Source organism: Euprymna scolopes, chromosome 46, assembly GCF_053919585.1.
Source record: "Euprymna scolopes isolate OS-2025 chromosome 46, ASM5391958v1, whole genome shotgun sequence".
Lineage (NCBI taxonomy): Eukaryota > Metazoa > Mollusca > Cephalopoda > Sepiida > Sepiolidae > Euprymna > Euprymna scolopes.
Window position 1 is genome coordinate 66,678,953 of NC_136527.1, and position 144,179 is coordinate 66,823,131.

The 144,179-nt window shown below is 31.6% G+C and overlaps 3 protein-coding genes and 1 long non-coding RNA gene across 4 annotated transcripts; 1 reads left to right on the forward strand and 3 right to left on the reverse strand.

Moving 5' to 3' along the window:
• Window positions 1–11,839: 11,839 nt before the first annotated feature.
• On the reverse strand, window positions 11,840–45,460 carry LOC145270724 (uncharacterized). The gene is made up of 2 exons (XM_080126333.1): window positions 45,362–45,460; window positions 11,840–14,599 (listed from the first exon to the last, which is right to left on the reverse strand). Exon 2 carries the CDS (start codon window positions 13,969–13,971, stop codon window positions 12,514–12,516), a length of 1,458 nt encoding a protein of 485 aa, XP_079982459.1. The 5' UTR covers window positions 13,972–14,599; window positions 45,362–45,460; the 3' UTR covers window positions 11,840–12,513.
• A 7,322-nt stretch (window positions 45,461–52,782) lies between these two features.
• LOC145270148 (uncharacterized) lies at window positions 52,783–54,177 on the reverse strand. The gene has a single exon (XM_080125758.1). It carries the CDS (start codon window positions 54,175–54,177, stop codon window positions 52,783–52,785), a length of 1,395 nt encoding a protein of 464 aa, XP_079981884.1.
• Window positions 54,178–63,596: 9,419 nt separating this feature from the next.
• Window positions 63,597–72,525, reverse strand: LOC145270727 (uncharacterized). The gene is made up of 2 exons (XR_013865538.1): window positions 72,396–72,525; window positions 63,597–65,573 (listed from the first exon to the last, which is right to left on the reverse strand). It is a non-coding gene; the product is annotated as an uncharacterized LOC145270727 (long non-coding RNA).
• A 32,217-nt stretch (window positions 72,526–104,742) lies between these two features.
• Window positions 104,743–119,581, forward strand: LOC145270899 (uncharacterized). Its single transcript, XM_080126450.1, has 2 exons — window positions 104,743–105,191; window positions 117,018–119,581. Exon 2 carries the CDS (start codon window positions 117,449–117,451, stop codon window positions 118,649–118,651), a length of 1,203 nt encoding a protein of 400 aa, XP_079982576.1. The 5' UTR covers window positions 104,743–105,191; window positions 117,018–117,448; the 3' UTR covers window positions 118,652–119,581.
• Window positions 119,582–144,179: the final 24,598 nt, after the last annotated feature.

Sequence of the window (144,179 nt, forward strand, 5' to 3'; positions counted from 1 at the left end):
AAGCTTGTGACTCTTAGAAAGTTGTGCATAAAGCAAAAAAATTCCCTGTAAAATCAGTTCCTCATCAATTAATCATAAGTACATTAGTTGTAGATATGGAAAGATATATTAAAATATTCATGTAAAGCTTGTGGATCTTCTTAGAAAGTTGTTGCTTTTCCTTAGAAAGTTGTGCATATACCAAATAAATCCCTGCAAGTAATTTTCGTATGAATTAATCATAAGTACACGTTAGTTGTAGATAGGGAAAAACCAGTGAAGAAAAGCGATTTACTTGTACAGTGTGTGACTCGATTTTTAATTATTCATCAAATTTAGTTTCACATATGCGGAACGAGATACAAATAGCGGCCATAAAGGGGACATCATCTATTCTTAAAAGAGGCCTCGGATATAAATTTAAATCATAACAGAATCAAATGTTAGCTCCAGGAGGAAGCCCCTTGATCTCTTACTGAAGTTAAATTTAAAAAAGAGAGAGCACTTGAATGCCTACTAGACAGGTGAGAACTTGAATGCCTACTAGAGTGTCTAAGTTTTCTCTGTCCAGGGGTTTGTCAGAACAACCTGGCATGAGGATACTTTTTCCATAGAAGTAAACCCTGACCAAATATTCAAAATCACATAGTATTCACCGCCTAAATAAGATATCCTCACTATGGCTAACCCACATTAGCTTTTCCGAGAATGGCGCACTTTCTCCAAGTGATGTTACCTCAAGTAATATCATGAAGCTGGATACTCCACCAGACTAGATAAATTCTTGTCCTGGAATCCAGTAAGACCAAGAGACCAAAACGAAAAATATACTACAACGTATAAAAATGGTTAATTGGGGAGAGGAAAACTATGTTCTCAATTCCTTTATTAACTCAGTGTTTGAGAGATAAAGAACTTTAATAGAACATTCGAATATCTATGTATCTCACATATAGTTCTAGTGTTAGCTCCAGGTCATGGGCCTCTTGACTTGTGAGAACTTCGACTGAAATAAAATAAAACAAAGGGAAGTTAACAGAGCTGAGAGGGAAAATATAACAAAGTATCAAAGACTTATGTATGATATGAAACGAAATTGGAAATAAAAAGACGTTTCAATTATACCAATCATCATAGGAGAAACTGGGCTTATGAAAAAGAACTTTAAAAAGTACATAGCAAGCATACCCGGTGAACCAAGTGTAAGTGAAATACAAACGATTGCACTGAAAGGGACGGCTAGAATCCTGAAAAATCTCTTGGCTGGACTCATCGAAGTGGGGATAAATGTTAGACATCTGGTTGGATGTCCCCCCCCCCTCTAGAAGAAAAAGATGAAGAAAAATGAAAAAAAGGGGAAACCTGGAGGGAAATTTTCTTCTATTTCTGTCCATAGAAGAAGAATACCCAACCTAATAATTTAACCTCTCAAAAATATAATATTTTAAAAGAACGAGTGTTCAATGAGGAAGAACTTAAACGCATGAGAGAGGAAGTAACAGCTCTACTAAACACATAGGCTAATCCAATAGAGAAACCTATTTTGTATCCCACCGAATTTGATGAGACTGCAAATGTGAGCCCGCAACATCACCACCTTAGACAAGTGCAACATTTGTCGATAACTACTCAACAGATAACCCTTACAATGCAAAATCCAACAGAAGTGTATAACTCCCGATCAGGAACCCAAATACCTACAGGATCCTCTCATCAAACTTCCCTCTCACTATAAAGCAGATGACACATCTTCATCTCCATCAACGTGTGAAATAGCTCCCTTACCGAGAAAAAAACTCCATCTTGTGTTTTGCTTCCAGAACCAGATGATGAGCAGCTGGAAATAGAAGAAGAACTCTGTAACACAATAGACAAAGTCAACAATATCAGCATGGAAGAAAGGCCTAGGTTACCTAAAATACAAGCCTAAAGATTCTTTAAGTCATTAATCATAAAAGTAAATGTTGCACTTATAAGGCTTGTTCCCGAAGAAATATACCTTAGGCAGCTAAATAACGTCACATATGCAGCTGGACTGTACATTAGCAACAAAATACTTCCTCTGAATAAACACCAAACAAACAAAAAACCTAATGTAACCAAAGCAACAACAAAATGGAAAGTCAAGCTGCTAAAACAAATAAACACCTGTAGAAAGGAGCTTAGCCAATTAAAGCAGTTCATGAAGAATCCCACAGTGGAAGGTAGACTCAAAAACATTGTCAAAAGAATCTGTGTCAAATTTAAAACAAATTGTAAAAATATCGGAAGCATAGCGAAGGAACTGGAAGGCAAAATACCAGCCATTGCCCAAAGAATTAAACATCGCATGGCAAAGATTCATGCAAAGACACAGAATAAGCTTTTTGCAAACAATCACAGAACGTTCTACAGAAATCTAATAAGGGAAGAAATTAAAATCAAACAGGAATTAGACGATTACTTCACCAGAATGTTGAAAGCTAATGAAGCGACACCATCACGGCTATTAAAAGGCGATACAAGCTTAATAGTTAAAAGCAGGGAAACCAAAAACCCTAGCAAATATCGGCCAATAATATGCTGCCTGACCACGACTTACAAGCTGTTCACTGGATTAATAGCTGACAACATTTATCACCATCTTTCATCCGGAGATTATCTTGAGGAAGAACAAACAGGATACAGGAAAAACTGCCTGGACACCAAAGATCAATTGCTCATTAATAAGACCATTTTGGAAGATTGCAGGAAAAGAAAAAGAAATCTAAATATGGCATAGGTAGATTATCAGAAAGCATTTGATAGTGTACCCCATTCGTGGATACTAAAATGCCTTGAATTATACAAAATCCACCCGACCATACGAGAAATTTTAGCTGCCATAATAAAGGAGTGGCAACATCCATTCTCTTAAACCATAACGGGGGAAGGATATCCATTTCAAATATAAAAATAAGAAAAGGAATCTTTCAAGGAGACAGTTTATCTCCTCTACTATTTTGCTTAGCAATTGACCCTCTCAGTAAGCTCCGAAAGAAATGTCAAGATGCTTACAATCTAAGCTACAGCCGCCAAAGAGAATCTTCCAAGGTAATAAACCATTTATTTTTCATGGATGGTCTTAAGCTGTACGCTAGCTCGGATAAGGACCTAGATCATCTACTAAAAATTGTTCACACTTTTTCCAATGACATCAAAATGGAGCTCGGGCTGAATAAGTGTGCTAAGTGTTCTCTGAAAGCTGGCAAGAAGATATCTACTGAAAGCATACAGCACGATTAAAGTAATGAAATCAGGGATGAAGTAAAGAATAGATACCCCGTAGCAGACGACGCCGCCTGGCGGTGCCAGGCACACAATTCAACTAACACCAGTGATTCGACCTTGACATTGGCACAAGCACATGGCGTCGGTTGTTTTTAAACACGTCAAATAGCAAACATGCTCAAATATTAACCAGCATTTTTTTTTAAATATATTTACAAAACCTTTGAAGATTTAAAAGAAAAAGTATATATTTACAAAACATTTTAAGACAATTCAATATTTAATCTTTAAAACATTAACTTCAGCGACAATTAATATATTTTCAACAAAAGATTTTTTTTTGTTAAATAAAAGATATTTCAATAAATGGGTGTCTTTCTGAGTGCGTGTTTAATATATTTAAAGAACTTTTTAATAACTGTTTTATTCTTTTTATCAAACAAAAATAGAACTTTTATAATGACATATATATTATGGACTGTTTCGAAATTTTTAAATTGAAGTTAGTTTTATTGAAAAAAAAAAGAAAAAGACGAGGTGTTTTTTTTTTCAATTAAATTATAAACTTTATTTGAACTTTCAACAAACTTTTACAGGCATAAAAATAGACTTTAAAGATATTTTATAATACTTTTAAAAAAATATATTTAACGAAAAGTTGTTTTTTTTATCATTTCATTGTTGAATAAAATTTCAAAGTAATAAATGGTGAAAAAAAAAATATCTCGAAAAGAAAAAACACCTCGTCCTTTTTTTGTTTTAAATAAAACTTTAATTTTAAAATTTCGATGTTTGAAAAACAGTCCATAATATATATTTCATTATAAAAGTTCTATTTTTGTTTGATAAAAAGAATAAAACAGTTAATAAATAATAATAAAAAAAAAACAACAACAGTCCATTAAGTTCAAATAAAGACTGTTTGAATAAAACTTATAAAAAAAGGTTCATTCTATACGGTTTTGGCCATTTCTTTTTTGTGCGTTTTTAATACAATTCAATATTTATTTACAGTGCGATGTATGTCGGTGGTCAGTGAAGGAGAAATCCTTTTAGGCCGAGGCAATTTTTTATGTATAATAAAATCACAAGTATAAACAATCGAGATAAAAAATATATTATTTTATTCACATATCTTTTTATAACTTTTATTTTTATAAAGATGAAATGTAGTATCACAAGATAGAAATCTTTTTATAATTTTTTAAACACGCACTCAGAAAGACACCCATTTATTGAAATATCTTTTATTTAAAAAAAAAATCTTGCTCGCGAATATTCGTAAAAATGTAATATTTAAAAATATTATTTTGAAAATATATTAATTGTCGCTGAAGTTAATGTTTTAAAGAATAAATATTGAATTGTCTTAAAATATTTTGTAAATATATACTTTTTCTTTTAAATCTTCAAAGGTTTTGTAAATATATTTATTTAAAAATGCTGGTTAATATTCGAGCATGTTTGCTATTTGACGTGTTTAAAAACAACCGACGCCATGTGCTTGTGCCAATGTCAAGGTCGAATCACCGGTGTTAGTTGAAATGTGCGCCTGGCACCGCCAGGCGGCGTCGTCTGCTACGGGGTATCTATTCTTTACTTCATCCGAAATCAGAGAACTGGATGAACAGGAAACATACAAATACCTCGGCATTGATGAAAATGAGTTCATCCAGCATTCCAAGATGAGAGAGAAACTAAGCCAATTATATTTACGCCGGGTAAGAAAAATCTGCAAAACTGAAATCACAAACAAGAACAAAATTACGGCAATTAACCAACTTGCCATGCCAGTACTAACATATAGCTTTGGCATTATTGACTGGCCTCAGAAAGACATAAATTGGCTTGACACAAAGACAACGAAAATGTTAACCTTGTACCGAGTTATTTATTGAAATCAGTGCATGCCTCGTTTGCACCTACCCAGGTGAGAAGGAGGTATGGGACTCTTGGAAGACAATCATCAACACAGAGCCACAATCGTCAGCATAGGTCAGTACATAATAAGTTCCTGTAACCCCAAGCTGATGAAAATTAAAGACCATCATAAAACCGAGCAAGTAGTACAACATCTATAATACAACGTGCCACTCATTTTGAAAAGGACTGCCTTACAAATGGTGCTGAGAACCCAATAATTGGCCAACCATAAACGGGCAAAATACCTACCGATTGAACTATCGCAGTAATACATCGATAGGGATGGTTCCCTGGATTGGCTCAATTACGACCAAGAGAGGTTGATATTGGCTGCACAAGACCAGGGCCTCATGACAAACGCCTTCAAAAGTATGAGTGGTCTAAGCAATAATAATAAATGCAGGTTCTGCAACACTGAAGTTGAGAGTGTGGGCCACCTGATTTCTAGCTGCAAAGTCCTACTTGGAGATGGTTATTATACAGATCGCCATAATGGAGTTTGCAAATACCTTCATTGGAAGATATGTAAGAAACTACACGTTCAGTGTAGTAAAAAAAAATCCTAGTAACATATACCCGAGCGAACAGTTGGGAATGCCAACTACACCGTTCACTATTACTACATAATTCGTACTGGTACATATCTAGAAAACGCAGCTGTTAACAGAGCAAATAAAAAAACGACCATAATAGAAGTCAGTGTACCCAATGATACAGAGCTTAACAGAACTGAGAGGGAAAAGATAACAAAGTATCGAGGACTTATGTATGATATGAAACGAAATTGGAAATTAAAAGGCGTTTCAATTATGAAAATAAAACTTTAAAAGGTACATAGCAAGTATACCCGGTGACCAAGTGCAAGTGAAATACAAATAATTGCGCTGAAAGGGACGGCTAGAATCCTGAAATGATCTCTTGGTTAGACTCACTAAAATTGAAGTAAATGTTAGACATCTGGTTGGATGTCCCACCCCTAGAAGAAAAAGATGAAGAAAAATGAAAAAAAGAGGCCATTTTCTTGTGAAGTCTGTGCTGCTTCGTTTTGTGAGAAGTTAAGCATGTGCGAAAACACACTGGAGCCACCTAATGTCTGGATGCAAGATCCTTCTAGCCAATGGTCATTACACTGCTCGCCACAACAAAATATGTAGATACTTACATTGGAAGATCTGTGGAGGGATGCAACTCGATAGGTCGTCGAACATCTGGGAACATGAACCACCACCGATAACATCAAATGGAAATGTGACAGTGTTCTACGACAAAGACAGACAGGCAGGCAGATACATAAAAGACAAGGCCATCAAGCCAGATATTGTAATATGGAACAAGCCCGAAAGGACTGCACTCATTTTCGACGTCACAGTTCCAAACGACTTTGGCCTTAATAGAGCAGAACGGGAAAAGATAACAAAATATCAGGACCTAAAAAATGATCTAAAAACAACATGGTCTCTGAAAGAAATAAACATTATACCAGTTGTGACAAGAGCAACTGGCCTAATAAAAAAGAACCACAAAAAATACTTAGAAGCAATCCCTGGAAAACCAATCTGTAAGGAAATACAGATAGCAACCATAAAAGGAACAGTGTCTTTTCGTAAAAGAGGCCTCGGATATAAATTTAAACTATAATAGAATCAAGTTTCAGCCCCAGGAAGGAGCCCCTTGATCTCTTCAAACTAACAAAAGTAAAATAAAAAAGGGGAAGCCATAATGTTGTAATGTTTGAGGCTCTTCTTTAGCGTGAAATTAACATTAGTTAAACATAGGCGAAGGCACACTTATAAAGTTTTCAATTAATTATAAAGACACAAACACTAAAGTAAAGTAACATTCTTGTAGAGTATGATCTGACTTTTAGCCGTCATTACAATTTACTCTACATATGCGAACATACCCTTGTGAAAAACCATATTCTTAATAGTGTGTCGTTTGTCTTCACAAACTGATTTAATTGAAACATACATGAACAATTACTTTAATTGATTTCTGAGAACTTCAAATGAATTAAAATAAAACTATGTCTGGTTGCAAAATCCTATTTACCGATGGCTTTTATATTGTTGTCTGCCACAACAAAGTATGTAAGTATCTCCATTGAAAGATCTGTGCAAAATGCTACTTGACAAACCATCGAGCATCTGGGAAGATGGAACCTCAACGATAACATCAACCGGAAAAGGTGACGATGTTCGATGACAAACGCATACAGGTGGGCAGATACATAAAATACAAGGCCATAAAGTCAAACGTAGCATCGAACAAAATCGAAACGTCTGTGTTTATTGATGTCACTATTCAAAATGACTGGTCGTAATAGAGCTGAACAAGATAAAATATCAAAACTTCAATAATACAATAGTTGTTGGTATGTCATTAATAGTTAACGGTATGCGGTATAGTACATTGTGTCGATGTAACCATGCTTTGTTTTTTTTTAATTCAAGCGCTCAATTTTATTGCTGCTTTTGCTACAAATGCTCAACGTTTCTACGTTTCCTCACATTTTCAATATCTTTATCCATATCTGGCTTGTATGTATAAATCTGCATAAGTGCATTCCTTGTAAAAATTCACGAATGTCGGATGTGAAAATCATTTAAAATAATTGTTTGCACTGTTTCGCTGTACATCAATATGACATTACACAATAGAAAAGGTATTCTTTCTTTTCTCTTTCCATAACTGGTTTTTGTTCCATGTAATGCTGTCGCTTGAACAACATGCCCATCGTGTTTTCATTGTTTTCTCTAGAAATGTTTTTGTATGAAAAGTTCATACTCAGTTTAAAACAAAATTGTTTTATTTTTAACATTTCCACAGGTTGTATCTCAGGATGGAGTTTGGCTAAGAAATATATTTATATTATAAATTTCAAACAAGTAAATATTTGTTTATTTTCCTAATATTACGTTGTGATTTGGCTTTCAAGCGCACTTGATGTGTATTTAAATTTATTCAAATTAAATAAGCGTTTCTATAATGGAAGTCCGGTTAAAGTTACACGTGATAAATTAATCAACGTTTCCATAATGGAAGTCACACCCTTGATATTAATCTCGCATTGCCAACGCACAGTTCCAACATTTCAAAATACAACCGCTGAGATACAATGCGCTGATCTCTACACACAAGCGTTTCTTTCTCCAACTTTACAGCATGGCAAGAAAGAATAGAAAAAAAGAAAGAAAACAACATATGGAGGAGTTTTTTTTATTTCTGTTCTTGCTTTTGGCGTACAAAATGGATTTTTGTTGGAACAAAAAAATAGGAAACAAACCATTTGCTTTTATTCCTTTTCTGTTTTTGTGTGCTGACATTCCTGTTTTGCTCCGATGAGAAACCAAATATTTTGGTTGACAAATAAAAAGTATATTTAACGGAAAATTTAGACCAATTTTTGTATTTTTGATTAATTTTCCTTTATAAAATCTAAACATCTATTTCGTCTTAGGTGTCGATTTTTAATAGAAAAACGTTGATTGTTTTTCTAATTTCGTTTCTCATTCTATCATTAATTATATTAATAGTATTTCCAAGTTCAAAATAATTATACTTGTTATACTATAAAGTGGCCGTGGGGTGGATTTGAGCCACTAAGTGCTAAGAGGGGGGTATAGAAAAAGGAAGAGGAAATAGCTTAGAATAAACAAAGAAATCGGAAATATCCTACAATTAGCAGTGGAGAGGAAATAGCTTAGAATAAACAAAGAAATCGGAAATATCCTACAATCAACCATAACAATAGAAACCTACTGATAAAACAGGTAAGGGATGCTTCCGGTATCCAGGGTGGGGTGGGCGACCTGTGATACCAACGTAGAGGGAACAGTCATTTGAGATCTAGATGCGCTAGATGTCGGGTTGAAGTTGATAACGACTAGTGTGACATTTAAAGTTGATTGTGAAACAGAGATAGACAAATGTAACATCGATAGAACAGGAGAAGACACACACACTCACAAGTTCAACAGTCAATTTATATGTGAACATTGGCGTTGTGTTTTCCTTTCTTCGTTCATATTTTTATTTTGTGAACCGCGTGTTCTCATCAACAGTCGCCAACGGGAAAAGAACGATCCGGCCATAAGAACAGTCGAACAAAAAATCCACGGTACATGACGTTGGGAGTCGGCGTTCCTGAGGGAGACACATGTGGGGTTACATACTAACTTTAATTGAAAATATTTTAATTTAAATTTTATTCTGTTTGTATGATAAGATGTGTATGTTAAAAACATCCCAACTATTTTGTCGCTCAATCATCAACGAATGAATGATATTTTGATAAAGAAGAAAGAAAACGTATACTCGATCGGCAGTTTTGTGAAAGCAGTAGTTAGATATGAGTAAATTCTCTGGCCATTCTATTATTATTGTCATGACAATAATAATGATGCGGGAAATAAACATTTTCCTGGGCTGATGTTATCTTCCTGATGATCAGTGACTCGAATCCTGGAATAGCTCCCAAAGAGAATGTCCTATCAGCAGGTGCAAAATACTGGAGCTTCTGAATTGACATTTGGTTGAATCGAGTTTGGACAATGCAGTAGCTTCTGGTAGGATCTCTCGACGTTATATTAATAGGAACTGCTACGACTACATTATTCTCTTTCAAAAAATGTTTTCCCCTCATATTTTGTTCTTACTCTCATGAATTATATTAAGAGTATTTCTAAGTTTAAAATAAATATACTAACTTCAAGTGAAAATATTTTTATTTAAATTTTATTCTATTTGTATGATAACATGTGTATGTTAAAAACATCCCAACTGTTTTGTCGCTCAATCATCTTCAACGAATGAACGATATTTTTATAAAGAAGAAAGAAAACGTTGTATAGTCAAGCGACAGTTTTGTGAAAGCAGTAGCTAGAGATGAGTAAATTCTCTGCCAATTCTATCATTATTGTCATGACAATAATAAGATTTCCAGCATCATTATTATTGTCATGACAATAATAAGATTGCCAGCATCATTATTATTGTAATGACAATAATAAGATTTCCAGCATCATCATTATTGTCATGACAATAATAAGATTTCCAGCATCATTATTATTGTCATGACAATAATAATGATGCTGGAAATAAACGTTTTCCTGGGCTGATGTGATCTTCCTGATTGTCAGTGACCCGAATCTTGAAGTAGTTCCCAAAGAGAATGTCCTATCAGCAGGTACAAAATACTGAGGCTGCTGAAGTGACATTTGGCGAATCGAGTTTGGACAATGCAGTAGCTTAATCCTAACCTCTCGATGTCATATTAATGGGGATTACTACGACTACGTTATTCTCTTTTAAAAATGTTTTTGTTCTTTCTCTCCCTGCTTTCCATCAGTCCTCCTGCTCTAAATGACTCCACTAATCTCTTCTACAAAGTCCCTAGCCTGTGAAAACGCCCAAATAACAAAAAGAAACCCCAGAACCAGCTCATCCAAAGTAGATCCCCACTAATGTTGTTTTCTCTAACATAAGAGGTCTACGTTGCAACCTTCCAGAGGTTGAAATGCAATTACAGAGGCCAAACCTGACCTGTTGGTCTTTTATTGACTGCTATTTATTCAACTGCTTCCTTGTATATACAGTGGATAGAAAAATATTTGGTACATTGTTTTTTTCATATTTCTCCCTTTACACTCCAACTTTGAACATATATTAACTATTTAAAAATGAAACGTAAATGAAAACATACATAGTTGACTAAGATTTATTAACAAAAAATCAAATTACCAAAATTATGCAAAAGTATGTCAAAGTTCATTCGTAAGCAGTCATTTCATCTTGCTAGAAAATTTCAACCAATCAGAAATTTTATTCTTAAGCAATCCTACTACAATATTTCATGCAATCAGAAAGTATCACAGGATTCTGGCCCCTTACAGATCCGTTGATGAGATGATAAAACTCATAACTAAATTAATGATAAATTATCTTATTAGGTCGACTTAATACTTACTTGATGATTTTTAAAGGCATATTGTCTATTTTCTTCACCTCTATGATATGAGCTCTTAAAGGATATTCCTTATTTTTCCATTTTCTTGTTTCATTCAAGCTGCAGATGAGGCATCCGGCCAAACGTCAGACATTCATCTGATACTTCATATTTCAACCAAGAAATCATTTTGTTTCTAACTGTCCCATTAATTAATATAGTTTTCCGTGATATAAGCTCTTAAAAGATTGTTATTATTTTTCCATTTACAATTACGAAAAAAACAATAAAATAGAGAATTAAAAATGGAAAAAGACATTTGTAAAATATAGGGATTCGGTTTCAAAATCTACAGATTTGAATTGGAGAGTTAACAGGGGAGGTAATTAAGTTTTCAACTTTTCGGAAATCTTATGCCAATATAGGTAAAGTAATTTCGAACAGTTATAAAAGCAGTTCTAAAGTTATTTTTAAAAACATCACAAATTATATGTTATGTTTATCTCTGTGGTTTCTTAATAAATTCTGCTACAAATTGTTTCAACTGAGTTACTTACCCTTTTGCTTAACCACGCGACCCAATATCAGCATGTAATTTTATCAAACTACGTTTTTTTACATTAACGATTTTCGTAATTTTTGGACATGTTACTATTTAAAATGTAGCAATTACGTAGGTAATCTTGTACTTGAAATTGAATACATTTTCGTTATGATATAGAAACACCAAAAAGCAAATAGTTTTGTTTAAAAGCCCATTTTCTTACATGCTCATTTTTTTTTATTGAAAAACTTTGTTTGTAAATAAAACAGTTAATCTTAGGGGTGTTTTGTCAACTAATAATAAACATAACAAACGTATAATCAAAAAGCCTGTTGATGTGAGAAGCAACATTTCTCCATCAGCTTCTTTGTGCCGTTGCTTATTTTGTTCATGTGTACAAGAGCAAACACTAAGAAGATGTAACCCTTGATCTCATAGCTTTCAGCTCTATAGAAAAGCGGTGGATGTTTTTTTTTTAATAAAGTTTTGTTGAGATTATTTGTGAGCTCCCGTCCCTTGGGCCAGTGGGTAGAACTGATTGCTATCAGTGTAATGATTGTAGGTTAAATCCTCGGTTAGAAAAAGGTGCTAGTCTAAGTGCACTGATGAGCTGTGATACAACGAAACAGTACTGTATGTCTACACATAAAAAGAGAATAAGATAATAAAGAGACACATGTATGGGTAGTTGGTGTCAAGTTTCCAAATGTCTCCAGCTAAATTATTTACATGATCTCATCTTATTTTGATGTGCGTGTCTTTCTATGCATCCATCAATAATCGAGGTACTTGTGCGTTGGCACATCTTGTTGCAGAAACAGGGAGTTACTTGCATCAAGTTGACAAAAGTGTAAAAGAAATCCTTAAAATTTCAGTTCTCTTCAGTATGAGTTTCGACATGTTTATTTAATTTGTTTTTTTCCCAAAATGATTTACCACAAACTTTACATGAATATGGTTTCTCCCCAGTGTGCATTTTCATGTGTCTATTCAACGATGATTTCTGTGTAAAAGAAGTCGCGCACACCTCACATTCGTATGGTTTATCTCCAGTATGACTTTGCATGTGTTTAGTTAATTTCCCACTTTCGATAAATGAGTTGCTGCATATTTCACAAGAATATGGTTTCTCCCCAGTGTGCATTTTCATGTGTCTAGTCAACGATGATTTTTCTGCAAAGGAAGTCGCACATACCTCACAAGAATATGGTTTCTCTCCAGTATGACTTTTCATATGTTTAGTCAATTTCCCACTTTCTATAAATGATTTGCTGCATATTTCACAAGAATATGGTTTCTCTCCAGTATGAATTCGAATATGTATAGTTAGATACTCTTTAGTATTATAGACTTTACCACACACCTCACAATTATATGGTTTATCTACAGTATGACTTTGCATATGTTTAGTTAATTTCCCACGTTCAGAAAATGATTTGCTGCATATTTCACAAGAATATGGTTTCTCTCCAGTATGACTTCGAATATGTATAGTTAGATATTCTTTAGTATTATAGACTTTACCACACACCTCACAATTATATGGTTTATCTACAGTATGACTTTGCATATGTTTAGTAAAGTTCCCATGTTCGGAAAATGATTTGCTGCATATTTCAGAAGAATATGGCTTTTCTCCAGAATGACTTTGAATATGTATGGTTAGATTCTGTTTAGTTGTATACGATTTACCACATACATCACAAGCATATGGCTTTTCTCCAGTATGACTTCTAGTATGCGTAGTTAGATTATCTTTAGTTGTATACGATTTACCACATATAACACAGGGGTATGGCTTTTCTCCAGTGTGTGTTCTTATATGTTTTTTCATGGTTTTTCCCTGTGTAAATGATGTCCCACAGATGTCACAAGTATATGGCTTTTCCCCAGTGTGTGTTCTTACATGGTTTTTCATGGTTGACAATAGTGCAAATGACATTCCACATACAGCACATGAATATGGCTTTTCTCCAGTATGTGTTCTAATATGTTTTTTCATGATTGACATCTCTGCAAAAGACATCCTGCACACATCACAAGAATATGGCTTTTCTCCAGAATGACTTCGAGTATGTATAGTTAGATTCTGTTTACTTGTATATGATTTACCACATACATCACAAGAATATGGCTTTTCCCCAGTATGACTCCGGATATGTATTTTTAAGTTTCCTTTCTCCAAAAATGATTTGCTGCATATTTCACAAGTATATTGCTTCTCTTCAGTGTGTATTCGCATATGTTGTTTTAATTTTGCTTCATGTGAAAATCCTCTTCCACATACATCGCAACACATTTCTTTCTTTTCCAAATTAAAATTCGGCATTTTAGCAGAATCTATGTTTTTTCTGGAAATAAAAAATAAGACTATTATCAGAGTAAGAGATTACATATATGCAAATACAATTCTCTTTAGTGTATAATTATATATTTACAGCAGTAAGCGTTGCATCATGTTCAAAAGAATTCCTTGCTCAACATGTAAGGATATAATGTTGAAACGGTACACCATAATTTAAGAAGATTAACAGATGAGTAAATGAAGATTACATTTTTATGTCTAATTATTTTTAAAAGTTAATTATTAACCTTTCATATAACATCATTTCAAACATTTCAGTTTTGTATGGTTTTCATTGTAATGTTTGTGAAATCGTAATCAATTTAAATCTTCAAGAATGCATTTTCTAATTGAAGTATCTGTAAAATGAACAGAAAATAAAAATAGATTATGATATTGTGAAATGTTTTTGACTCCTGATGGATGGTATGAGACCAATGATTTTGACAATCGTTTTTATAATCACAAGTCATGGTGAGCAACCAATGAAAAGCTTCTAAATTTACAATAAAAATTGCCCCATATTATGTTTTGTATGGTTTTCATTTCTCTTTTTCATTTAGAAATCGTAATCCATTTAAATCTTTAAGAATGCATTTTCCAATTGAAGTATCTGTAAAATGAACAAAAAATAAAAATAGATTATGATATACAATTTTCCAATCTCAACAAGATATTGAAATTGACACGTGAAGATATTATAGCTTTAGAAAATAGATTTGATTAACAAGTCATATTATTAAATTACATTATCAAGAATATTAGGATAATTTATTTTATTTCGATCAAAGATTGTATAATGTTCTTTCAAGACTTCATTATAATCCAAAGAAAATTTGAAAACAGCTGTACAGCATCCGTTTTAATAAGAAATTATAAGCAAAATAAAATTTGGAAACAGCTTTACAACATCCGGTAAGGATAGTTGTATGAGAGTTATTCAAGAGTGTTATAATAATAAGAATGCATGTGTAAATTGATTGTCCAATATTTTACAAAAAGCCATTTTTCTGACCTCATTTCTTTACTTATTCATAACAACATGGCTCGCATTTTTTGTAGAAAATGCTAATATCTCATCTCAAATACACTCATCATCTCATTAAAAATAAAGATCCAGATAATATTTGAAACATACAGATTTTTAAATCAAAATAAAGATCCAGATACTATTCGAAATATACAGATTTTTAAATCAAAATAAACACCAAGATACTATTTGATACATTCAGATTTTTAAATAAAAATAAACATCCAGATATTATTTGATACATTCAGATTTTTAAATCAAAATAAAGATCAAGATACTATTTGATACATTCAGGTTTTTTAAATCAAAATAAAGATCCAGATACTATTTGATACATTCAATTTTTTAAATCGAAATAAACATCCAGATATTATTTGATACATTCAGATTTTTAAATCAAAATAAAGATCCAGATACTATTTGATACATTCAGATTTTTAAATCAAAATAAACATCCAGATACTATTTGATACATTCAGAATTTTAAATCAAAATAAAGATCCAGATACTATTTGATACATTCAGAATTTTAAATCAAAATAAACATCCATATACTATTTGATACATTCAGATTTTTAAATCAAAATAAACATCCAGATATTATTTGATACATTCAAATTTTTAAATCAAAATAAACATCCAGATATTTGATACATTCTGATTTTTAAATCAAAATAAAGATCCAGATACTATTTGATACATTCAGATTTTTAAATCAAAATAAACATCCAGATACTATTTGATACATTCAGATTTTTAAATCAAAATAAAGATCCAGATACTATTTGATACATTCAGATTTTTAAATCAAAATAAAGATCCAGATACTATTTGATACATTCAGATTTTTAAATCAAAATAAAGATCCAGATACTATTTGATACATTCAGATTTTTAAATCAAAATAAAGATCCAGATATTATTTGATACATTCAGTTTTTTAAATCAAAATATAGATCCAAATACTATTTGATACATTCAGATTTTTAAATCAAAATAAAGATCCAGATACTATTTGATACATTAAGATTTTTAAATCAAAATAAAGATCCAGATACTATTTGATACATTCAGATTTTTAAATCAAAATAAAGATCCAGATACTATTTGATACATTCAGATTTTTAAATCAAAATAAAGATCCAGATACTATTTGATACATTCAGATTTTTAAATCAAAATAAAGATCCAGATACTATTTGATACATTCAGATTTTTAAATCAAAATAAAGATCCAGATACTATTTGATACATTCAGATTTTTAAATCAAAATAAAGATCCAGATATTATTTGATACATTCAGAATTTTAAATCAAAATAAAGATCCAGATACTATTTGATACATTCAGAATTTTAAATCAAAATAAACATCCAGATACTATTTGATACATTCAGATTTTTAAATCAAAATAAAGATCCAGATATTATTTGATACATTCAGATTTTTAAATCAAAATAAAGATCCAGATATTATTTGATACATTCAGATTTTTAAATCAAAATAAAGATCCAGATATTATTTGATACATTCAGATTTTTAAATCAAAATAAAGATCCAGATACTATTTGATACATTCAGAATTTTAAATCAAAATAAAGATCCAGATATTATTTGATACATTCAGAATTTTAAATCAAAATAAAGATCCAGATATTATTTGATTTTTGAAATAAAATAAAATAAAAATGCAATTTTTAACATCAATTTTTAAGTCTTTAACAGCATATTTTCCAAATCTTTTATGTAATTTCAAGGACGTCTATCACACGTCGGTCATAATCCTTGGATGATTGATTTTATTATGAAAACCCATTGCTAGTCTCAACTTTGTTTCTCTTTATTATTATTTTCTAGCTCTCTCACTCAATTGCAAAGGCCATTTTAATGTAATTCCTCTTAACATTTGTGTCTCATGATTTGTCCCAAATTGTCACCTTCCCTAGTTACTTACCTGATAATAACCTTCCTCAGTAGTTTATTTTCGTTTGTTCAAAAGTAATGTTGTCATGATAAAATCAACAGTTTGTAGTTAGCAACATTACGATTATAGGAGTAGACATTTTGTTGACCAGCTTTCTATATGACGTTCCACTGGGTCTTATTTCTGGTATGTTTTTGAATGCTGCTAAGAGATTACAGACTGAGTTTTGTTGGAATTAATACCTTCATTTTTCATAATCAGTTTCAAAGCAAACCTTATTCACCTCCGTGGTCTTCATCTGTTTGTACTTCTACCATAGCCTATCATACTCATTATTTCAATCAGTATCGTCATGACTGTTCTAAGCCCATCCTACAGAAGAGCTAGCAATGTATGCACATTTGAAGTTGTCTAATTATTCTCAAAGTATTCATCTTATCACAAAATGGTGTCCTGTTGATTTTTGGAGGATCTATAATAAGTGTTATCAATAATGGCAAGTATGTTATTTTTTTAATGGTTTTCAAGTCATGTAAACTTCTAAGGATGAAGCTGATCTCTTTGCCCGTCTTTTTTTCTGGCAATTCTATCGTGAATCTAACGCTGTTATTCTAAATTTTCTTTATAAAAGTGTTTAATCTCCAGATTTTGTAACTATTAATCAAAATATGGTTGCTAGAATTCTTGTTGGTCTTGATCAGTTTAAAGCTTCCTGTCGTTCATAAACAATGTGATCTTAAACTTCCTTCCATTTTTTCAAAATGGTTCAACCTGTTTGTCTCAGTACTGTTTCCATTCTTGTTGGAAAGATTCCTCTGTTGTCCCTATCTTGAAAAAATACTGGTGATTGGTCTAACCAAATCAAATATCGTCCTATCAGTCTTCTTAAGCAAAGTGTTTCAAAGGTTGTTCAATTGAAAGCTTGTTTATATTCTGGAAGGTCTGGACCTGTTTAATAGCTTTTGTAGTTTTCGTTTAACAGCTGATCTATTTTCTGTTGTAATAAAATGGTTCTGTAAATTTTCTGAATAATTAGGAAGAGGCTATGGACATTGGGCTTGACATTTCAAAGTCGTTTGACAAAGTATGACACCATGATATTCTACATAAACTTTTTTGTCTTATTATTTCTGTATTATTTGAAGATTCTTGATAACTTGCACAAACGTATGATTGGCTTCACCCTTTCTCTATTTGTCCATCCCTACTTCTTATTTGTCCATTCCTACTTCTTATTTGTTCATTCCTACTTCTTATTTGTCCATTCCTACTTCTTATTTGTCCATTCCTACTTCTGATTTGCCCATTCCTACTTCTTATTTGTCCATTCCTACTTCCTATTTGTCCATTCCTACTTCTTATTTGTCCATTCCTACTTCTTATTTGTCCATTCCTACTTCCTATTTGTCCATTCCTACTTCCTATTTGTCCATTCCTACTTCTTATTTGTCCATTCCTACTTCTTATTTGTCCAGCTCGTTTGAATCATTGATCTAGTGGTCGCCATCAGTTCATTGTTTTAATATCCAATTATAACACAGTTTTCTATTCCAGTAGCTGTTTTCGAATGACTTCAAGGTTGTGGAACTCCTTTTCTGCTTACTGTTTTTCTTCTACCTACAGCCTTGGTCATTTCAAGACTAAGATCAATAGTCATATCCTGTCTTTGCAATCATCATCTTTATGTTAGCTCAATAACATATCAACAAAATTTTATATTTAGTAATCATTATTTTACATGATTTCTTTGCATCGGCGACAACGTGATCTAATTTATTTCTGACAAAAAAAGAAAAACTCTGCAGTAATTCTCTCTGTGTCTGGGCTTTATGCCTGAAATATCATTAGGGTTATTTCTTCTTTAAATAGTCACACCTGATATTTATGAAAAAGTTAGTGACATAATATTTTTTCTTTTTGATCTATGCTAATTAGTAACTCTTTCATTTTCATTTCCATCAATGCCAGTGTGATGCTGGGGTTTATTCTAGTCTGAATATTGTTTTACTTTATATGACTTCGTCTTCTCGTATTCTATTTTGCTTTAAACATTTTCTAACACCGAAATCTCTTCTCTATCTCTACCAATCTACCATCAGACAATCTATGTAGTACTGTTGTCATATTTTCGTCTTATTATTTCTGAAGGTTCTTGATAATTTGCAGAAACGTATCTGTAATTTGATTGGTTCAATCTTCTTCTCTATAATAACCGCAACCACCCTCTCACAGACATGATGTTATTAGTCTCAGTCTTTTCTATAAATACTATTATGACAATTTTTGAGAATTGTCTGATCTATTCCTACTTCCTTTTCATCCAGCTCATTTGACTCGGTGATCTACTGGTTTCCATCAGTTCATTGTTTTGATATCAAATTATATTATAGCTTTCTTTCCATTATATAATAGCTTTCTATTCCATTATATTATAGCTTTCTATTCCATTATATTATAGCTTTCTATTCCATTATATAATAGCTTTCTATTCCATTATATTATAACTTTCTATTCCATTATATTATAGCTTTCTATTCCATTATATTATAGCTTTCTATTACATTATATTATAACTTTCTATTCCATTATATTATAGCTTTCTATTCCATTATATTATAGCTTTCTATTCCATTATATTATAACTTTCTATTCCATTATATTATAGTTTTTTATTCCATTATATTATAACTTTCTATTCCATTACATTATAGCTTTCTATTCCATTATATTATAGCTTTATATTCCATTATATTATAGCTTTCTATTCCATTATATTATAGCTTTCTATTCAATTACATTATAGCTTTCTATTCCATTATATTATAGCTTTATATTCCATTATATTATAGCTTTCTATTCCATTATATTATAGCTTTATATTCCATTATATTATAGCTTTCTATTCCATTACATTATAGCTTTCTATTCCATTACATTATAGCTTTCTATTCCATTATATTATAGCTTTATATTCCATTATATTATAGCTTTATATTCCATTATATTATAGCTTTCTATTCAATTATATTATAGTTTTTTATTCCATTATATTATAGCTTTCTATTCCATTACATTATAGCTTTCTATTCCATTATATTATAGCTTTCTATTCCATTATATTATAGCTTTCTATTCCATTATATTATAACTTTCTATTCCATTGCATTATAGCTTTCTATTCCATTATATTATAGCTTTCTATTCCATTATATTATAGCTTTCTATTCCATTATATTATAACTTTCTATTCCATTACATTATAGCTTTCTATTCCATTATATTATAGCTTTCTATTCCATTATATTATAGCGTTCTATTCCATTATATTATAACTTTCTATTCCATTACATTATAGCTTTCTATTCCATTACATTATAGCTTTCTATTCCATTATATTATAGCTTTCTATTCCATTATATTATAGCTTTCTATTCCATTATATTATAACTTTCTATTCCATTACATTATAGCTTTCTATTCCATTATATTATAGCTTTATATTCTATTATATTATAGCTTTCTATTCAATTATAATATAGCTTTCTATTCCATTATATTATAACTTTCTATTCCATTACATTATAGCTTTCTATTCCATTACATTATAGCTTTCTATTCCATTATATTATAGCTTTCTATTCAATTATAATATATCTTTCTATTCCATTATATTATAACTTTCTATTCCATTACATTATAGCTTTCTATTCCATTACATTATAGCTTTCTATTCCATTATATTATAGCTTTCTATTCCATTATATTATAGCTTTCTATTCCATTATATTATAACTTTCTATTCCATTACATTATAGCTTTCTATTCCATTATGTTATAGCTTTATATTCCATTATATTATAGCTTTCTATTCCATTATATTATAACTTTCTATTCCATTACATTATAGCTTTCTATTCCATTACATTATAGCTTTCTATTCCATTATATTATAGCTTTCTATTCCATTATATTATAGCTTTCTATTCCATTATATTATAACTTTCTATTCTATTATATTATAGCTTCTATTCCATTATATTATAGCTTTCTATCCAATTATAACTTTCTATTCCATTATATTATAGCTTCCTATTCAATTATATTATAGTTTTCTATCCTATTATATTATAACTTTCTATTCCATTATATAATAGCTTTCTATTCCATTATATTATAACATTCTATTCCATTATATTATAACTTTCTATTCCATTATATTATAGCTTTCTATTCCATTATATTATAGCTTTCTATTCCATTATATTATAGCTTTCTATTCCATTATATTATAGCTTTCTATTCCATTATATTATAGCTTTCTATTCCATTATATTATAGTTTTCTATCCAATTATATTATAACTTTCTATTCCATTATATAATAGCTTTCTATTCCATTATATTATTACTTTCTATTCCATTATATTATAGCTTTCTATTCAATTATAGCTTTCTATTCCATTATATTATAGCTTTCTATTCCATTATATTATAACTTTCTATTCCATTATATTATAACTTTCTATTCCATTATATTATAACTTTCTATTCCATTATATTATAGCTTTCTATTCAATTATATTATAGCTTTCTATCCAATTATATTATAACTTTCTATCCAATTATATTATAACTTTTTATTCCATTATATTACAACTTTCTATCCCATTATATTATAACCTTCTATTCCATTATATTATGACATTCTATTCCATTATATTATAACTTTCTATTCCATTATATTATGACTTTCTATTCCATTATATTATAGCTTTCTATTCCATTATATTAAAAATTTCTATTCCATTATATTATAACTTTCTATTCCATTATATTATAACATTCTATTCCATTATATTAAAACTTTCTATTCCATTATATTATAGCTTTTTATTCCATTATATTATAGCTTTCTATTCAATTATAATATAGCTTTCTATTCCATTATATGATAGCTTTCTTTTCCATTATATTATCACTTTCTATTCAATTATAATATAGCTTTCTATTCCATTATATGATAGCCTTCTATTCAATTATATTATAGCTTTCTATTCCATTATATTATAACTTTCTATTCCATTATATTATAGCTTTCTATTCCATTATATTATAGCTTTCTATTCAATTAAATTATAGCTTTATATTCAATTAAATTATAGCTTTCTATTCCATTATAGCTTTCTATTCCATTATATTATAACTTTCTATTCCATTATATTATAGTTTTTTATTCCATTATATTATAACTTTCTATTCCATTATATTATAGCTGTCTATTCCATTATATTATAACTTTCTATTCCATTATATTATAACATTCTATTCCATTATATTATAACTTTCCATTCCATTATATTATAGCTTTCTATTCAATTATAATAAAGCTTTCTATTCCATTATATTATAGCTTTCTATTCCATTATATTATAACTTTCTATTCCATTATATTATAACTTTCTATTCCATTATATTATAGCTTTCTATTCCATTACAACTTTCTATTCCATTATATTATAACTTTCTATTTAATTATATTATAACTTTCTATTCCATTATATTATAGCTTTCTATTCTATTATATTATAGCTTTCGTTTTCATCATATAATAGCTTTCTATTCCATTATATTATAGCTTTCTATTCCATATTATAGCTTTCTATTCCATTATATTATAACTTCCTATTTCATTATATTATAACTTTCTATTCCATTATATTATAACTTTCTATTTCATTATATTATAACTTTCTATTCTATTATATTATTGCTTTCTATTCCATTATATTATAGCTTTCTATTCCATTATATTATAGCTTTCTATTCCATTATATTATAACTTTCTATTCAATTATATTATAACTTTCTATTTCCTTATATTATAGCTTTCTATTCCATTATATTATAGCTTTCTATTCCATTATATTATAACTTTCTATTTCATAATATTATAACTTTCTATTTCATTATATTATAACTTTCTATTCTATTATATTATTGCTTTCTTTTCAATTATATTATAACTTTCTATTCCATTATATTATAGCTTTCTATTAAATTATATTATAGCTTTCTATTCCATTATATTATAACTTTCTATTCAATTATATTATAGCTTTCTATTCCATATTATAGCTTTCTTTCCAATTATATTATAGCTTTCTATTCCGTTATATTATAACTTTCTATTCCATTATATTATAACTTTCTATTCCATATTATAGCTTTTTATTCCATTATATTATAACTTTCTATTCCATTATATTATAGCTTTCTATTCAATTATCATATAGCTTTCTATTCAATTAAATTATAGCTTTATATTCAATTAAATTATAGCTTTCTATTCCATTATATTATAACTTTCAATTCCATTATATTATAGTTTTTTATTCCATTATATTATAACTTTCTATTCCATTATATTATAGCTTTCTATTCAATTATATTATAGCTTTCTATTCCGTTATATTATAACTTTCTATTCCATTATATTATAACTTTCCATTCCATTATATTATAATTTTCTATTCAATTATAATAAAGCTTTCTATTCCATTATATTATAGCTTTCTATTCCATTATATTATAACTTTCTATTCCATTATATTATAACTTTCTATTCCATTATATTATAGCTTTCTATTCCATTACAACTTTCTATTCCATTATATTATAGCTTTCTATTCCATTATATTATAACTTTCTATTCCATTATATTATAGCTTTCTATTCCATTATATAATAGCTTTCTATTCCATTATATTATAGCTTTCTATTCCATTATATTATAGCTTTCTATTCCATTATATTATAGCTTTCTATTCCATTATATTATAGCTTTCTATTCCATTATATTATAGCTTTCTATTACATTATATTAGAGCTTTCTATTCCATATTATAGCTTTCTATTCCATTATATTATAACTTTCTATTTCATTATATTAATACTTTCTATTCCATTATATTATAACTTTCTATTTCATTATATTATAACTTTCTATTCCATTATATTATAGCTTTCTATTCCATTATATTATAGCTTTCGTTTTCATTATATAATAGCTTTCTATTACATTATATTATAGCTTTCTATTCCATATAATAGCTTTCTATTCCATTATATTATAACTTTCTATTTCATTATATTATAGCTTTCTATTCCATTATATTATAGCTTTCTATTTCATTATATTATAACTTTCTATTCCATTATATTATAGCTTTCTATTCTATTATATTATAGTTTTCTATTCCATTATATTATAGCTTTCTATTCCATTATATTATAGCTTTCTATTCCATTATATTATAACTTTCTATTTCATTATATTATAGCTTTCTATTTCATTATATTATAACTTTCTATTCAATTATATTATAACTTTCTATTTCATTATATTATAGCTTTCTATTCCATTATATTATAGCTTTCTATTCCATTATATTATAGCTTTCTATTCCATTATATTATAGCTTTCTATTCCATTATATTATAACTTTCTATTTCATTATATTATAACTTTCTATTCAATTATATTATAACTTTCTATTTCATTATATTATAGCTTTCTATTCCATTATATTATAGCTTTCTATTCCATTATATTATAACTTTCTATTTCATCATATTATAACTTTCTATTTCATTATATTATAACTTTCTATTCTATTATATTATTGCTTTCTTTTCAATTATAACTTTCTATTCCATTATATCATAGCTTTCTATTAAATTATATTATAGCTTTCTATTCCATTATATTATAGCTTTCTATTCAATTATATTATAGCTTTCTATTCCATATTATAGCTTTCTTTCCAATTATATTATAGCTTTCTATTCCGTTATATTATAACTTTCTATTCCATTATATTATAACTTTCTATTCCATATTATAGCTTTTTATTCCATTATATTATAACTTTCTATTCCATTATATTATAGCTTTCTATTCAATTATAATATAGCTTTCTATTCCATTATATTATAGCTTTCTATTCCATTATATTATAACTTTCTATTCCATTATATTATAGCTTTCTATTCCATTATATTATGACTTTCTATTCCATTATATTATAGCTTTCTATTCCATTATATTAAAACTTTCTATTCAATTATATTATAGCTTTCTTTTCCATTATATTATAACATTCTATTCCATTATATTATAACCTTCTATTCCATTATATTATAGCTTTCTATTCCATTATATTATAGCTTTCTATTCCATTTTATTATAGCTTTCTATTCAATTAAATTATAGCTTTATATTCAATAAAATTATAGCTTTCTATTCCATTATATTATAACTTTCTATTCCATTATATTATAACTTTCTATTCCATTATATTATAACTTTCTATTCCATTATATTATAGCTTTCTATTCCATTATAACTTTCTATTCCATTATATTATAACTTTCTATTCCATTATATTATAACTTTCTATTCCATTATATTATAGCTTTCTATTCCATTATAGCTTTCTATTCCATTATATTATAACTTTCTATTCCATTATATTATAGTTTTTTATTCCATTAAATTATAACTTTCTATTCCATTATATTATAGCTGTCTATTCCATTATATTATAACTTTCTATTCCATCATATTATAACTTTCTATTCCATTATATTATAACTTTCTATTCCATTATATTATAGCTTTCTATTCCATTATATTATAGCTTTCTATTCCATTATATTATAACTTTCTATTCCATTATATTATAGCTTTCTATTCCATTATATTATAGCTGTCTATTCCATTATATTATAACTTTCTATTCCATTATATTATAACTTTCTATTCCATTATATTATAGCTTTCTATTCCATTATATTATAACTTTCTATTTCATTATATTATAACTTTCTATTCCATTATATTATAACTTTCTATTCAATTATATTATACCTTTCTATTTCATTATATTATAACTCTCTATTTCATTATATTATAACTTTCTATTTCATTATATTATAACTTTCTATTTCATTATATTATAACTTTCTATTTCATTATATTATAACTTTCTATTCCATTATATTATACCTTTCTATTTCATTATATTATAACTTTCTATTCTATTATATTATAGCTTTCTATTCCATTATATTATAGCTTTCTATTCCATTATATTATAGCTTTCTATTCCATTATATTATAACTTTCTATGCCATTATATTATAACTTTCTATTCCATTATATTAAAACTTTCTATTCAATTATATTATACCTTTCTATTTCATTATATTATAACTTTCTATTTCATTATATTATAACTTTCTATTCCATTATATTATACCTTTCTATTTCATTATATTATAACTTTCTATTCCATTATATTATAACTTTCTATTTCATTATATTATAACTTTCTATTCCATTATATTATACCTTTCTATTTCATTATATTATAACTTTCTATTTCATTATATTATAACTTTCTATTTCATTATATTATAACTTTCTATTTCATTATATTATACCTTTCTATTTCATTATATTATAACTTTCTATTTCATTATATTATAACTCTCTATTTCATTATATTATAACTTTCTATTTCATTATATTATAACTTTCTATTTCATTATATTATACCTTTCTATTTCATTATATTATAACTTTCTATTCAATTATATTATATCTTTCTATTTCATTATATTATAACTTTCTATTCCATTATATTATAACTTTCTATTGCATAATATTATAACTTTCTATTTCATTATATTATAACTTTCTATTCAATTATATTATATCTTTCTATTTCATTATATTATAGCTTTCTATTCCATTATATTATAGCTTTCTATTCCATTATATTATAGCTTTCTATTCCATTATATTATAACTTTCTATTCCATTATATTATAACTTTCTATTCCATTATATTATAACTTTCTATTCCATTATATTATAGCTTTCTATTTCATTATATTATAACTTTCTATTCAATTATATTATAACTTTCTATTCCATTATATTATAACTTTCTATTCCATTATATTATAGCTTTCTATTTCATTATATTATAACTTTCTATTCAATTATATTATATCTTTCTATTTCATTATATTATAGCTTTCTATTCCATTATATTATAGCTTTCTATTCCATTATATTATAGCTTTCTATTCCATTATATTATAACTTTCTATTCCATTATATTATAACTTTCTATTCCATTATATTATACCTTTCTATTTCATTATATTATAACTTTCTATTTCATTATATTATAACTTTCTATTCCATTATATTATACCTTTCTATTTCATTATATTATAACTTTCTATTCTATTATATTATAGCTTTCTATTCCATTATATTATAGCTTTCTATTCCATTATATTATAGCTTTCTATTCCATTATATTATAACTTTCTATGCCATTATATTATAACTTTCTATTTCATTATATAATAACTTTCTATTTCATTATATTATACCTTTCTATTTCATTATATTATAACTTTCTATTTCATTATATTATAACTTTCTATTCAATTATATTATATCTTTCTATTTCATTATATTATAACTTTCTATTCCATTATATTATAACTTTCTATTTCATAATATTATAACTTTCTATTTCATTATATTATAACTTTCTATTCAATTATATTATATCTTTCTATTTCATTATATTATAGCTTTCTATTCCATTATATTATAGCTTTCTATTCCATTATATTATAGCTTTCTATTCCATTATATTATAACTTTCGATTCCATTATATTATAACTTTCTATTCCATTATATTATAACTTTCTATTCCATTATATTATAGCTTTCTATTTCATTATATTATAACTTTCTATTCAATTATATTATAACTTTCTATTCCATTATATTATAACTTTCTATTCCATTATATTATAGCTTTCTATTTCATTATATTATAACTTTCTATTCAATTATATTATATCTTTCTATTTTATTATATTATAGCTTTCTATTCCATTATATTATAGCTTTCTATTCCATTATATTATAGCTTTCTATTCCATTATATTATAACTTTCTATTCCATTATATTATAACTTTCTATTCCATTATATTATACCTTTCTATTTCATTATATTATAACTTTCTATTTCATTATATTATAACTTTCTATTCAATTATATTATAACTTTCTATTTCATTATATAATAACTTTCTATTCAATTATATTATATCTTTCTATTTCATTATATTATAACTTTCTATTCCATTATATTATAACTTTCTATTTCATTATATTATAACTTTCTATTCCATTATATTATACCTTTCTATTTCATTATATTATAACTTTCTATTTCATTATATTATAACTTTCTATTTCATTATATTATAACTTTCTATTTCATTATATTATAACTTTCTATTCAATTATATCATATCTTTCTATTTCATTATATTATAACTTTCTATTGCATTATATTATAACTTTCTATTCCATTATATTATAGCTTTCTATTTCATTATATTATAGCTTTCTATTCCATTATATTATAACTTTCTATTTCATTATATTATAACTTTCTATTCTATTATATTATTGATTTCTTTTCAATTATATTATAACTTTCTGTTCCATTATATTATAACTTTCTATTCAATTATATTATAGCTTTCTATTCCATATTATAGCTTTCTATCTAATTATATTAAAGCTTTCTATTCAGTTATATTATAACTTTCTATTCCATTATATTATAACTTTCTATTCCATTATATTATAGCTTTCTATGCAATTATCATATAGCTTTCTATTCCATTATATTATAGCTTTCTATTCCATTATATTATAACTGTTTATTCCATTATATTAAAACTTTCTATTTCATTATATTATAGCTTTCTATTCCATTATATAATAACTGTTTATTCCATTATATTATAGCTTTCTATTCCATTATATTATAGCTTTCTATCCAATCATATTACAACTTTCTATTCCATTATAGTATAGCTTTCTATTCCATTATATTATAACTTTCTATTCCATTATATTAACTTTTTATCCAATTATATTATAGCTTTCTATTCCATTATATTAACTTTCTATCCAATTATATTATAGCTTTCTATTCCATTATATAATAGCTTTCTATTCCATTATATTATATCTTTCTATCCAATTATATTATAACTTTCTATTCCATTATATTATAACTTTCTATGCCATTATATTATAGCTTTCTATTCCATTATATTATAGCTTTCTATTCAATTATATAATAACTTTCTATTCCATTATATTATAGCTTTCTATTCCATTATATTATAGCTTTCTATTCCATTATATTATAGCTTTCTATTCCATTATATTATAGCTTTCTATTCCATTATATTATAGATTTCTATTCCATTATATTATAGCTTTCTATTCAATTATATTATAGCTTTCTATTCCATTATATTATAACTTTCTATTCCATTATATTATAACTTTCTATTCCATTATATTATAACTTTCTATTCCATTATATTATATCTTTCCATCCAATTATATTATAGCTTTCTATTCCATTATATAATAGCTTTCTATTCCATTATGTTATATCTTTCTATCCAATTATATTATAACTTTCTATTCCATTATATTATAACTTTCTATTCCATTATATTATAGTTTTCTATTCCATTATATTATAACTTTCTATTCCATTATATTATAGCTTTCTATTCAATTATATTATAACTTTCTATTCCATTATATTATAGCTTTCTATTCAATTATATTATAGCTTTCTATTCCATTATATTATAGCTTTCTATTCCATTATATTATAGATTTCTATTCCATTATATTATAGCTTTCTATTCAATTATATTATAGCTTTCTATTCCATTATATTATAACTTTCTATTCCATTATATTATAACTTTCTATTCCATTATATTATAACTTTCTATTCCATTATATTATATCTTTCCATCCAATTATATTATAGCTTTCTATTCCATTATATAATAGCTTTCTATTCCATTATGTTATATCTTTCTATCCAATTATATTATAACTTTCTATTCCATTATATTATAACTTTCTATTCCATTATATTATAGTTTTCTATTCCATTATATTATAACTTTCTATTCCATTATATTATAGCTTTCTATTCAATTATATTATAACTTTCTATTCCATTATATTATAGCTTTCTATTCAATTATATTATAGCTTTCTATTCCATTATATTATAACTTTCTATTCCATTATATTATAACTTTCTATTCCATTATATTATAGCTTTCTATTCCATTATATTATAAATTTCTATTCCATTATATTATAGCTTTCTATTCAATTATATTATAGCTTTCTATTCCATTATATTATAACTTTCTATTCAATTATATTATAGCTTTCTGTTCCATTATATCATAGCTTTCGCTTCCATTATTTTATAGCTTTTGTTTCCATTATATTTTAGCTTTCTATTACATTATATTAAAGCTTTCTATTACATTATATTATAACTTTCTATTCCATTATATTATAACTTTCTATTCCATTATATTATAGCTTTCTATTCCATTATATTATAGCTTTCGCTTCCATTATATTATAGCTTTCTATTCCATTATATTATAACTTTCTATTCCATTATATGATAGCTTTCTATTCCATTATATTATAGCTTTCTATGAAATTATATTATAACTTTCTTTTCAATTATATTATAACTTAAATCAGAAGCTCACAGTATTAATGCCGGTGTCCCTCAGGGATCCATCCTGGGCCCAACTCTTTTCCTGATCTACATTAATGATCTTCCAAATCATATCCTTACATCATTTGTAGACATTTATGCTGACGACACTACCATTTATGGTACCACATCTAAGACAGTAAACGACCAAGTTCTCTCCAATTCTCTCTCCTCTGATCTTGAGCACGTAGTACAATGGGGAAAGGAGTGGCTGGTTACTTTTAATGCAACTAAAACCAAGCTTCTCTCTTTACATCATCAACATTCTAATCCACATTTGTCATCAATTGAAATGAATGGCTCTCGTCTTCAGGAGGCCTCAAGTTTTGACAAGCTTCTGGGCTTGACCATTACTCCTGATCTTAAATGGAACACGTATATCAAATCTGTTGCCAAGGCCGCTGGAAAAATGGTGGGATCTTTCTATCGATCCAGTAGATATCTCACTGCTGATGCTATTCTCTACCTATATAAGAGCCAGGTACGTCCAAGGATGGAATACTGTTGCCACATCTGGGCAGGAGCTGCTAGAAAGGACTTGTCCTGCCTTGATAGAGTTCAAAATAGACTTCGTAGCCTCATAGGAGATGTCCTTTTCTCCTCCTTGCAACCTCTATCTCACAGAAGAGATGTTGCGAGTTTGTCTCTTATGTATCGTTATTTTCATGGAAAGTGTTCAACTGAGCTTCAATCTTTGGTCCCCCCTCGCCAAACTTTCACAAGAAACACTCGTCTAGCTGTAAACACTATCAATAATTTCCCCCACTCTTTATCTGTGGCTAAACCTAAACGTAGATTCCATGAACAAAGCTTCTTTCTTAGAACTGCACGCCTGTGGAATTGTCTTCCGTTTTCCTGCTTTCCGGCTGACTACAATATGGTTGTGTTCAAGTCTAAAGTAAATAAGTTCTTGATGAGCCGTTCCAAATAAGTTATTAAATTTACCAAATTTTCATTACTAATGATTGCTATATTGACCAATTTCTACTGTGCACTCTTTAACCCTTATCCTTGAGTGGCCTCTGGGCCTTGATAATGTGGTGATGCCTCTGTAAAAAAAAAAAAAAAAAAAAAAAAAAAAAAAAAAAAACTTTCTATTCCATTATATTATACCTTTCTATTAAATTATATTATAGCTTTTTATTCCATTATATTATAGCTTTCTATTCCATTATATTATAGCTTTCTATCCAATTATATTATAGCTTTCTATCCAATTATATTATAGCTTTCTATTCTATTATAATTTAGCTTTCTATTCCATTATATTATAATTTTCTATTCCATTATATTATAACTTTCTGGTCGATTATGTTATAACTTTCTATTCCATTATATTGTAGTTTTCTATTCCATTATATTATAGCTTGCTATTCCATTATATTATAACTTTCTATTCCATTATATTATAGTCTTCTATTCCATTCTATTATAACTTTCTATCCAATTATATTATAACTTTCTATTCCATTATATTAAAGCTTTCTATTCCATTATATTATAGCTTTCTATTCCATTATATTATAACTTTCTATTCCATTACATAATAGCTTTCTATTCCATTATATTATAACTTTCTATTCAATTATAACTTTCTATTCCATTATATTATAACTTTCTATTCCATTATATTATAACTTTCTATTCCATTATATTATAACTTTCTATTCCATTATATTATAACTTTCTATTCCATTATATAATAGCTTTCTATTCCATTATATAATAACTTTCTATTCCATTATATTATAGCTTTCTATTCCATTATATTATAACTTTCTATTCCATTATATTATAACTTTCTATTCCATTATATTATAGCTTTCTATTCCATTATAACTTTCTATTCCATTATATCATAGCTTTCTATTCCATTATATTATAACTTTCTATTCCATTATATTATAGTCTTCTATTCCATTCTATTATAACTTTCTATCCAATTATATTATAACTTTCTATTCCATTATGTTATAACTTTCTATTCCATAATATTATAGCTTTCTGTTCCATGATATTATAACTTTCTATTCAATTATAACTTTCTATTCCATTATATTATAACTTTCTATTCCATTATATTATAACTTTCTATTCCATTATATTATAACTTTCTATTCCATTATATTATAACTTTCTATTCCATTATATTATAACTTTCTATTCTATTATATTATAACTTTCTATTCCATTATATAATAGCTTTCTATTCCATTATATAATAACTTTCTATTCCATTATATTATAACTTTCTATTCCATTATATTATAACTTTCTATTCCATTATATTATAACTTTCTATTTCATTATATTATAACGTTCTATTTCATTATATTATTGCTTTCTATTCCATTATATTATAACTTTCTATTCCATTATATAATAGCTTTCTATTCCATTATATTATAACTTTCTATTCCATTATATTATAACTTTCTATTCCATTATATTATAACTTTCTATTCCATTATATTATAACTTTCTATTCTATTATATTATAACTTTCTATTCCATTATATAATAACTTTCAATTCCATTATATAATAACTTTCTATTCCATTATATTATAACTTTCTATTCCATTATATTATAGCTTTCTATTCCATTATATTATAGCTTTCTATTCCATTATATCATAGCTTTCTATTCCATTATATTATAGCTTTCTATGCCATTATATTTTGGCTTTCTATTCCATTATATTATAGTTTTCTATTCCATTATATTATAGCTTTCTATTCCATTATATTATAACTTTCTATTCCATTATATTATAACTTTCTATTCCATTATATTACAACTTTCTTTTCCATTATATCAAAACATTCTATTCCATTATATTATTACTTTCTATTCCATTATATTATAGCTTTCTATTCCATTTTATTATAGCTTTCTATTACATTATATTATAGCTTTCAATTCCATTATATTATAACTTTCTATTCCATTATATTATAACTGTCTATTTCATTATATTATAAGTTCCAATTCTATTATATTATAGCTTTCTATTCCATTATATTATAACTTTCTATTCCATTATATTATAACTTTCTATTCCATTATATTATAACTTTCTATTCCATTATATTATAACTTTCTATTCCATTATATTATAGTTTTCTATTTCATTATATTATAACTTTCTATTCCATTATATTATAGCTTTCTATTTCATTATATTAAAACATTCTATTCCATTATATTATAACTTTCTATTCCATTACATTATAGTTTTCGATTCAATTATATTATAGCTTTCTATTCCATTATATTATAACTTTCTATTTCATTATATTATAACGTTCTATTCCATTATATTATAACTTTCTATTCAATTATAACTTTCTATTCCATTATATTATAACTTTCTATTTCATTATATTATAACTTTCTATTCCATTGTATTATAGCTTTCTATTCCATTTTATTATAACTTTCTATTTCATTATATTATAACTTTCTATTTGATTATATTATAACTTTCTATTTCATTATATTATAACTTTCTATTCTATTATATTATTGCTTTCTATTCCATTATATTATAGCTTTCTATTCCATTATATTATAGCTTTCTATTCAATTATATTATAACTTTTTATTCCATTATATTATAACTTTCTATTCCATTATATTATAGCTTTCTATTCCATTATATTATAACTTTCTATTTCTTTATATTATAACTTTCTATTTCATTATATTAAAACTTTCTATTCCATTATATTATAACTTTCTATTTCATTACATTACAACTTTCTATGCTTTTATATTATTGCTTTCTATTCCATTATATTATAGCTTTCTATTCCATTATATTATAGCTTTCTATTCCATTATATTATAGCTTTCTATTCCATTATATTATAACTTTCTAATCCGTTATATTATAGCTTTCTATTACATTATATTATAACTTTCTTTCCAATTGTATTATAGCTTTCTATTCCATTATATTATAACTTTCTCATCCGTTATATTATAGCTTTCTATTACATTATATTATAACTTTCTTTCCAATTGTATTATAGCTTTCTATTCCATTATATTATAACTTTCTAATCCGTTATATTATAGCTTTCTATTCCATTATATTATAGCTTTCTATTCCATTATATTATAACTTTCTTTCCAATTGTATTATAGTTTTCTATTCCATTATATTATAACTTTCTAATCCGTTATATAATAGCTTTCTATTCCATTATATTATAGCTTTCTATTCCATTATATTAAAACTTTCTAATCCGTTATATAATAGCTTTCTATTCCATTATATTATAGCTTTCTATTCTATTATATTATAGCTTTCTATTCCATTATATTATAACTTTCTATTCCAATATATTATAACTTTCTATTCCATTATATTATAGCTTTCTATTCCATTTTATTATAGCTTTCTATTCCATTATATTATTGCTTTCTATCCAATTATATTATAACTTTCTATTCCATTTCATTATAGTTTTCTATTCCATTATATTATAGCTTTCTATTCCATTATATTATAGCTTTCTATTCAATTATATTATAACTTTCTATTCCATTATATTATAGCTTTCTATTCCATTATATTAAAAATTTCTGTTTCATTAAATTATAGTTTTCTATTCCATTATATTATAGCTTTCTATTCCATTATATTATAACTTTCTATTCCATTATATTATAGTTTTCTATTCCATTATATTATAACTTTCTGTTCCATTATATTATAACTTTCTATTCCATTATATTATAGCTTTCTATTTCATTAAATTATAGCTTTTTATTCCATTATATTATCACTTTCTCTTCCATTATATAATACCTTTCTATTCCATTATATTATAGCTTTCTATTCCATTATATTATAGCTTTCTATTCCATCATATTATTGTTTTCTATTCCATTATATTATAACTTTCTATTCCATTATAACGTTCTATTCCATTATATTATAGCTTTCTATTCCATTATAACTTTCGGAACCATTATATTATAACTTTCTATTCGATTATATTATAGCTTCCTATTCTATTATAACTTTCTATTCCATTATATTATAGCTTTCTGTTCCATTATTTTATAACTTTCTATTCCATTATATTATAGCTTTCTGTTCCATTATATTATAGCTTTCTATTCCATTATATTATAACTTTCTATTCCATTATATTACAACTTTCTATTCCATTATATTATAACTTTCTATTCCATTATATTATAGCTTTCTATGCATTTATTTTATAACCTTCTATTCCATTATATAAAGATTTCTATCGAATTATATTATAACTTTCTATTAAAGCTTTCTATTCCATTATATTATAGCTTTCTATTCCATTATATTATAACTTTCTATTCCATTATATTATATCAGACAATCTATGTAGTACTGTTGTCATATTTTCGTCTTATTATTTCTGAAGGTTCTTGATAATTTGCAGAAACATATCTGTAATTTGATTGGTTCAATCTTCTTCTCTATAATAACCGCAACCACCCTCTCACAGACATGATGTTATTAGTCTCAGTCTTTTCTATAAATACTATTATGACAATTTTTGAGAATTGTCTGATCTATTCCTACTTCCTTTTCATCCAGCTCATTTGACTCGGTGATCTACTGGTTTCCATCAGTTCATTGTTTTGATATCAAATTATATTATAGCTTTCTATTCCATTATATTATAACTTTCTATTCCATTATATTATAGTTTTCTATTCCATTATATTAAAGCTTTCTATTCCATTATATTATTGCTTTCTATTCAATTATATTATAACTTTCTATTCCATTATATTATAGTTTTCTATTCCATTATATTATAGCTTTCTATTCCATTATATTATAACTTTCTATACCATTATATTATAACTTTCTATTCCATTATATTATAACTTTCTATTCCATTATATTATAGTTTTCTATTCCATTATATTATAGTTTTCTATTCAATTATATTATAACTTTCTATTCCATTATATAATAGCTTTCTATTCCATTATATTATAACTTTCTATACCATTATATTATAACTTTCTATTCCATTATATTATAACTTTCTATTCCATTATATTATAGCTTTCTATTCCATTATATTATAACTTTCTATTCCATTATATTATAACTTTCTATTCCATTATATTATAACTTTCTATTCCATTATATTATAGCTTTCTCTCCAATTATATTAAAACTTTCTATTCCATTATATTATAACTTTCTATTCCATTATATTATAGCTTTCTATTCCATTATATTATAGCTTTCTATTCAATTATATTATAACTTTCTATTCCATTATATTATTACTTTCTATTCCATTATATTATAGCTTTCTATTCAATTATATTATAACTTTCTATTCCATTATATTATAACTTTCTATTCCATTATAACTTTCTATTCCATTATATTATAACTTTCTATTCCATTATATTATAGTTTTCTATTCCATTATATTATAGTTTTCTATTCCATTATATTATAACTTTCTATTCCATTATATTATAGCTTTCTATTCCATTATAGTTTTCTATTCCATTATATTATAACTTTCTATTCCATTATATTATAACTTTCTATTCCATTATATTATAACTTTCTATTCCATTATATTATAACTTTCTATTCCATCATATTATAGTTTTCTATTCCATTATATTATAACTTTCTATTCCATTATATTATAGCTTTCAATTCCATTATATTATAACTTTCTATTCCATTATATTATAGCTTTCTATTCAATTATATTATAACTTTCTATTCCATTATATTATAACTTTCTATTCCATTATATTATAACTTTCTATTCTATTATATTATAGCTTTCTATTCGATTATATTATAGCTTCCTATTCTATTATAACTTTCTATTCAATTATATTATAGCTTTCTATTCCATTATATTATAACTTTCCATTCCATTATATTATAGCTTTCGATTCCATTATATTATAACTTTCTATTCTATTATATTATAGCTTTCGATTCCATTATATTATAACTTTCTATTCCATTATATTATAGCTTTCTATCCAATTATATTATAACTTTCTATTCCATTATATTATAACTTTTTATTCCATTATATTATAACTTTCTATTCCATTATATTATAGCTTTCTATTCAATTATATTATAACTTTCTATTCCATTATATTATAACTTTCTATTCCATTATATTATAGTTTTCTATTCCATTATATTATAACTTTCTATTCCATTATATTATAGCTTTCTATTCCATTGTATTATAAGTTTCTATTCCATTATATTATAGCTTTCTATCCAATTATATTATAACTTTCTATTCCATTATATTATAACTTTCTATTCCATTATATTATAACTTTCTATTCCATTATATTATAGCTTTCTATTTCTTATATTATAGTTTTCTATTCCATTATATTATAGCTTTCTATGCCATTATATTATAACTTTCTATTCCATTATATTATAGCTTTCTATCCAATTATATTATAACTTTCTATTCCATTATATTATAACTTTTTATTCCATTATATTATAGTTTTCTATTCCATTATATTATAGCTTTCTATTCAATTATATTATAACTTTCTATTCAATTATATTATAACTTTCTATTCCATTATATTATAGTTTTCTATTCCATTATATTATAACTTTCTATTCCATTATATTATAGCTTTCTATTCCATTATATTATAAGTTTCTATTCCATTATATTATAGCTTTCTATCCAATTATATTATAGCTTTCTATTCCATTATATTATAACTTTCTATTCCATTATATTATAACTTTCTATTCCATTATATTATAGCTTTCTATTTCTTATATTATAGTTTTCTATTCCATTATATTATAGCTTTCTATTCCATTATATTATAACTTTCTATTCCATTATATTATAACTTTTTATTCCATTATATTATAACTTTCTATTCCATTATATTATAGCTTTCTATTCAATTATATTATAACTTTTTATTCCATTATATTATAACTTTCTATTCCATTATATTATAGCTTTCTATTCCATTATATTATAACTTTCTATTCCATTATATTATAGCTTTCTATTCCATTATATTATGACTTTCTATTCCATTATATTATTGCTTTCTATTCCATTATATTATAGCTTTCTATTTATTATATTATAGTTTTCTATTCCATTATATTATAGCTTTCTATTCCATTATATTATAACTTTCTATTCCATTATATTATAGCTTTCTATTTCTTATATTATAGTTTTCTATTCCATTATATTATAGCTTTCTATTCCATTATATTATAACTTTCTATTCCATTATATTATAACTTTTTATTCCATTATATTATAACTTTCTATTCCATTATATTATAACTTTTTATTCCATTATATTATAACTTTCTATTCCATTATATTATAGCTTTCTATTCCATTATATTATAACTTTCTATTCCATTATATTATAACTTTCTATTCCATTATATTATAGCTTTCTATTCCATTATATTATAGTTTTCTATTCCATTATATTATAACTTTCTATTCCATTATATTATAACTTTCTATTCCATTATATTATAGCTTTCTATTTCTTATATTATAGTTTTCTATTCCATTATATTATAACTTTCTATTCCATTATATTATAACTTTCTATTCCATTATATTATAGTTTTCTATTCCATTATATTATAGCTTTCTATTCCATTATATTATAACTTTCTATTCCATTATATTATAGTTTTCTATTCCATTATATTATAACTTTCTATTCCATTATATTATAGCTTTCTATTCCATTATATTATAAGTTTCTATTCCATTATATTATAGCTTTCTATCCAATTATATTATAACTTTCTATTCCATTATATTATAACTTTCTATTCCATTATATTATAACTTTCTATTCCATTATATTATAGTTTTCTATTCCATTATATTATAACTTTCTATTCCATTATATTATAGCTTTCTATTCCATTATATTATAGCTTTCTATTCCATTATATTATAGCTTTCTATTCCATTATTATCTTGATTGTGGGGGGGGGCTCTTTTCTGAAGCCTTCAGCCAATTATCTTCCAAACATTTACTATTGGACTTTTGTCGGGGCTTTATGCTTTAAATCTCATTAGCGTTATTTCTTCTGAACATCTGGTCATTTTGCATTGTACCACATAAAAAGAGATAAAAATAATGATGTAATCTTGCTACCATATGCTATTGAGGAAGTTTTTTTTTACCTCATTTATATTGCCAAGTATGCACATGAAAGGACCAACTCGTGCAGATGAAATCATTCTCCAGCCTATCCCACTGCCACCAGCAAACTTAATTTTATTGACACATTGAGAAGACAGTTTTTCACTCATTCCATTACATACATAAGTGTTGTCTTCATAACCAAATAAATCACTGAAATGAACTGTACCTGTCATGTGTTAAGTGTGCCTTTTGGTTTCGATTTGAAATGAAAATTTTCGAAGCTGCATCGAATTCTTCATTTTCAATCTGTGAGCAATCTTTTTTATTTAGGTCTTATTATCTGATAATTCATTAAATTTACGGAATTAAAAAAATGTAATCCATAGCATGTACTTTTTATATTTATTAATGCATAGAATGTATTTTTTTGTTTATTAATGTATAGTATGTACTTTTTTATTTATTAATGTATAGAATGTATTTTTTTGTTTATTAATGTAAAGTATGTACTTTTTTATTTATTCATGTATAGTATGTACTTTTTTTATTTATTAATTTATAGTATGTACTTTTTTATTTATTAATGTATAGCATGTACTTTTTTTATTTATTAATATATAGTATGTACTTTTTTATTTATTAATGTATAGTGTGTACTTTATTTATTAATGTATAGCATTTACTTTTTATATTTATTAATGCATAGAATGTATTTTTTCATTCATTAATGTATAGTATGTACTTTTTTCATTCATTAATGTATAGTATGTACTTTTTTCTATTTATTAATGTACAGTATGCACTTTTTATATTTAATGTATAATATGTACTTTTTTATTTATTAATGTATAGTATGTACTTCTTTATTTATTAATGTATCGAATGCACTTTTTCATTTATTAATGTATAGTATGTACTTTTTTATTTATTAATGTATAGAATGTACTTTTTATTTATTAATGTATAGTATGTACTTTTTTATTTATTAATGTATAGAATGTACTTTTTTATTTATTAATGTATAGCATGTACTTTTTTATTTATTAATGTATAGAATGTATTTTTTATTTATTAATGTATAGTATGTACTTTTTGTATTTATTAATGTATAGCATGTACTTTTTATATTTATTAATGTATAGCATGTACTTTTTTATTTATTAATGTATAGAATGTATATTTTTTATTTATTAATGTATAGTATGTACTTTTTTATTAATGTATAGAATGTATTTTTTATTTATTAATGCATAGTATTACTTTTTTATTTATTAATGTATAGTATGTACTTTTTTATTTATTAATTTCAAGTATGTACTTTTTTATTTATTAATGTATAGAATGTATTTTTAATTTATTAATGTATAGTATGTACTTTATTAATGTAGAGTATGTACTTTTTTATTTATTAATGCCTACTATGTACTTATTTTATATATTAATGTATAGTATGCACGTTTTCTATTTATTAATGTACAATATGTACTTTTTATATTTATTAATGTATATGTACTTTTTTTATTTATTAATGTATAGTATGTCCTTTTTAATTTATTAATGTATAGTATGCACTTTTTATTTATTAATGTATAGAATGTATTTTTTTATTTATTAATGTATACTGTGTACTTTTTATTTATTAATGTATAGTATGTACTTTTTATATTTATTAATGTATAGCATGTATTTTTTTATTTATTAATGTATAGTATGTATTTTTTTTATTTAATAATGTATAGTATGTATTTTTTATATTTTTTCATGTATAGTGTGTACTTTTTTATTTATTAATGTATAGAATGTATTTTTTTTATTTTTTAATGTATAGTATGTATTTTTTTAGTATATAATGTATAGTATGTACTTTTTATATTTTTTAATGTATAGTATGTACTTTTTTATTTATTAATGTATAGTATGTATTTTTTGTTTATTAATGTATAGTATGTATTTTTTTAATTATTAATGTATAATATGTATTTTTTATTTATTAATGTATAATATGTATTTTTTTTATTTAATAATGTACAGTATGTACTTTTTATATTTAATAATGTCTACTATGTACTGTTTTTATTTATTAATGTATTGTATGTACTTTTTTATTTATTAATTTATAGTGTGTACTTTTTATTTATTAATTTATAGTATGTACATTTTTTCATTAATGTAAAGTATGTACTTTTTATTTATTAACGTATAGCATGTACGTTTTATAATTATTAACGTATAGTATGTACTTTTTATCATTATTAATGTATAGTATTTACTTTTTTATTTATAATTGTACTGTATGAACTTTTTTATATATTAATGTATAGTATGTACTTTCATTTATTTATTAATGTATAGAATGTATTTTTTATTTATTAATGTATAGTATGTACTTTTTTATTTATTAATTTATAGTGTGTACTTTTTATTTAATTTATAGTCTGTACCTTTTTTCATTAATGAAAAGTATGTACTTTTTATTTATTAACGTATAGTATGTAATTTTTATAATTATTAACGTATAGTATGTACTTTTTATAAGTATTAATTTATAGCATGTACTTTTTTATTTATAATTGTACTGTATGAACTTTTTTATTTATTAATGTATAGTATGTCCTTTTTTGATTTATTTATGTATAGTATGACTTTTTAATTTATTAATGTATTGTATGTACTTTTTTATTCATTAAAGTATAGGATGTAATTTTTTTTTATTTGGTTATATATAGTATATACTTTTTTAATTAATGTATAGTATGTAATTATTTATATTTATTAATGTATAGTATGTAATTATTTATATTTATTAATGTATAGTATGTAATTATTTATATTTATTAATGTATAGTATGTAATTATTTATATTTATTAATGTATAGTATGTAATTATTTATATTTATTAATGTATAGTATGTAATTATTAGTTATATTTTGATGAATTTTTGTACAATTTCCAAAATATATTTTAATATATAAAAATACAAGTAAGCTTTTCTTTAAGAATTATTAGACTTATTAAACGAACGAAAGTTTTATAATTCATTTAAGAATGTAATAAAAAATCGAAAATAATTAAATACAATATATTTATAAAAATTGCGGTAAAAAAATGATTTGAAGCCAATATATTTTTAAGAAATTGAAACAAAAAAAATATTTAAAAACATAACTTTTGAAGATCCAAGCAAAAAAAATTATTAAAAAATAATATACTTTTCTAAAAATTTAAGTAAAAAATACTTAAAAACAATATAATTTTAAAAAAAATTGAAGACAAACAGCATTTAAAGACAATACATTTTTTTTAAATTGAAGCGGAAAAATAATTTAAAGGCAATGTATTTTTATGAAATTCAAGCAAATAAATATTGACAATATATTTCTTACAAAAATGAAGCTAAAGAAATATTTAAATTATTTAAAGGCAGTATTTTTTCAAAATTGAAACATTATTTAAAGATAATATTTTTAAAAAATTGAAAGAGAAAATTATGTGAAGATAATATATTTTTAAAAACATTGAAGCAAAAAAATATTTAAAGAGAACATATTTTCGAAATGGGCGAAAAAACAACAACATAATTAAAACAATAAAACTATCTATTTAGGTCAATGTCAAGTTTCTTTCCAACTCCTCAAAAACTTTAAAATGACGACTTTTAAAGGTTTTCAGTGGTGCTGAAAACGAATATCACATTTACATTTGGGTCAGACAAGTAGTTTTCAAGATATGAAGAAATTACATTTCCCAAAAAGTGGGGGATCACTTTCCTATATAATTTTAACGTAAAATGATCCCCCACTTTCTAACCACCTACTAATTTCTTCATATAAGACAAATTTAACTGATATTCATTTTCAGCACACCCGACAACCGGCACTGTTTTTTTTGTTTTTTTTTTACTGAAGAGATTCGTTCATTTTTCATATGTCCTTTTCTCTTCCCTGCAACCTCTATCTCACAGAAGAGATGTTGCGAGTTTGTCTCTGATGTATCGTTATTTTCATGGAAAGTGTTCTTCAATCTATGGTCCCCCCTCGCAAAACTTTCACAAGAAACACTCGTCTAGCTGTAAACACTATCAATAATTCCCCCCACTCTTTATCTGTGCCTAAACCTAAACGTAGATTCCATGAACAAAGCTTCTTTCTTAGAACTGCACGCCTGTGGAATTGTCTTCCGTTTTCCTGCTTTCCGGCTGACTACAATATGGTTGTCTTCAAGTCTAACGTAAATAAGTTCTTGATGAGCCATTCCATAGAAGTTATCAAATTTACCAAATTTTAATTACTAATGATTACTATATTGTCCAATTTCTACTGTACACTCTTTAACCCTTATCCTCGAGTGGCCTCTTGGCCTTGATAATGTGGTGATGCCTATGTAAAAAAAAAAGTTAGGATGCTAATAATGCTGTCAGTAAGCTTCCATGAGCGCTTTATAAAAATACACTTTTATTTTTCGTTTGTTTTTATTATTATTATTATTATTATTATCATCATTATTATTATTATTATGAGGTGGGTGTTCAATGGTAGAACTTGTATAGTTTTTAACATGTGCTTCTGTAGTTTAATAACCGTTTTTCCGTAAGTAATGTGCCCTTAACCATTAAAGCAGAAGAATCGTTTTATATTTCACAAAAATTCTGTTTACATAAGGGGGCGGTGGAGGAGCAGCTGATGTTGTGGTTTTTTGAAATGTTAAACTGCAGAAGCACCTTTTAACAACTATACAAGTTCTATAATAAAAAAAAGAACGAAAAACAAAAGTATGTTTTTGTAAACTTACTGACAGCATAATTGACGTCCAAAATTATGAGATGAAAAAAAATGAACGAATCCCTTAGTAAAAAAAAAAAAAAACCTCGCCAGTTTTCAAGGGTGCTTGCTGTGCTGAACACGGACATCACGGTTAAATTTGTCTTATGATATGAAGAAATTACTAGGTCCCAGAAAGTGATTGCTCATTTTACGTTATATTTATATAAGAAAGTGATCCCCCACTTTTCCAAAAAGTAATTTCTTCATATGATGAAAACTACTTATCTGACTCAAATTTAAATGAGATATTCGTTTTCAGCACCACCGAAAACCTTTGAAAGTCGTAATTTTAAAGTTTTGGGGGGAGTTGGAAAGAAACTTGACATTGACCTATATTTCTAAGTAAATAAACGTGAATATATTTAAAGTCAATACTGAAAGGAAATAAGTCGGGATTGTTACGAACGGGTACGAGAATCATTCTATCACAGTGTAGATCGACTTCCGGTTTATGTTATTGCAGATAAGAATGAGTTAAACTACATGATTGCAAAAAGGGGGGGAAACCTTTTTAAAATATCGGATTGCAGCAAAGAATTCTATATTACCACTTTTCGTTTATACGCAAACACGGAATGTTGACTCATTTCTAAATCATATCACAGCAAAAAGGAAACGTAATGGTTTGGACGCGCCTCAAAGAACATTTAAAAGTATTTAAATTCAAATGATACTTACTTTTTGTTTGGCAATCTGCTTTTAACAAAGAAACAATAATAAAATATGTTAATTAAAACGAGGCTAGTTTGAAGTATGGAACTTGACATTGAAAATGGCGACCGGAAAAGCAATTTCGCAGAAAATTAAAATAATTATTTTCATTTATTACGATTTCTGTTTTTTTCTTTTTTTAATTATTTTTGTCGTAACGTATTATTTAATTACATATTACAAATTTATTGTTTAAATGTATTAATATGTTTTTAACAGTAATAATTAAAAAAATATTTTTATGAAAAAATGAAAATACTTTTAATATGAGTTGGGATAAAAACATAGATTTACTGTGCGTTTGGACACGGCTACCGTGAGAGTAGGCCAGTGACGTCATTACCAGATCAACATGTAGGTAAAGAAAGTTTTCGGTATTTAACAACGTGACCATCAAAAATATTTTCGTTGCCTTAGATTGCGCATGTTTTTTATTTTCCTAAAGAGAAAACACAATTCTCCAGTTGAATAATTATATAACTGCAATTATTATAATCATTGCACATTGGGATAATTTTAATCTAACAAAATATAACAGCAAGTGGATTGTTTTTTAATTTTTAAGAATGTTGAATATTTCATTTTATCTATTTTTTAAACTGCAAAACAAACAATTTTTATATGAGAATATTTTTCATTCCGTTCTTTTAATAATAAATAAAGCTGTTCATTGAGTATTTCCAAATATTTTCAAGTTAGAAGCATTTTTCATGGAAGTGTTTTTTATTTTTATTTATTTTTATTTTTTTATAAACTAAAGCGATCGATAAATTCAATATTTTAGCACGGGCGTAATTTATTTCTCTTAAATATATGTGAAACTTAAAAGTTTTTGTTCGTTTGTTTGTTTTATAACATTTTTTTCTGTAAATAATTTACGTGACTGAAATGGGAAATGAAATAGAAAATTCTTTATTCTCTCCCGAAACATATGAACACAAATTCATATTTAAAAAAATCATTATCTAATCAGTTTTAATTAAAGTTTTGATATGAACTAAAAATAAAGAGTACATTGAATTTTAGTTAACATATTTTCTTGTGTTTATCTTATAAATAAATATTGTTTGACATTTGTACCGTGTATTTACTGTGTTAAAATAATAACGTTATTTAGAAACCCATTTTTAATAGGGAGTGGCTTTCTAACTATTATGCACTTTCACCAAACAATTTAATGGAAAAAAAAAAACATAAAATTTAACTTGAAAATCCTCTCTACAATATAGCACGGTGCGTACACTACACAATCACCATTATTATTATTATTATTATTATTATTATTAGTAGTAGTAGTATTATTATTATTATTATTATTATTATTGTTGTTATTATTATCATTATTATTACCATTACTATTATTATTACTATTATTTCTTCTTATTATTATTATTATTATTACTATTATTATTATCATTATCATTATTATTATTATTATTATTATTATTATTATTACTATTATTATTATCATTATCATTATTGTTATTATTATTATTATTATTATTATTATTTCTTCTTCTTATTATTATTATTATTACTATTATTATTATTATCATTATTACTATTATTATTATTGTTATTATTTCCTCTTCTTCTTATTATTATTATTATCATTATTATTATCATTACGATTATTATTATTATTACGATTATTATTATTATTATTATTATTATTATTATTATTATTACAACAACAACAATAAAAAAAATGGTACATCACGGGGGAACGTGGACCTGCGTAAACGAGTTTTAATTTAATGCATAGGCAAAAGGTTTTCATTGGGTTATTTAATCATGAAAACATTTTTGAAAGCACTATTTGAAGCCCCCCCCCCCCAAAAAAAGGCCAAAAGCATTATTTGAATATGCATGAAAAATAAATGTAACAAAAAATAAAAATATTTCGTGTGGAAAATATAATATAATAAATTACAATGAAATGAAAATAAAATAAAAAGAAGCACGAAATAAAAGTATGAATCAAATTGAATTAAAGAAATAAAAAAAAATGAAAAATAAAATAAATACAAGCTCGATTAAAAAAATAAGTATGAGATATATAGGAAGAAAGTGAAAGAAAACGTCAGGAAGCAGCCATTGAATTACAACTCGTTTACGCAGGGTTCATGTTCCCTGTGAAGTGCCAAAAAACACTGTAGTCGACATTGACTAGCGCCACACCAACTAGTTGTGAAGGGTCAGGGAAGATGGAAAGTCCGAGGTGGGAGAGTACAAACCAGATCTCAACTGGAAGTGTGCAGTTCAAATCTGGTACTTTGGGGAGGCATTTCGTCACCCAACTCCAGGAAACACCAATGGCCGATACCTACGAGAAATCAATGACAAACGGCTGTTGCGATAAAGTGCAATCATCTGCACGAGTGGTCAAGAGGAAATCTGGGGAGACTTGTTGTCACGCAGTCTCCAGGGAATATTAAAGGTTCCTGCCAGTGAGCGATCACTGATGATGGCCTATGAGACAACTCCTAGTGAGTGAAATAATAATAATAATAATAATAATAATAATAATAATAATAATAATAATAATAATTCTGATTTCGTTTATCAACGTCTCTCTGGAAAGGGATGGGATTCATTTTCAGAGGATTTCCCTTAATCCCGGCTTCAAACCAGGAGCTTCAAAGATCAAGGGTTTTCCTAAGGATGTTGGTGGTACCAATAATTGCAGAGGTTTGAAGGCCACCTAAAACATCGGGGATTTGTAATTTTATTTCAATTGTCCTTCCAAACGACTTGATACTACTCCTAGTGTACCAACTACGACCGGGGTAATTTGTGTTTTAACCCCGTGTATACGCCTTATCTCCAAGGCCAATGGAGCATAATTGCTCCACTTCTCATTCTCCTTCTCTCTCACATTCCTGTCCCAGGGTACTGAAAAGTCTACAATCTGCCAGTTTTTTGAGACCTTGTCAATGACGACCAAATCCGGACGATTATGTTCCAATTGCTTGGTCGTTATGACACTTTTGGCCCACTATACCTCTACCTTGCCATCCTCACTTGTTCTCACTTCATCAGCCACCTCCTCAATCCATTTTCCAGCACACTTCCCCCAACACTCTTACACACCTCCCAATATATCCGGAGTCCCATGCGATCGTGTCTTTTGCGGTACTCTATCTGGGCCAGTCTACTACACCCTGCTGCAAGGTGCGCAATTGACTCTGAGGTCTTACCACAAATCCGGCATTCTGCAGCAATTTCCTCTCCTAGAACCACTTTTTTTAACAATCGTGTTCCTAATGCCTGCTCTTGTGCTGCACAAACAAAAGCTTCAGTACTATTAGGCAGATACCCAGCTCTAAGCCATTGCCATGATCTTTCATCAGCCACTTCTGTTATATCCTGGAAGAACCTTCCATGCATTTTCTTCCTAGCCAGTTCCTCTGCCCTTTCTCTATCCATACGTTTCACATAATCAGCCTTGGTCTCAAATACCTCCACTTCATTAGCCACAACCTTAAGCATCCACTCCCCACTTCTAACCACATGCTCCTTCAACGACATCTCCTCGGTTCTAACACAATCTTTTACACTTTTCAATCCTTTTCCACCATCTTTCCTCTTTTGATACAGCCTTGCTACGCTACTTCGAACGTGAAATATACCAAACATTGATAAAACTTTTTTGTTTTGATATCCATGACATGCAAATCCTTATCAGACCATTCTAAAATTCCCGCACTGTATCTCAAAACACTGATTGCCCATGCATTTACTGCTTTCATTAGGTTTCCTCCATACAGTTTCGACTTTGCAATTAGTTTCACTCTTCTAAGATACTCCTTCCTGACTTTTTATTTCATTTCTCTGTTCATGATGCCTACACCCTCCAGTACTCCTAAATACTTATATCCTGTATCTTCTATTTCTTTCATGATTTCTCCATTTGGCAGCACTATTTCATTCGAATAACATTTACTCCTTTTTTCATCACCAGCACCGCACATTTACTAATCACAAACTCCATCCCAATGTCTTCTGAATATGTCCCCACAAGTTCTACCAGTCTCTCCATTTCTTTTTCATTTCTACCGAATATTTTCAAATCATCCATAAACAGTAGATGGTTGAGGCGTCTGTCACCAGAACCAAAGTTATACCCCAGTTTTTCTCTCTTCAAGAGGATGCTCAGTGGCATCATTATCATTACAAAAAGAAGTGGCGATAATGAATCTCCTTGAAATATCTCACGTTTAATGCCAACCTGCCCCATATCCTCTCTGTTTGCTGTCAGCACCGTTTTCCATTGAGCCATACTTGTCTCCCAAATCCCTACCACATTCTCAGCAACCTTCATCATCAGTAGTGTTCCATGTATCCATGGATGAGGAAACATGTCATACGCCTTTCTGTAATCGATCCATGCTACGTTCAGATTTCTCTTCTTCTTCGCATCCTGCATTATTGCTTTATCAATTAGTAGTTGCTCTTTAGTACCTCTCGAGCATTTCCGGCACCCATTTTGTTCGTCAGGAAAAACACCATTACTCTCTAGATGTTCATAAATTTTCTCCGCAAATATTCCAGTCAACAGTTTCCACATCAATGGCAGACATGTAATTGGTCTATCATTATTGGCATCTGTTCCTTTTGCAGGATCTTTCCTAATCAGTATTGTTCTTCCCTTCACAAGCCAATCCGGGACATCTCCCGACTCTACAACCCTTTGTAGAGCAGCAGCTATAGGTGGATAAAGGCATGGGAACTGTTTAAACCAGAAGCCCATCACTCCATCTGGACCAGGTGCCTTCCAGTTTGTCATCCTTCGTATGCCAGCTTTAACGTCATCGATGGTTATCTCAACGTTCTTCATCTGCTGTATTTCTGATAGCCTTTCTCTGACTTCTCCCAACCAGTTAGCCTTCTTATTATATAGCCCTTCGACGGACCAAATCCCACTCCAGAACTTCCTTGCATCTTTTGCACTTGGAGTGTTGTTATTTCCCGCCTGTTTACTACAATTTAATTGTTTATACAGCTGAGACTGATTGTTCCAGAAAAGGTTGTTCTGCCGAAATGCAACACTTTTTTCAACAAAGTTCCGAATTTTTATACGAAAAGTGTGGACCTTTTCTTTCAACATTGTTAGAACGTTCATCGTTCCCTTTTCCAGCAATCTATACCTCCTTTACAAGCTCGTCCTTAGCTTTCTGTCCTAGTTTGAATCCTCTTCTTATTTCTTAATACTTACCAACAAAACAAACGCCCACGTGTCTGTGCCTTGTGTAGGCATGCGCAACAACAAAACTTGGGTTTTTATAAGCGGAAGTCTCGAGGTTGTCAGGAATCTCCGGGCGCATGCGCAAGAGAAGGGATTGTCCTTCAGTTGGTGTCGGTGTAGGTGTGATTTCCTCATTTCTAGTGGTGGTTGTGTCTTTTCTTAAGGATAAGTCACCAACTGGAGCCAAGTCACTCATGGAAACTGTCGATTCCTTTCCGTCAGGAAAAACGCACATGTGCATATTGTGGGTTCGCTTCTACTAAATGCACCTCTTCTACAATCGGTTCATACTTACTGGTACGAACATGACGACGTAAAAGTACCGGGTCCGGTGCAGCGAGCCAGGAAGGTAGGGAGTGTCCACTTGGTGAGCCTTGTTGATAAGAAAATAGTCTCTCATGAGACTATTTTAGTCGTTGATAAGAAAATAGTCTCTCATGAGACTAGTTAGTTGCAGTGCAGAGCAAAGATCTGATTGCGTGTAGTACTTCTGGGAGTACGGTTTCCCATTGCACTTCGGGGAGGTTTCTAGAGGCTAGCGCCAGTTGTACGTGTTTCCAGACAATGCCGTTATAGCGTTCACATTGTCCATTCCCTTGAAGGTTATATGGAGTCGTTCGACTGGTTGCTATGCCTAAACCGGTAAGGTATTCCTGGAGTTCCTTTGACGCAAATGAAGACCCGTGATCGGTGTGGATATATGAGGGCATTCCAAAAATGGCGAATAACTGGTTTATACACTTAATCACCACATCTGTTGTCTTATTTGGACAAGCGAAGGCGAATGGGAAGCGCGAATATTCGTCGATCACTACCAACATATATCGATTTTTGGAGTTGGAAGATAAGGGTCCTTTGAAGTCCATGCTGAGTCGTTCCATTGGTTGTGTAGCCTTAATTAGTTTCGCTGCGTCTGGTGTGTGGAAACGAGGTTCCCAACGGGCACACACAGGACACTCAGCACATACCTTTTTAACGTCTTCTATCGAGTATGGCAGGTTTCTAATTTTTATGAAGTGAGTTAGTCTGGTGATGCCTGGATGACAGAGTCGAGTATAGAGGTCGAATAGTTTTTCTCTGCTAACGACAGCTCCACAATGTGCTCTTGATAGTGTGTCAGCAGGGATGTTATTCTTACCTGGGCGGTACATTATGTCGTAGTCATAACATCCCAGCTCCATCCTCCATCTTTGGATCTTATTGTTTTTAATTTTACCTAGTCTCTCTGAGTGGAACATGTAATGCACTGCTTGTTGGTCGGTGACAATTGTAAAATGTCGAGTAGATAAATAGTGGAACCATTTTTTGACAGCTTCGACTATATCGCAAGCCTCTTTCTCGACTGAGGCGTGTTTACGCTCAGTGGGTGTTAGTGTAGGTGAGAAGAAAGCCACAGGACGACCGGCTTGGTTCAATGTAGCCGCAACAGCTGTATCAGATGCGTCTGTTTCCACTACCAGTGGGATATTCTCATCGATGGAGTGTAGTAAGGCACCCTTGATCTCTTCTTTGAGGTCCTTGAATGCCTTCACGGCATTTTGCTTCAGGGGGAAGGAGTCGGCTATAATCAAGGGTCTGATCTTGTCTGAAATTTTGGGAATCCACTGAGAGTAGTATGAAAACAACCCGACAACTCACCGTAGTATCGCTTTATCTCTTGGGGTTGGCAGTTCCTTCAGTGGCCGTAGTCTTTCTACATCAGGTTTTATTTTACCCTGAGATATAGTGTAGCCCAAAAAATCAATAGATTCTGTTGATATAACAGATTTATTTTCATTGAAGGTCAGGTTGTGTAGCCGAGCTTCCTCCCTGAATTTCGTGAGGTTCTTATCATGTTCCTGCTGGGTCATTCCTACCACTACTATGTTGTCTACGTACACATAGGTATCAAGGAGGCCGTTTTGTTTTACTAGATTATCTATGGTTCTTTGGAAGCAGGCCACTCCATTCGTGACTCCAAATGGTACTCTACAAAATTGGTATAATTTCCCGTTAGCTTCAAAAGCCGTATACGGTTTTTCTTCCTCCCGAATAGGTATCTGGTGATGGGCGCTTTTCAAGTCTAGTGATGTGTATAGTTTATATCAGGAGATTTCCCACGCCAAGTCATCCATTCTAGGTAAAGGGTAGGCATCTAGTTTTATAAATCTATTGTTTGGCTGTAATCAACGACCAGTCTTTTTCTTTGTCGTTCATTCGAGACAATACGAACTTGAGCTCTGCATGGAGATGTACTCTCTTCAATTACTCCCCCCTGAAGCATCGTATTTATTTCGGATTCGATAAAGTTTCTTTCATTGCCTCCGAATCTCCTAGATCTAGTAGCAATAGGTTTGCAGTTGGGTGCAAGGTTTGAAAAAAGTGGGGGACTTTCTACTGAAGCTGATGGTACGCTGCATGCAGTAGGGTTAGACACAACAAGATCTTTCCTAGGACCACCGAAAGCAAACAAGACTCCAGAATGTTGTCTCATGAAATCCTGACCAAGAATGACATCACTGCAAAGATTTGGTAGTACAGAGAGAGGAGTATTTGGGTAAGACTCACCTAACAAGTTGAGGTTGACTGAGCAAAGTCCTTTTACTGGAGCGTTCAGTGGCGAAGAGGCCATGGAGACGGATCCTGAAGCGGGTTTTATTTTTAATTTATTTCTTTTCGCGTAGTCAAGCGAAATGAAAGATCCAGAGCTCCCAGTGTCCATTAATGCCGCAGCTTCATTTTTTTCAATCATTATGTATACAGTGGCTTGCCTTAGTATCGAGGAAGAGGAACAAAGAGAAAAAGCTGCCGTTGAATCTGAAGCTACTGTTACGGGTGCGGACTTATTGTTGTTTGTAATAGTAGCAAGTCTGTGTGTTTCAGTTGACGAATGTATTGAAGCTGAAGTAGTTGTATTTGGCCTGGACCGACAGACTTTCGTGTAATGGCCGATTTTGTTACATCGGCGACACATGCTTTCCTTAGCTGGGCAAAATTGGCGATCATGACGTGGTCCATTGCAAAAATAACACAGTGATTTTGTGTTGGGGAGCACGGCACAATTTTCCATCGTTGTAACGTTCCCATTCTCGGTTGTAGAAGCACTGGCTGGTGGAAAATAGCGCAAATAAGATTCACAGTTTTTCTGAGCTGTGTCGAGAGCCCTAGCTTGGTCAATGGCGGTATCTAGGTCGAGAGTCCTGTTTTTCAATAACCGTTCCCTGATGGTGTTCGATCGTAGACTGGTAATAAAAGCGTCTCTTACACTATCATCCCGGTTTTGTGCCACTTCAACTGCTTTAAAATTACATTCTTTTGATAGAAGTCGTAATTCTTGTACGTACTCGTCAATGGTTTCTCCCTCTTTTTGTGCGCGAGTTGACAGCACGTGTCTGGCGAAAATTTCGTTGATGGGTTTAACGTATAATTCCCTGAGTCGATTGATTGCGGCCTCATAGGTTTGTTGCTCCGCTACGTATTCATAGACATCCGAGGAAATGTACGTAATCAGCAGGTCTAGTTTATCGATATCATCCCGTATTTCAGTTCTTCTCATCAAAGCCGAAAAAGGCTGTTACAAGTGGTTGAATATTTTTGTAGAGGAAGTGCTGTTAGGAAGTGTATCCAGTTTGTCAGGTTTTAAGAATTTGTCCATCTTCGTGCTTTCGTAGTTATATATATTTAATATTTTATTGTGTATTAAATTGAAGTGAGTAGAGAAAAAGACAGAAATAACCTTAAAAACGGAAGGCTTTAATACACGATAAAATATATACAGGACTGTTTTCTTAAGAATATAGTTCACTACTGAACAGCGTATAGACAAGGGGGAGATAATACAAGCTAAGTCAACACGGTTAAAGTTATTGGTGAAGGGGAATAATTCCGTATCGCCATATATTACAATCTCTAGGAAGGTTCCCCACCAAGGTCAAAGATCCTCTCCCAACCCTTTTCCTCCATCACCACCACTATTCCCATTACCACCACCAAAACAAAAAAAAACATAGGAATAAAATCTACAATGATAATAGTAACACTAATATCGGCAGCAATAATATTAACAGCAAAAACAACAATAGCAATGACATCAAAAAACAACACCTACCATTACAGCTACAGTAATAATAAAAAATAATAAAAACATACCACCATTACAACCACCACCACCACTTCTAGTAATAATATTAGTGATAATAGTAATAACCAATAAAGTAAATTTCTTTTTTTTAAATCATAATAACAACAATAATAATGATAATGATAATAATAATGATAATAACAAAAATACAACAACAACAACAATAACAATAACAATAATAATAATAATGTCCCCTCCCAAATTGATCAGCACTCTGATTTAATATCGTAAATGTTTACCATAGTTTTTAACCAATGTTCACATTATAATATGATTGTCTTTTAGTAGTTATGTAAACTTCATTTCCGTATTCTTGTATTCTGCACCGATATGAAAATGAAAACTATAGCGGAGTATAGGATTCCTAACCATGTAACTGATGAAAATATGCTACACATTTTGATGAAAAACATGGGAAAAAATTAACATAGCAGAACAGAAAAACAAAACTTTAAATGTAATTTCTGTACTAAAAGTAATAGTTGTTTAAATATTTCAACATATAATCTTGTGGGAAAAATCCAGCTCTCCAATAAGAGGAACTCTGGATAGAAACAAAATTGTCTCAGTCACGAAAGATTTCTCCTCCACCGTTCGAGGACAGAAAAGGTGAATTGTTGCATCAGAACAGATACAACTACACTGTGATCTTGTCCCAAAAGCCAAGAATTGTTTGTGTTTTATGTTTCTTTAATTGTTTGTTTCAGTTGATATTGCTTTTAAATCATGTAATTTTACACAGATAACATTTATATTTTATAATGAATAAAGTTCAGTTTTATTATTAATCGAATTGGGTTCCTTTCTTTTCTTTTTTAACATGTTTTAATGCTCTTTTTTTTTTTTTAATGCCGTCATATATTATCGACGGTAACAATTCGACAAATCTTACCTACATTGCCTATAGGCATTTTCACTTAACAGGCCTTATATATCTCGGTGGTCGTGGTTTGGATGGAAAAAAACGAATTGTTCATAAATCAAACTGAAGAACAAATGAACGGTCATACAAGAAGGTAAATCTTGCATCAGTTTATTTTAATATTTATCTGATGTCAGAAAAAAAATGAATGACAATTTTATGAAAAAAAAAAAAAACATTGTGTTCGAAAGGTCAATGTTGATAAGAGAATTTGAAAAGAAAAAAAAAATTAAACATTTACTGTGTTAATGTTGCTGAGTTGTGTTGGTGTTAGCATTTAGTTAATGTCAGAAAAAAAAAATCCATGAATGATAATTTTATGAAAAAAAAAAAAAAAAAAAAAACACACACAAGAAAACAGGTACATTTTTACTTCTAACTACAACAGAACACCGACCAATAACATTTTTTTTTTATATGTATATAGGTTTTCGGGATCGCTGATTATCGGATGTACCGATTACCAATTATCGATTAATCTGCCTTTGATAATCAGCTGATTACCGATTAATCGGCTGATTAATATGTTTTCTAATGCTGATTTATCAGCAGATTTTGTTGTCATAAAGGATGCTAATATTAATTATATTGTAAACGAAAACACATTAAGTCTTATTATTTTTTTGCCAATGAAAATTTATCGAAGAGACATGCATCGTCTACTTTATATTATCAAATAACAGACACATAACAGACTTTTACAATTGTACTGAATTTGAAACAAATTGATGTAAACATATAGAAAATTTCCCTTCTTATCGAATTAACATAATTAATTGCTCGCCGATTAATCGGTAACACCCTACTTGGGAAGTATATTTTGGATTACCTTTTTAATTGACTCTAATGTTTGGCCTATAGCGATAGACTTTATTTTATTATAAAAACACTATGTTGGAATTTTTTTGTATCAATAATTGTGCATCCCCAAAAGAACTACTCATTTGATTTTATGGAGACAATATATACACTAGAGGCGAAGCAAAGCATATTTTGGCCCATATTTGAATATATTTATATTTTCGATATTACAATTAAGTGCATAATATTGTTTTTCTTTTAAAAGATTTTTTAAAAAGTCAATCTGTCGACTCTATTCGAACAACCACCGAAATTTGCAAACCAATAAAATGACTTATCAACCTCCAGGAAGTAAAGGTTGGGGTTCAGGACTAGCCCTGGTACTGATATTAAACTCGATCTGTAATATTACTTCCACGGGAGGTTAGGTTCACTTTCCCAAATTTGTCAATTTATTTACCAAATTGTTAGATGTAAGTTTTGAATAGTTGGCAGATATGCAGTATTGCAGTTTAGGCTTGGAAGGATTACACTGTGTTGGAATTTTTTTGTACCCCTGTATACATTTATTATATTTTTATTCTGGTTCTTATATTTGATTTTCTGTATTTCCTGTCTTTTATTGAACTTAGTTTCGTATCTTTTAGATTCGTACGAAACTCCCTTTAATTTGAATGGGAGAGCGGTGCTAGCTCTCTGATGATGACGTCAGTAGTCCTAGCGCAAAAATCGGCCTCTTTTGGATTCCAACGGGGAGGAGATTGGAAATGAATTCATAGCCCAACGCAGATATGGAATTTCCCGACCCTTTCTTTCAAAGAAATATAACCCGGCAAAGAATACCCGGTCTCGATCAGGCAAACTTCTGAAAACTTTATTTACGTGGCTCTGTGTTATGTCCCTTGGATCGGTGGGAGTTGTCCCCCTTTGTTCAATGTTTATGTAAACGTGAATAAACGAGACTTGGTCAGTCGGCCATGTTGGTCTGAACGGTCACACATCCTTGTCCTGTTATTATTAATAGAAACCTGACATAACACTCTGGTTGGTTTGCATGTATTTTGAAGTAGAGTGATTAAAAAAAAACACATGTGCTGTCTGCCATCAATTTGTGAGTACGTTCCTTGAAATTATTGTTTGAATTATTATTAGGAAGTACTCATATTTGAATTTTAATATTGTATTTGTTTGTTACGACATTTTCAATATAAGAACCAGCTTTTTTTTTGTTACTTTGGCGTTTTTTGTTTTTCTATTTAATGCCTGCGAAGTGAAAAAATTGCAACTTTTTGTAAATAAAATCTCTTCGTTTTAAAACAAGACCTTTCTATTTTGTTCTTTGCCCCCCCTCCTCTCGTTATTTCATCCTTTGTTTTTTTTCTCTGTAGGTTTTGCATCGAATTTATCTGAAAGAGGATAAATTTCCGACAACCGTTGTGACATCACTCATAGCTTTTAAAAAGAATGTTTTATTTTTTACATTTTAAAGGAACAATGTTTTATTCCTTAAATAATGTTTTATTTCTTACCTTTTAACAAATTGTTGTGGGACTCCTGGTGTCGATGTTAGTCCCGCAAAAATGGGTAAAATGGAGTTGAACAGTCAAACAAAGATGACTGAGGTGGATCAATAAATTTAATACAAAATTTATTTTCTCAAAATCGATATTAAGTGAAAAGAGAAGATCAGACAGTTTTCTTTGTTAACCGAGTCTCTTCCTGCGACTGAGGTATTAAATGTTTTTCATGTAATGAAGTAGAGAGTTCAGCGATTGAGGTAATTAAATGTTTTTTATGTAATGAAGTAGAGAGTTCAGCGATTGAGGTAATTAAATGTTTTTTATGTAATGAAGTAGAGAGTTCAGCGATTGAGGTAATTAAATGTTTTTTATGTAATGAAGTAGAGAGTTCAGCGACTGAGGTAATTAAATGTTTTTTATGTAATGAAGTAGAGAGTTCAGCGACTGAGGTAATGAAATGTTTCTTTATGTAATGAAGTAGAGAGTTCAGCGACTGAGGTAATGAAATGTTCTTTATGTAATGAAGTAGAGAGTTCAGCGATTGAGGTAATTAAATGTTTTTTATGTAATGAAGTAGAGAGTTCAGCGATTGAGGTAATTAAATGTTCTTTATGTAATGAAGTAGAGAGTTCAGCGATTGAGGTAATTAAATGTTTTTTATGTAATGAAGTAGAGAGTTCAGCGATTGAGGTAATTAAATGTTCTTTATGTAATGAAGTAGAGAGTTCAGCGATTGAGGTAATTAAATGTTTTTTATGTAATGAAGTAGAGAGTTCAGCGATTGAGGTAATTAAATGTTTTTTATGTAATGAAGTAGAGAGTTCAGCGACTGAGGTAATTAAATGTTCTTTATGTAATGAAGTAGAGAGTTCAGCGACTGAGGTAAATAAATGTTCTTTATGTAATGAAGTAGAGAGTTCAGCAAATGAGGTAATTAAATGTTTTTTATGTAATGAAGTAGAGAGTTCAGCGATTGAAGTAATTAAATGTTCTTTATGTAATGAAGTAGAGAGTTCAGCGATTGAGGTAATTAAATGTTCTTTATGTAATGAAGTAGAGAGTTCAGCGATTGAGGTAATTAAATGTTTTTTATGTAATGAAGTAGAGAGTTCAGCGATTGAGGTAATTAAATGTTCTTTATGTAATGAAGTAGAGAGTTCAGCGACTGAGGTAATTAAATGTTCTTTATGTAATGAAGTAGAGAGTTCAGCGACTGAGGTAATTAAATGTTTCTTAAATGTAATGAAATAGCAAAAATATCCTGCAACTGAGGTAATTAAATGAAGTAGAAAGTAAAAGTTCTCGGTTAGAAATAACAATTCCTTTTTAGGAAAAATTAAACAACATGAAAGTCCATCGTTTACTTTAGAGAAGAGATAGAAAAGGGTAAAAATCCATTAAGATAAAAAGTCCATCTCCAGGTCGAGAATCAAATGATGGTGCACACGAGTTTAACGTCTGCAGTGATGGAGTCAAACGGTTTGTTTACAGCGTGATATGCTGGCATCAACTGACTGATTTTAGCGCAGAAAGCCCTTTTTATAGATTTAACCGGCTCCAGGAACACTGTCGAAAAAATATTTTTGAAAATTGTTTTCTTCGTAATCTGATCGGATGAAAAAAAAAAACATCTTTGTGACGTAAGATGCTTTCAAAGACGTCCGCATTAAAAGACAGGGTTTAGTTTATATGCCCACAAAATTTTCGTGGGTGTAGAAAGGCGATGTGCACGCAGCTGTAACAAACTTTAAACAGCCGCGCGTGTGCAACTAGGTTTTACATTTGGGACTGTGCGCCATTATTCTATTTGAACATGGGGCTACAGTGAGGCTACAATAAAATGTTTCATTTTTAAATTTTAATAAAGAATATTTTATTTCTTAAATTTTAATTAATAATGTTTAATTTTTTAAATTTTAACAAATAATGTTTTATTTTTTTTACATAGGCATAACCACTTATCAAGGCCCAGAGACCACTCGAGGATAAGGGTTAAGAGTGTACAGTAGTCAATTAAACAATATAGTAACTGTTAGTAATGGAAATTCAGATAAATTTGTAAACTTAAGTGGACTGGCTCATCAAGAACTTGTTTACGTTGGACTTAAAGACAAATTGTTTTGTTTTGTTTAATAAATTATTTCTATAACTCAATAAAAGACTTTCTTTTCATTACACAAGTTTTTAAATTCTTTTTTATGAATCTGACGATTGCCAATAACAAGTGTGACACTTCTGCATTATAGTAAAACAAATATTTTTATTAAATTATTTCTATAACTCAATAAAAGACTTTCTTTTCATTAAAAAAGTTTTGTTCTTTTATATCAATCAAGACGATTGCCAATAACAAGTGTGACACTTCTGCATGATAGTGAAACAATTATTTTTAATTGTTTCATTTTGTTTAATAAACTTTTTCATTAACTCAATAAAAGACTTTCTTTTTATTACACAACATTTTTATTTTTTAATCAATCATGACGATTGCCAATAACAAGTATGACACTTCTACAATATAGCATCTTGGGACAAAACATTTATTGAAAAATTTATTACAAGGTTAATTTTGTACTCACACATTTTAATTTATTTCAAATTTTTTTCATTAAAAAATTGTTCCTTTGCCAAAATATCAGACATTTTTAAAGTAAATTCTTGTATTAATTTATTTAAAAACGGTTTTATTGAAAGTTAATTGAAATTTTGTAGTCACCGATTTTCATTTATTTCAAATTTGTATTTTATTTTTAAAACTGTTCTTTTCAAAAGTATCCGACATATTCAAAAAAAAGTAACCGTTACTTTATTTCAAAACGGTTTTATTAAAAAATAATGACAAGGTTAATTTTGTAATCACACATTTTTATTTCAAATTTTTTACATTAAAAAATTTTCCTTTCAAAAAATATGCATATTTTTAAAATAATTACTTTGCTAATTTATTTCCAAATGTTTTTAAAAATTTGCGTTTTCATAAAAATATCACTCATTTTTAAAGATTGACTACTTTCATTTATCAAAGAAAGTTAATTATTAAAGTAATTATGCAAAATATCGTTACTTTTTACAAATTAAATATATATATATATATATATATACATATATAAATATATGTATATTCAAGTTTTCTTGTGAAAACAACTTATTGAAATAACATGTTATATCCACGTTTTAACAAAAGCGATACTGTGCAGTGAGCAAGTTTCTATCCATCTTTTATTTCTATCAAGTCTGCATCTCAATAAGAATAAGCTGAAAAGGAAGAGTCCATAGTGTTTCTCTTAAACTTGGCAGCGGCCTGTATACGAAGCTTCTATTGATGCTTTAATTCTCTTCGTTCTAAACCAAACACTTTCACACTTCCAAAGATCCTTATAAATGTACACATTAGTTCAATAATTAAGGTGTCCACTGCATAGACTGTGAATATTTAAAAACATGATAATTTAAAAGTGTCCACTGCATAGTCTGTGTCTCCACTTTCCACATGTCTTCAGCTAAACTATTTACACGATCACCTCTTATTTTGAAGTGTTCTTAATAATTGCATACTTGTTAGCACCTGTTATTGCAGAAATGAGTAGTGACTTGCATCATTGGATGTTATCTGGATATAAAGATGTCAAATCTCTTATTTTGAAGTGCTTGTCTTCCTATGCATCCATTAATAATAACGTACTTGTGCATTAGCATGAAATCTGTTATTACAGAAATCAGTGGACGTTAGTTGGATATCTGGTGAGGATAGACATCATCAAGGTTACATGTGCTTACTCAATCATTCCATTCTCTTGAGGATGATATGAAGTCATGATTAGATAATAATATAATTTTAGATTACTTTGGTTAGAATTGGCTACATCCAGCTGAAATGACAGCGATACTGTGCAGTTATGTCAGTTAATCAGCAAGTTTCTATCATCTTTTATTTCTATCAATGCTGCATTTCAATAAGAATAACCTGAAAAGAAAGAGTCCATAGTGTTTTTATTAGATGTAAAGGACTACCAATATTCACATGTGCAGTTTAAAAATGATTGAATGTCAATTCAAACGGATATATACTTTACTCGTTGTGTTTTGTTATTTTTGCTTGGTTGCATTAGTGAAATTTCTTTCAGCATTTCTCTATTAAATTGGTGATTTTATGCCAATCATAACTCGATTTAATGAATTTTAATGAAGCTATAATAGTGGTTAGTGACAAAATATGTGAACAATCTAAACTAGATTTTCTGATCATCATAAAAAAAGACACGCTGCATAGTTTCATGCTTGTTTATTTGATATGGCTTTTGTTGACCATCAAGTATCTTTGATGCTTTGTCAATTGCTTGGTGTCTTTTTTTTTTTACAATCTCTAGCAAATCGAATATATTAAGATCGCAAATGCTATACTTGACAGTCGGCTACAATGTTCAGAGTGGACTATTTAAGAGCTATGAATTATAAATTGGTTTGGAAATTGTTTACTCAAGTGCAAAAATTAAATTTGATAAAACAATTAATAAATATAATGTCCATTTGATATCTATGGTTTTCAATGTAGAAAAATGTTTAGAAAGAAATGTTAGAAATTATACGTTTTTACATCTGTTTACAATCTGCATAAGTAAACAGACGACAGCAAATCAAGTGAAGCCATTGATTTATGTTTTGTGCATATAACAGTGTGCACACACACATATTTGGCCACTGTCCCCGGCCCCCCATGGCTGAGGGACAAGATCAAAGTGTAGTATCTGTTCTGGATAATATTGCAAGCAAAGACCATATGTGGGGGTAACCCCACATATCAGACCTTGGTCAATATAGGGGCAACCCTTCATACCAATTGTCACTATCCAGCTCCCATTTCCCACCTCTCGGGAGCTGGTCCCCCTTTTCCCTCCCCCCTCCCTCTCTCTCCACATTAAAAAACTGCCTTCTAATTTGCTCAGTGGGGAAGCAAATAAATACACACTGTCCCCAGCCTTCCGTGGCCGGGGGACAAGATCAAAGTGTAGTATCTGTTCTGCATAATATTGCAAGCAAAGACCATATGTGGGGGTAACCCCACATATCAGACCTTGGTCAATGTAGGGGCAACCCTTCATACCAATTGTCACTGTCCAGCTCCCATTTCCCACCCATCGGGAGCTGATCCCCCTTTCCTTCTCCCCTCCACATTAAAAAACTGCCTTGTGCCTAATTTGCTCAGTGGGGAAGGAAATAAATACAACACACATACTTGGCCTTTGGGTCAAGATCAAAGTGTAGTATCTGTTCTTCAGATGCTACACTTCAATTTCTTGTTCTCTGTTAGTGGAGGAGAAATCCTTCACGACTAAAACAATTTTTATCTTTTGTTCCGTTTCTCCACATTAAAAAACGACCCTGGGGCGGCATTGTAAATAGGAACAGTGTGTGCATGAGTTGGCAATTATAGCAAGTAACCGATGAAAGGAAAAGGAAATTTGTTAACATTTTATTTGAGTTTTTTATCTCAACTTGTAAGCAAAAATCTGACAGATCCAAAAGGGGAATTCTGAACTAATAAAAAATCCACAAGAATATGAATTATAGTAAAAGACTTCATAAGAATATTGTTTATCTCCTTTTTTAATTTTAGTTCAGGTACTTCTTTCCTAAACCAACACTAGATTTCTTTATTAATTACATTTTTATTTAATAAATATTCCTGACTTATTAAAATGAACATTTATTTGATTTAATTGAATATCTTGATTAGTGTTTCAATTTGTATTAAAATCAATACAAGATGGAGCAACGTTCCATTCTTTATATGATCATGTAGTCATAAAGATATTCCTGACTTATTAAAAATCAACAAGAAATCCTAGAAATATTTATGTAGTCATGCATAAACGTTAAAAGTAACATTAATTTCTTCATATGAGCAACAGTGCAGGTTTCAAATAGTAAACGTCATTTTATGAATGTTTGGTCAAAGTTTGTTTCTAAGGAAAAATATCCTCATGTCAAGATTTTTAACAAACATTTGTACAGATAGATTGATGGGAAATCGAGGGTAATATCTAGTATTCGATCTCTGTATACTTTTATGTTTATTAAAATTTATTTTCTTTGAAAATTATTCACTGTATATTTTATAATATTGCTTCACTTTTGTATTCGTATTTAAAGTTGACAAAACAGTAAAAGAAATCTTAAGATATCAGTTACCTTTTTTTCTTTTTTTTATCTTCTGCCAACATTCCTCTGCTTTTTATGAAACTAGCCGAGAGCTCTTTTTAGTATCCTCATTGTTCCCTTAAGTGCAATTTTCTGGATCTCTTTTACACTTGGTTCATGAGAAATATTAGTTAGGTAGGACTTCAGGTTCTTCATAAGCCCTGTAAAACCTATAACTGGTATGATGTAAATCTCCCTAAGATTCCAGTTTCTTTTCATATCATATATGAGACCTATATATTTGGTCTGTTTCTCCCTTTCAGCTCTGTTCACACTTCCATCATTACAGACACGCACTTCAAACAAGGTTACCACTCTCTTCGATTCATTCCATATATGTCAGGTTTCACAGCAGCATTTTCAAGGTAGTGGCTGTAGGGATTACATGGTCGTAATAGAAGTCATTTCCAACTGTTCTTTCAGGTTGATGTCCCCAAGACTTGCTGGTACACTGGATGTTTAATTTTTAACAGATGGTCCAGTGGAGGTCCTTACATACTCCATCATGCATTGCTGTATAGTAGCCATCCCCTAAAAATGTTTGGTGACTGATATTGTTCTGCTACCTATCGTCTCTTGATGTTCATATACTATTGAGAGGATGTGGTTTTGGGAGCTTCTCAGATACTGGCCTGTGCTCACTATTGTTGCTCCACGTTGGTGGATGAATGAATTTTGATATGTTTATTTAAATTTCCTTTTTCCCAAAATGATTTGCCACAAACTTTACAAGAATATTGCTTCTCCCCAGTGTGCATTTTCATGTGTCTATTCAACGATGCTTTCTGTGTAAAGGAACTTGCACACACCTCACACTCGTATGGCTTATCTCCCGTATGACTTTGCATATGTTTAGTTAATTTCCCACTTTCAATAAATGATTTGCTGCATATTTCACAAGAATATGGCTTCTCTCCAGTGTGTGTTCTTATATGTATTTTCATGGTTCTCATCTGTATAAAGGACATCCCACACACGTCACAAGAATATGGCTTCTCTCCAGAGTGACTTCGAATATGTATAGTTAGATTTTCTTTAGTTGTAAATGATTTGCTACAGATAAGACAAGAATATGACTTTTCTCCAGTGTGTATTTTTACGTGTGAATTTAAGTTTGATTTCTGTGCAAATGACGTTCCACACAAATCACAAGAATATGGCTTTTCTCCAGTATGACTTCGAATATGGTTAGTTAAATTCCCACTCTTTGAAAAAGACTTAGCACATATTACACAAGCATATTGCTTCTCTTCAGTGTGTAATCGGATATGTTGTTTCAAAGTACATTTCTGCGAAAAACTTTTTCCACAAATGTCGCAAGAATATGATTCCAAATTTAACTTCAGCATTTTAGCAGAATCTTTGTTTCTCTGAAAATAAAAAATAATAAAACTTCTATGAAACTAAGAGATTACATATATAAATGCAAGCAATATTGTTTCTCCTAAGTGCTCAATTATATATTTACATCAGTAAGTGTTGTCGCCTGTTCAAAGGATTAAAAATAGATCATAAAGTGGGAAGATCGACAGATGAATATATTAAGATAACATCTTTATGTATTTTCAAAAATGTAATGATTAACCTTTAACATGTATGGTTTTCATTGTTTGGTTTCATTTAGAAATCATAATCTATTTGAATCTATAAGAATACATTTTCTCATTGGAGTATCTGTAAAATAAACAGAAAATAAAAATAGATTATGATATACAATTTCCCAATGTTAACAGGATTATAGGAATAAACACAAGAAGATATTATAGCTTTCTAAAATTGACTTGAATAACAATTCATATTATTAAATTACATATTACAGGATAATTTATTTTATCTCAATCAGACTGTACACCCTTTTTTGAGCACTACATTATAAACAAAATAATGGAAACACCTTTGCAACATCAGATAATAGTAGTTGTATGAGTGTTATTCAATAGTGTTATAATAATAAGAATGCATGTGCAAATTGATTTTCCAATACTTTACAAAAAGCCACTTTTTTGGCCTCATTTCTTTACTTATTCATAACACGGCTTGTGGGGCAAATGCTAATATCTGATTTGAAAAACACTCATCACCTCATTAGAATGGTTTACATAGCATTAGACCATTGACTCCCAATAAGAAGGGTTATTACTAAAAACATAATGTATTAACAATCCGTTTATTGAGAATTCAGCAACCTTAAACCTAACCCATCCTTCAGCAGAAATTTCCTAACAAGACTCACTTTTCCTAAGATATCAACAAAGCATTCCACTGTTTTATGCACTGTAAGTCAGCTTAAAATAAGCAAAAATATAGAGCATGAAGAAACTATTCTAAGAGCATAATATATGGAGCTAAAGTAAGATGGAAATCACATTATATCAAAGAAGTTAGGAACTCTCAATTTCTGCAAAATCTATTAGTGTGTGCAAAATAATGAGCAATTAACAATCGCCTATCGATCAATCTCAATCAAGCACAATCAATCACAGCAATGCTGAATTGCCTGACCAATTTAAACTCTACTTTGGATTCTGCAAATGACTTTCTCACTTTCTTTCCATAAATACAATAAATTATCTGATCAGCAGTGATACCCGGTTTCAAGATTTTTTTAAAGAACTGAATTATCGATCCTAACATTTAATATTCTTCATTTAAATCTTAGAATTATTATCAATCTAGTCATTTCACAAAGTGTGGCATGAAGTTGTCTGGTATTACTGTAATATTTGATACATTCACATTTTAAAGCTAAAATAAAAGTCCAGAAAGTTGTTGATGACCATTTGAATAGGACAACATAGATTCGTGCGAGCACCAGTTAATTGATACTTGAGTTCTTCAAGTGTTATAATAACAAAAATACATGTGGAGGTCAATTGTCCAATACTTTACAAAAAAGTCACTTTTCTGGCCTCATTTATAACAATACAGCTCGAATCTTGTGTCGCAGATGCCAATATCTCATTTCAAAACACTGATCACCTCATTAGAATGGTCGACATAGCATTAAACCATTTTGCAGGTAAGCACCAGTTATCGATCATTACTTGAACATATATTTATTCTGATCTTAATAATCGACCGTTGATGCAATCTTTAACATTATTTTTCAAATCTTTAAAGGCATATTTTTCAAATCAGAAGACAATGACTGAATCAAAGTTTGATTTGAAGCTGATAACCGAAGTATCACTGTCACTGAAGGATCACTGTCTGTTGTTGACTGGGTCAAAAAGGTTGAGGACACACACAACGTGATTCCCTTGAGATTGGCTGGAGGTGCATATCAACAATTTAATACTACTGAGAAGACTGACTTGACGGCAATTAAAAAGGCACTGTACAAGGTATTTGCCATGGATTTATTTATGAGAAATTTGCTTCAAAAGACTCATGCCAGGAGAAACTGTGGATGTATTTTGCAGAGCTGAAAAAACTTGCAATCCTGTTTGGTGGTGGAGTATCAGAACGGACATATGTGAATGCTTTTGTGGCCAGCCTTTCAACCTGTGTAAAGCAACTGTTAAGGGCCTCCACAAGCATTTCAGCAATGCCTATGGAACACTTGCTGGAATGCGTTCAAGCTATCATCAGAGATGAGGAGGACGTATGGGAACCAGTTGTGATGTAGACAGCTCAGAATAGTACAGGCGAGACTCTTAGTCTGAGCCCCACGACTACGGTGAGATGTTTCTGCTGCGTCGAGGGGGTAATTTTTCGAACAGTAGCACTGGCAAAGGGCGAAGATGCATGTGCTGTTTCCAATTGGACACACTTAGCCTTATGTTGGAAACGTGTCAGAGGACAGAAGATCAGTGCCGTTCTGCTCCCCAGACAAGATGTAAGTGAGGCACAACGAACAATGACTATAAACGTAAACCTTGCTCAGCTCTCCTCAAGTCAGGCTGTTCACATACCATATTGGACGTTAGATTGTGTGGAACCTGGAACAAGAAAAACATCAAAATCACCACAATAGGTGGTGAAACACAAGCATGCTGTGAAGCTGGAACTCTGGTGTGACCGCGGAAATCGATATGTTGCTGACGCAAGGAGATTTGCTGGGGTTTGACATTGCTAGGATATGATGCCATCAAAGTGCTGGGGGAGTTGTCATTGAACGAGACAAGAGCGTGAGCCTTTTGGAAGTCCCAGTGTGTGCTGTGGTCCACATCGATCAGCCTGATTTCAAGGTGGTCTACGATCATCGACAGATGGCCTGGACTACATCATGGAAGTGGACTAAAGGAAGGGTGCTAACCAAACTTAAGAATGGCATTGCAGGTATCTTATAACTTATGAGGCTCTTGATGAATATGAGCAAGAGCATGGGTCCGAGATTGATGGTTGACCTCCTACCCGGACGACAAATTTGGATCTCTCTTAATGGCAGTGATCCAGCATAATAACTTTAAAGTGAGACTGGTGCTGGACTATTGTGACAAGCATATTGAGGCTTACACTGCTGATGCTGATGTGTGTGTAAGCAAACTGAGAGAATGATGTCAGAAAGGCTCCAATGTGTCAATATTAGATTTGTGGAAGGCCTACTTGTAGGTGCGAGTGGATGAGATGTTGTGGCCATTCCAAACAGTGTGGTTCCATGGTCAGAGGTATTGCTTGACACAACTCAGCTTTGGTCTGAATGTGGCACCCCAGATCATGAAGACTATTGTGAATGTGGTGCTGTCTGAGGAAAAGATAATTGAGGACACATCAGCCTACATTGATGATGCATATGTCAGTGAAAATGTACAGTCTGCATCACATTTCAGAGAAAAATTAGCTCAGTTTGGCCTGAAGTGCAAGGATCTTGAACATCTACAAGATGGAGCATGCATATTGGGGTTGAATATTTCTGATGAAGGAGGCACCCTATGATGGAGGCATGGCAGTGAGGTTCCAAGTATCCCTGATGTTATTACATGTCGGACCATTTTTTCTGTATGTGGGAAGCTTGTTGATCACTTACTAGCCCATGGTTGGCTCCGTGCAGCTGTAAGTGATGATGCTCTCCTTAGTCTAATGATAACAGAAACTCTGGAGAAAGTGAAAGGACCCTGCTCCTGGGGAATGGTGTGTCGATGGTGATGATGTAAATGTGTGGGTCGATGCCAGTTCATTGGCATTGGTAGTGTTATCAGAGCAAAGAGGAAATGTGCTTGAGGCCGCATGTTGGCTGTGACCCGTAAGTGATGCTCAGCACATCAACCTGGCTTAAATTGGCCGCTGTTGTAAAAAGCATAAATCTGGCGCTAAAAAATTGCACCTTTACAGAGATACTCTCTGTCTACCACTGGGTGTCTGACACATTTTTGGGACGATCAAGAATCCGTACTAAGGTGGCCAGCAAAATGTTGATCTGGTGAAGACTAGACAAGCTGAAGAGTTTAATCTCAGAGTATGAGCTATCAGTGAGTGTATCGCAGGTAGCATCACACTGTAATCATGCTGACCAATTAACCCATGTGTCTCACAAATGGTATGAAGCCATGAAAATAAGCATGGAGCACACTGTTCCATCCTGCGCAGTTGCTATTGGCATGAGGAGCCCATGTCAGATAAAGGAGAAAAGAGTGGACATCCAGGTATCAAGAGGACACTGTATTTTTTGAGGCGTGTGACACGAGCAGATGTCAGTAGATCGTCAAGCACTGTGAAGCATGTCAGTCTGTTGATCCTGCACCAGAGCAATGGCGGAAAAGGCAATTGAAAGTTAAGGATGCATGGCAATGAATAGCAATGGATATCACCCATTACAATGAGAAGCCATTTTTAACTCTTATTGATTGTGGACCTACACGCTTTGTGGTGTGTCGACAAATGACCCCGCCGGACTCAAATGTTGTTTGCCAGTTATCGTCCATCTTTTCTAAGTGAGGTGCACCGGAAAAGGTCTTGATGGACAGCAATGCTGCTTTTTGCAGCCAACAAGTCCAACAGCTGTTAGATAAATGGGGCACCCGACTACGATTGTGATGTGCTCATGTGCTATCAGTGAATAGCATTGCTGAAAGGATCCATCGCAGCACTAAAAGAATTGCTGCCAGAAAGCAATGTACCATTACAGAGGCCATGTATTGGTATGAGATCACACCATAGGATGGGAAATCACTTGCAACAGCACCTGCCAATGCCATACACACATACCATGTCAGAGTAAAGAGAATTGACACTACACAACAAATCCATGAAGAAAAACACAACAGATATGGGATAGGGGATTCAGTCTGGGTGAGATCCCCAGGAAACCGGTGCACCACCAAGTTCAAATGATCTGGGGGTGATCATTCAGCAGTCAGTCCTAGTTGATGGAACCATACGCGATGTGCGCAACCTTTGCTGCCAAGATGCATCGTACAACTAAAGAGGAAAGCGATGACTCATCTAGGGATGAGCTGCTGACAAACGTGATCAGCAAACCCCCTCCACTAGAGAGTATTGGCTATAGTTCATCTGATGAGGCAGAAGCAGAGATGATGAATACTCTCCTTCACAGAAATGAGCTGAATAAAAGACTAACCCCACAATGCATTCTGTGTGATCATGAGATCAAGGGGGAGTGTGATGATCATTAAATACGCAAGCAGCCATGTGTTTGTGTTTTGTACGGCTGTATGAGCAATAAATAGGTGAACAACACTCTGTTGGTTCTAATGGGATGTGCACAAGAACCACCATTATTTAAATCCGGAATCTGTCCAGTACAAAGAAGAGATTGTGATGCTGCCATGGTTGGGGGTCTGTAAATAAGGACGTTTTTTTTGGGGGGGGGCAGGGCGAGTGTTGAGACCTGCATACTGTGAACAATGCTTTGCATCATATTAAACCTTTTTTCGTTTTTGTTTTGCTACAGGTTGCTAGACTTCTTGTTAGTCTTAAACAGTCTTTCAGTCCTGATTTAATGTGCGTTATTGAACTTTCTTTTATCCTCTCGAAATGGTTCAATCTGTTTATCTCAGTCCTGTTTCCTATTCTTTATTGTCCCTATCTTGAAAAATGCTGGTGATCGATCTACCCAAATGAAATATCGTCCTATTAGTGTTTTTTTCTATTATTAACAAAGTTTTTTAGAGGTTGTTCAACAGAAAGCTTGTTTATATTCTGTAAGGTCTGGAGTTTAGGTTGGGCAGGCAATTCAATTTATCATTCATTAAAGGAACGTATTTAAAATTGAAAAAGAATAAATACAATATTTTTTAAATCGCAGTAAAAATTATTACCAGACAATGTATTTTTAAACAATTGAAGCCAAAAAATTATTTAAAGACAGTATATGTTTTTAAAATTGAAGCAAATAAATATTTAAAAACTATATATTCATAAAATTTAAAGACAATATATTTTTTTTAAAAATTGAAGAAGAAAATTTATTTAAAAACAATATATTTTTTAAAATTGAAACAGAAAAATTCTTTAAAAACAATATATTTTTTTAAAATTGAAGCAGAAAAATTATTTAAAAACAATATATTTTTTAAAAATTGAAGCAAAAAAAATTATTTAAAAACAATATATTTTTTAAAGATTGAAATAAAAAATATTTAAAGAAAATATATTTTGTTTTAAATTGAAGCAGAAAAATATTTAAAAGGCAATGTATTTTTTTGAAATTGAAGCAAAAACATATTTAAGACCACACATTAAAAAAATGAAGCTAAAAAATATTTAAATTATTTAAAGACAATATATTTTTTTTTAATTTAAGCAAAAATTATTTAAATACATTATTAAAAAAATAATTGAAAGACAGAATTATCTAAAGATAATATATTTTTCCAAAAAACTGAGGCAAAACAATCATTTAAACACAGTATATTTTCAAAATGTGCGACCCCCCCCCAAAAAAAAAACAATAATAAAAACACTAAAACTATCTATTCCAGTGAATATAAACGTGAATATATTTAAAGTCAATACTGAAAAGAAACAAGTCATAACTCTTACGAGAATCATTCTATCAAAGTACTTCAGGTTTACGTTATTACAGATAAGAATGATTGCAAAACGAAAAAAATATTTTTTTTAATATTAGACTTCAGAATATTTTGTATTACGATTCTTCGTTTATATGCAAACACGGAATATTTACTCGTGCATACCCTATCAAAGCAAAAAGGAAACGTAATGGTTTGCACGCGCCTCTGTAATAAAAAAAGAACATTTAAAAGTATTTAAATTCAAATGAAACTTACTTTTTGTTTGGCAATCTGCTTTCAACAAAGAAACGATAATAAAACGCGTTAATTAAAACGAGACGAGTTTGACGGATGGAGATCGATATTTCAGATGACGACCGGAAAAGCAATTTCGCAGAAAATTAAAATAATTATTTTTATTTATTGTAATTTCAAGTTCCGTTTTTTTTGTTGTTTTTTTTTAATTATTTTTTGTCGTGACGTGTTGTTTAATTAAATATTACAAATTCATTGTTAAAATGTATTAATATGTTTTTAACAATAAAAAGAAAACGCCTAATATTTCCACGAAAAAAAAAAAAAAAATGAAAACACTTTTAATATGAGTTGGGATAAAAACAAAGATTTACTGAGTTTTTGGATGGGGAAAAAAAAACACATTTATTCATAAATCAAATTGAACAACAAAAAACGGCCATACAAAAACGTAAATATTGCATCAGTTTATGTTAATATTTGTACACATAGATTCGAAAAAGTTGTATAAAACAAATATATAACAAATAAATGTTATCAAAGGCAAGATAAGTTACTTTTCTACCGAACTGGATATATTTTTTGTGTTTTTATTCAATGTAACATGTTTGTTCAGCTCGAAAAACATGCAGTGTTTACCGATGTATTGGAAAATTCAAAATGGCGCCTGACTCTCTCTTCAGCACGGTAAGTCTGGGAAAAGGTGTTATAAATAATAATAAGACAAAATACTATTAACAAAAATACACCGAATATATGTCAAGTTATGTCATGGTTACATATATTGAGCGAATTTCTAACAGTATTTTGTCTAGTTTATTATTTATAATACCTTTTCCCAAACTTACCGTGTTAATGAGAGAGTCGGGCGCCATTTTGAATTTTCCAATACATCGGTAAACACTTTATGCTTTTCGAGCTGAATAAACATGTTACATTGAATAAAAACACGAAAATATATCCAGTTTGGTAGAAAATTAACTTATCTTGCCTTTAATAACATTTATTTGTTATATATTTGTTTTTTGACAGTTTTTTTCGAATGTACAGTAAGACAAACCCTAATATTTATCTGATGTCAGAAAAAAAATCGATGAATGATGATTTAAAAAAAAAAAAATCAGTTATGTTGGAAAGGTCAATGTGGATGAGAGAATTTAGGAAAACTCGTCCCCGGAAAACTCGTCATAAATATCGACTGAAAATACATTTTATGACACTCGGCCTTTTTGCTAAGATCAAACTGTAGTATCGGCAGATACTGCACTTTTAGACCGTTGCCCTTGTGCAATTGGTTGGTGGTTCATGTAGGGGCAACCATACCATTCCCTCTTCCCCTCCCCTTCACTCCACATAAAAGCCAACCTTGTGTCATATTTTGCTTATGTGGAGAAGCAAATAAATACCTACGTTTTATGATCGTTCTTGAAGGAGATATTGTTTTTAAAAGAGACTATACCCATCCCCATAATATTTTTAAAAAAATAGTTTTACTTGTTTACTGTTGTTTTTAAAAAATATATATAATCGATTTTCTAAATGTCCGTTTTCTACCTAACTGGTTTAGTTATTAGTGGTTTCACTTATTTCAAAGCGTGTATTTTGTTCAAAAATGAGACTACGGACTGCATAATATTTTGGTAAATATCCAGATACGCGACTACAGAACACCGACCACTCTAATTTGTTTTCTTTTTATAGGTAATTGAGGTCGCTGACAACGAATCTGGTAGTCAAACTTGGGGAAAATTTACCGTTTGCATGGTATTTACCCCTAAACCCACAAACTACTTTCCACCATTTTGCAGCTTCCGTTTACGCTACGTGCATGCACGCTGTAGCAGCATAAATGACGGCTTCACTAAGCAAACTACGTTGGGGGAGGGGATTTTTTTTCCAGGACATAGAATTTTCAAAAATACATTATAGCACTTTTTGGGTGGAAAATTTAAAATTAGCTGAAAAAGAAATAAAACAAAAGGAAAGCACTCCAATTTATCGGTGTTTTTTTTTTTTTTTTTTTTTTACCTGGAACATAGAATTTTCACATTTTCAAAAAGTAACGCACCGACATTTTCCAATTAGAACACCATTTAACATTTTCCGAAGATTTTACTGTTTACATTGGGGGCGCAAGCGGGTGGGCCACCCGCTCGCGCCCCCAATGTAAACAGTTACTGTTTACATTGGGGGCGCAAGCGGGTGGGCCACCCGCTCGCGCCCCCAATGTAAACAGTAAAATCTTCGGAAAATGTTAAATGGTGTTCTAATTGGAAAATGTTGGTGCGTTGCGTTACTTACGGGAAAACGTTTAACTAAACTGCAAAAGCACCTATTAAGCCACATAAGTTCTATAATTGAATCCCTCTCCCGCAAAAAAAGAATGAAAAACATAAAGATGTTTGGTGTTTATGTTTTTGTAAACCACATTAAAAACTACGTGAGACAAAAAAAAAAAGTCCCCCAATTTGTTGTACTTTTCTATAACTGTAAGTCATTAAAAAAATGTCAGTCCGTAATTTTTTGTGGTACGCCATGTGAGAAGGCAGTTTGCTAGGTGAAGCAAGCCGTCGTTCATGCTGCAGCGCACGCGCGTAGCGTAAACGGAAGCTGCAAAATGGTGGAAAGTTGTTCGTGGGTTAATACCATGCAAACGGTAAATTTGCGCCAAGTTTGACTATCAGATTCGTTGTCAGCGACCTCAATTACCAAAAAAAAAAAAAAAAAAAAAAAAAACAAATTAGAGTGGTCGGTGTTCTGTAGTAGCGTATCTGGATATTTACCAATATTTTTTAAAAAATATTTATGCTTATTTACTGCTTTTTTTTAATGGGACAAACTCGATTTTTCTACCTAGCTGGCTAAATTGTTAGTGTTTTCACTTATTTTGAAGCGTTTATTCAGTAAAAAAAAAAAAATTAAAAAATAGCGTCGAGTGTTACATAAGAACGAGAAATAATGTCCGACATGAGGGGATCACATCTTTTAATCGCTAAAAAATAGAAAATTAACGAAAATACTGAGGAAGTTTTACTTCCACAAACAAAATTGTTTTTAAAAGAGACGATACCTCTCATATTAAAAAAAAAAATTGTTAATTGTTTACTGTTGTTAAAAAAATTAAATTGATTTTTCTAAGTGCTCGTTTTCTACCCTGCTTTTTAAGTTTTTAGTGGTTCAACTTATTTTAAAGAGTTTATTTAGTTAAAAAAAACAACAACAACTAATGTCGTGTGTTACTTTTGAACAAAAAATGCCCGACATGAGAGGATCACGTATTAGGAGTCTCGATAATTGCTTCAAAATAGAAAAATAAAGAAAATACTGAGGTAGATATAGTTTCAAAACGAGACCCCCCAACCCTAAAAAAAAAAAAAAATTGTATATTTTATGTAGTGTCCAAGATTACTGACTGCTCAGAAAAAAAAAATCAAGCTACTGCTTATGTAACAAAACCGAACGGAAGACACGAAAAACGAAACCATATATTTATATATAAAAAAATACTTTTTTTTTTTTTAACATTTCTTGTGTTATTACGAAACAAACAAAAAAGAAAACGCTTCAAAAAAGAAAACAAATATTTTATTTAGAAAAATTAATCTAGATTTAACACTTTTTGTGTTCACGAAACAGCAAAAGGCACTTGTGCAGTATGCAGACAGTGGCCATATTTTCTGAGTGCGTTTCACTAAACTTTCGCCAGGTGGCGCTTCTCAGTCAAAAAACATTTAAATTATTAATTTGTTGTTGACTCTTCAGAGTTGCTTTCATTAAAAAAAAAATAAAAAATCATTTAAATTATTTCTTTGTTCGAGAAAAAAAAAAGAAGCTATTTTACTTTACTTTACAAAAATCGGATGCTGTTTTTATCACAAAATTGTTTTATTAAAATTATATTTTCTTCCGCAGACTTTTCACTAAATGTTTTTACAATTATATATTGATACATTTTATACAATAAATGTTTTTACAATTATATATTGATACATTTTGATACAATAAATATTTTTACAATTATATATTGATACATTTTATACAATAAATGTTTTTACAATTATATATTGATACATTTTATACAATAAAATGTTTTGCTTTTCAGATATTTTTCTGTTCGAAAAAAATCTTGTTTGCTACTTATTTGCCGCGTTATTTGACAAAGAAGAAAGTGGAGTTATCGTCCCCTAACACTAGCCGTTGAATACAGCAGAAGTGCCCTGAAATGATTTTTAAACGATACGTTCCCTTCCCCATCTTAAGAATGGCTTTCGAAATAATAACGTTATCTTCTCTATATAAATAAAATGAACTCATTTTTTCCCGCTGATTTTGACCTTAATAGGATTAAAAATCAAGATATTTCATGCAAATATAATATGCACAAACAGCAGAACAATATCTGAGGTGTGTTATAGGCTTATTACTTCTCAAATTCCTCGATAATCTTAGATTTCTATACTTTTTCTGCTGAGAAGTCACGGCCAAAATCGGTTAAGATCAATGGAAGTGGTAAAATATTTTCTCTCTAATAAATACCTCCCCCCCCCCTGCCACCACTTAACACCGTTTGGGGATCGTTCACAAGGAACAGTTGAGAAGAGAACACCGGTTTGGCTTCGTAGTTCTTTCATGTGAAGTTATTTAAAATCACTAAACTAAGCTGCAGTGCTCTGTGGCGTAGTGGTTAGCGTGCTGGACAATTCACATTATATTTTCACGTTCGCGCCGACCTACCGTAGTCGTTTTTTTTGGGTTTTTTTTTTTTCCTAAACAAACTTTTCTTGGTGGCCGAACTGTTAACGTTGCAGATGTTTTTTTTTTTTGTTTTTTTTTCACACTTTATTTTCCTACTTTTACTCATGACTCCGGGTTTGATCCTTCCTACTTACCTACCATAACATTTTTTAAAACTCCCCCCCCCCCGTCCCGGAAACAAACACTCGGGCAACGCCGGGTACCCCCGCTAGTAGTAAATAAATAACGATACAAAAAATGATTTTAATAGTTAGACAAGCAGGTTCATAAGCAAATAGATAATCGCTAATACCGATTTGCATATGAAGTCAAATTCCTTGAAAAATACGCGCGCTATATATTTTAGTTAATAAACTTATTTGACTTAAAGTAGAAATGAAATACATCCAAAGCAAACATGTTTAGAAATCACCAGCTATTTACTATACTATTTTCACAGTTATTTAAGAAAGAGAAGTTTTATATAAATTAAATAAAATGAAGACGTATGTCGGAGATTGCTTCATGAATACGCTGTAAACTAGCAGGGGTACCCGGCGTTGCTCGGATGTTTCGAGGTGTGTGCGGTTTTGAGTAAATCAAAACAAAAGAATAAAAAAAATCGTTGCCCGGGTGTTTGTTTCCGGGGTGGGGATTGTTTAAAAAAAAAAAAGTGATGTTAGGTAAGTAGGAAGGATCAAACCCGGAGTATTGGGGCGAAGTTGGAAAATTAAGTGTGAAAAAAAAAACATGCGATGTTAACAACTCGGCCACCAAGAAAATCCATTTTAGGTGTTTATGAAAAAAAAAAAAAGACTACGGTAGGTCAGCACGAATGTAAAAATATAATGTGAATTGTCCGGCATGCTAACCACTATACCACGGAGCACTGCAACTGAGTTTAGTGATTTTAAGTAACTTAACATGAAAGAAGTGAACGGTTGTATTAAATTAAATTTTGAATAGAAAAAGGTACACATTCTATAATGAAAAAGATTAGAAACTTCCCATAAGAATTTCCTATCAGAGTTTTAAAACATTGACCTGACAGGAATATGGGTGGAGTGTGGACAATACTTATGAGACTGCCATGCTGATAATTCACAGCAAAAAATAACTATAAATAATAATAGAAGGGAGAATTGGCTTTCCTATTTGTATAAAGCTCTTGGATACACAATGTTTGATGTTCTACCCTCTGGTGCTAATATATATAGATTGTGTGGGGAACCTATCCGTGAACATCCTACATAAAACTGTCCATGACTAAAGCAAGAAGAAGCTAAGTTCAGACCAACCACTGCCAAGGTTTGTCCTTGCGACTTATTTATTGTCATGGCAAAACATAATTTTATTGGGAACTGAAGCCTTTTAAATGGAATTGTTGAATCTGATGGAATAATTGGTATTCTAGGAAGAAATGTCAATTCGCCTGTAGCTACACCAGTCAATATGACTGCTTCTATCACATGAGGTTGCATTCGTGTTACACATAATCTTGTTCCATTGCATAGTCGTGGAGCATCAAGGTTTCTGAGTAACACAATTGGACATCCAGATTTCAGTTTTAATTTGTGTGGTGGCATACCAGGTAATTGCAAGGAATTTAAAAATTCTGTAGGGTACTGTACAGCATGGTCATTATCTACAGTAGAATCTAGAGAAGTGTAAATTTGTTCCTCACCTGGAATTTCATCAAGCAGTTGGTCATTGATGATGTGTACCATATCATTTTTTGGAGCTAAAATTGCTCTTTCTGTTAGCCATTGAGGATTAGTATAATTTGCAGCTATATTTGGGTAAAATTTGTTACAAAGTTCTGCGAGTGAGGAAACAATTGATCCAATACTTGAAGTAATTACAATTTTACCATGTTTGTCTGTTGGAATTTTGCCATCTCCAATTTGTAGAAGTATGGAAGCAAATTTATCAGCCAATGGGTCACTATTAAGATGGACACGCATGTTTGTAGATAAGGTTACAGTCTTGATGTACTTCCACAAATATGACAATTTAATGCAAGCATCGAGCTCATCAGCAGGACTTCCACGTGGAACAATAGGAAGCGTTTGTCGGAAGTCACCAGATAATAAAAGTGTGATGCCACCCATGACAACATCACGTGACTTGAGATCACGCAATGTTTTATCTAGAGCTTCAAATGCTTTTTTATGTGCCATTGTACATTCATCCCATATGATCAAGGAACAACTCTGTAAAATTTTAGCTGAATCTGATCCTCGTTCTATATGGCAAATTGGAATAGAATCTTTTATTAATGATAATGGCAATTTGAATGTGGAGTGAGCTGTTCTACCACCAGGAAGAAGGGTTGCTGCAATACCTGATGATGCCACAGCTACAGCTATTTTTCCTTCTGACCTTACTTTTGCAAGAATTAACTTAGTAACAAATGTCTTTCCTGTTCCTCCTGGTGCATCAAGGAATATAAGGCCACCTTGCTGATCTTCAACAGTATTAACTACAGTTCGAAAAACATGAATTTGCTCACTATTTAGTTTTGCAATACCGTCCCGAACAATTGATGCTTGCTCATGTGGTTGATAGCTAATTTCACGTGTCCAAGCAGTAACAATAGGATGTGTATTAGATCTATCACGTGAGGTAAGACCCAAATCTGTCAGTGTTTTACCATTCATCTTATATGTAATATCTTCAATATGAACCAGAGCAGTATTGAAGATTTTGTCTGTAAAAGTTATACCAGCCCCAGGATGTTGATTGCGTTCCCTAAGGAAATCTTCACTTAATGCTTCTTTGTGTGTATGCCAAAGTCGTGTTGGATAAGATACTGCACAGGTAGTTAACATGATAGCAAACAAATGTCTCAAATTATGTGCCAAGGCAGATGTAGATGCTTCCTGTAATGTAGCATCCCAGTGGTTATCATCATCAAGCAGTCCATGTGCAGCACATGCATCTCTGAATGTATTCATAATTTGACCATTAATATTTTTTAGATCATTAAAGTTCTGTGGACCTCTAACATGATGTAGAAGCAGTCTCAAACAGAGGCATTAAAAATGATTTGGATGCACGTTGTATACCCTGCCCAAAACTTCAGTTTTTTTAACACACGGGTAGCCTTGAACTGACCTACCTTGTAAGCGTCGCTTGAATATTTTATTATGAGTGTCCCATGTATAATAAGCGGGAATTTCAGCATACAGAAGTGTACGTGCGAAAGCGTCTGTTTTACACAAATTGAAAAACGCTGTTAAAGTAGTTGGAGGTGGATGTGCAACTCTATCAGCTGCGTTATTTTCAGTGAAGTAAACCCGCTGTCCATTTTCTAGATGCACTGCGAAGTGAATAACTGTGGGATGATGCGCATGTATGTGGAAGTTAAGTATTCTCCAAATGGCTTCATTAGTGGAAATATAACGGCCGGTTTCATATCTCTTAACTTCATCATGAGCATTATTTTCCAATGTGAAGACAGCTTGATCACTGCCTTTATTTACATATTTACAAATGTACTTAATTGATTTTACACTATTACAATATTCGACATTGATATGTGCATTAAAAATCTTACAAAGGGGTTTATTGTATGGTACAACCCATCAGTTGTCTACATGAAACGTTGCATTCTCAGGGAGGGTAACTGTTGTTTCAAAGCCTCCAGCATCAGTAGGCAATCGTCGATATAATGGGTAACCATTTTGATCTGGCCGAGTTTCATTTAAAAATTTCTTTGGATATCTCTTAGAGCATTTTCCTTCTTTGAGACATGGTGCAGAGCTGTTTAATGTTCCACATGGTCCATGAATCATGTTGTGTCTAATGATATCATGTAAAACTGGATCTGTTACAGGATCAGGAATTTCTGCACTGATAACAGAGTCTATGTCAGAGGATCTCAATTTTTGCTGAAGCCAAACCAGACAATGAGCATGTGGCAATCCTCTTTTCTGCCACTCAACAGTGTACATATATGCTACAACCACTCCGAAAATGTTTCCTTTTGTAAGTAAATCCATAAGGACACGTAGCTTTAGATGAAAACCTCTTGCTATGAGTTCATGCCGATCATGTGGTTGTTGATATGGAAGGAGTTCATTCAAAATCATTGGCCATTTGGGATTGCAGGTAAAAGTTATAAATAAATCAGCAGTTCCATGTTTTCTCACATAGACCAATGCATCTTGTGTGCGTTCATGCATATATCGTGGTCCCCCAGTAAATGTTGCTGGTAGTATGATCAAACGGCCCACATTTTCAATGTTGCCATCAATATTTACAGGATCTCTTAAGTGAATGTAATCAGCAACTCTTAGCTCCCTCTGATGAGTTTTAATGTAGATAAGCCTCTCATGCTCTATTTTAGCATACATGTAAACTATGTATTGTTGGAATAGGTTCCTACATTTAATCAGAATATTAAAACTGTCGTCACGGACCATAATTCGGAATGCGTAGAAAGCATTAGCTGATATTTTTTTTCCTATTACTAACTCTTTATTTTGAGGATTTTGAGGAAGGCTGCAGGAGACACCCAAGGCTGTAGGAGGCGCCAAAGGCTGCAGGAGGCACCAAAGGCGGCAGGAGTCACCAAAGGCTGCAGGAGGCACCAAAGGCTGCGGGAGTCACCAAAGGCTGCAGGAGGCACCAAAGGCTGCAGGAGTCACCAAAGGCTGTAGAAGTCACCAAAGGCTGTAGAAGTCACTAAAGGCTGCATGAGTCACCAAAGGCTGTAGAAGTCACTAAAGGCTGCAGGAGTCACCAAAGGCTGCAGGAGTCACCAAAGGTTGCAGGAGTCACCAAAGGCTGTAGAAGTCACCAAAGGCTGTAGAAGTCACCAAAGGCTGCATGAGTCACCAAAGGCTGCAGAAGTCACTAAAGGCTGCAGGAGTCACCAAAGGCTGCAGGAGTCACCAAAGGCTGTAGAAGTCACCAAAGGCTGCATGAGTCAGCAAAGGCTGCATGAGTCACCAAAGGCTGCAGGAGTCACCAAAGGCTGCAGGAGTCACCAAAGGCTGTAGAAGTCACCGAAGGCTGTAGAAGTCACCGAAGGCTGTAGAAGTCACCAAAGGCTGCATGAGTCAGCAAAGGCTGCATGAGTCACCAAAGGCTGCAGGAGTCACCAAAGGCTGTAGAAGTCACCGAAGGCTGTAGAAGTCACCGAAGGCTGTAGAAGTCACCAAAGGCTGCATGAGTCAGCAAAGGCTGCATGAGTCACCAAAGGCTGCAGGAGTCACCAAAGGCTGCAGGAGTCACCAAAGGCTGTAGAAGTCACCAAAGGCTGCATGAGTCAGCAAAGGCTGCATGAGTCACCAAAGGTTGCAGGAGTCACCAAAGGCTGCAGGAGTCACCAAAGGCTGCAGGAGTCACCAAAGGCTGTAGAAGTCACCGAAGGCTGTAGAAGTCACCGAAGGCTGTAGAAGTCACCAAAGGCTGCATGAGTCACCAAAGGCTGTAGAAGTCACCAAAGGCTGCATGAGTCAGCAAAGGCTGCATGAGTCACCAAAGGCTGCAGGAGTCACCAAAGGCTGCAGGAGTCACCAAAGGCTGTAGAAGTCACCGAAGGCTGTAGAAGTCACCGAAGGCTGTAGAAGTCACCAAAGGCTGCATGAGTCACCAAAGGCTGTAGAAGTCACCAAAGGCTGCATGAGTCAGCAAAGGCTGCATGAGTCACCAAAGGCTGCAGGAGTCACCAAAGGCTGCATGAGTCACCAAAGGCTGTAGAAGTCACCAAAGGCTGCATGAGTCAGCAAAGGCTGCAGGAGTCACCAAAGGCTGCAGGAGTCACCAAAGGCTGTAGAAGTCACCAAAGGCTGTAGAAGTCACCAAAGGCTGTAGAAGTCACTAAAGGCTGCATGAGTCACCAAAGGCTGTAGAAGTCACTAAAGGCTGTATGAGTCAGCAAAGGCTGCATGAGTCACCAAAGGCTGCAGGAGTCACCAAAGGCTGTAGAAGTCACCAAAGGCTGTAGAAGTCACCAAAGGCTGTAGAAGTCACTAAAGGCTGCATGAGTCACCAAAGGCTGTAGAAGTCACTAAAGGCTGCATGAGTCAGCAAAGGCTGCATGAGTCACCAAAGGCTGCATGAGTCACCAAAGGCTGCAGGAGTCACCAAAGGCTGCATGAGTCAGCAAAGGCTGCATGAGTCACCAAAGGCTGTAGAAGTCACCAAAGGCTGCAGGAGTCACCAAAGGCTGCATGAGTCACCAAAGGCTGTAGAAGTCACCAAAGGCTGCATGAGTCACCAAAGGCTGCATGAGTCACCAAAGGCTGTAGAAGTCACCAAAGGCTGCATGAGTCACCAAAGGCTGCATGAGTCACCAAAGGCTGTAGAAGTCACCAAAGGCTGCATGAGTCAGCAAAGGCTGCATGAGTCACCAAAGGCTGTAGAAGTCACCAAAGGCTGCATGAGTCACCAAAGGCTGTAGAAGTCACCAAAGGCTGTAGAAGTCACCAAAGGCTGCATGAGTCACCAAAGGCTGTAGAAGTCACTAAAGGCTGTAGAAGTCACCAAAGGCTGCATGAGTCACCAAAGGCTGCATGAGTCACCAAAGGCTGCATGAGTCAGCAAAGGCTGCATGAGTCACCAAAGGTTGCAGGAGTCACCAAAGGCTGTAGAAGTCACCAAAGGCTGCATGAGTCAGCAAAGGCTGCATGAGTCACCAAAGGCTGCAGGAGTCACCAAAGGCTGCAGGAGTCACCAAAGGCTGTAGAAGTCACCGAAGGCTGTAGAAGTCACCGAAGGCTGTAGAAGTCACCAAAGGCTGCATGAGTCACCAAAGGCTGTAGAAGTCACCAAAGGCTGCATGAGTCAGCAAAGGCTGCATGAGTCACCAAAGGCTGCAGGAGTCACCAAAGGCTGCAGGAGTCACCAAAGGCTGTAGAAGTCACCGAAGGCTGTAGAAGTCACCGAAGGCTGTAGAAGTCACCAAAGGCTGCATGAGTCACCAAAGGCTGTAGAAGTCACCAAAGGCTGCATGAGTCAGCAAAGGCTGCATGAGTCACCAAAGGCTGCAGGAGTCACCAAAGGCTGCATGAGTCACCAAAGGCTGCAGGAGTCACCAAAGGCTGTAGAAGTCACCGAAGGCTGTAGAAGTCACCGAAGGCTGTAGAAGTCACCAAAGGCTGCATGAGTCACCAAAGGCTGTAGAAGTCACCAAAGGCTGCATGAGTCAGCAAAGGCTGCATGAGTCACCAAAGGCTGCAGGAGTCACCAAAGGCTGCAGGAGTCACCAAAGGCTGTAGAAGTCACCGAAGGCTGTAGAAGTCACCGAAGGCTGTAGAAGTCACCAAAGGCTGCATGAGTCACCAAAGGCTGTAGAAGTCACCAAAGGCTGCATGAGTCAGCAAAGGCTGCATGAGTCACCAAAGGCTGCAGGAGTCACCAAAGGCTGCAGGAGTCACCAAAGGCTGTAGAAGTCACCGAAGGCTGTAGAAGTCACCGAAGGCTGTAGAAGTCACCAAAGGCTGCATGAGTCACCAAAGGCTGTAGAAGTCACCAAAGGCTGCATGAGTCAGCAAAGGCTGCATGAGTCACCAAAGGCTGCAGGAGTCACCAAAGGCTGCAGGAGTCACCAAAGGCTGTAGAAGTCACCGAAGGCTGTAGAAGTCACCGAAGGCTGTAGAAGTCACCAAAGGCTGCATGAGTCACCAAAGGCTGTAGAAGTCACCAAAGGCTGCATGAGTCAGCAAAGGCTGCATGAGTCACCAAAGGCTGCAGGAGTCACCAAAGGCTGCAGGAGTCACCAAAGGCTGTAGAAGTCACCAAAGGCTGTAGAAGTCACCAAAGGCTGTAGAAGTCACTAAAGGCTGCATGAGTCACCAAAGGCTGTAGAAGTCACTAAAGGCTGTATGAGTCAGCAAAGGCTGCATGAGTCACCAAAGGCTGCAGGAGTCACCAAAGGCTGTAGAAGTCACCAAAGGCTGTAGAAGTCACCAAAGGCTGTAGAAGTCACTAAAGGCTGCATGAGTCAGCAAAGGCTGCATGAGTCACCAAAGGCTGCAGGAGTCACCAAAGGCTGTAGAAGTCACCAAAGGCTGTAGAAGTCACCAAAGGCTGTAGAAGTCACTAAAGGCTGTATGAGTCAGCAAAGGCTGCATGAGTCACCAAAGGCTGCAGGAGTCACCAAAGGCTGTAGAAGTCACCAAAGGCTGTAGAAGTCACCAAAGGCTGTAGAAGTCACTAAAGGCTGCATGAGTCAGCAAAGGCTGCATGAGTCACCAAAGGCTGCAGGAGTCACCAAAGGCTGCAGGAGTCACCAAAGGCTGCATGAGTCAGCAAAGGCTGCATGAGTCACCAAAGGCTGTAGAAGTCACCAAAGGCTGCAGGAGTCACCAAAGGCTGCATGAGTCACCAAAGGCTGTAGAAGTCACCAAAGGCTGTAGAAGTCACCAAAGGCTGCATGAGTCACCAAAGGCTGTAGAAGTCACTAAAGGCTGTAGAAGTCACCAAAGGCTGCATGAGTCACCAAAGGCTGCAGGAGTCACCAAAGGCTGTAGAAGTCACTAAAGGCTGTAGAAGTCACCAAAGGCTGCATGAGTCAGCAAAGGCTGCATGAGTCACCAAAGGTTGCAGGAGTCACCAAAGGCTGTAGAAGTCACCAAAGGCTGCATGAGTCAGCAAAGGCTGCATGAGTCACCAAAGGCTGCAGGAGTCACCAAAGGCTGTAGAAGTCACCAAAGGCTGCATGAGTCAGCAAAGGCTGCATGAGTCACCAAAGGTTGCAGGAGTCACCAAAGGCTGTAGAAGTCACCAAAGGCTGCATGAGTCAGCAAAGGCTGCATGAGTCACCAAAGGTTGCAGGAGTCACCAAAGGCTGTAGAAGTCACTAAAGGCTGTAGAAGTCACCAAAGGCTGCATGAGTCAGCAAAGGCTGCATGAGTCACCAAAGGTTGCAGGAGTCACCAAAGGCTGCATGAGTCACCAAAGGCTGCAGGAGTCAACAAAGGCTGCAGGAGTCACCAAAGGCTGTAGAAGTCACCGAAGGCTGTAGAAGTCACCGAAGGCTGTAGAAGTCACCAAAGGCTGCATGAGTCACCAAAGGCTGTAGAAGTCACTAAAGGCTGTAGAAGTCACCAAAGGCTGCATGAGTCACCAAAGGCTGCAGGAGTCACCAAAGGCTGTAGAAGTCACTAAAGGCTGTAGAAGTCACCAAAGGCTGCATGAGTCAGCAAAGGCTGCATGAGTCACCAAAGGTTGCAGGAGTCACCAAAGGCTGTAGAAGTCACCAAAGGCTGCATGAGTCAGCAAAGGCTGCATGAGTCACCAAAGGCTGCAGGAGTCACCAAAGGCTGTAGAAGTCACCAAAGGCTGCATGAGTCAGCAAAGGCTGCATGAGTCACCAAAGGTTGCAGGAGTCACCAAAGGCTGTAGAAGTCACCAAAGGCTGCATGAGTCAGCAAAGGCTGCATGAGTCACCAAAGGTTGCAGGAGTCACCAAAGGCTGTAGAAGTCACTAAAGGCTGTAGAAGTCACCAAAGGCTGCATGAGTCAGCAAAGGCTGCATGAGTCACCAAAGGTTGCAGGAGTCACCAAAGGCTGTAGAAGTCACCAAAGGCTGCATGAGTCAGCAAAGGCTGCATGAGTCACCAAAGGCTGCAGGAGTCACCAAAGGCTGTAGAAGTCACCAAAGGCTGCATGAGTCAGCAAAGGCTGCATGAGTCACCAAAGGTTGCAGGAGTCACCAAAGGCTGTAGAAGTCACCAAAGGCTGCATGAGTCAGCAAAGGCTGCATGAGTCACCAAAGGCTGCAGGAGTCACCAAAGGCTGCAGGAGTCACCAAAGGCTGTAGAAGTCACCGAAGGCTGTAGAAGTCACCGAAGGCTGTAGAAGTCACCAAAGGCTGCATGAGTCACCAAAGGCTGTAGAAGTCACCAAAGGCTGCATGAGTCAGCAAAGGCTGCATGAGTCACCAAAGGCTGCAGGAGTCACCAAAGGCTGCAGGAGTCACCAAAGGCTGTAGAAGTCACCAAAGGCTGCATGAGTCAGCAAAGGCTGCATGAGTCACCAAAGGCTGCATGAGTCACCAAAGGCTGTAGAAGTCACCAAAGGCTGTAGAAGTCACCAAAGGCTGCATGAGTCACCAAAGGCTGTAGAAGTCACCAAAGGCTGTAGAAGTCACCAAAGGCTGCATGAGTCACCAAAGGCTGTAGAAGTCACTAAAGGCTGTAGAAGTCACCAAAGGCTGCATGAGTCACCAAAGGCTGCAGGAGTCACCAAAGGCTGTAGAAGTCACTAAAGGCTGTAGAAGTCACCAAAGGCTGCATGAGTCAGCAAAGGCTGCATGAGTCACCAAAGGTTGCAGGAGTCACCAAAGGCTGTAGAAGTCACCAAAGGCTGCATGAGTCAGCAAAGGCTGCATGAGTCACCAAAGGCTGCAGGAGTCACCAAAGGCTGTAGAAGTCACCAAAGGCTGCATGAGTCAGCAAAGGCTGCATGAGTCACCAAAGGTTGCAGGAGTCACCAAAGGCTGTAGAAGTCACCAAAGGCTGCATGAGTCAGCAAAGGCTGCATGAGTCACCAAAGGTTGCAGGAGTCACCAAAGGCTGTAGAAGTCACTAAAGGCTGTAGAAGTCACCAAAGGCTGCATGAGTCAGCAAAGGCTGCATGAGTCACCAAAGGTTGCAGGAGTCACCAAAGGCTGTAGAAGTCACCAAAGGCTGCATGAGTCAGCAAAGGCTGCATGAGTCACCAAAGGCTGCAGGAGTCACCAAAGGCTGTAGAAGTCACCAAAGGCTGCATGAGTCAGCAAAGGCTGCATGAGTCACCAAAGGTTGCAGGAGTCACCAAAGGCTGTAGAAGTCACCAAAGGCTGCATGAGTCAGCAAAGGCTGCATGAGTCACCAAAGGCTGCAGGAGTCACCAAAGGCTGCAGGAGTCACCAAAGGCTGTAGAAGTCACCGAAGGCTGTAGAAGTCACCGAAGGCTGTAGAAGTCACCAAAGGCTGCATGAGTCACCAAAGGCTGTAGAAGTCACCAAAGGCTGCATGAGTCAGCAAAGGCTGCATGAGTCACCAAAGGCTGCAGGAGTCACCAAAGGCTGCAGGAGTCACCAAAGGCTGTAGAAGTCACCGAAGGCTGTAGAAGTCACCAAAGGCTGCATGAGTCAGCAAAGGCTGCATGAGTCAGCAAAGGCTGCATGAGTCACCAAAGGTTGCAGGAGTCACCAAAGGCTGTAGAAGTCACCAAAGGCTGCATGAGTCAGCAAAGGCTGCATGAGTCACCAAAGGCTGCAGGAGTCACCAAAGGCTGTAGAAGTCACCAAAGGCTGCATGAGTCAGCAAAGGCTGCAGGAGTCACCAAAGGCTGTAGAAGTCACCAAAGGCTGTAGAAGTCACCAAAGGCTGTAGAAGTCACTAAAGGCTGCATGAGTCACCAAAGGCTGTAGAAGTCACTAAAGGCTGCATGAGTCAGCAAAGGCTGCATGAGTCACCAAAGGCTGCATGAGTCACCAAAGGCTGCAGGAGTCACCAAAGGCTGCAGGAGTCACCAAAGGCTGCATGAGTCAGCAAAGGCTGCATGAGTCAGCAAAGGCTGCATGAGTCACCAAAGGCTGTAGAAGTCACCAAAGGCTGCAGGAGTCACCAAAGGCTGCATGAGTCACCAAAGGCTGTAGAAGTCACCAAAGGCTGTAGAAGTCACCAAAGGCTGCATGAGTCACCAAAGGCTGTAGAAGTCACCAAAGGCTGTAGAAGTCACCAAAGGCTGCATGAGTCACCAAAGGCTGTAGAAGTCACTAAAGGCTGTAGAAGTCACCAAAGGCTGCATGAGTCACCAAAGGCTGCAGGAGTCACCAAAGGCTGTAGAAGTCACTAAAGGCTGTAGAAGTCACCAAAGGCTGCATGAGTCAGCAAAGGCTGCATGAGTCACCAAAGGTTGCATGAGTCACCAAAGGCTGTAGAAGTCACCAAAGGCTGCATGAGTCAGCAAAGGCTGCATGAGTCACCAAAGGCTGCAGGAGTCACCAAAGGCTGCAGGAGTCACCAAAGGCTGTAGAAGTCACCAAAGGCTGTAGAAGTCACCAAAGGCTGTAGAAGTCACTAAAGGCTGCATGAGTCACCAAAGGCTGTAGAAGTCACTAAAGGCTGTATGAGTCAGCAAAGGCTGCATGAGTCACCAAAGGCTGCAGGAGTCACCAAAGGCTGTAGAAGTCACCAAAGGCTGTAGAAGTCACCAAAGGCTGTAGAAGTCACTAAAGGCTGCATGAGTCAGCAAAGGCTGCATGAGTCACCAAAGGCTGCAGGAGTCACCAAAGGCTGTAGAAGTCACCAAAGGCTGTAGAAGTCACCAAAGGCTGTAGAAGTCACTAAAGGCTGTAGAAGTCACTAAAGGCTGCATGAGTCAGCAAAGGCTGCAGGAGTCACCAAAGGCTGCATGAGTCACCAAAGGCTGTAGAAGTCACCAAAGGCTGTAGAAGTCACTAAAGGCTGCATGAGTCAGCAAAGGCTGCAGGAGTCACCAAAGGCTGCATGAGTCACCAAAGGCTGTAGAAGTCACCAAAGGCTGTAGAAGTCACCAAAGGCTGTAGAAGTCACCAAAGGCTGCAGGAGTCACCAAAGGCTGTAGAAGTCACCAAAGGCTGCATGAGTCAGCAAAGGCTGCATGAGTCACCAAAGGCTGCAGGAGTCACCAAAGGCTGTAGAAGTCACCAAAGGCTGTAGAAGTCACCAAAGGCTGCATGAGTCACCAAAGGCTGTAGAAGTCACTAAAGGCTGTAGAAGTCACCAAAGGCTGTAGAAGTCACCAAAGGCTGCAGGAGTCACCAAAGGCTGCATGAGTCAGCAAAGGCTGCATGAGTCACCAAAGGCTGCAGGAGTCACCAAAGGCTGTAGAAGTCACCAAAGGCTGTAGAAGTCACCAAAGGCTGCATGAGTCAGCAAAGGCTGCATGAGTCAGCAAAGGCTGCATGAGTCACCAAAGGCTGTAGAAGTCACCAAAGGCTGTAGAAGTCACCAAAGGCTGCATGAGTCACCAAAGGCTGTAGAAGTCACTAAAGGCTGTAGAAGTCACCAAAGGCTGTAGAAGTCACCAAAGGCTGCAGGAGTCACCAAAGGCTGTAGAAGTCACCAAAGGCTGCATGAGTCAGCAAAGGCTGCATGAGTCACCAAAGGCTGCAGGAGTCACCAAAGGCTGCAGGAGTCACCAAAGGCTGTAGAAGTCACCGAAGGCTGTAGAAGTCACCGAATGCTGTAGAAGTCACCAAAGGCTGCATGAGTCACCAAAGGCTGTAGAAGTCACCAAAGGCTGCATGAGTCAGCAAAGGCTGCATGAGTCACCAAAGGCTGCAGGAGTCACCAAAGGCTGTAGAAGTCACCAAAGGCTGTAGAAGTCACCAAAGGCTGCATGAGTCACCAAAGGCTGTAGAAGTCACTAAAGGCTGTAGAAGTCACCAAAGGCTGTAGAAGTCACCAAAGGCTGCAGGAGTCACCAAAGGCTGCATGAGTCAGCAAAGGCTGCATGAGTCACCAAAGGCTGCAGGAGTCACCAAAGGCTGTAGAAGTCACCAAAGGCTGTAGAAGTCACCAAAGGCTGCATGAGTCAGCAAAGGCTGCATGAGTCAGCAAAGGCTGCATGAGTCACCAAAGGCTGTAGAAGTCACCAAAGGCTGTAGAAGTCACCAAAGGCTGCATGAGTCACCAAAGGCTGTAGAAGTCACTAAAGGCTGTAGAAGTCACCAAAGGCTGTAGAAGTCACCAAAGGCTGCAGGAGTCACCAAAGGCTGTAGAAGTCACCAAAGGCTGCATGAGTCAGCAAAGGCTGCATGAGTCACCAAAGGCTGCAGGAGTCACCAAAGGCTGCAGGAGTCACCAAAGGCTGTAGAAGTCACCGAAGGCTGTAGAAGTCACCGAAGGCTGTAGAAGTCACCAAAGGCTGCATGAGTCACCAAAGGCTGTAGAAGTCACCAAAGGCTGCATGAGTCAGCAAAGGCTGCATGAGTCACCAAAGGCTGCAGGAGTCACCAAAGGCTGCAGGAGTCACCAAAGGCTGCATGAGTCACCAAAGGCTGCAGGAGTCACCAAAGGCTGCATGAGTCACCAAAGGCTGTAGAAGTCACCAAAGGCTGCATGAGTCAGCAAAGGCTGCATGAGTCACCAAAGGCTGCAGGAGTCACCAAAGGCTGCAGGAGTCACCAAAGGCTGTAGAAGTCACCAAAGGCTGTAGAAGTCACCAAAGGCTGTAGAAGTCACTAAAGGCTGCATGAGTCAGCAAAGGCTGCATGAGTCACCAAAGGCTGCAGGAGTCACCAAAGGCTGTAGAAGTCACCAAAGGCTGTAGAAGTCACCAAAGGCTGCATGAGTCAGCAAAGGCTGCATGAGTCACCAAAGGCTGCAGGAGTCACCAAAGGCTGCAGGAGTCACCAAAGGCTGTAGAAGTCACCAAAGGCTGTAGAAGTCACCAAAGGCTGTAGAAGTCACCAAAGGCTGCATGAGTCAGCAAAGGCTGCATGAGTCAGCAAAGGCTGCATGAGTCACCAAAGGCTGTAGAAGTCACCAAAGGCTGTAGAAGTCACCAAAGGCTGCATGAGTCACCAAAGGCTGCATGAGTCACCAAAGGCTGTAGAAGTCACCAAAGGCTGTAGAAGTCACCAAAGGCTGCATGAGTCACCAAAGGCTGTAGAAGTCACCAAAGGCTGTAGAAGTCACCAAAGGCTGCATGAGTCACCAAAGGCTGTAGAAGTCACTAAAGGCTGTAGAAGTCACCAAAGGCTGCATGAGTCACCAAAGGCTGCAGGAGTCACCAAAGGCTGTAGAAGTCACTAAAGGCTGTAGAAGTCACCAAAGGCTGCATGAGTCAGCAAAGGTTGCAGGAGTCACCAAAGGCTGTAGAAGTCACCAAAGGCTGCATGAGTCAGCAAAGGCTGCATGAGTCACCAAAGGCTGCAGGAGTCACCAAAGGCTGCAGGAGTCACCAAAGGCTGTAGAAGTCACCGAAGGCTGTAGAAGTCACCGAAGGCTGTAGAAGTCACCAAAGGCTGCATGAGTCACCAAAGGCTGTAGAAGTCACCAAAGGCTGCATGAGTCAGCAAAGGCTGCATGAGTCACCAAAGGCTGCAGGAGTCACCAAAGGCTGCAGGAGTCACCAAAGGCTGTAGAAGTCACCAAAGGCTGCATGAGTCAGCAAAGGCTGCATGAGTCACCAAAGGCTGCAGGAGTCACCAAAGGCTGCAGGAGTCACCAAAGGCTGTAGAAGTCACCAAAGGCTGTAGAAGTCACCAAAGGCTGTAGAAGTCACTAAAGGCTGCATGAGTCAGCAAAGGCTGCATGAGTCACCAAAGGCTGCAGGAGTCACCAAAGGCTGTAGAAGTCACCAAAGGCTGTAGAAGTCACCAAAGGCTGTAGAAGTCACCAAAGGCTGCATGAGTCAGCAAAGGCTGCATGAGTCAGCAAAGGCTGCATGAGTCACCAAAGGCTGTAGAAGTCACCAAAGGCTGCAGGAGTCACCAAAGGCTGCATGAGTCACCAAAGGCTGTAGAAGTCACCAAAGGCTGTAGAAGTCACCAAAGGCTGCATGAGTCAGCAAAGGCTGTAGAAGTCACCAAAGGCTGTAGAAGTCACCAAAGGCTGTAGAAGTCACCAAAGGCTGTAGAAGTCACCAAAGGCTGTAGAAGTCACCAAAGGCTGCATGAGTCACCAAAGGCTGTAGAAGTCACCAAAGGCTGTAGAAGTCACCAAAGGCTGCAGGAGTCACCAAAGGCTGCATGAGTCACCAAAGGCTGCATGAGTCACCAAAGGCTGTAGAAGTCACTAAAGGCTGTAGAAGTCACCAAAGGCTGCATGAGTCACCAAAGGCTGTAGAAGTCACCAAAGGCTGTAGAAGTCACCAAAGGCTGCATGAGTCAGCAAAGGCTGCATGAGTCAGCAAAGGCTGCATGAGTCAGCAAAGGCTGCATGAGTCACCAAAGGCTGTAGAAGTCACCAAAGGCTGTAGAAGTCACCAAAGGCTGCATGAGTCACCAAAGGCTGTAGAAGTCACCGAAGGCTGTAGAAGTCACCAAAGGCTGTAGAAGTCACCAAAGGCTGCATGAGTCACCAAAGGCTGTAGAAGTCACTAAAGGCTGTAGAAGTCACCAAAGGCTGCATGAGTCACCAAAGGCTGCATGAGTCACCAAAGGCTGTAGAAGTCACTAAAGGCTGTAGAAGTCACCAAAGGCTGCATGAGTCACCAAAGGCTGCATGAGTCACCAAAGGCTGTAGAAGTCACCAAAGGCTGTAGAAGTCACCAAAGGCTGCATGAGTCACCAAAGGCTGCAGGAGTCACCAAAGGCTGCAGGAGTCACCAAAGGCTGTAGAAGTCACCAAAGGCTGTAGGAGGCACCAAAGGCTGCTGAAAGGAGCTAAAGGAGAAGCTTCTCAACATGCAGGCAGCGAAGGAAGGAAAACTTTTGGAAGGTTAGCTCTGAAAAGGGTTGTTTGTTAAAAACATTTTGAGTCTGAGTTTGTGGAAAAATTATAGCCCTTAAAAGGACTGTTTGCGAAAAACTTTCTGAGTCTGAGTGAAAAATTTGAGAAATTGCTGCTGCTGCTGCTGAGAGCTTTGATTGGCTGCATCAAAGTGTCGACTCCTTCCCCCTCCCCCAAAATAATCCCTGAATGGCAGCAGACATGCTATATTTATGAAATAGTATTGTTATGACAGTCGCCGTGCACAAGTAAAGAAAAACAAAAAACAACAATTAGAATTAAATCCTCGCTGAAATAATCACAATAAATAGAAGTTCAGACTTAAGTTTACTGTGTTTATATTCGATTCTGCTTGGAATAAAACTCTCTCCTATTCTGTTTAATGAAAAAAAGTTTAATTTAGACTTTTTTTTTAATTTTCAAAATTCGACATAGGAAAACGGGATGTTTCTATTTTTAGCACAAGGTTGAAGTGTTAATTATTAGATTGCTATTCATAGGCAGTGTTACTTTATTGAATTGCTATTCATAGGAAGTGTTACTTATATAATTACTCTTCATAGGAAGTGTTACTTATTGGATTGTTATTCATAGGAAGTGTTACTTATTGGATTGTTATTCATAGGAAGTGTTACTTATTGGATTGTTATTCATAGGAAGTGTTACTTATTGGATTGTTATTCATAGGAAGTGTTACTTATTGGATTGTTATTCATAGGAAGTGGTACTTATTGGATTGTTATTCATAGGAAGTGTTACTTATTGGATTGTTATTCATAGGAAGTGGTACTTATTGGATTGTTATTCATAGGAAGTGTTACTTATTGGATTGCTATTCATAGGCAGTGTTACTTTATTGAATTGCTATTCATAGGAAGTGTTACTTATATAATTACTCTTCATAGGAAGTGTTACTTATTGGATTGTTATTCACAGGAAGTGTTACTTATTGGATTGTTATTCATAGGAAGTGTTACTTATTGGATTGTTATTCATAGGAAGTGTTACTTATTGGATTGCTATTCATAGGAAGAGTTACTTATTGGATTGCTATTCATTGGAAGTGTTACTTATTGGATTGTTATTCATAGAAAGTGTTACTTATTGGATTGCTATTCATAGGAAGTGTTACTTATTGGATTACTATTCATAGGAAGTGTTACTTATTGGATTACTATTCATAGGAAGTGTTACTTATTGGATTACTATTCATAGGAAGTGTTACTTATTGGATCGTTATTAATAGGAAGTGTTACTTATTGGATTACTATTCATAGGAAGTGTTACTTATTGGATTACTATTCATAGGAAGTGTTACTTATTGGATTGCTATTCATAGGAAGTGTTACTTATTGGATTGCTATTCATAGGAAGTGTTACTTATTGGATTGCTATTCATAGGAATTGTTACTAATTGGATTGTTATTCATAGGAAGTGTTACTAATTGGATTGTTATTCATAGGAAGTGTTACTTATTGGATTGCTATTCATAGGAAGTGTTACTTATTGGATTGCTATTCATAGGAAGTGTTACTTATTGGATTACTATTCATAGGAAGTGTTACTTATTGGATTGCTATTCATAGGAAGTGTTACTTATTGGATTATTATTCATAGGAAGTGTTACTTATTGGATTGTTATTCATAGAAAGTGTTTCTTATTGGATTACTATTCATAGGAAGTGTTACTTATTGGATTGTTATTCATAGGAAGTGTTACTTATTGGATTGTTATTCATAGAAAGTGTTTCTTATTGGATTACTATTCATAGGAAGTGTTACTTATTGGATTGCTATTCATAGGAAGTGTTACTTATTGGATTACTATTCATAGGAAGTGTTACTTATTGGATTGTTATTCATAGGAAGTGTTACTTATTCGATTGCTATTCATAGGAAATGTTACTTATTGGATTGCTATTCATAGGAAGTGTTACTTATTGGATTGCTATTCATAGGAAGTGTTACTTATTGGATTGTTATTCATAGGAAGTGTTACTTATTGGATTGCTATTCATAGGAAGTGTTACTTATTGGATTGCTATTCATAGGAAGTGTTACTTATTGGATTGCTATTCATTGGAAGTGTTACTTATTGGATTGTTATTCATAGAAAGTGTTACTTATTGGATTGCTATTCATAGGAAGTGTTACTTATTGGATTACTATTCATAGGAAGTGTTACTTATTGGATTACTATTCATAGGAAGTGTTACTTATTGGATTACTATTCATAGGAAGTGTTACTTATTGGATCGTTATTAATAGGAAGTGTTACTTATTGGATTACTATTCATAGGAAGTGTTACTTATTGGATTACTATTCATAGGAAGTGTTACTTATTGGATTGCTATTCATAGGAAGTGTTACTTATTGGATTGTTATTCATAGGAAGTGTTACTTATTGGATTGCTATTCATAGGAAGTGTTACTTATTGGATTGCTATTCATAGGAAGTGTTACTTATTGGATTGCTATTCATAGGGAGTGTTACTTATTGGATTGTTATTCATAGGAAGTGTTACTTATTGGATTACTATTCATAGGAAGTGTTACTTATTGGATTGCTATTCATAGGAAGTGCTACTTATTGGATTGTTAGTCATAGGAAGTGTTACTTATTGGATTGCTATTTATAGGCAGTGTTACTTATTGGATTGCTATTCATAGAAAGTGCTACTTATTGGATTGCTATTCATAGGAAACAGAGCCAAATAGAGGAGTAAATCGACATTTATGTAGCACGAGAGGCCGGTAAGATTACATCTGGGCCTATACAAAGGGAGGTAATTGGTTAGTGCATTACTACAACATCCCCCTGTTTAGTTCATTGTGTATATATATGTGTGTGTCTGTGTGTGTGTGTTTGTGTGTGTCTTGGGGTTTTTTTTTGTGACAATTCATGTCATTGGTTTGTTGAGTGGGGTCAGTCTTTATATTGTGAGGGTGTTCTTATAGTTCTGCCAGATTTGGTTTGGAGTGGCCATACCTGCATTCGTCCCACATTGCTGTTGGTTTCGTTGGTTTTGTTGTCAGCCTTTGTTTCCTCTGGCTTGTTCATATCATGTGGGATATCAAGTTCAGCGATTTGAAAACGTACTTTCTTAGTTGCTGGGAAAGGTATGGTATACAGGTGGGTGCGGCTGCGATGGAGTCTTGCGCCAATAGGCATTTCACCTATATAAAAACTGGGTTTCTCATCATTCTTTAGGAATGTCCCTGGTGCCATGTGTGATCTGTCCTGTTGAGTATCCACAGACATTGGCCTGGATATAGTGGTGGTAGCGGTCTGGTTCCACTGTGCTGATCATGGTGGGTCTTCATGTTTCATGACCTTACCTTGGTCACGGTGGTCTTCTTTGCCTGGTTTTGACCGGCTGGGTAGAGTGGTAGCTATTGGCCTGCCAAACAGCATTTCTGCTGGCGAAGGGAGTTTGCTATCTATTGGTGTTGCCCTGGCTTAAAGCAGAGCAATGTGGATGTCATTTCTCTCCCTTTTGCATTTCTTTATGATCGACTTGATATGTCTCACATGTCTTTCCACAAAGCCATTGCTTCTGGCATAGTGGGGTGAGCTTGTCACTCAGGATTTTATGAAGTTTTGGAAGGCATGTCCAGAGTACTGGGGGCCATTATCCGTCATAATTTCGTCCGGGCGGCAAAAAAGTGAGACATTGATTTTGTCTGCCACTGCTTTGCTGGTTATAGGCAATGTCATTTCATCAACGATGGGATATTTAGAGTATCTGTAGATAGTAAGTAGGTATTGTTGTCCATCAATTTCAAATATGTCGGATGTGATTAGCTTCCAAGGCTGGGATGGAATGTCGTGTGTGTGCATCCTGGTACTCTTGGCATAGTGTGCACAACCTGCACATCTTTTCAATGTCCTTATTGATATTGATCTAGTACACAAATTCTCTGGCAAATTCGCGTTTTTCCAATGCCTTGGTGGGCTTGGTGAAGCTGATGGAGAATGCCTTCTCTCATGGTTTCTGGGATGAGAACTTGTCTGCCTTTAAATAAAATTCCTGATTCGACAGCAAGTGCATCATGGAAAAACCAGTATGGATGGATCCTTGTAGGTAAATCACGGATGTTGTCAGGCCATCCTTGGTGTATGACCTCCTTGATGAGATTAATGGTTGAGTCTTTGATAGCTTCTATCGGTAGCATCTTCTGCTTTTCCTGTGAGAAGTTGATGGTTGAGATTGTTTGGTCTTTGTTGACGTCTGTGTTTAGGTTGTCAACCCTCTCATCCAGCTCAATTGATTTGTTGTTGTCAGGGTTGGGTAGCTGGCTTAGGGTGTCAGTGAGGATAACTTCACTGCCCGATGATGTTGTCCATGCATTTTGCACTGACGGTAATGGAGTGGAAGTGCTGCAGGTAAAGCCAAAGTATTCAGCAAACTCTATGTGGAGGCTGGATACTTTGGCTTTTGCAAAAGCTGGGTTTAGTTCCTCCACGGTGGGTATTCTGTGTGGGCACCTCTTGAGACTTGCGTTAAGCTTCTGTGGATCCATGCATATATGGAGCGACCCATCTTTCTTTGTGCTGTACACGAGGCTGGAGCATCAATCTGTGTGTTCTTCGACCTTCAGGAGCACATCTTCCTCAGTGAGCCTATTGATTTACTCATTTATTTTATTCTTGAGGTGGATGCTGCATTTTCGTGGAGGGTCAATGGAAGGCTTGGCACCTTCCTTCAGTAGGAGTTTGGCAGTCCCACCAAAATTTCTTATCCTGTCAAACTGATTTAGGAAATCGGACATCAGTTGGGTGATGGACATGATAGGTGCAGCTGGGCATCTTTTGAGGGTGTCAACATGAATTGCGACAAGCCTCAGCCTTTCACATGTTGGGATCCCCACGACTGCAGGTCCTGGTACTTCTACAACGTAGAACAATGTGTTCGTCCACTCTGAGTCCTTGTGCTGACATGGGAAGCTAATAGTTTCCAGGCATCAGTTGCGCTTGCCTCCGTATGAGATCAGTTTAACATGTGAACAGGGTTTTAAGATGAACACGGCTTCTTGAGATTTGCCATACATCTACTGGAATGTTCGCAGTGGCAGAGTGTTGGCTGATGCCCCAGAATCGATTTTCATTTGTAAGGTATGGTGCGTTCTATACTTTAGGTGGGGTGGCCTGATGTTCAGGGTTGTGTAGGCCTCATCCCTAGGTCTCTTAGTGATGCTGTCCATCCCACTGCTGCCACCATGAAGTTTTACTTATTGGAGTGCAATTTATAGGAAATAGAGCTGAACAGAGGAGCGAGTAAATCGACGTTTATTTAGCATGAGAGCTAGGCCGGTAAAGTTACATTCGGGGCTATACAAAGGGAGGTAATTGGTTTAGTTCATTACTACAACAAAGGTCAGTAGTTTCGTTTGTTTGCCACAAGACGGCATCTATGAGAATGTTTATAAATACAAAAATGGCTGGCGTAAGCGCACTGTGAAAAAATGTTTTATTTCTTTAATCTTAATAGATAATATTTTAGTACTAAAATTTCTTATTTCTTAAATTTTAATAGATAATATTTAAGTACTTAAATTTCTTATTTCTTAAATTTTAATAGATAATATTTTAGTACTTAAATTCCTTATTTCTTAAATTTTAATAGATAATATTTTAGTACTTAAATTTCTTATTTCTTAAATTTTAATAGATAATATTTTAGTACTTAAATTTCTTATTTCTTAAATCTTAATAGATAATATTTTAGTACTTAAATTCCTTATTTCTTAAATTTTAATAGATAATATTTTAGTACTTAAATTTCTTATTTCTTAAATTTTAATAGATAATATTTTAGTACTTAAATTCCTTATTTCTTAAATTTTAATAGATAATATTTTAGTACTAAAATTTCTTATTTCTTAAATTTTAATAGATAATATTTTAGTACTTAAATTCCTTATTTCTTAAATTTTAATAGATAATATTTTAGTATTTACATTTCTTATTTCTTAAATTTTAATAGATAATATTTTAGTACTTAAATTCCTTATTTCTTAAATTTTAATAGATAATATTTTAGTATTTACATTTCTTATTTCTTAAATTTTAATAGATATAATTTTAGTACTTAAATTTCTTATTTCTTAAATCTTAATAGATAATATTTTAGTACTTAAATTTCTTATTTCTTAAATTTTAATAGATAATATTTTAGTACTAAAATTTCTTATTTCTTAAATTTTAATAGATAATATTTTAGTACTAAAATTTCTTATTTCTTAAATTTTAATAGATAATATTTAAGTACTTAAATTTCTTATTTCTTAAATTTTAATAGATAATATTTTAGTACTTAAATTTCTTATTTCTTAAATTTTAATAGATAATATTTTAGTACTTAAATTCCTTATTTCTTAAATTTTAATAGATAATATTTTAGTATTTACATTTCTTATTTCTTAAATCTTAATAGATAATATTTTAGTACTTAAATTTCTTATTTCTTAAATTTTAATAGATAATATTTAAGTACTTAAATTTCTTATTTCTTAAATTTTAATAGATAATACTTAAGTACTTAAATTTCTTATTTCTTAAATTTTAATAGATAATATTTTAGTACTTAAATTTCTTATTTCTTAAATCTTAATAGATAATATTTTAGTACTTAAATTTCTTATTTCTTAAATTTTAATAGATAATATTTAAGTACTTAAATTTCTTATTTCTTAAATTTTAATAGATAATACTAAAGTACTTAAATTTCTTATTTCTTAAATTTTAATAGATAATATTTTAGTACTTAAATTTCTTATTTCTGTAATCTTAATAGATAATATTTTAGTACTTAAATTTCTTATTTCTTAAATTTTAATAGATAATATTTAAGTACTAAAATTTCTTATTTCTTAAATCTTAATAGATAATATTTTAGTACTTAAATTTCTTATTTCTTAAATTTTAATAGATAATATTTTAGTACTTAAATTTCTTATTTCTTAAATTTTAATAGATAATATTTTAGTACTTAAATTTCTTATTTCTTAAATTTTAATAGATAATATTTTAGTACTTAAATTTCTTATTTCTTAAATTTTAATAGATAATATTTTAGTACTTAAATTTCTTATTTCTTAAATTTTAATAGATAATATTTTAGTACTTAAATTTCTTATTTCTTAAATTTTAATAGATAATATTTTAGTACTTAAATTTCTTATTTCTTAAATTTTAAAAGATAATATTTTAGTATTTACATTTCTTATTTCTTAAATTTTAATAGATAATATTTTAGTACTTAAATTTCTTATTTCTTAAATTTTAATAGATAATATTTTAGTACTTAAATTTCTTATTTCTTAAATTTTAATAGATAATATTTTAGTACTTAAATTTCTTATTTCTTAAATTTTTATAGATAATATTTTAGTACTTAAATTCCTTATTTCTTAAATTTTAATAGATAATATTTTAGTATTTACATTTCTTATTTCTTAAATCTTAATAGATAATATTTTAGTACTTAAATTTCCTATTTCTTTAATTTTAATAGATAATATTTAAGTACTTAAATTTCTTATTTCTTAAATTTTAATAGATAATACTTAAGTACTTAAATTTCTTATTTCTTAAATTTTAATAGATAATATTTTAGTACTTAAATTTCTTATTTCTTAAATTTTAATAGATAATATTTTAGTACTTAAATTTCTTATTTCTTAAATCGTAATAGATAATATTTTAGTACTTAAATTTCTTATTTCTTAAATTTTAATAGATAATATTTTAGTACTTAAATTTCTTATTTTTTAAATTTTAATAGATAATATTTTAGTACTTAAATTTCTTATTTCTTAAATCTTAATAGATAATATTTTAGTACTTAAATTTCTTATTTCTTAAATTTTAATAGATAATACTTAAGTACTTAAATTTCTTTTTTTTTAAATTTTAATAGATAATATTTTAGTACTTAAATTTCTTATTTCTTAAATTTTAATAGATAATATTTTAGTACTTAAATTTCTTATTTCTTAAATCTTAATAGATAATATTTTAGTACTTAAATTTCTTATTTCTTAAATTTTAATAGATAATATTTTAGTACTTAAATTTCATATTTCTTAAATCTTAATAGATAATATTTTAGTACTTAAATTCCTTATTTCTTAAATTTTAATAGATAATATTTTAGTACTTAAATTTCTTATTTTTTAAATTTTAATAGATAATATTTTAGTACTTAAATTTCTTATTTCTTTAATCTTAATAGATAATATTTTAGTACTTAAATTTCTTATTTCTTAAATTTTAATAGATAATATTTTAGTACTTAAATTTCTTATTTCTTAAATCTTAATAGATAATATTTTAGTACTTAAATTCCTTATTTCTTAAATTTTAATAGATAATATTTTAGTACTTAAATTTCTTATTTCTTAAATTTTAATAGATAATATTTTAGTACTAAAATTTCTTATTTCTTAAATTTTAATAGATAATATTTTAGTACTTAAATTTCTAATTTCTTAAATTTTAATAGATAATATTTTAGTACTTAAATTCCTTATTTCTTAAATTTTAATAGATAATATTTTAGTACTTAAATTTCTTATTTTTTAAATTTTAATAGATAATATTTTAGTACTTAAATTTCTTATTTCTTAAATTTTAATAGATAATATTTTAGTACTTAAATTTCTTATTTTTTAAATCTTAATAGATAATATTTTAGTACTTAAATTTCTTATTTCTTAAATTTTAATAGATAATATTTTAGTACTTAAATTTCTAATTTTTTAAATCTTAATAGATAATATTTTAGTACTTAAATTTCTTATTTCTTAAATTTTAATAGATAATATTTTAGTACTTAAATTTCTTATTTTATAAATTTTAATAGATAATATTTTAGTACTTAAATTTCTTATTTCTTAAATTTTAATTGATAATACTTAAGTACTTAAATTTCTTATTTTTTAAATTTTAATAGATAATATTTTAGTACTTAAATTTCTTATTTCTTAAATTTAAATAGATAATATTTTAGTACTTAAATTTCTTATTTCTTAAATTTTAATAAATAATATTTTAGTACTTAAATTTCTTATTTCTTAAATTTTAATAGATAATATTTTAGTACTTAAATTTCTTATTTCTTAAATTTTAATAGATAATATTTTAGTACTTAAATTTCTTATTTTTAAAATTTTAATAGATAATATTTTAGTACTTAAATTTCTTATTTCTTAAATTTTAATAGATAATATTTTAGTACTTAAATTTCTTATTTTTTAAATTTTAATAGATAATATTTTTTGTACTTAAATTTCTTTTTTTTTTAATTTTAATAGATAATATTTTAGTACTTAAATTTCTTATTTCTTAAATTTTAATAGATAATATTTTAGTACTTAAATTTCTTATTTTTTAAATTTTAATAGATAATATTTTAGTACTTAAATTTCTTATTTCTTAAATTTTAATAGATAATATTTTAGTACTTAAATTTCTTATTTCTTAAATTTTAATAGATAATATTTTACTACTTAAATATCTTATTTCTTAAATCTTAATAGATAATATTTTAGTACTTAAATTTCTTATTTCTTAAATTTTAATAGATAATATTTTAGAACTTAAATTTCTTATTTCTTAAATCTTAATAGATAATATTTTAGTACTTAAATTTCTTATTTCTTAAATTTTAATAGATAATATTTTAGTACTTAAATTTCTTATTTCTTAAATTTTAATAGATGATATTTTAGTACTTAAATTTCTTATTTCTTAAATTTAAATAGATAATATTTTACTACTTAAATATCTTATTTCTTAAATTTTAATAGATAATATTTTACAACTTAAATTTCTTATTTCTTAAATTTTAATAGATAATATTTTACTACTTAAATATCTTATTTCTTAAATCTTAATAGATAATATTTTAGTACTTAAATTTCTTATTTCTTAAATTTTAATAGATAATATTTTAGTACTTAAATTCCAAGAAATAATGCTTAATTTCTTTCAATATTATTTTTCACTTAATCGTAACCAATAATATATTATTTTTATTTCTAAATCATGCTAAACTTTATAAATTTTAAAACCATGTTTTATTTCTTAACTTTAAGCAAATATTTTTTTTATTTCTTTAATTTTGATGAAAAATATTTTATTTCTAAATCATGTGAATAAACAATAAACCATAACTTTTTAGATAGAAAGTGAGTTTGAGCTTTTAACGACAGAAATTATTCAGTCTTTGTAAACAGATAATAAATAAATAATGATAAATTGTTCGATAGTTTTCAATAAATATTTATATATTTACCTGACTGTAGTTAGTATATTTCTCACATGTTTAACGGGTAACACCCCCCCCTACTCATGAGATCAGAAAATGTATATCCACTCTTTTTGTGGTAATCTCCAAAAATACCGTTAGGGCTTACAACATGGCCGCTAGAAGAGTCACGTGATCCGGTTGATCCAAAACATGAATCGTGCAAATGGAAAACGCAGCCTTGAAGGCAAACTTTGACAAACAATCACAATTTGTTTGTATTTAATTTTTTGTTGATATAATGTTGTTATAAAAATAGGCAAACTTTGAGAAACAATCTTAGGTTGTTTTTAGTTAAAACAGTGTTTATAAAAAGTATTTTATTCAGAACAAACAAGTGGTCGACTAGGTGTATCAGAATTTTAGGCGGAATTTTTGACACCCCCAACAAAAAACTGCGAATAAAATATATAAAACTCGTAATTTCTGTTTTTAAAGTGGGTTGTCAATTTTCTTTATGAAATATACTTCCAAAATAAACTATTACAGTCGTTTAAAACATAATAGAAGTATTATTTTTTTATTTTTTAAAAACAATGTTTACAAAAGTTTGCTTTAAATTTGCGTTTTCCGGTTTCGTAATACGGCGATTCATGTTTTGGATCAACCGGATCACGTGACTCTTCTGGCGGCCATGTTGTAAGCCCTAACGGTATTTTTGGAGATTACCCTTTTTGTTGACACTTTCGTTTAAATTTAAATTGGCCGTTACATTTTAACATTGTTTTAAAACGTTATTAAAAAATTATTTTAATTGTTTAGCAGAAGTAATTCTTTTTATTATTATTATTATTATTATTATTATTATTATTATTATTATTATTATTATTATTATTATTTATTTATTTATTTATTTATTTACTTATTTATTTCTAATCCAATGAAAAAACTAACTCTGTTCAAGTTTTTAAATCTAAGGGAAATTACTCTGTAACTGCGTCCAAGCTGCTTGTATCTTCCAAGGCAAATGTTTCCAAATTACGTTAATCGTTTAAGGATTTAATTCTGTTATTTATATTTTTTTTAACTATGGGAACTAACTCTATAACCCGCCAAGGACAGTAATTAATCTCTTTGTATTTTTATAAGAGAGATTGTTGGATATGTCTCAGTCAATCAGTCATCATGCCCTTCCACCCATCAGTCATGTAATAATTTGTTTTTATTAAAATATGTCAACAACTTCAATAATTTTTTAACGTTAGTATTCAACAAAAAGATCAACCGTTTAACAATGGGACATTTACTTTAGCTTGCTTTTAATTTTCTGCGAACTTGCTTTTCCGGCGGCCTTCATAAATTTTAACTTCGAACCGTCGACCTCGTCTGGTTTGAATCAACACATAATCGTTTCTTTCTTGAAATCAATTCGTACAACAAAATGTAAGTATTGCTTCAATTTAAGTGCTTTTATTTGTTGTTCATTTTTTACAAGGGTACGCGGGATTAATTTGTTTTTGATATAGAAATATGACAACGTACCAAGTTTGCGTGTAAACGAAGTTGATAATTTTATACAATTGTCTACAATCGCGATTTTTGAAATAGTTTTGTTGTTGTTTATTTGTTTTTATTTTTATTCTACAACACGTTTTTTTTTTTTTGCATTTGGTTGCCTTTAAAATTGTGGAAAATACTTTTTTGTACTTTTGCAGAATACGGACCGTACTGAAATATAAACAATATTATTTATAAACCCATTCGTAACATGTAAAATGCTGTTTTTTAACAAATATTCTGTGCTTTCACGTAACAATTTAATAAACAAGATCTACCATAAGCATTGAATTTAACTTGAGAATCATATCTAAAAATAGCATGCTCCGTATTCTGCATAAGTACCTTTTTTATCGGGAATATGACTTATTCAAGGTTTTCAGAGATGAATTTGATTAGATACTAGACTACCCAGGACCCGTTGAATCAATATATATTATAGTTATCTATGGAATAGTGAGTATAAAGAATAAATCTATAAACGGTATAATCATGACAGGAGTAGAATACTTTCAACAGTTACTTAAATGGTTCAAGAAATGTATATATATATATATATATATATATATATATATATATATATATATATATATATATATATATATATTATCATCATCATTATTATTTTTATTATTATTATTATTATTATTATTATTATTATTATTATTATTATTTATAATAATTATTAAATACCTGCAGACACTAGCGTTTCATCCCTTCAGGAATAATTAGTGCAGAATGTCATGATTAACACCAGTCAGTAGATTCGAACTCGGTAACAGAAGCCATCTCTGGCTTCATTAGCAAGACTAAATCCATTCGGCCATTGTTAACGTTAATATATTTATATATGTATATATATATTAATGAAATCACAGGAAAGTAGTGTTTGCCTGATATATGCAATGGTAAACTTTAAACTAATATAAATAACAGTTTTTATATAAATATAATTTAATCCCAACCGAATAAGAAAGCTCAATACGCAATAGAGAGTAGAGCTTATTATTATGCACAGTTTTTGTTTATATTTTTTTTTACATATCCAACGATTTTTAGCTTCTTTTCTTGGCAATTTATAACTACAATAAATTGCGGTTTCACTTAATGTCATAACTAGTAAATTCTAGCATTGCTACAAATATAATTTGCTGATTTCTTATGTCCTCTGATGAGAAGAATAGCAAGAATAGCATCTGCAGAGAAAAGACTTTGTAAATTGTTTTTTGAAGTATCCAGGTGAACACTAAATTTTTATTGTAAAGTTCAACTTACAGTTTTAATTTTCTTTCTCTTATATATATATTTGTTACATAATAGAACTATTCGTTTGAAAGTATATTAAAATAAAAAAATAGGATAGATTTCTCTGAGTCGTTTCAACATTTAACCTAATTATACCTCCAATATATGCGTGTTTGATTATCTTCACTCGATTTAGTATGCATTCAATAAAATAAAAAATGTTGATTGAAAAATGGTTTACTATTATGTTATTGTTATAATTTACCTTATGTAGTGAACTAAGTATTATAGAATCCATTCGAAGCACAGTTAGGAATAATTACAAATTACGCACCACAGTACAGGATAAATTTAAAAATGTTTATATTAAGTAAAAATTAATATAAGTACCATATTAATATATAAATACTCATCATAAGTTAAGAATTAATACGGATTACTTACCACATTAATCTGTAAGTATTATTATTTTTATGAATTATACGCACCACAGTACTTATCCTGAGTTTGGAAATTATACGTATTACTTGCTACAGTACAGCATAATTTTATAAATACTTATCATAAGTTAAGAATAAATACGGATTACACACCACAGTACAGTATTAATTTATGCGTACTCATCATAAGTTAAGAATTAATGCAAATTACTCACCACAGTACAGCATAATTCTATAAGTACTCATCATAAGTTAAGAGTAAATACGGATTACTCATCACAGTACAGCATTAATCTATAAGTAATTGTCATAAGTTAAGAATAAATACGGATAACTAACCATAGTACAACATTAATCTATGAGTACTCATTATAAGGTAAGAATTAATACGAGTGACTCGCCACAGTACAGCATTAATCTATAAATACCTGTCATGAGTTAAGAGTAGATACGGGTTACTCTCCACATTACAGCACTAATCTATGAGTACTGATAAGAATTAATACGGATTACTCATCATAGCACAGCATTAAATTCTAATACTTATCGTAAATAAAGAATTAATACCGATTACTCATCACAGTACAGCATTAAATTCTAATACTTATCGTAAATAAAGAATTAATACCGATTACTCATCACAGTACAACATTAATCTTTAAGTACTTATCATAAGTTAGGAATTAATATGGCATACTCACGACAGTACAGCATTGATCTATAAGTACTCATCATGAGTTAAAAACAATACAGATTACTTAGTATAGTACAGCATTAATCGATAACTACTTATCATATGTTAAGAATCAATACGAATTGCTGAACACAGTATAGTACAGCATTAATCGATAAGTACTTATAATTTTAGAATTAATATGTCGTACTCACAGCAGTACAGCATGAATCTATGAGTACTTGTACTTGTACTTGAAACGACATTCACCCTGGAGGAGTTGAGTCGGCTTCATGAAGATGCACATCTCGTACCGCTGCGGCCCAAGCCCGGCGATCGGAGGCAAGATCCCGAGTGAGCAATAGCCAGTCACGTCTCCAACGAGACAGGCCATAGATGAGCGGGCCCGAAATAAGCTCAGCGTCCAGCCCTAACGGTGCGCTCTCTACACCAATACAATCTTCATACTCATCATAAGAATAAATACGGATTAATCACCATAGTATACCATTAATCTATAAGTACTCATCATACGTTAAGAATTCATACGAATTACTCACCACAGTACAGCATTTATATATAACTAGCGAGGGGTACCCGGCGTTGCCCGGGTGTTTTTCGGGGTATGTGAAAAAAAAACGAAGCCTTCACGACACGCAGTTGAAAACAGTAAAGTGTTAAAAAAACAGGTGCGCATTTTTGATTGATGGGATGGCGATAGGTATTCAGCAGTTATGATTTTGTGCGGGACAGTTTTGAATGAGGTGAATAAATCGGTTTGTTTGTTTTTAAAAATCCGCTCCCTGCGAGGAGCAAAATGAAAGCTACAGTCTGATATGACGACATCGACATTGAACAAACGTTACTTAGCTCTCTTGAGACAACTGGCTTTCGGCCTGTGATTAGAGTCGAGTTTTGCTTTTTTTTATACCGAAAACCAAATGTAACGCATGCCGATGCGGGAAATGTGGAATAATTAACGTTTGAAAGTCAATAAAATAGGCGAGCTCCGTGGATAACTCTGAGATATTACAATTTATAGATGATGTAAAAAGTTTTAAGAAGTTGTGAACCGAGCAAGCGCTTCTTTGAAAGAAGCCTTTTGTGGACATCGAGGAAAAGCGTACATACATACACACATACATTTTCGCTTTTATATATATAGATTTCTCATGAGTTACAGAATTATATGGCGCACTCACCACAGTACAGCATTAATCTATAAGTAATTATCATAAGGAGAGAATTATTACGGATTACTCACCAAATACAGATTACCCATCGCCGTATATTATTAATCTATAAGTACTTAACATAATGTTAGAATTAATATCGTGTACTCACGACAGTACCGCATTAATCTATAAGTACTTATCATAAGTTAAGAATTAATACAGATTACTCACCACAGTACAGCTTTACTCTATAAGTACTCCTCTTAAGTTAGGAATTTATATGGATTACTAACCACAGTACAGCATTAATCTATAAGTACTCATCATAAGTTAAGAATTAATACAGATTACTCATCACAGTACAGCAATAATCTATAACTACTTATCATAAGTTACGAATTTTATGGACTACTCATCATAGTACAGAATTAAACTCTTAGTACTTATCATAAGTTAAGAATTAATACAGATTACTCATCAGAGTACAGCATTAATCGGTAAGTACTTATCATAAGTTCAGAATAAATACGGATTACTCACCATAGTACAGCATTACTTTATAAGTACTTATCATACGTAAAGAAATTATGGAGATTACTTACCATAATACAGCATAATTCTATAAGTACTTATCATAAGTTACGGCCAAATGCGGATTACTGACTGTTGAATATGTTAAGTTTGAGAAAATCAGTTAAATACTAAAAACTATACAAAACAGTGTTACCATGGCATCGGCTGACATATTCGGTGGGTTTCTGACAGTATTTTGTATAGTTTTTCTAGTTTTAACTCCTTTTTCTAAACTTAACATAATCTACAGTGTCCACCACCATTTGTATTTTTCAAATACACCGATGAACACTGTTTTCAAGCCGACTAAACATTATATTAAATAAAACGGGTTTGTATAACTAAATATTATCAAGGACAAGATAAGTTTCTTTTCTAACTAACTGGAAAAGATTTTAGTGTTTTTATTAAGTGTAAAAGGTTTAATCGGTTCGAAAACATGCAGTGTTTATCGGTATATTTGAAAAATACAAATGTCGACAGACTGTTGAACACGTTAAGTTTGGGAAAATTAGTTAAAACTAAAAAACTATACAAAATAATGTCAGAAACCCACCGAATATGTCAGCCTATGTCATGGTAACACTGTTTTGAATACTGTCAGGAACTCACTCAATGTGTTACCGTTACATAGGCTGACATATATTCGGTGTTTTTTTAACAGTACTTTGTATAGTTTTTAGTTTTAACTCATTTTCCCAAACTTAACATGTTTAAGTCAGAGTCTGTCACTATTTGTAATTTTCAAATATAGCGGTAAATGCTGTGTTTTTCGAGCCGAATAAACATTTTACATTAAATAAAAACACTAAAAAATTATCGAGTTTGGTAGAAAAGTAACTCATCTTGCTTTGATAATATTTGTTATACATTTGTTTTTTGACAACTTTTTCGAAATTATGTGGACAGTAATACAAACCCAATAAAAACACTAAAAATTATCCAGTTAGGTAGAAAAGTAACTTATCTTTCCTTTGAAAACATTTACTTGTTATATATTTGTTTTTGTTGAAAACTTTTTCAAATTTTTGTGCAAGTACAACCCCGAAGGGGGTATTTTTCTGTCTATTTTTATTTTTGGTATCGCGCTATTTTAAAATAGTTTTTCCAAGTTAAATTGAAATTTCACAATATCATTTTTTTTTGTATTTTTTTTTTTACATTAGGTCCACCTCCACAATTTTCTTTAAAATGGTTACTTTTAAAGATTTTCGGCTATGCTGAATAAGAAAATCTCATTTCAATTTTGCAGAGGCAAGTAATTTTCGAGATATAAAGACCTGTACTGCGCACAATAATTCACTGGCAGCCATGAATAAACACCCTTAACTTCTCCATATTAAGAACGACTTTCAGAATAAACACTCCTAACCCCCCCACCCACGTAAACACGGCTTTTTGGATAAATACCACCATTCTCCCCATGTTAAGAACAGCTTTCTAAATAAGCCCCCCAACCTATCCATGTAAAAAAATTGTGGAGGTAGACCTAATGTGAAAACTTATCTTTTGTTTTTTTTTAATCAATTGTTAGTTGAAAGCAGAGAATACTTATAAAACACCATTCCCTCTTCATGGTAAGAATGGCTGAAAAAATAACGGTTTTCTTGGTAGAAACTTTTCTGTATTTCACCTTACATTTTCTTTAATAAACAAAAAGCATTCATATTTTCTTATATAAAACAACTGTAAAAAAAAAGAAGTGTACTTTCAATTTTGTTAAAGATTTTCTTGAAAAAACCCAAAAACTTTAACCTAACAAAAAAAAAAAAAAGCAAAAGCAAAACATTAATCGACTAACAAATAGCTACAATGTTGAATGCACCGTTCACATTGTTTTTTAAGTTAAATTCAACTTTCACAATATCTTTTTATTTTTTATAATTTCATGATATCTTTTTCTAATAATAAATTGTTAGTTGAAAGCAGAGAATAGTTACAAAACACCCCCCTCTCCATGGTAAGAATGGCTGGTTATAAAACAGTAAATATTCTTCGAAAAACCTGTACTTTCACCTAACAATTTATAGTTTTAATTTAATACTAAAAAGTTCATATTTTCGTATATAGAAACAACTGTTTATAAAAACAAAAACAAAAAAAACACTAAAACAAAAAAAAACAATAAAAGTGTGCTGCCAATTTTGTTAAGAAATAATTTTTACAACAAAGATAGTATTGTTAATGTTCTTTGACCTGATATAACAAACAAAAAATTTTAAATTAAAAAAATGGGAAGATAAACAAATGAATTTTAATTTTAAAAATAGGGGATGCTATTTTACTTATCGAGTAAACAGAAAATGAAATTTTGTAATTCGAGTCGTCAAATCATGGTGTATGAAATGAATTGAAACGGAAGTTCTACCAGAAAACAGTCCCGCAAATCGGCTTACAAAAATATTTTTTATTTTATTTAATTTATAATTTTTAATGTTAGTTTATTTTAATAACATAAAAACATTTCTCTACTCTAAGGATAGACTGTCAAAAAATTTCAATTTAATTGATAATATAGAAATATCGTTTTATTGATAACTAACGAACCAAGAATTACATTTATATATATATATATATATATATATATATATATATATATATATATATATATATAGAGAGAGAGAGAGAGAGAGAGAGATTATTCATAAAAATTACCAACACCTGATGTTTGAAAAACAGTTCATAATATATATTTTATTATAAAAGTTCTATTTTTGTTTGATTAAAAAAAGCAGTTCATAAACATATTATTAAGAAAAAAAAACAGTTCATAAATATACAAAAAGCAGTCCATTGGGTTCAAATAAAGACTGTTTGAATAAAACTTCTATTTTTATATTTTCATCTAAAAAAAGGTACATTCTATACAGTTGTGGTCATCTGTAACTAAAAATTTATTGGACGTCACTCCCGCCAAATGGGTTTGTAAACACAGGGATGCGGAAGATGAAGTTAACCTTTAATGATTTTAATTTCTTCATTTTTCTTCTTATCGAACCTGTTAACTATGAGAGGCCACTTTTATTGCCTTTGGTAGCAATTACTTGTACAATATTTTGTTGTGTTCCATTTATAAAAAAAGTTAGATGTTATTATGTTTTGATAATTCAGTAGTTTCTTTTGGTTAACATGGTTTTAACAACTGGACAAGCTGATCTGAGTTTTATATAGATATGCGTAATTTTAACCAGGTTTGTATTACTGTTACACAAAGATTGGAAAAAGTTGTTAAAAACAAATATATAACAAATAAATGTTATCATAGGCAAAATAAATTACTTTTCTACCTAACTGGATAATTTTTAGTGCTTTTATTTAAGTAACAGGTTTATTCCTCTCGAAAAACATGCAGTGCTTACCGATGTATTGGAAAATTAAAAATGGCGCCCTACTCTCTCTTTGACACGGTAAGTTTTGGGAAAAAGGGTTAAAAATAAAAAGTATACAAAATACTGTTAGAAACTAGCTCAATATATAGGCTGACATATACTCGGTGGGGTTTTAACAGTATTTTGCATATTTTTTTATTTTTCACTCATTTTCATAAACTTACCATGTCAAAGAAAGATTCGGGCGATATTTTTTAATTTTCTAATACAGCGGTAAACACTTTGTTTTTCGAGCTGAATAAACATGTTACATTAAATAAAAACACTTAAATATATCCAGTTAGGCAGAAAAGTAACTTATCTTGCATTTGATAACATTTATTTGTTATATATTTGTTTTTTGACAACTTTTTCGAATAAATGTGTACAGTAATACAAACCCTTTTAACCTTTTTAAACTGTAAAAAACTTAAAAAATATTTAAATTGTAAACATTTGTTTTTTTTTGTTTTTTTTAAATGATTCCAACTTGCAATCTGACCTTTGACCTCTTGGGAATTCAAGTAAATATGATGTTTTTATCTAATCTAATTGTGTAATACATGAAGATAAAATTTACTAAATATTTTAGTTTCAACATTCGCCAGCAAATTATGAAAAAAATGTTTGCCTATTTTATTATTAAAAAACACACATTTAAGTGGAATGACTTTTTTGTAACACAAAGCAATTTTTCAAAAATGTTTTCGGTTTTTTATATTTGTTTTGTTTATGTTAGGAATGTAGAAAAATAAAATATATAAATTTAAAAATGAATAAAATAAAAAAGAAAACAATCCCTATGATTGTCGATTAAAATAAGTTTTCATCGCTTTGTATTTATTTATGCATGTGCAGAATTTTTCAAACCAGATTTGTAAATCGGATTTGAATATTAAATAGTTAAGGTATGGAAATATTGTATAGCTTATTTGTTCCGCATAGAAAACATTCCACATTAATAATTAAGTTGCGAAAATATTGAATAACTTTGGATCTGATGACTATGTTCATTTTTATTTGTTTATTTATTGAATCATAGTTTTCAGCTGTACAAAAAGAATGTAATTAAATTTAAAGTTTAAGAGTGTTAGTTTATTTTAATGCATTCATATATCTAAAAATGTATTCGATTGATTATAATAAAAAAATAACTTGACAATCGTCTAAAAATGAATTCGATTGATTATAATATAAAAATAACTTGACAATCGTCTAAAAATGTATCTGATTGATTATAATATAAAAATAACTTGACAATCGTCTAAAAATGTATTCGATTGATTATAATATAAAAAATAACTTGACAATCGTTTAAAAATGTATTCGATTGATTATAATATAAAAATAACTTGACAATCGTCTAAAAATGTATTCGATTGATTATAATATAAAAATAATTTAACAATAGTCTAAAAATGTATTCGATTGATTATAATATAAAAATAACTTGACAATCGTCTAAAAATGTATCTGATTGATTATAATATAAAAATAACTTGACAATCGTCTAAAAATGTATTCGATTGATTATAATATAAAAAATAACTTGACAATCGTTTAAAAATGTATTCGATTGATTATAATATAAAAATAACTTGACAATAGTCTAAAAATGTATTCGATTGATTATAATATAAAAATAATTTAACAATAGTCTAAAAATGTATTCGATTGATTATAATATAAAAATAACTTGACAATCGTTTAAAAATGTATTCGATTGATTATAATATAAAAATAACTTGACAATAGTCTAAAAATGTATTCGATTGATTATAATATAAAAATAACTTGACAATAGTCTAAAAATGTATTCGATTGATCATAATATAAAAATAATTTAACAATAGTCTAAGATTTGCATTATTTACATTTAATTATATTTTAATGGATAATCCTAATTGAATAGATTTCATTCCAGTGTTTAGTAAGTAACTTCATATTATTTGATGTTTAATATTATTTACATTAGTTTTCTACTTCAAGTGAAAACACATGAAATTTGATTCTTTAATGTTTAAAATCTATAAAGAAAATGAGAATTTAAAAAATACAATTTTTATGAGAATTCAAAACTTCTCACGTCAAGTCAAATAAAACACTAATATAATTTATTATTTTACAGACTTAACTCAGAAAAACTGAACGGCATATGTCTATAATGCAAAAACCTCTACGATAGTAAACTGATCATATTAGTAAACAGACAGCTTTTATATTAAAGAATTAAAGTAAATTATCTGCATTTTAAACATGTTTAGTTTTTAGTATTCTTTTGCACTGTTGCTTCGAACTAAAGAACTGTCTACTGAGAGGACTTTTATAGAACAACTAACCATCGGAAACTGTTCTGAAACTAAACTGGTGCTTCCAACTCAAGAACTGTTTACTGAGAGCCAGTCACCTCGAGTACTTGTATAGAGCAACCTTCCATTTTATCGACAAAGGCAATTAAAAACCAACAAATTATTGCATTCTAAAACAAATTATATTCAATTAAAATTACAAATACAATAATGTAGGAGCCTGCTGGGCCCACAATGCAGATGTCTATTGATTGAACTACCCTCTGCTACTATTCTATAAAACAATTGTTTATTCATTGTTAAACTTTACATTGTACTGCTTCCACACTCGTACCGGTATTTCTAAATAAATTGTCAGCTTTATCAGTGCCTTGAATTTGGGTTACTTCCATATTTCATAGCTAGATAAACTCTGCATGAAAATCAAACTCTTGGACAATAACAATTTTACAGCGACACATACAGAAAGTTGCTTAGGAAATTAGACCGTTTGGAGTTAGATATTTTCTCAGGAGCTTTTATTTTCCAATAGGGAGAAACTAATTGGTTCGTCCATCATTATCAAGATATAAATTTAATCATCCTTTTCTCTGCAATTATACATATGTGCATTTCACTACCCAAAATAATAACCTGAAAAATTTGCTCTTTTCCAACATATTCTCAGTCTGGTACACTCAGAATAAACTAATGCGTTTCAAGTGTTCCTACATGCATTTCATAAGCAAACAAATGCGTCTATAAGTTATGCCACGTATCATTCCAGCAAAATGGAGCATAAAAATATTATAAATCAATCTTCTTTTATTAATGGAAATCATCCCATTTTCTTTACTTTGTACACCACCCATCATATGCATGGGTTTAAGACAATCAACTCTTTTCATCAAGCACAACCGACACATGAACTCTACTTTTAAGCCTTTCTACCTTAAACATTAGTGCCAAGTCTTTTTTCAGCCGTAAATACAACGAATCTCATTAAATTATTGAATGTTTATTTTAGATGAAAACTCATTTTTATATAAAAAAAAAACCTAGTGGGGGTACCCGTCGTTGCCCAAGTGTTTAGTGTGTTGTGGGGAATAAATAGAATAAATAAATAAAAACAAAAGAAGAAGCGAAGTAATAACCCCGTTTAAATATAAAAAAAACTAAATCTTAAAATTTCTTTAAAAAAAACTAAAAAAGAAAATAACATGATGGCAAAACCCCCCCCCCAAAAAAAAACGAACGATGTTAAAACTTCTACAAAAATCTGAAAAACAAAACAAAAACAGCGAACAATGGCATAAATAACGAGTTGTTTCAGTTGGCGGGGGGGTTAGATGGAAACTAAAAGTGATAACCCTGTTTAAATATCACAAAAACAAACAAAAACCAGCAAAAACGTTTTCGGAGGGTGGTAGGCTCGAACCCGAAGTCTTAAGGTAAATAGTCTGATGACATAGCATGACGCCACAAAGGTAGGGACTTTAGAAGAGTCGAAAATAAGCATTTAAAAACTCAGGTGGTTTTCTGGGTCAAATATCACGCCATAGCAGCTGCAGAGAAAATGAATTAACAGCATGAATTCTGTAAGATAGAAATGGCCGAAATAAAAGATTTTTATGAGGTTTTGTAAGTTTTAGATATTATCATCCGAGTAGCATATAAAAAGTTCCAAGAATGAGCAAACAAGCCGAGACGTAGCTGGAAAAAAGCCTTCCCGGACATACAGAAAAATGCACACAAACACATATTTTGGCTTTTATATATATAGATAATAAAATAAAATTAAAAATATTACATATTTTGTTTTTAAATCACTAAATACAACAATGTATTATTGCCAATGTGACATTGCATTGAAAAATTTGTTTTAATTTTGTGGAATATGTATAAAAATATTTTTTCTTGAAATTTCTTTTAATTTTTTTTATTTTACAGAATATCATTCAGGAGAAAAACAATTGGTGATATGAAATATGGAAATGTCTTACGAAAATTCATTTTAAAATTTCAAAAATTTTTTATGGAAAATGCCTAAAACTAGAGAAATCATGCTACTGTGAATTATATGAATTTTCTTCTGTTGTTGAAACAGATTTTATGGCTATATATCAAAGGAAACATTTTCTTGTCAACTGTATATGTATTTTATCTTTTATGAGTCGTACATAATAGAAAATATATTGAATGGTTGGAAAAAATGAATGTGTCTAATATACATACGCTCGCATATGTTTAATAAACTAAGAAATTTAATAATATGATTAAATTTCTTATCCAGAACTTTAATAAAAATTATAAATGATTAGAAATCTGTTCTGATTCTCACAAAAAGTGGGACTATAAAATCTCCAATATTCTGCCTAAAAATGAGCTATGATTCTAATACTAGAAAAAATTCATATGTATGTGAAGTATGTGGTTCTGTTTTCGCAAGAAAACACCATGCAAATTATCATATGCGAACACATACTGGAGAGAAACCATATTCTTGTGAAATATGTGGCTCTTCTTTTACACAGAAACAAAGTATGTTGCGTCATATGCGAACACATACAGGAGAGCAACCTTATTGTTGTAAAGTATGTGGCTCTTCTTTTACAGAGAAACAAAATATGGTAAGACATATGCGAACACATACAGGAGAGCAACCATATTATTGTAAAGTATGTGGCTCTTCTTTTACTCAGAAACAAAGTATGTTGCAACACATGCGGATACACACTGGAGAGAAACCATATTCTTGTGAGATATGTGGCTCTTCTTTTGCACAAAAACAAAACATGCTCCAACATATGCGAACACATACTGGAGAGAAACCATATTCTTGTGAAATATGTGGCTCTTCTTTTACAAAAAAACAAAATATGGTCAAACATATGCAAGCACATACTGGAGAGAAACCATATTATTGTGAAGTATGTGGCTCTTCTTTTACAATGAAACAGCATATGGTGCAACATATGCGTACACATACTGGTGAGAAACCATATTGTTGTAAGGTATGTGGCTCTTCTTTTGCAGTAAAACAAAATATGTTAAAGCATATGCGAACACATACTGGAGAGAAACCATATTCTTGTGAAGTATGCGGCTCTTCTTTTACACAGAAACATAGTATGTTGCAGCACATGCGAATACATACTGGAGATAAACCATATTCTTGTGAAGTATGCGGCTTTTCTTTTACACAGAAACAAGGTATGTTGCAACATATTCGAATACATACTGGAGAGAAACCATATTCTTGTGAAGTATGTGGCTCAGGTTTTACAATGAAACATCACATGTTGCAACATATGCGTACACATACTGGTGAGAAGCCATATTGTTGTAAGGTATGTCGCTCTTCATTTACACAGAAACAGCATATGTTGCGACATATGCGAACACATACTGGAGAGAAACCATATTCTTGTGAAATATGTGGCTCTTCTTTTACACAGAAAGAAAGTATGTTGCAACACATGCGAACACATACTGGAGAGAAACCATATTCTTGTGAAGTATGCGGCTTTTCTTTTACACAGAAACAAAATATGTTAAAACATATGCGAACACACACTGTGTAGGACTTGAATATCTACTAGACACCACCCTCAGGTATCTTTGGTCTCTTTCCTTAAGGGTTTGTCAGGGCAGAGACCCTGACATAAGGATATTTTTCACTGAATGTAAACATTGACTGAATATTTAAAAAAAAAGCCAAAATGACTAAAAGTAAAAACAAAAGGAAAAACTGGCAGGCCTGCACCCAGAATAAAAAGGGCCCCTTAACTCATCCATGCACCAGGCGTGAAGAGAAAAGCAATGGTGCAAACCTCATTTTTCTGAAAGTTACAATATAATAATATCAGGGACAAACAGGGATCAGTCATCAGGCCTTGACAACAAGACTCTGGCCCCCACGACTAACAACTGCTGTAACCAAAAAATAGAAACACAAGAGAGTTAAAATGCCACCATGGACTTGCTCAAGAGTAGGCACTTCTGCTTTGCTACCACTATTCAAAGTTTGAAATGTGGAGAAAAACATCAAATCAGATGTTACTTTAGAGAATAAGAAAATCTAACCTTTTTGAGGAAAAGAAAACTGCGCCAGTTGCCCACCTATACCACCACAAATTCATTTACTGAGAAAAAATTACTTCTAAAATTATATCTCTAAATTTTAGTTGTATGATTTGACACAAAAATAAGATAATCGATCCCAAAATGTGTAGAAACAATGTGCATATGTAAATATTGAATTTCAGCATATATTTTTATTATTTCCTACCATGCATGTTTTACTTTTATAAATATGTAATACAATATCTGATGGAGACTATTAATATTTTACAGTAAATAATGAACTGTAATTCATTTGCATTTTATTGATTCTGGATAGAAAAATGAGTATTTTTATTCCGTTTTATTTTATTTTTATGAGAAATAAATAGTTGTTTGACGATGTTGATTTAACAAAAATATTTTTATAAAAAGAAATAGATTTAGAAAAGCTTTATGTTAAACTCATTCATGTAAATATAGCATTGGTCTTTACTAGACTTTAAAAATATGAATTTCAACTTCTATGATTGTTTTTATTATAAGTATTACATTAGTAATTGTGGAATATACTTTTCTATTATATAATTTCTTGTGAGATTTACTTTTGTCCAAAAAGCAGTGTTTCTAGAATCATGCCACATCACATCTTCGAAAGCGGCTTAAAATACACACCAAATTGTACTGGAATGTGCTCAAGGATGTCGTGACCCTCTAGTTCAATCAGGTTTCGCTGGTAGACCTGGCGGGGTGTAGGACTCGGCACAAGTCGACGTCCACAGAGACCCAGGCCTAGCTTCAGAATGAGTGATATGACTTTGTATCCTGCTCTCACTGACCCGTGACCTAAATGCTCTGGACTACTTTGGTCATATTTCGCAAACATCATCCACATGACCTCTCCCAACACCAAAGCGAGCTTTGTAAAAAAAAGTCATGCTCACAGTTTAGGACCCGTATCTAGGGGAATGATTGAGGCTGGAAGCAGCTACATTGAATAGATGTTATCTCTACTACATAATCAAGTTAGCTGGATTGATTTTTTTGTAAATAAAAGTTTTAAAGTAAAGCTGTGGTATTGCTACTTTTAGAGCGACAACTTTATCGTTCCACTCTGTAAGATGAATTATCAATGATCCAAAGAATATGAATATCAATAATCCAAAGAATATGAATGTCAATAATCCAAAGAATATGAATATCAATAATCCAAAGAATATGAATGTCAATAATCCCAAGAATATGAATTATCAATGATCCAAACAATATGAATATCAATAATCCAAAGAATATGAATATCAATAATCCAAAGAATATGAATATCAATAATCCAAAGAATATGAATATCAATAATCCAAAGAATATGAATATTATGAATATCAATAATCCAAAGAATATGAATGTCAATGATCCAAAGAATATGAATATCAATAATCCAAAGAATATGAATATCAATAATCCAAAGAATATGAATATCAATAATCCAAAGAATATGAATGTCAATAATCCAAAGAATATGAATAATCAATGATCCAAAGAATATGAATATTAATAATCCAAAGAATATGAATATCAATAATCCAAAGAATATGAATATCAATAATCCAAAGAATATGAATTATCAATGATCCAAAGAATATGAATATTAATAATCCAAAGAATATGAATATCAATAATCCAAAGAATATGAATAGCAATAATCCAAAGAATATGAATATCAATAATCCAAAGAATATGAATGTCAATAATCCAAAGAATATGAATATCAATAATCCAAAGAATATGAATTATCAATGATCCAAAGAATATTAATATTAATAATCCAAAGAATATGAATATCAATAATCCAAAGAATATGAATATCAATAATCCCAAGAATATGAATATCAATAATCCAAAGAATATGAATTATCAATGATCCAAAGAATATTAATATTAATAATCCAAAGAATATGAATATCAATAATCCAAAGAATATGAATTATCAATGATCCAAAGAATATTAATATTAATAATCCAAAGAATATGAATATCAATAATCCAAAGAATATGAATATCAATAATCCAAAGAATATGAATATCAATAATCCAAAGAATATGAATTATCAATGATCCAAAGAATATTAATATTAATAATCCAAAGAATATGAATATCAATAATCCAAAGAATATGAATTATCAATGATCCAAAGAATATGAATATCAATAATCCCAAGAATATGAATATCAATAATACAAAGAATATGAATATCAATAATCCAAAGAATATGAATTATCAATGATCCAAAGAATATGAATATTAATAATCCAAAGAATATGAATATCAATAATCCAAAGAATATGAATATCAATAATCCAAAGAATATGAATGTCAATAATCCAAAGAATATGAATATCAATAATCCAAAGAATATGAATGTCAATAATCCAAAGAATATGAATATCAATAATCCAAAGAATATGAATTATCAATGATCCAAAGAATATGAATATTAATAATCCAAAGAATATGAATATCAATAATCAAAAGAGTATGAATATCAATAATCCAAAGAATATGAATATCAATAATCAAAAGAATATGAATATCAATAATCCAAAGAATATGAATTATCAATGATCCAAAGAATATGAATATTAATAATCCAAAGAATATGAATATCAATAATCCAAAAAATACGAATTATCAACGATCCAAAGAATATGAATATTAATAATCCAAAGAATATGAATATCAATAATCCAAAGAATATGAATATCAATAATCAAAAGAATATGAATATCAATAATCCAAAGAATATGAATATCAATAATCCAAAGAATATGAATATTAATAATCCAAAGAATATGAATATTAATAATCAAAAGAGTATGAATATCAATAATCCAAAGAATATGAATATCAATAATCCAAAGAATATGAATATCAATAATCAAAAGAATATGAATATCAATAATCCAAAGAATATGAATTATCAATGATCCAAAGAATATGAATATTAATAATCCAAAGAATATGAATATCAATGATCCAAAGAATATGAATATCAATAATGCAAAGAATATGAATATCAATAATCCAAAGAATATGAATATCAATAATCCAAAGAATATGAATTATCAATGATCCAAAGAATATGAATATTAATAATCCAAAGAATATGAATATCAATGATCCAAAGAATATGAATATCAATAATCCAAAGAATATGAATGTCAATAATCCAAAGAATATGAATATCAATAATCCAAAGAATATGAATATAAATGATCCAAAGAATATGAATATCAATAATCCAAAGAATATGAATTATCAATAATCCAAAGAATATGAATTATTAATAATCCAAAGAATATGAATATCAATAATCCAAAGAATATGATTTATCAATAATCCAAAGTATATGAATATCAATAATCCAAAGAATATTAATTATCAATAATCCAAAGAATATGAATTATCAATAATCCAAAGAATATGAATTATCAATGATCCAAAGAATATGAATTATCAATGATCCAAAGAATATGAATTATCAATGATCCCAAGAATATGAATATCAATGATCCAAAGAATATGAATATCAATAATCCCAAGAATATGAATATCAATAATCCCAAGAATATGAATATCAATAATCCCAAGAATATGAATATCAATAATCCCAAGAATATGAATATCAATAATCCAAAGAATATGAATATCAATAATCCAAAGAATATGAATATCAATAATCCAAAGAATATGAATATCAATAATCCAAAGAATATGAATATCAATAATCCCAAGAATATGAATATCAATAATCCCAAGAATATGAATATCAATAATCCCAAGAATATGAATATCAATAATCCCAAGAATATGAATATCAATAATCCCAAGAATATGAATATCAATAATCCAAAGAATATGAATATCAATAATCCAAAGAATATGAATATCAATAATCCAAAGAATATGAATATCAATAATACAAAGAATATGAATATCAATAATCCAAAGAATATGAATATCAATAATCCCAAGAATATGAATATCAATAATCCAAAGAATATGAATATCAATAATCCCAAGAATATGAATATCAATAATCCCAAGAATATGAATATCAATAATCCCAAGAATATGAATATCAATAATCCCAAGAATATGAATATCAATAATCCAAAGAATATGAATATCAATAATCCCAAGAATATGAATATCAATAATCCCAAGAATATGAATATCAATAATCCCAAGAATATGAATATCAATAATCCCAAGAATATGAATATCAATAATCCCAAGAATATGAATATCAATAATCCAAAGAATATGAATATCAATAATCCCAAGAATATGAATATCAATAATCCCAAGAATATGAATATCAATAATCCCAAGAATAAGAATATCAATAATCCCAAGAATATGAATATCAATAATCCCAAGAATATGAATATCAATAATCCCAAGAATATGAATATCAATAATCCCAAGAATATGAATATCAATAATCCCAAGAATATGAATATCAATAATCCCAAGAATATGAATATCAATAATCCCAAGAATATGAATATCAATAATCCCAAGAATATGAATATCAATAATCCCAAGAATATGAATATCAATAATCCCAAGAATATGAATATCAATAATCCAAAGAATATGAATATCAATAATCCCAAGAATATGAATATCAATAATCCAAAGAATATGAATATCAATAATACAAAGAATATGAATATCAATAATCCAAAGAATATGAATATCAATAATCCCAAGAATATGAATATCAGTAATCCAAAGAATATGAATATCCTCATTTTAAGAGTTAACGGTTATTTTGCAGTTTTGCTTGTACTCTGATGAAATGTCCAACAACGCAGATAGTAAATAAATAGATACGTGCAAAATAACCGTTGCTCAAAATGTATAAACACTTTGCCACCTTTACGTAAAAATTCACCAAAAAACATAAGGAAATTAACCAATTTTAATGAAGTTTTCAGTATTTATCAAATTACGATCTGGGAATATGATCAACCCATTAATTTATTTAATCTTAGTAAAAATATATTGCTTTGTTTAAAGAAAAGACAACTTTACCAAAATTATGATTTTCAGTACTAAAAAATGAATTAATTTATTTTTGCTTTTTTATGAAAATAATTTATCGTAACTTGTAACAATAAAAAACGAAAAAGGAACATTAAAAAATGCCTCTAAAATCTGTATTATAAAATTCGATATAATTCTAAAAAAAATAATTTCTCAAACTTATGATAATATCATTGATTAAAGCATTGTTTATTTAATATTTTCACACAAAAAGATTATAATTGCAAAAAGTATTTCTACTTATTTTTAGAATACGTATTTCACATAATATTTATATCTACGATTCTAATATTTTCCTTGCTTGACTGACAGTGAAGATATGTGTGTGTGTGTGTGTGTGTGTGTAATCTTAAAAAAAATAATTTAAAACAAGTAACAAAAAATTAAATTAAAAACTGGTAAATATTATGCAAACGTTCACGATAGGAATGTACAATTACATATGACGTCATTTTTAGACAACATTTTGATTTTCTGATATTTTGGGGTTCCGTTTAATAATCGTTTCATTTGTTTATGCTTAAGTGAGGCTAGAATCTATCGCTTTGGGGGGGGATTACTACGACATTTTTGTACAATTTTTAAAAATTTAATTCAACATCTTAAGACTTTACTAATTATCTTTGACACAGAAAACTAAGATTTATCTTAAAAAGGATGTTCACAATGTATTTAATTGATTAAAAAATTTGCTGACTTTGTCCACTTCCAAATGTCGCCGTGAAAACATTTTTTATTATACTTTTTATGTGTACAAATATTTTTTCGTTTTGGAAATTTACTTTAGGCTTTTATTTTTCAAATACAATCAAAAAGTAGTCGGAAACCTACAAAAATTATGAACAACCTTTTCAAAACGGCCCCCCTTTTCCCCGTCATTATTGCCTGTATTGACATCAACAGGTAACGACCGTTTGATAACAAGATAATAATCTTAGTTTGCGGTTCCCTTAGTCTCACAGACAATGAAAAAAAAACGTTCACTGCGAGGCAATAAGACAAGTTGTTTTGTGTTTCCTTGTGTATTTCTATTTTTACATTTATGTATTTTCCTCTGGGATTTTCATTGCGTTTTTCTTATGCTGTCTCTAGTTTGCCAGTCAAATGCTTTCGCTAACCTGACAAACTCTAACGGCCAACCTCCTGTCTATTTCTCTCTGGCCAACTCCAACTCTGATTAACTGTACTGTTATGTCTTCTGTCACTATATGAGCAATTATTTCTTTGTTCGTTTAACTGCCGTTACCCAACGATTACAGTTCTTATTGTCCAGATTATCCAATTGTTTACTGTTGTGCTATTAAATTAAATATCATTGTTCTAAATAACATTTTGTTTTACTAAACCCAAATTCCCGTAATCCATTATAAAACAAACCAAAAATTATATGGTTCCCTGACTGACCCCCTTGTCATGTTTTTGTAATGGGACTGTAAAAGTATAAAAGTTCAAGCGAACACTTTCTCCCAAGGATATAGAAAATCCAACTGTCCTTGGTTCAGCTTCCACTGGTACTGCAGCCAGTAAAATAAACGGCACCACACTTCATACTGCTTTTTATCTTCCTATTTCCATGGCAGATCCAGAAATCTCCTTTCTGATAAAACTCTAAATAATCTATGTACAAAGTACAAAAAATTGAAGGTTCTTATCACTGACGAATTCTTCATGATCGCCTATGAACACTAGCTGAGAATTTATTTTTTAAACTCCTCAGCCTAACATTATCACGTAACAAACATGAATTAAAATAAACACATAGTCAATTCGAATTGTAAAACAAATTCGAATTGACACATGTTCTTATTTACTTGCCTCCCCACGAGGGTATATTGATATAAAAGTTTGAATCTTCATGTGTACCTATTTTCTATGCCTCCCCACGGGACAGACTTAGACACCAGGGTCGTTTTTTAACGTGGAGAAAAGGAACAAAAATAAAAATTGTCTCAGTCGTGAAGGATTTCTCCTCCACCGAAAGAGAACAAGAAATAGAAGTGCAGCATCTGCCGGAACAGATGGTATTTATTTGCTCCCCCACCGAGCAAATTAGGCACAAGGCCGATTTTTAATGTGAGGAGTGAAGGGAGGGGGAAGGGAAAAAGGGGACCAGCTCCCGAGAGGTGGGAAATGGGAGCTGGTTAATGGTCAGGCATGTGGGGTTGCCCCCACATCTGGTCTTTGCTAGTCATAGCTAGTCATAGCCTGCAGCATCTGCCGGAACAGATGGTATTTATTTGCTCCCCCACTAAGCAAATTAGGCACAAGGCCGTTTTTAATGTGAGGTAAAAACCAGCTCCCCTAAAAGTAGGCAAAAAGGGGGCACTCTGGTTACCAAAAATAATAATTGTCCCAGTATAGAGGGTTTCCCCTCCATTGACTGGTACAAACCATCCTAAGTGCAGCATCTGCCGGAACAGATACTACACTTTGATCTTGTCCCGAAGGCCAAGAAGTGCGTAGCTGAATACTTGATGCTTAGAAAGCAATATAAAAAACATATTCTATATCCCGAAAAGTGATATTTTTGAGACCCTGGGGACGCAACAAGAATTTTTATTTAAAAAAATCCAAGAATCTTACATTTCCTCCCTTGGCAAGTTGTAACTTCATGTAAAATTTCAGAAAAATTTAATGAGTAGTTATTGAGAATTTTGGAAACGAACGGATGAGGGCGAATTCCAAGATCCAAATTTTATTGCTTTATATTTCGATATGGATAAATATTTGACCTTGAAAATATTGCAACTTCAAAACCTGCTATTGGAATATATCCTTCCAATAATATTTTTTCTCTATTGAATTTGAAATATTCAACAACAATTTAAAATCGCAATGTTAACCTTTGCTTCAGTTTTTGCCGTTCCCCAGGAGTCCAATATTTAACACTTATACACGTAGAACTTGTTATTGATCTTGTCTGTTGACATGATCTATGTATATTTTAACTCTCCTACAGGATGATTTTGTTTAAAAAGTTGACCTTTTGTGCTAAATTTCTGCCAGAAATATCCTTCAGCTTATCCTCAAGATAATTCAGGTGTTTATATATCACATTAGCGACTATTTCTGTTAGCAAATAAAAGGTCGTCAAAAGGCAGCAGATATTTGTTTGCATGTGTTTTTTAAGTTAGAACTTTCTGGAAAAGCTGAGCCACATTGTTCACACGAAAACGGTTTTAACAAACGTGTGTTCTTCACAATCAGATTCACACACAGTTGTTTAATTTTACCTCGGTCGGTATTCTTAAAAATCAAGGGACTCCATTCCTGGGGTGACACGTGATCTCTATATAGGACACACAGATATTCGAATATTCCATTAAAGTTCCACATAGAGTGAAGAAGTTGAGAAGAGAAAAGCTATTGTGGATGAACCAGATCTTATTTTGCTCTTCACAGATTTTCCTTTATTTTTTTAAAGGGAGTCATCACTAGGTGTGTCAGAAATTTCGTGAAAATAGTAAATAATTCCACCCCATCTTTCCAAGCTTATAACTCCTCGAAACATGTAATTAAAGCCCTAATTTTTTTTTTCAATTAAAGGAGCAAGGACCAAGGTTTCATTAAAAAAAAATAAAAAAACAACGTGTTTTTTTTTTACGGTTTTAAACTTCAGACTTTACAGGTAAATTTCTAAAAAACAGTACTTTTTGTTGTTTTAAATTTGAATATATTATGTATTGACCTTTTCTCTTCAATTTGTGATATGTAAGACTTTGGTACATAAATTAATTATTTATTTTTAATAGACATTTCAAAATGGGAGACGTGAATTATTCGACCCCCTGTCTTTCCAAGCTTATAACTCCTTGAAAAATGTAATTCAAGCCCTAATTTTTTTTCAATTAAAGGAGCAAGCACCAAGGTTCCATTAAAAAAAACAAAAAACAAAAACAAAACAAATAACGTGGTTTAAAAAAAAGGTTTTTAAACTTCAAACTTTACAGGTAAAATTCTAAAAAACACTACGTTTTTTTTGTTTTAAATTTGAATATATTATTTATTGACCTATTCTCTTCAATTTGTGAGTAAATTAATTATTTACTTTTCGGTGAGTAAATTAATTATTTACTTTTTAATAGACACTTGAGAATGGGGGGGGGGCGTGAATTAAAAAAAAACGTTTGTCTAAAATATTATATTCGGTTTATTGGAAAGAATTTTATTTTAAAGAAAGTTTATTTTGGAAGTATAATCCATAAAGAAAATAAACAGCCCACTTTTAAAAGAGAAATTACGAGATTTTTATATTTTATTCGCAGTTTCGTGTTAGGGGTGTCAAAAATTCCTACAAAAATTCTGATACACCTAAGTCATCACATATCAAGACCCGAAGGACCCTCGAAGGTGAAGATTAATGAGTGTAGGATGGCCATCTAAATAACGGTGTTTTAATCGTTAAATGTGGAAATTGTGTATAATTTCATTATTTAAGGGTACAATTCAACAATAGCCTATTTACATTGGACTTGACTATGAATATATTGTAGGCAGCTGGAAAGCAGACCAGCGAAACAGAGTTCTTCAGGCAGTCAGTTCTATGAAATAAGCTATGAAATAGACATTGTTGATAGTGGTTGTAGCTATGAGTGTTTTTGCGAAAATTTAGCAAGGTGGTCATAGAATAATGCTCAGAAGAGCACTTGCCATCAAAATAACGAAAGAGCAGAGACATGCTCGAAAAGTCTTTTTTCCGCGGGAAAGAGGTTGCATTGAAGAGAAAAGGGCATCATTTACTAGGTTTCAAAGCCACTTTTGAACGTTATCAAAGCAGGACAGGGCGCTCCGAGCAGCTCCTGCCGAAAAGTGACAACAGTACTCTTGTTTCAATGCCCTCTCACTTTTAGACCCAAAACGCCTTGGCAGTTCTCTATTGCATTTCTGCTAGTCATCGTTGAAAGCTTCTGAGTCTGTCTTGATAATTTCGCACTTTGAGCAATAGATCCTCTGATACTTTGTGCATCCACTAAGGCGTAAATTAGTATTTCAGACCCTTGTGAATTCATAGATGAGGGCAAAACTTATATAATGACTTATCATGGTTGTTGCTTACTTTTCCGCGGTACAAGGCAGTAGAGACATCCTGCTTTTTTGCACTTAGACTTCTCTTCATGAAGTGTTGGATGGACTTGATTACAAATTTTGCAAGCATTCTTTATTACAAATCTTTATAAACACTTAGACAACTAAGGTACATATAGGAAGGTAATTGTTTTACCCTAATAAAATATATTTAATGAACACATCACAAATGAACAACAAACTTCTTTTTAGTAATAACAACATAGAATATTTATTGGTGGCAGGAACTGGCAGGTCGGATTGCGAAGGAATAGAAAGTTCTTTTTGAGATCGTCGTCGATCAGTCAGTACTGTGTCGTTCCCAGCTATTAGCAATTGTCTCCAGTAGAGGTCGTCGATGCTAGAGCAAGTTGTCCAGTGGACAGAGGACAAGAGAAGCGGTGTTACTTGGCTGACGGTTCGGTCCTGACTGACTTACGTTCCCTCAAGATTTTTTAGGGAGCAGATGAATCAATGCACCCTGTTAGCTGATAGGTCAGCCTGTGGCCGGAGAACTCAGAGAGGGAAGGAATTGATTCACTAGAGAAAATAATTCTCTGTAATTGCAACACACATGTTGAAGAGTTCTTTTTCATCAAGCGATAGAGCTCGAAGCTCTTAACATTTGTATATTAGGTACTGATCCGACAGAAATGGAACTACATATGTGTAGTGATATTGCGGCCTCTGAACATTTAAGTCTGTGTTATTTTGTCTTCTCTTACTTTAGATATCTTTTTTTGGGTAGCATTGTTGGAAAATTCAATTACTAGCAGCAAGCTACCTGCGATTGATAGTTTTAGTTCATCCAGCATTTCGGATCACTTAATCATCTAGATTATTTACCTCAGCCGTTTTTCTCGGACGGATAGCCACAACATTGGCAAGTTTATAGTATCATACACTGCATTGGGAGCATTTCCCATCAATAATTAATCAACTGCTAACGATAAATGCCTTATTGATTTGTCATTTTGAAAATTAGAGTGTAACACAAAAAATATCATTACTGCTGGATAAATGTGGCGGTACCCTTCACTTATTTTGCAAAAACATTTGAATAAATAACAAAAATAATAACTATTTGTGGACTCAACAATATATAAGTAAATAATCAAAACAAAACTATTATTTTCTGGTTGGCCGTAGAAAGGACCATTCCCAGTATTAAACACATGACTCCAACATTTTACTATATTTTAAATTATTTTTATTTAAAAATTGTTTTTCAAATTTTGATCAAATAATATTCGGGGAATCCACATTGATTCAGAATGTCAGTTCTTCTCATATCTGTGATATATTATTATTACTATTATTATTATTATTGTTATTATTATTATTTATTTTTTTATTACATTTTCACCCCAAACAAGGTACATTGCCACTTTATTGTAGGGGCTACTATCAGACATAGGCATCAGGTGTACTGTCTAGGGAGTTGGGTAGCAAGATGTCGGTTCACATTGCACTTGAACTTCTGCATGTAAATACAGTTGGGGAAGCAGGGACCCAGAAGGGAATTTCAAAGTCTAGCTGTCCTGGGGAAGAAACTACTGGAGTAGAAGGCTTTCTTACATCTAGGGATCTCTACTGTGAAGGGGTGGGATTTAGTTGCTTGTCGGGTTTTTCGAGGGTATTTACGTCGAGAGGGCACAAGTGCTTGCAGTTCGCCAGAGCATTCACCATTAAAGTACTTGTAGAACAGGCAAAGGGATGCAACATTTCGTCGATGGGACAGAGGTTGAAGCTTAGATGACAGTTCAGGACCTATCAGATTGGCGACTCTCTTTTGAACCTTGTCTAGAAGCGAGAGACTAGTGTCAGATGCACCAGCCCAAATACTCCATACATGGGCGAATAGTGGCCTTATAGAGATATAGAAAACTTTCGGGCGTTAGTAGCTTTCTAGCATGGTAGAGAGAACCTACCTTCTTTGCAGCGGTCCTGGCGATACTTTCAATGTAATTGCTCCAACTCATGTTTCCTGAGAACGTTAGGCCGAGAAGTTTTAAATATGTACTTTCAGATAAAAAGTCATTGGCCATTGCTATTGGTGGTAGAAAAGGTTTCTTGTAATTATTGAAGGAAACGAGTTTTGTCTTGGCAGCATTGAAGGTGACCATCCATTTATGTCCCCATTCCATTACAGACCGGAGGTCATCCTCTAGTGTTTCTGCCATTTCTTTAGATACGTGTTCATTTGTTTTCCTGTCGTGTCTGTTATAGAGCGTGGTGTCGTCAGCATATATACCCATCTCACAGGCAATTTTGTCAGGGAGGTTATTTATGAATATTAGGAATAACAGAAAGACCCCTGAGGCACTTCCGCATTTATATCATATTGTTTAGATGTATGACCGTTGAGGACAACCTGCATTTTTTTTTCTTATCAAAGAAGGATTTATTTATGTCATGTACTCTTCCAGTGATACCATATGATCTCATTTTCGTAGAAGACCTTCATGTCATACCCTGTCAAAAGACTTAGATATATCTAGAGCTACCGCTCTATGCTCCCACGCTTTGTCCAGTGACTGAGATTAGAGTTAGGATGTCTGCTGTGGAACGGGCTTGCTTAATCCATATTGTTGATCAGTCAGAAGTTTAGCAGCTGTAAAGTGATGGACGAGTACTTTGTTAATTATGGTCTCAAATATTTTGGCGAAAAGTGGGAGGAGGCTAATGGGGTGATAATTTACTGGGTCAGTTCTTTCGCCAGAATTCTTGAAAACTGGTACTACAGAAGCAGTTTTCCAGCAGGCAGGAAAGCAAGATTCATTAAGCCATTTGTTGTAAAGTTTGGAGAGAACTGCAGCTACTTCGGCGGAGCACTTTTTAATAGCACAGCCGGATGAGATCAGGTCCACATGCTTTTGCAGTGTAAAGATTTCTTATGATAGCATGCACCTGAGAAAGGGGTGATTTTCAGATCGTCTAGTGTAGCGTCTGTCCGCAAAGGAAAGTCAGGGATGAGGTGATTAGAAGGGTCTATTTTGGAGTTTGAGGCAAACCGACTGGCAAGCATGTTAGCCTTCTCGATTGCTGAGCAAACAACCTCATGCTTGTTGGATAGTGGAGGAATTGTTGATTGTCTATTATTTACTACACTGTTGTAGATTTTCCAGAAGTCGTGGATTCTTAATTTCTGTGATTCGATGCGTTTTTTGGTGGTTTTAGTAAATTCTCTCTTAGCTGTGGCTATTTCTTTCTTACAGTTACTTCTGGCTTCTATAGACTTCTGCCTGTTTGAACTGTACATATGTTGGTTAAATCTGTGGTATGCATGCTGCCTTTGTGCAATGGCAGCTACACAAGTAGAAGTAAATCATTGGGGAGAGTGGGGCTTGCTATAAACTTTCCGTGTGAGAACATGTGCTTCAATTGCTGTTTTGAACTATTCAGTGGTCTCATTTGCGCACTGTTTAGCAGGAAGTGAAAAGATATTTTCCCATGAGGCCTACCTGATGAGATCCCTGCTGGCTTCCCAGTTAGCCTTTTTATAATATCTCGTTGTTTTGAGCAGTAGCTCTTCAGTTTTGGCTCTAAAGTTTAAGGCTATTTCAACCATTACCACTGCATGATCGGCGTTCCCAAGTGGGCCGTGGGCATTAGTTACATTCATCGGGAACTGTGGTCAGAAGCAGATCTAGATGTTATGCGTGTTCTTGCTGGTCTGGGAAACGGGTTGGAAACATAACCATCTGTGATAGGAAATGAGATATAGAGAAGTTATATGTTGTGGTACTAGCTGCGTCTGTGTGAGTAGGAAATCCAAGCCAGTTGCTGTGGTGGACATTGAAGTCACCAAATACATGCACGTATGCGCTAGTGTTGAAGGAAAGTGCTGTATCTATGCTGTCATAGACTTTGTTTCTTAGGGTACAGTCCTGAGTCGAGGGAGAGCGGTAGAGAAAATTAAAGTAGCTAATATTATGTTGTATGTTAAGTCTAAAGCACATAAAGGCTTGATCGTCCGATTCTAGTCAAGGGGAGGGTGTTCCAAATACATACTCTAAGCCCGTGGATATGTCTGTCAGAGTCCTTACGGCAGAGGGGGAGCTATCGTGGCATGTTAATGTAGTTAGAGGGGATGGAGGAGTGTAGGTTAGTCTCATTTAGTGCTAAGATATCCGGGGTGTTTGTTACGAGAAATGCTTCACCATCATTTAAATTAGTTCTAAGCCCACATATTTTTGTAAATGCAAGACTCAATGGAGAAGGCAGGTTGGTTTTGTTTGAGTTTGAGCCTGGTTTTAGCGTAATTTTTTATTGTACTGTCATCATTTTTTATTATTATTTTTAATATTATTTTTATTTTATTATTATTTTTAATATTATTTTTTATTTTATTATATTATTAAATATTATTTTTATTTTATTATTAAATATTATTTTTATTTTATTATTATTATTTCCCCACGTGTTTTCGCATGTGCATGAGTAAAATTTGATTTTTCTGAAAAAAAGAACAAAATTGACAAAAATTTAGCAGCCATTATCAACCTGTCTCGGTCGTAATGGAGAAATTCTCTTTTGAGCCAGTCCAGGCAACCAGCCCTATAGATATATTATTGGGATAGTTCAGTCGGTAGGTATTTTGCCCGTTGATGGTTGGCCCATTCTTCTGTTTAAATACTGTGGAAGTGGCTGGTGTATTTTTTCAGCTTTTGTTGGCTATGTCAGCGGCAGGCTTGTTTGTGTCCCCTACGTCATTTGTGAGGGAGTCTTTTTCAAAAGGAGTAGCCAGTTTTGTTATAGATGTTGTACTACTTGTTTGGTTCTCATAATTGTCTTTCATTTTCATCAAGTTTGGGTTAGAGGAACTTATTATGTACTGGCCTATACTGACAATTGTAGCTATATGGTGATGGTTAACTTCTGAGAATCCTATACCGTCTTCTCGCCTTGGTAGATACAACAGGCACTGGTTTCGATAACTTGGTACAAGGTTAAGATTTTCTTTGTCTTTGTGTCAAGCCAATTTATATCTTTCTGAGGCCAGGCAATAATGCCAAAACTATATGTTAGCACTGGCACGGCAAGTTGGTTAATTGCCGGAACTTTATTCTTGTTAGTGATTTGAGTTTAAAATGCCCGAGTTTCAGTTTGACATCGCTGGAAAAAGTGTGAACAACTTTTAAGAGATAACACAACTTAAGGTTATCCATGAAAAATAAATGATTTATTATCTTGGAAAATTCTCTTTGGCGGCTGTAGCTTAGATTATAATCAACTTGGCATTTCTTTAGGAGCTTACTGGGAGGATCAACTGCTAAGCAAAATAGTAGAGAAGATAAACTGTCTCCTTGGAAGATTCCTTTTTTATTTTTATATTTGAAATGGATATCCTTCCTCCGTTATGATTTAATGTAATGGATGTTTGTCACTCCTTTATTTGGGCAGCTATAATTTCTCTTATGGTCGGGTGGATCTTTTATAATTCGAGGCATTTTAGTATCCACGAATGGGGTACACTATCAAATGCTTTCTGATAATCTATCCATAACATATTTAGATTCCTTTTTCTTTTCCTGCAATCTTCCAAAATGGTCTTATTGATAGGCAATTGATCTTTGATGTCCAGGCATTTTTCCTGCATCCTGTTTGTTCTTCCTCAAGATAATCTCCAGATGAAAGATGTTCATAAAAGTTATCAGCTATTAATCCAGTGAATAGCTTGAAAGATTCCTTTTTTATCTTTATATTTGGAAAGGTAGGTACGTGCAAAACCAATGCTGCTGCTCAAAATGTATAAACATTTGGACCCTCCCTTTACTGAAATATTCAGAAAATAAGCCAATTTTAATGAAATTGTCAGTATTTATCAAATTATGATCACAGAATATATTGAACGCATTATGTGTATTTAAATCTTAGTGGAAATGTATTATTTTGTTTAAACAAAATACCTTTACTAAAGTTATGGTTTTCTGTAGATGAAAATAAAGCAGAAATTATAACAATTAAAAAAAAAATTAATTTTTACAGGAACATTACGAATAATACCCCTACAACTCAAAGAAAAATTAATTTCTCGAACTACCGATATTATTAAATTAAGCATTGTTTTTTTAAATATTTTCACACAAAAAATTATAATAGCAAAAATATTTCTACATATTTTTTTTAAATTACAGGTTTCGAATAATTTTTATATTTTAATATTTTCCTTGCTCGCATGAATGTGAAACTTTTGGTGTTTCTTGAATAACAATAAAAAATTAAACGAAAAACAGGAACATAAAAAACATAATTAAATAAAAATGGTAAAAACGTCATGTTGTAATTCATAGCTCTGGCATTTAGCCTTGTATTCGTTACAGAGAGGTATATGAAATATCTGCTGTCTTTATTTTCTTTTTTGTTTTAAATTTCTTTATCATGTTATTCTATATGGAATTTGCGGCATACTATCCGATGCCAGACATTCACCCACTATCTCATACGTTCTAACCGAGAGATCTTTTAAAGATTCTAACTGTCCCTTTAAGTGGAAATGTTTGAATCTCTTAGATTTGGTTCACAGAGTATATTTTTAGTTAGGTTTAAAAATTCTTCTCTTTTTTTAAAATTTTCTTTCTTTAGAGATTGTAATGCTCGGTATGGGACAGGTAAACCAGCTGCCAACATTCTCCTACTTTTTATTGAAACCAGCCAAGAGTTTTTTTAGTAGTTCCCTTAAGCGCAATTGTTTGGATCTCTTTTGAACTTGGTTCATTAAGAACATTAATTAGGTAAGACTTCAGGTTCTTCTTCCCCGTGGCACCTATAATAGCTGGTATGATTGATATCTCCCGGAGATTCCAGTTTCTTTTCATATCATACATGAGACCTTGATATTTTGTCTGTTTCTCCCTTCCAGCTCTTTTAAGACCTCCATCATTAGGGACACTCACTTTAACCAAGCTTGCCACTCTTTCTGACTTATTCCATATAACTATGTCAGGTTTGACAGCAGCATTTTCTAGGTAGGTGGCTGTATGCATTACATGGTGGTAATGTATGGTATATAAGTCATTTCCACTTTTCTTTCACGTTGGTGTTCTCAGGACTTGCTGCTACACTGGATGTTTAAATTTTTACAGATCGTCCAGTGGAGGTACTTGCATACTCCATCATGCCTCACTGTATAATAGCCGTCCTCTAGAAGAACTTTGCAACTTGATACCAGATGACTCACACTTTCCAATTCTGTGTGGCAGAATCTCCTAAGTGTAAATTTTCATATGTCTAACAAAACTTGTTTTCTTAGAACACAACTTAGCTTTACAAGAATAGCTTTTGTATATTATTTTAATACTTTATGTGAACTACAAAGTGTGATAAGATATTGTAATTTCTTATTTTTTGAACAACAGTTTAGTTACCAGAACAGACGTTGCCCTTTCTATAACTGCTATCTGTTTTTCAACAGCTTGGTCTTACAAGAATTGTATCCAACAAGTATTTCATTAGATTTTGATTAGTCCTATTAGCTCCCACATTAACTGGTATAATATTTATACCTTTCGGAGAATATGTCGTTTTTAAAAAACGTTTAAATTATTGTGTTATACATCCCGATTTTGCTTTATTATGGCAGTAGTCATTTTGAATAGTTTTGTCAATCAGGTTCTATAATATCGTTTCGCTTGAAGTTCTCATATAAATAAATGTGAATTCTTAGTGTAAGACTATGCGCATATTGTGCAATATCATCGCTTTTACAAGTTGTGCGTTTTTCTCATATGTATCAGTAATCTTGATTTGCGAGCACAAGAATATTCACATATTGTGCAAGAATATGGCTTTTCTCCAGTGTGACTTTTCACATGTTGCACTAAATTGTGTTTTTCCGAAAACAAATACCCACATACTTCACAAGAATGTGGCTTTTCCCCAGTGTGAGTTCTCATATGACTTAGGTAATTTGATATTTGAGAACAAAAATAGCCACACACTTTACAAGAATATGGCTTTTCCCCAGTGTGAGTTCTCATATGTGTCACTAAATGTGATTTTTGAGAACAAGAATATCCACACACTTTACAGGAATGTGGCTTTTCCCCAGTGTGAGTTCGCATATGTGTAACGAAATTTGATTTTACAGAACAGGAATATCCACAAACTTCACAAGAATATGGCTTTTCCCCAGTGTGAGTTCTCATATGTGTTACTAAATGTGATTTCTTAGAAGAAGAATATTCACACATTTCACAAGAATATGGCTTTTCCCCAGTGTGAGTTCTTATATGTGTCACTAACGTTGACTTTTCAGAACAAGAATATCCACACACTTCACATGTATGTGGCTTTTCGCCAGTGTGAGTTCTCATATGTATCACTAACTTTGACTTTTCAGAACACGAGTATCCACACACTTCACAAGAATGTGGCTTTTCACCAGTATGAGTTCTTATATGTCTCACTAATGATGATCTTTCAGAACAAGAATATCCACAAACTTCACAAGAATATGGCTTTTCCCCAGTGTGAGTTCCCATGTGTGTCATTAGATGTGATTTTCTAGAAAACGAATATCCACAAACTACACAAGAATATGGCTTTTCCCCAGTGTGAGTTCTGATATGTCTTATTAAATTTGATTTTTTGGAGCAGGAATATCCACATACTTCACAATAGTGTGTCTTTTCTGCACTGTGTGTTTGCATGTTTCAATAAAATTGATCCTAAAATAAGATCATTAAATTCCTTATGACTAATATGAAAGTTTATTTTCGGTTGTTAATCTTAATTCACAGATTTTGAAGCACAATTGATTTCATACTATGAGAAAAACGCCAGTTACTTAACAGGAATCTATAATTTCCATAGTGTTGTGTGATGTTTGCAGCACAATTTCAAAAATTATGCAATAGTAGTATCCAGCAAATTAGATGTTCTAATAGGTGTCGTATTTATTTTCCATATAAGGTAAATATTTTCTATGGAATAGTGTTTAAAAAACGATTATCCATTAAAATTTAACAAAGTTATTCAACCAGGAACATCTGTAATGAAAAATAAAAAATAATTTTTTATCATTTGCATTCACAAATAAGTACGAGCTGCCTTACATAAGTTTCCAGACTTTTTATGTATGGGACTTTTATTGATAGTACAGGCATGAAACTTTAGTTCCCTCTACAATAATCTCCTCCAACTGCAATGTACTTATACCATTCGACAACATCTGGAAAGCCCCATGGAAGTCCTCTTTTGTGACCCTGTCAATGACCCTAGTCACCGCCCCTTTATGTCAATTGTTTCATAACGACAGTCTCTAAGGTTTTTCTTGAGCTTAGGTAATAAACAAAAGTCACAGGCAGTAATGTCTCGACTATGTCTAGACAATCTCCTTTCTCTCATGACGTCTTTCTTTCTGATTTTTTCTGAGCATCCTTTGGACAATTTTGCGCAAAACTGCATCTTCAGTTACTTTTGAATAATGGTTTGTGCAGTTTCAACACTGATATCAAGCTGTGCACTTATAGTTTCTGTAGACATGCAAATCTATAAAGTTCTTTATTTCGCAAATCAATTCTGGTGTTCTGACTTCCTTACGCCTTCCCTACGTCTCATCATTCCTCACAGACTACCTGATTTTCCATAATTTTCCATGCAACCCAAAAACTTCTGATTGATTTAATCAAAATTGCGTAAAGCAGAGTGAAGTTTAGATTGCATTTTTAATATACACCAATCAGGTTTTAGTAGGGTGCAGTCCAATTCCTGTTGTAGCTGTTTATTTGAATCTTAAATCGAAAAGTTCGACAGTTATATCGTAAGATGTATAGCACAGTTATACTAAATTTTAAAATGTATATAACCATTATAAATGCTTGTACAAAAAAATTTGGAAACTTATTGAAGGCACCTCATATTATGTTTGTTTAATGTTATCAATATTATTTGTCTGAAATCCTCAACATTAATTTAATCTAAAAAGTTATACGAGACAGATTAGAAAAATACGGATATTTTCTAATTAGACATACAAGCAGTCGATACAAGTGCAGCTTCGGATTTAGTTGAGGTAAATTTATATCTAGCATCTTTTATACGTTTAGTTGTAGTGTAAAAATAAGAAAAAATATATATGAATCTTCATGTAATGTTTACCATTGTTATAATGAGAGAATTTCTATAGGTTCATCGTGTATAAATTTCTATTGCATACAATTGTTTCTGCTGTCTTGAAGCAACTAAATATGTGATGTACGAATATTAAAAATTATTGAAAGTATCGAGAGCATTTCTTTTGATTGAAATTCCCAGAAGATAAGTTGTAGAAGGAAGTGACACTGCAACAAGTTGCCTTGTTGCGGCCTAGATGTCTCCGAGGTCTGGTAGACTGATGTGTTAAGCTGTCAAGGAGTTGGAGCCTAAGCAGCATACGACCACTATGAAAAGAAAAGGAAGGTGTTAATCAGGTGATTTCATCACGGGAACACGTCATCCATGCATGTTGACAAACTTAATTTAAGGTGAACTAAAGAAGACTACAGTTTCCTCCGATCATCCCAGCCACCGTGGCAGGTAGGTAGTTATTTTCTACACCTTAAAAGGGTCGTATTTTGTTCACAAGACATCGTTAATGTGATTAGAAAAGCTACAGTAAAATCTGTTTTTTTTGTTGTTGTTTGGATTTGTGGATATGTTTTCGTTGTTCTTATATATTTTGGTCCTGGATATGACCTTAAACTATATCCGATGGTGAGGCTCCAGCTTGCGGGCTTTGGGGAGTGTGGAGCCACCATTTAATTGCCATTGCTCCCAGGTCCATTCTGACTGGAGTGGTAGTACCTGTTAGGGTCCCAATTATGGGTTAAATTGAAACTAACTTGAAAACAATAAATATATTCTATTAAAAAAATAATTTTCTTCCGAATCTTTGGATTCGGCATTAAATAACCTGAAAAGAGTTGATATGCCATAAAACCAAAACAACCATCTTTTTTATCCTATTATTTCGATGATCAAAGTTTCTAGCCACGATTATTGTTATAGTTTTGGTGTGGTTTCATGTGAGGGTTACATCTTGTCACCTGACATATTTGAAGTCGGCTTGAAAGTCAATAAAAAAGAGTACTTGGATGTGCTGAAGAGTATGGTGAGCCCCTGGTGCAATCAAGTGGCCGCTTGCAGACCCGGGGAGCATCAGAAGGACTTGCTACCAACCCACAAGTCCAAAGAGACCAAGGCTTTGCTTCGGAAGTGCTATAACTTTGTATCCTTCCCTCACTGGCCCCCTCCCCCTCGACCAACCTGAACTTGCTGAACTACTTTGGTTGGTCATACGTCGAGAAAATCATCAACAGGATCTCCCACACAAGCTAGCCATATTGTCGCCATCTGCCGAGTATTCGCCGAGTTCCCATTGGCGCTTGTGGTGAAGACATGCTACCATATCGAGGCTGTGATTGAGGCTTAAGGTGGCATCATTGAATAGATGTCAGTTCCACTACATAATCAAATTACATGAATTGATTATTTAAAAAAGTTTTAAAATAATGATGCAGTTTTTTTTTATTTAGGGCGACAATTTTATCGTTCTATCCTATATAAAAGTAATTATCTTTAGAGAGAGTAAGAGAACAATAGACTGCGACATCTTGCGAGGTGGGTAAATTGCAAATTAAAACTTATTAAAACAATTAAAATGGATTTTCATCAAACATAATGTAATCCACATATTGTCATATTTTATGAGATGTATATTTGCTTAGATTAAAATATAACCCTTGTTGTAAAAACTATTGACTAAATTAGATAATTAATAAGATATTTCTAATTAACTGGCATCCAAATAATTCAATATTTACGTATTCAATATTGCCGAATATCATTGGTCAATACAGATTTAGTTACACAAACATTCTACAGACATTTGAATCCTGATTCAGTTATGGAAATGGCTGGAACATTCTATAAATGTTTGAAAGTCATTTTCTCTCCTTTGATTTCTTATGAAAAAGTCAGATATGTATATTCATAGGCTAAACATTATATTAAGCCCTAATGTGTCAGATGTATAGTGCTGTCCTGGGTCAGTTATCAAAATGGTTTTAAAATTCCATAAAGATTTAAAAGTCATCTTTTGATTTTTTTAGGAAAATCTTCAATTATCTACTTTCATAAGCTGCATGTATTATTTAAGCCTGAACTGATTGCATGGCGTTGTCTGCTATTTTAGTTCTTTTTACGGCTTTCAAATCACTAAATGCTTATTGCTTCGAGTATTTCGAGGCTGACACATGATACTGATTTCTTATAGTGACTTTTCACTAAAGAAAAAAGCGTGTATGTTTGTTAAGGTAGGGGTGCTTTTTCGGTATAACCTCACCACTTCCTAAAAAATTATTAACCTCCAAAAAACAAAAGGGACACTAATTATTAGGACCATACGAACAGAGTATCCTTTGTGAATTGTAAAGCGATATGTTAGTTCAGCTCTCATCTATATTTCTGCATGAAGCCAAACAGATGACATGGAAAGAATCACAAAGGATGTTTTATTAATAACTTTTTCTTTTTTGCGTGATAAATCATATTTAAAAGATAGAGATAAATAATGAAAAACGTACATGAATACAAATTTTAAAAAATATATAATAACTTAACTTTTCTTTATGGATCTGAAAAAAAGAAAACATTCCAATTATAAAAACTATATTAGTAATAAAAATAAAAATAAAATTTCCAATGAAAATTACATAACATATAACTGTGTTGACCTAGATTTTCGTATGTGTTAACTACACAGCTAACTGGTTTTTGCAATGCACCGTTGACTGTTCAACACATTTTTAGTCAGAACTTGCAATTCTCGGACGTTTTACAATTGTAGCAAAACTAATTATATTCGTGCTGTTATACACATAGGTTAAAATTTTATAAATAAAAAAACTTTGGTCATACGTCACTCTAAAAATAGACAAAATAAAAATAAAAACTGTTCATTAAAACAAATATTACTGTTATACAAAAAGCAAATATATATATATATATATATATATATATATATATATATATATATATATATATTGCTAATCGTTTACAATGTAAGCTAAAAAAATTAAAAAATCTACATTTTTGGTTATTGCGTTTCAAAAAGATATCCGCAAATAAGTAATTACAAAAAAAAAAATAAATAAATAATGATAAAATCACAAAAAAAATATGTTTCAGCCTTTAAAAACATCCCCCAAATTATAAATGTTTAAGATGTTAGAGTAAAAAGTCACATTATTTTAGTGATTATTTTACGTTCAATTTGGAAAAGTCATTCCTCTATTTTACATGTTTGTTTTAAAGGCTGTTGAAACATAATAGTAAGAAAACAGGCAGATTTTTAATGTTTTTATGGAGTAAACTACGCTGGATTAAATTATAAAAGTTTACCAATATTTTTTTTTTTACAATAAGTTTCTGATAATTGGTGATGACCAATAAACGAGGGTTCACTTTATGTAAACTTAAATAAACTGATCCCGAGTATAAAACCGGAAGCGACACAATAATTAAATACTGAAAAAGCAATTTTATGCTCAGTTTTATGCTCAACTAATTTTGAATCAAATTTTTGTGTTTTATCGTAAACAATATTTTTTTTTTTTTTCAGAAATCGCATGTTTTACTAAAATCAAAGATTTTGACACAAATTTAGATGTCAGATTGAATAATATGTTTTTTAGGATACATTTTTTTTATTCACGTCTGTTTTAAAGCGGAATAATATATTTTTTTTTTTATCGGAGGGTTGGATAGCAATAAAAATGAAACTTATTTCAATGTTCAAGATTATTTCAAAAGTTATTAAATGAATTCTTTTTTTATATGCAAGAACCAAAAGAAAAAAACTTACCTTTCATCCCAGGAATTCCATACAATTTTTTTTTTTTTTCTTTTGTGTTCAAAACACCAAAATTGCTTTGTTAGAACTTACACTTTTTGTGTTGTGCGTCCAATTCATTAAGAACTAAAATATATGAAAATATAAAAGAATCAAAATTAAAAGATGAAAAACACGATTTACATGTGTAATTATTTAAATAGAAAATCAACTCATAAATTCCAATCATCCTAAAACGGTGTAATCGTTATTTCGTTCCTCGTGTAAAATGCTCCTTAATTATTTAAGTGTGCCGAATTGTTTTCCTATTTGCCAATGTTTAAGGCTTGTTGCGATTTCTTTTGTAAATTACTCTTTCGTATATCCAATTCATTAAAAGTAAAATATATGAAGATATAAAAATCAGGAATATTTAAAAAAAAAAACAAAAAAACTGAGCATTTCATTATAATTTGGACTAGTCGAACTACTGTTAACATCCGAGATGGGAACATTAGTCCGAATAATCAAAATAATCCTCATACATAAAGAAAAATTGCAAAACTGAATATTTCACATAAACAATTCCAATCAGAGAATGGAATTGCACAAAGGATGAAGTCAGACAAATAACAAAAATAGATTATGAAACTTGCAAGTCATGATTTCAATTTAAAACTTGCAAATTAGCCTACCTATTTAACATACAGAGAATATCGATGAAAGTGTAGCATCTGTACCTATTTTCTTCTTTCTATCTGTACATATCGTTTTTTTTTACATCGAGATCATCACTTATCAAGGCCTAGAAGCCACTCGGGGTAAGGGTTATTGCGTGTACAGTAATCAGTGGAATAGTATCATAAGGATTGGAGATTTGATAAAGTGTCTTACTTAAGGGGGCGATTCATCAGGAATTTGTTTATGTTGGACTTGAAGACATCCAAGTTGTAGTCAGGTGGGAAACAAGCAAACGGAAGAGAATTCCACAGGCGTGCACTTCTAAGAAATAAACTTTGTTCATGGAATCTACGTTTTGATTTCGGCACAGATAAAGAGT

Coding starts and splice junctions, on each gene's coding strand:
- LOC145270148 (XM_080125758.1), bottom strand. CDS start 54,177: ATGAGAAGAACTGAAATACGGGATGATATCGATAAACTAGACCTGCTG.
- LOC145270899 (XM_080126450.1), top strand. CDS start 117,449: ATGAGCTATGATTCTAATACTAGAAAAAATTCATATGTATGTGAAGTA.
- LOC145270724 (XM_080126333.1), bottom strand. CDS start 13,971: ATGCCGAATTTTAATTTGGAAAAGAAAGAAATGTGTTGCGATGTATGT.